Raw genomic sequence first — 117,674 nt, forward strand, 5'->3', positions numbered from 1 at the left:
GTATGGAATAGGATTTGAGAAACCATATACTATTGGCAAACCCACAGCTGCGTAACGGAGAAGATTAAAGTTACTGCAGAGGATCCTTGAGGAAGTTTTATTCTCTGTAATAATGACATTTTGGGGTAAAAATTGTCGTAAAAATCAGCTAAATATATGAAGTCATATTGAAATGTACTTTCAGTTAATCCCATATCAAGAATTATTCAGCGTTGTAAGTTCTGTGCCAAATTTGGTGTATTTCCTATAAAAGAATGTAGGATTTCTCCAATATATTGCACAGTACGGCTCTACGGGTGATGATAAAGCATCCATGTGTTATGATGCCTATGCAAGCAAGTTCACAAGTATAGTGTATTGTATGGGACTATTTTGGAAGCCGGAAGTCCTCAATCGCAGCTGGGTGAATTTCAAAATGCAACAAAATTAAACAAGAAAAAGCAATATCAAAACGCAGATACTGTGAAACAAACTAAATCAGGCGAAACAAACAACATATGCAAGGTAAAGCTTAAGCAATATCATTTAAAAATACAACAAGATTAAACAAGAAAAAAGGCAATATCAAAATGCAAGGGACCAAACTGCAGGAGCAAAGATAATTAAAATTCGGAAAGTAACGTCAGTTCATAGAGTTAAATAAAGACTTCAAGGCTCCTATGAATCAGTAAAATCAATTTCGAACAAATATGTTTTGGGCTGACTTTTGCAGTGTGCAAGAGATGAAGATGATTTTATCATGTGAAACCGAAGTTTGTTCCACAGAAGGGGTGCAACATTACAGAGGGCTTGCCATTAAATTTACTTTTACCTCTTGCTGGTTTTGTGACGATGAGCGAAGAGATCGGCCAGGATTGTATGTGATTAAAAGATCAGTAATATAATATGGAGCAAGACCATTTAAGGCTTTAAAGGTAATTAGCAATATCTTGAACTCAATATGGTACACATTAGGTAGCCAGTGAAGATCAAAAAGCACTGGCGTAATGTGGTCGCGATATCTGTCCCTTTACGCCAATCTAGCCGCTCAATTTTATATACAAGCTGTTTCATAATGATTGGTACCCATCAATTTTCATTGATAATGGATGAGCTTGACTCATCAAAATTCAACATAAGATCCAAATAATTTGCAGATAAATTGTAAAACAAGTGGTTCTACCTACAATCCACTGTTGTATTTGGAAGAGGCAGGCTCTTCAATAAACATCAAAATTAATGAATACCAATCATTACATCTTGATACACCTTAGCAATGTCGCACTGAGGAAGGCCAAATATGAAGACTCCAATTACGAAGACGTACAAAAGTATGAACTAACCGCTCTGTTGTGTTTTGGTCAAGATATTTGCAAATTTCAGCAATTCTAAAAATGGTGAAGGAGGCAGCCTTAGTAACATTTTTAAGGTGATCTTTCATGTCAAGGCTTCCATCAATGACCACACCACAAGATCATATGCTGCTTTTGATGTACTAATGGCCAAGTCTCCAGGTGGCAAATGGTGTATTCCTAAAACGAGAACAAAAATGAATAACTTCCGTCGTTTTAGATTCATTTAGCATTAATTTAACGCGTGATTCAGTTTTAAAATCTCAGAAACTCAAGGGGAAACCCTCGACCCCCCCCCCCAACTTCGGTGCTGATTGAGACAAAAGTAACAATTATACGTATATACACTTGCCAAGGTGCAGTGACTTTTTCTTTATAAAATAGCCCATGCGGAGGTGTCTCAAAAACATCAATATCAACAACAAATCTTCAGAGCAATAACATCCGCTGAAGACATCCGTTTGACCCGGTGAACGCGCTCCGGTGAGTGTATTTGAGTAGCGTAGATAATATTGCTTTCTACCATTAATCTATATCATTGCTGCACTGCTGCAGTATGCCGTTATTTTAAAAATTGGGGCCTCTATCATGACAATTCACTGGTACACTGAAAATCGAGAATGAGATTTCCGCTTACGAGGGGCGGTCAAAAAGTTCGTAGAACAAGGTATGTTACTTTGTCGCAGGGTAATGTATTTGATCTCATTTGAAAGCTTGTTTCTCCAAAACATTATTACAAAAATATTCGGTAATAGTATCGGATATAAGTGGCAGTGTGAATGAGCGTCGGATATAAAACAAATTACTATATCCGACGTAATGTGCTTTAAATCCGACAATTTAAAGCCGAAGATGACCAGGGTTAACGGATCGGGCAGTTTTGATACGTTTATTAATTTCTCTCAAAGTAAAAATCGCAGTTTAACAAATAACGGTTCAAATGAAAGCTAGTATTGGGGGCTAATTGTTGTATCACTATGAAATACCTGACATCAATATAAACATTTGTTTCGGTGACCCAAGTTCATGGTCATTTTTGCTCACGCACTTTTTTACAGATGGCCTGGAATTTCATATTTCGGTTTTAGCGATTGCCCAAAAAAGGTGGTATGTTTTTGAAAAGCGTTTCCGCTTGGAATGTAGATAGTTATTGTTGCTATTACTGTTCGCGATTTTAATTTATGCACTTTTTAGCCGACAATTTTCAATGCATTTTACATAATAGAAATGTCGCTGGCATAAATACCGATATTTTTAACAGTATCGTTTTTTTAAACCAAAATACCATCCAAATTAGTTCCCAATCCTTTTATGAAACCATAGATACCAAATCGGACTGCAGGTGATGAACAGATTTTAAACTAGAATTAAAAGAACCAGCGTAGGCCTTCTCAAAATGTACTTTTTTTTAAATATCGCGTTGTGATAAAAAGTTTAATTTTGGACTGCTTTTTCCTTGTTTTTTATATCAAGAAAATACTTTACATACCCCAAACTTCTCCCATAGTCTTGGCAAAGTGTCCGTTACTGGTTGGTATTATTAGAATTAAACGATTTTCATGATTAACTTACTTTTACCGCAATGTTTTTGCACGCAATGTTCAAATATATTCCCAAAATGGCGTTGCTTTCGGTCTCACATTAATGACAAGGTTATCCTAAGATGTGTGAGAGTTTCTGACACTATATTCACGGGTTTCTACTAGCTACTCAAACATATGACAAATTTGGCTGGTTTGCGATAAGCTATACCATTTTCACCCTAATGTGGTAGACTGGATCCTTCAGTCTTTCAACAACTACGCACGGTCATCGGGTTGTGCTGTTGGTGAATAAGGCAACGTGAAGGATTGTGGGTAAATAAAAGGCGCCGTCATTAGAGGCCAGAAGGATTCAGGCTACTGATGTGGCAGTGACATCAGCACTGTGTGAATTTCATTACACTCGCTAGCGTTCGATCAAAGCGCTGGTGTACACACGCACGCGCTTAAAGACGCCGCATAGATGCGCGAGCGAAACCGCTGCTTCAACGCGTTGACGTCACTGCCACATCGGGGTGAAAACTGGTATAGGTCAGGCTTCCTCAAATAGGTTTGTTGAAGCGCCACATGAAATAAAAGAAAACTGAAAAGCGCCACTCAATGGCCGGGGGAGTCAGAGGGGTGCCCCCCCCCCTGTGAAGTTATCGGTTTTTTGAAATTTGAGGTGCTATTTTGATTTTGTACTATTTTAGCCTGTCTTTACACGGAGAACATGGGAATTTATTAATTAATTTATTTATTTTGTTTTTATTTTTTTAAATATAAACGGCGCCTCGCGCCACTCGGGAAGCCACGCTATTTGCGGACCCCTGGTATAGGTAATAGATGACTATGAAAACTCAAACTCGTCCCCCGATAAAGGTTGGCAATTGAAGCAGGCGTCGGTGCCTGTTTAATGAGAGTACAAGCGCCGCCCGGACTGTGAAGGTATACCGAATATGGGTTTAGCTTATATTTAATGGCCTTTAGGCCCTATGATTTATTTTTAGAAAAGAAAGCCTAATCCTGGAGCCTAATCAATTGAGAAGGGAATGGATTTTGTCACAATAATATCAAAATTAATATCGTCCATAACAAGAAGGAATGCATCACGATTTTTTGATATCCAGCTATAGTATTTTAATTGATTTACACTGAACATGAAGCTATAATATCTCTACTATATAGCTTCATGCACTGAACATTTGCAGACCGGCCTTCTCCATGTAGCGAGTACCACATTAGATTGTGTTTACAAGAAATATATAATAAGCGCCACTTCCACGAAATTTACTATATGCCAGCAACTTTGATGATAAAATATTATCTACAACATCACACCTGTTTTTCAAGAATTCTCTTTTATCTATTCACCTCAAAGAAAGGATTAGAATTATTATAATAGAATCCCTGACCTGATGCAACGCATTATTAATGAGTTGCTGAGGGACTATAAATCTTTTATGGTCGAATGAACAACGTATGACCACTACACAGGTCAATGGCCTTATTGTGTTCTGGCGGGTTATTTAAAAGCACGGTCCCTGATTTTTTCCAGACAAGGAACAATAGGGACAAATTGCCTGGCAATGAGGTCACCTATAATCCCAGTCTATAGTGTGATCAGAACATTATAGGCAGGTGATCATTATAGTATAATCAGTACGAAAAGTCCAATGCGATTTTTAATGTATTTTCAAAAATTCAAAGAACCACTTTTTAGCGGGAATTTTTGTAAGTTACACAGCTGAAGTTGTGAAATGGTTGAAATACTACAATATTACGGCGTAAACAAGAATATGTTTGTTTTGTCTTTGTTCCTATAGCCACATCCCTTAAGAGCTGTTAAGACCGATCGATAATCCGATAATAGTAATTACGTGTAGACATGCAGCACTATTGGGCTGTCGGATATAACTGTGAGTATATCACTCGCGCAAAATTTTAAGCAGAGTCATAGGCGTAGATCCCGGGGGGATCCCCCCCCAATATTTTGCCAGGGGGGATGGTCCATACAATCATCCCCCAATGTTGACGCCTGATAATGGGTTTCTGACCAAATTAACCTTATATGTGCCCATTTTTTGCCCCCAAAGTGCAAATTTTCGCGCGCTTCATTCTACTTTTACACCATATTTCATCAGTTTAGCTTCAAAATAGCAAAATTTTTCGCGCGCGTCGAGCACAATTGAACCAAAAACTTATTCTGTCGCCAAAAGGTGCTGGATTGACTATACTCCACCCCCCCATGTCAAAAAGAAATCTACGCCACTCAGCAGAGTAATTTACTGCGTGATGTCATCATGGCTGCAGCTGCAAATATTAATATAAATAAACGCAATAGAGGGGTCAATTGGAATGACAAGGAAACATTGGCTATCCTCAAAATTTGGAGAGACACGGAAAGTATTTCTGGGATGAAAAAAAAGCTTTGGGAGGAGATAGCCACGCTATTACATGACAAGGGGGGATTCCCCATACGGTCGGGGGAGCAGATACATGCTAAGATAAAGGCACTGAAAACTCTCCATCGCACCCTCCATGATCGGGTGAAAAGTTCAGGCGCAGGTGCAATTGACCATCCTTATTGGGATGACCTACACGAGTTTCTGGGAGGGGGGGTAGCAAATGTAAACCCTCCAGAGGGATCGGGGGGGGGCAGTATGGCCCTGGATGTAGATGGAGATGACATTTATTAAGCCATAAGCATGATAACAGAAAGGCATGCAATTGTATTTTATAAGATGATTAGGGGGGTCCCAAATATACGGAAGAAAAATAGGGGTGTCATAAAATATTTTGATGACCAAAATGTAGGGAGTCACAACACAACATGACTACAGATAGTGTGTTTATTTTATTCCAAAAGACTGATGCCTGTTGGGGGGTGCAAACGGTGGGGGTCATAAAATCTTTGCTGACGAAATAGGGGAGGTCGCAATTTTATTGAAGCCGACCCCCCATGAAAAAAAAAAATAGCATGATGGGAGTCATTGTTATTTTTTTTTTTTTTCATTTTTTCAAAGATGTCCACCATGTAGGGCCTACAGGTATAAAATGCTATATAGAGCTAAGTCAACTGTAAAATGGGACTACTTTGTCAAACTAAAATAATAATAATAATAACAACAACAACAACAACAACAACAACAACAACAACAACAACAACAACAACAACAACAACAACAATATAATAATAATAGAACCTACATTAATACAAAATTGGTCTGAATTTTGGAACTTTTGAATTTGCATTTTTCTTACATGACATACCTGCCGCATTGTCTGTAATTTTTTCTAAAGAGGGGCGTTTATTGAAAGTGAATTTTCAGTGAAAAAATTTAAAATCGGGTTAAATTTTCTGATGACGCTCATGTAGAATGGAGGGATTTATGACCGGTAATAGGCTTATCGGACATAACACGTCGGACATACGCTGGCGAAGTTACGTAATTTATCGGATTAATTACCATAGCAATAGGTGAAAACAATTATGAACATATAGATTGAATACAATACTGGTCTTTTCAAAGATACTAATCTTACAGGTGCAAGTAATCAGCATGATTCACGGAGCTACCATATTCGTGGAGGCGCAATAGATTATGTAACGCATTGTAACTTTGTGCCGATTAGATTTTCCGCCAAGCTATTCATCGAGAGGTACCTTTTGTTCAGGACAAAAGAGTTCCGCCATTAAATCGGTAACTATCCTGACAGCGTTTTAACGCTTTACCAGGTAGGCTACTGTCAAGAAGTGATCAAAAGAATGTCATGTGAAAGCATCCACTTCAGTGAGAGGTACCTATTGTCCTTATTCAACCTAAGGGTGTGACTGAGTGTTCGCCAACACACAAAATCGCACTTTACCGTTGGAGTACAATTATTATTATTACAACCCACCTTCATTTAGGCGCCACATTTAAATCAATTCAATAGAGTTGCTGATCGATTACCTGTAACAACGTGCCATGGCTGCTATGTATATAGGTCTATAATTAACTCCTTCGCAGTAGGCCTATATGTTGTTATCATGGTTATATGGGGAATAGGCCTGTTCAATAAAGTCAAATGAGTTTCTTAATATCACGAATATCCATTTTAAAAGCCAGTAGGGGCAATTATTGAGGTAGTGAAGGAGAGGTCGAGGGGTGAAAAGAGGAGAAGCGGATGGGTGATCGAGATTGTAGGGAGGGGAGGAAGACAAAAAGAAAAAAAGGAAGAGGGGAGAAGGAGAGAGAGAGAGAGAGGGAGAAGGAGAACGATGGAGTGATAGGTCCCTAAAGTGCATAGGCGATTTTTATGAGCTTTTATGCATACATATCAAATCATGAGATGCACGAATTTCAAACCTAATATTTTGACATATTTGTAATTTTTACACAATGTCCAACTTACACCTCGGATTACACCTAATTGGAATCAGCCAAGTTCGTTGTCTAGATAGAGCAACAAACTTTGATGTCTTATTAAGACTAATCCCCCATAGAACACCACAGTTAAGCGGTCAAGATATTAAGTGTTTTCTTTCATTTTTATCTCGCTACTTCTGCTTCAAATGTAACGTGAAACCCTTCCTGACTTATCCTTTATTATAAGCCATTTTTATAAATGTCCAATTTCTGTCCAATGTTCTCGCGGAATCATTGCAAATCTCTTTAGGTGAGCAAAAGAGGGCGGCATACAGGGTTAATTAAAGCAATATTGTAACATTTCCATATAAAAACATTCCACAAAATAATAGTTTCTACTGTCATATATGCCCCCTTTTACCATTGAGCCGAACAAAGAGGATTCGCCCAAGCGTGTTACTCCGGTCGTATGTATTGCGACCATCCCGTACGCGCGCCATGCACGTATAACTTAGCTCCCAACAGGGGTAAATATTTAAAAGGGCTTAGAAACATAAAGGCCACAAGCCCGGCAGGGCTAAGACCGTTCGCTGACTTCCGCAGTAAAGACTTGTATCTATAGGGCTCTAATATAGAAGACAGTAAATACAACAGTACTTGTCTGCATCTGTGTGCTCATAGAAGGTACTACATGAATACTTATTTGTGACATATTCACAATATTGACCAATTATTGTGAAATTTTCACAAGTAAGAAAAGGTAAGACTGGGCTGTACATATTTTGCTTCAACGATATATTGATATTGCCGCCCAGCCAACAGGCCTGCTCTATGAAAAGATATTTCATGCGTAACACGAATTTAACAAAGAGACGAATAGATATTTGGTATTTTACAAAACTCATGATTACGAATTTAACAATGAGACGAATAGATATTTGAAATTTTGCGAAACTCATAATTAACAATATACAGCAAATAAGACATTTAATTACCAAATATGTAAATGTAAGCCGATATCACAGCAACATTTTCTTTAAAAATTAAGTTGTACAGTTTTCACATTTCACATATCTAAAGTTTTTTTTTAAATCCCCATACAGCTATACTTTTGTACAATATATTTTATAACATCCTCAAGAGTTCATAATGACGAACCAAGTGAAATCTTACTAATCATATTTTAGGGTGATCATGTCCTTTAATACAGGCAAAATATATTTTGTAAATATATTTACAAAATCTTACAAGGTCTCGGGTTTTCTTCAATTTTTTTACTAATATAAGTGACCGTTCACGGCGAATGGGCCGTAAATTCCTCCCCCGGTCAATTTTGTTTTATTTCGTGTTTAAAAAATAAACATCATAAACTTAAAAATGGTATATCATTTGACTTCAAACGATATCCAGAAGCGGGGTTATGGTTTGTTAAACTTTGCTCCTTCAACAAAATTATAGCTTTTTTCGTTTCTACGTGTGTCTCTTTTTCCACATTGCTGGCAATAAATATCAAACAGTCATAATTGGCGGTCATTTCAAATCATCCCCAAGTCAACGAGGTTTAAGAAAGTTCTCTCATTGTTAATTGTTGGTTATGCATACCTATACAAAATACAATGCCTGGTAACTCACCACTTGAACAGGATTTAGCAAAAGCAAACAAAGACCAGGGCTATTATAGCCATCTAAGGTAGAAGCTTATAATCCACTTCAACAATAGGATATTTGATTAGTGTTTCACTATCAAAATGAGATCGATGTCGGGCCAGCTTAAGTTACCGATGAATACGACCTTCGTACACATTTTACACCGTAATTCAGAATACAATTTAGGGAATTTACGGCTCATTTGTGCTGCCGGGTCACATAATACAAGACATCACAGCAAAGCTGTGATACCACCTTACCGTAAACCAATCCTAGTAATAAAGCAACATTTTACTAGAATAGTTAACTATACACCTTTCGCATTTCATAACATCAAAGTTTTCTTAGAATCCTCATACTAGTAGATATACATGGATCCAAGTAATTTAGCGCAATATATTTTGTAAAACATATTTTTATGTTTCCCATTTCATAATCACAATATGTACAGTTTTCTTCAAATCGTAATACAAATACACTATAACAAAATAATACAATATTATATATCTTGAAACGTAATCATTCACATTTCACCACATCTGAAGTTTTCTCTCAGTCCTCATATAGATTTAGATTTATTACAAATGTAACGACTGAAGACGACTGAATTAGGAAAGTTCGCTATATCGCCGATTATAATAGAGTGATCAGATCCTTCGAATTAGGAAAAAGTGATATATAGTCCACAAATTGAGTGTACCCCCTGGCTCCATGGGACCCCATTCCTGAAATGAAAACAGTTTAAGCATACTTATAAAGTCTTATATTAGTCCCTTCATACACGACAACTTGTGAAATTACCATTTTATACACTCAAAGGACAAGTTCATCACCAGTTGTATACCAGTAATAAATTGAATATCTCTGTGTTAAACATTGTGCAAGTCTGCCGAATTCGGCAATCTTAACCAAAAACTTTCAGAGGCTATGTACAGAGGGGTTAGAATATTTTGTGTCAACCAAAACTTTATTTTTCGGTGTTTATATAAGTAGTCACATATTTTGAGGGGGAATCTCAAAAATTGCGTGTTAATACACCCCCTAGTTTGGCACGTATCTATATTTGAGTCGACCCCTACATCATCGTCTGGGATATATGCAAAAATGAATCCTTCATCTACTACTACGCTGATTTTTGTTCTATCCCCGCTTGGTATTTCACAGCGAGTATCCAGGTTTCCACAGCTTTTCCTAATGTCAATCCAGCATTCCTTTTCTTCATATTTTCCATTGCCCGTAGTCCTCGATTATGGTGTTGCTTCTGCTTCATGTACCTCATCAGCTCTTCAAATAGCAAGCTATGTAATTAGTGTGCATAAAAGAAAAAAATCATAAAATAACAGCAGTCCATGCTTTTTTAAATTACAAACATATTTATACTGCATTTCACCAAATTTATCACATTGACCTGACAATACTATATTATGATCGACACACTTCTTCAGTGTAATTGATTTCCCATCATCATCTCTGCTGGTGGTGACATATTTCCATCTCGTGGTGGCATGTTCGAGAAGAAAGGGCCAACACGAATTGGAACTGTGTCACCACTAGCACAGAGGTTGATCGAGAATCAATTGATGTAGTATGTCAACCATGACATACGAAAATGTCAGTCCAAAATTTGGTTTTATAAAATGAACATTCCCAAATTCAAATTCAATGACCCCCCAAGAAGAACGCAGGGTGTATCAAAATAAAGTATACAGTTTGAAAAATGCTGCTAGATTAAAAAGTATGAGGTCTTTGGTCAAAATTGTCTAGTTGACAATTTAATCAACATCTTGTCCTCCGACAACTGACAAATCACTGGTGTGTGACCATTAATAAAGATCCTGTGCATGTGTGAGAACATAACACGTGACTTTTAGTAAATCTGGGCAACTATCTCCTTACATATGCTAGGTTTTACTTGACAAGGAGAATAGCAATATTAAAAAAGGCCTTCATTGTTGCACCCAAAGTCCAGCAGAAGTGCTTCTGAGATTCCGTCAGCAGTAACGCACGTCCCCCTTCACGCGGCGCAATTTTAAAAAATGTTGCGGAGTATCAGATAACAGGAACGAGTCGTAATCTGAACAGAGAACATTGTGGTCGCCCCGAACTGGAAGATAAGCTGCTAATATCCAAGTAGTCCGTAACACTAGCTGCAACCAGGAGATCAAATTAGCTGCCGTCGAAATGGACTTAAGGAGACATCAACTTCAGCAAGCAGATTACCAACGTCGCACTATGTTCTGTCAGTGGCTTCTTGCCCGTCCTATACATTTCATCATTGGCGATGAAGCAGGGTTTGCATTAAATGTTTTCACAAGTCCTCCTGCAGACCTTGATGAACTTCAGAGACGCATCATTGCACAAGTTGACATTCTCAGGCGGGACAGACCTCTCATTAGACGTGGTGTGAACGCCACGTTAAGGAGAGCCGAAATCTGCATACAGAGGATTGGTGGCCATGTGGAAGGCTAAGACTAAAACTCTCAATAACTGTTAACAGTAAAGAAACTGGTGAGACTTTTTTTGTGATTTGTATGTTGTTTTGATTTTAATTGACTTTTTGTACTCGGTTCATAAAAGTACCTACCAAATTCTTATTAATAGTCATATGCCGGTGATTTTTCAGCTTTAGGAGGACAAGATGTTGAATAAGTTATCAACTAGAGAATTCTGACCAAAGATTTCGTACTTTTTAACCTGGCGGCATTTTTCAAGCTGTATACTGGGAGAACACTTTGTGGCAATTGCTAATGTTTGAGTTTGTATAATTATGATCATATTCAGGCTAAAAACACGACAAATATGCCTACGGCAGAGTCAACCTACCTTTCAGGATCGAAACTTTCAACGTCGGGGTTTGATGTCTTCAAGTTGATCTCGATATACTCGAAAAGTTGAGATATTAACTCTTCAATATCTACGTACCGCAGAGATCGCGACAAATCGTGCCTCTCTTCTTGTGTAATGATGTCTTGAAACTGCTCTGGTATACCTTCAAACGGATCCTAAAAATAAAATATGTAAGGAGTGAACTTTTGGTTTCAATATAATTCCGATTTACTTTACACGTTATTGTTATTGAGATACAAAGTTATATCTTATGTCTTGTATGAAATATTGACATCACATTTATATTTACGCGAACGTTCTGTACTAAGTGCGACGTTGAAGGAGAGAGAGGGGAGAGGGAGACTGAAAGAGAGAGCGACATTAAGTGAGAAAGGGAGACAGAAACCTAGATTTACAAGACAAAAATGTAAAATATATCACTTGTTTTTCTGAAGCCAGTCTTCTTTTTGCTCTTTCCACGCCAAGTAGTTGCCATAAATCCAAAATGTGCTTTAAACTGCGATGTCTAGCCTGGTCATATCAACAAAACATACAAATAACCATGATAACAGTAGTTTATAACCTAAAATTCCATAAATACATACATAACAGTATACTGTTTGTTGAGAAGATAACTTTGTATGAATATGCATGTGTGCTTAAATTTTACTCCCATCACCATTTAAAGAATATAGATGAATTACTGATTTGTCAGATTAACCAAATGACAAACATTATATCACGAATGTTCAAGGCAATTTGTGAGTCCGTGTCAGAACATATTTTATAAGCAAAATCATGAAGTTCCCTTGGCCGAGTGGTTAAGGGGTAAAATCAAAACTCGACCGGCGGTTGACCGGGGGCCCGTCCGGTTCAGTCCATTTGCCATTGTTTAGAATAGCAACCGGACGGAACCGCCTGTCAACCGCCGGTCGAATTTTGATTTCATCCCTTCGGCACAGGTCTCGCAAACCTGAGGACCTGGGTTCGATTCCCAGGTGTAATCCTTTTTCTACTAATTGTCTCCTTAATGTTTGCGACGGCGAATCTGGTGATATTTTTATTTTCATGCAACTGTTCTTTCCAAGTATGCCTATCAGTAGTTTCATACTTGGCGTCATAGTACATACCTTTGCAGTGATTTGAGATCTTTGTTCCTTAGGTAAATTGATGCCAGATTCCGCCAGATATTCGATTATGTTGGTGTCCGGTTCACCTCCAGTTGAAACAAGAAATCCAATAGCAATGTCTACCACGGCTAGGCAATCACAGAGATCGGTGATTGATTTGAGGTCTAGCAAGATGTCTTGCTTGAAGGGACGTGATAGGCGTTCCTTTAAAATAAGATAAACATGTTTTGTGTTTGTTCATCACCATTATGAACATTGGAATCATGGTTATTCCATAATCATAAATATAGTTTTGCACAATATATATTTTAAAAGTCACATCCATAATCAATATTAAGTAAAAGGAATATAAAAACATGAATAGAAGATCAGAGACGAATGTCAAGGAAGTCGACTGCACCGTAACAAACAACATGAACAGTGTGAAACCAGGGACGATATCTTACCCTTCCCAGAATCCTTTGTGACATCACCTCATTACATCAAGTGACACTCCTTATACTTTGCAAAGGTACACTTTGTTTTCATGTTGAAACTAGACTGGCTAAATATGGTTCGATAGTCAAGAAATAAATATAATTATTTCGCAAGCTCTCGATGGGATCTGCTCATTCAGGTCATTTTTGTCACTAGCAACCAATTTTACACTTGTGCGCAAATCAGTACAGACAATTGAAATAGAAGAAGAAATGCATTGTGGGAAGTGTATGATATCTTCTCTGGTGCGAAACACGAACATTGTCGTATCTTCTTTACCTGCTTCACTTTAGCCCTGATCTCCTGAAACACCCTCAAACTGCGGGATCCTTCCCGAAACATCAATTTTGGTAAAGTGCCTTCAATGCGTGGACGTCCTCTGATAAATGTCTCTTCGATGGCTCTCTCCAGGCTATCTAGATTAAATGTGGCTGATGTAACCTCTTCGTCAAATATGTGATGGCAATGTGCTTGTATCAGTGGAAGAAGATCTTTATCAAGATCGTAAGCCACGAGATGTGTAAGGGTAACAGAACTTGGTAAGATATTCTCCCTGATGGAAAAGGGAAAATGATCAAAAAGAAAAGTTTAACACAATATTTTTTAACACAAAATATATTTAACGTGGTGTCACTTTTGAAGGTCCTTCCTATTGTATATTACACTTTATATTAACTCACACATTGAAATGGACAGACTTAATTTAAATACTTAACCACATACTACCCCATGAGAACTACTGCCGATTGGCCAAAAAGAAGTTTTATTTATCAATTGGACCAATCAGCAATATTGTTAGAATAATTTCACCACTCAAAAATATTGGGGTGAATTATTTGTAAAGCTCCATTGTGATTGGTGATTAAATTGAAGATATCATGTAATTGATCAATCACAGGCAATGTTAGATCGGCAGGTAGTGCTCAGAGTGTTAATAAAAGTGCTTTACTCCAAATTTAGAATACTCTTTTGCACAAAAACTCACTCATTTTCCTGGTTTCTAATTCTGCAGTATGTGTCAACAAACTCATTGTGTGTTCGAATCAGAAAGTCAACCAACTGGGTTGAAATACCCGAGGCCGTTGGAAGAAACGTTGCTAGGTTGCAATAGTCAATATTAAGAGGCTGCTGATACGCCTCTACCAATGTCACTGAAATAATAACAAAAATAACTTAAAATGAACTTATACACATAACAAAATCGTTATACTCGAATGACCATCAAAATGTTGCCGACCACTTTTGCCGACAAGAAGTGTCTTTTCAAAAGGTTGGAAGGTGAATCGCATGATATTTTTTCATTAACTTCTTCAACTGAAAACTTAAAGGGGCATTTCGTGATCCACAGCCTCATCCCCCACTTTTCTCAAAAAAGTTGAGATTTTTATATCACTGGAAACCTCTGGCTACATAATGTTTATGTACAAAATATTTCTTGCAGATTAATTCGTTTTGCAAAGATATCGTGAAATTTGAATTTCGTTCTGGTGCACCAGAACGAAATTACAACGCATTGTCTATGGAGCAGTGTAATACACATAATCATGCATAACTCGCAAACGCAAAATCGGAATCAACTGAAATTTTGGAAATAGGCTTTTTTTTCGTGGATATGTACTGAAAAATGTCATAAAAAGAGGATGCTAGGATCACGAAACACTCCTTTAAGTCAGTTTCATTTTATAGCTGGATCTTACCATGCCTTTTACTTTTAGGCCATACTTGATTCCACGCAGAAAGAAAGCATAACATCAGCTGATACACGTCTTTATCATCGTTCTGGTCTCCGTTTGCTACTTCACCTGCACTGTGGTCATGTACAGTGTCATCTCTAGCTATGTCACCTTTGAATAAACATTGGTATTATAAAGTTAGAGCGTGTTATTGGTTGTACAAATTATCCAATTTCCCTAATATTGTTTGATCCCAATTTTTGTTTGAAAAAAAAACGTGTTTACGCCATTTTGGTGTGGTTTTTTTCAGGTAATAAAATCAAATTCACTTGTACTATCGAATTTCTTTACATCTTAGAACCGGAATTGTGTATATATACCAATTACAATATAGTCTGTCCTCCTTACTTAGTTTTGACGATACCCTTTATATCTTTATATATCACATACAATTGCTTTCAATATTTTTCTACGGAAATTTCAATCTGCTCTTGAATTCACTTCAAATATGAGTGATCATTTCAAGTTGAAAATCTTACCAGGTCCAAGATTTTGGCTTCTTTGGCATCGATACATCGATGAAAACGCTCAATGAGACGCCTTTGTAGCAACAATATCTTGGGGAGATCTTTCATTACTCTCAGTACTGGTTCCTGGTATGTAAACAAATCAAATTGTAAAATAGTATAAAACTGGGTTTTTTTTACATATAATTAGGGGTGGAATTTTGTTACACAGTACAAGAATCAAATTTGATTCTTGCAGTAGCTGTTCAAAAGAATCATTTGTTTCTCACAAAATCTTTACTGTGTAAACACAAGTTTACGAAAATCAAGTTTGATTCACGAAGATTATCTTAAGAGAGTCTTTGCAAGAATCGATTCACGAAGTAATCTCGCCAAAATTCTAGCCCTTTATTTTATTGCAAATTTAGCTTGCAACATGATATGCTCTACTGCTCTTCTTCAAGATTCATCCCTGTTCAGAATCTTGGCTTCTTTCCAGTGACATGGCATGGTGTGGTACTCTTTGGCCTTGGATTCGAAGGCTCGGAAGAGGCAAAATAAAATCAATCGAGAACTAAGCTAAATATAATACTTGGCATGTTCTAATGGAAAAGCAGTTGAACAAACCATATATTGCATTGTATAACTAGCTTTCATGAAACTATCAATTAAACTTTTCCAAAAATGAGTCAATTATAAAATCAAATGGCCTCACCACTTTGAAGAATTCTTTCAGAAGTTCGTATCTGCTAGTTCCACTTCTCTGAATGAAAGTTGTTACACTATCAATAGATATACGCATTTTGTACCGCCACACTTCAGAAAGACATGTAAATCTTTCACTGAAACGCCGGTGATCGTCTAGGGACAACATCGGTTCTGGGGTCTGAAGATGCTCCATGACTATATTGGTTCTATCATTTTCGACAACTTCATTGACATGGTACATCTCCAGCTCTTGATTCTTGAATTATGATGGGTAAGGTTTCAAAAAAAAAATTTCACATTCTAAAATTAGGTCAATTGAAAAAAATGACATAAGTTAATGTGACCTGCTACCACAAAATAAGCGTAAATTCGCAATTTGGTAGTTTCGACGCCATGCCTGCTGCGTTGGTGTTCTTTGTTTCACACGCACCTGTTCAAGCCAATAGTATGCTTGTATGTCCTTTGTGATTGGGGGCACAATGGACCATTCCCGAAGGACATACTGCTGGTTTGTACAGATGCACGGCAAACAAAGAACATCAAGTCAGCAACCAAAATGTCTCAAAACTACCAACTTGCGACTTTATTCTCATTTCGTGGTAGCAGGTCACAAATAATGTAAGTGACATAAACGAACTCTGCTTTTTAATATTTCTTCGATTTCTCAGTTGCTTTCTATCGTCCTCTATCTTCCAGTTCTCCTGCTGTAGTTTCATATCTTCGTATCTTACTTCTTCTCCCATCCACCCTTCTTTTTCCAATAGCTTATTTCAATATACGAGTAATTCACCTGAACGATGGGATCTATGAATTCAGCGATGAATCTTGACTCCCAGTCTTCGTAGCTCAGAGTGCCAGTTTCTAGGGAAAATATAACAAACAAACAAAAATTGTACTCTAATGCTAAAAATAATACGGTTTACGTAACACATTCATTTTTCTCAAATGATTAAAACTTTAGGGTTACCATTCATTGTTACTGTAATGGAACTAAAATATGCACTTGTCTTGGACCTGTGCGCATGAAATATTATCTTTCATTTTCCGCAAGGCAATCAAGGGGAGGACAGGCTAGTGAGGTGTTCTTCTCACCACTGCGGCCCGGGTTAATTTCCCCGCGTTGCCACATGTGTTTGGTTGCCAATCTATGCTGGTCTTCGCAGATTTTTCGCGGGAGCTCCAGTTTTCCTCCTGCTTCTAAATACAGACCTCTTCCCATTTCCCTGTCCGGTCATATTCAGTTGGCATCCCTTAATTTAGTAGCCTCTGGGCACTATTAGGCTTTCTCTGACTTCGGCCGATTGTTATAAATAAATATTTAAATATCGTGTTTTTCATACTTTATGTATACCTACCTAACACTTCGTCTTGAGCATGTTGGTAGGCAGTAACTCTAGCAAGAACAACATGAATAAGGTAGATACCGTCTCTTGTCTTAGTGGTCATTTCTAGCTGCTTGATGTCTTTGTCAAGGATATTCCAAAGTTTCTCTCCCAAGTCGTGCGAAGCTTTTGTGACCTTCTTTGCCAACTTAAATATAATACATAAAAGTTGATTAAAAGTACGTATTCTTTCTCTTCTGCCTGTTCTTGCGGGTGTTCTCGGTGTTTTTGCTGTTAGTTGTGGTGGTGATGGTTTTGGTAATTTTTGTATTATTTTTCACTTTGGTTACCCATTTTCTTTCGAACAAATTGACGATAATAAAATCCCATATATAATAGAATCTAATTTCCCGCATTTCTACACCTCAATGACATACATTGCTGGGGCCTATCTCACCTGCGAAATGTTGCAGCCTTGGCTGGAATTTTTAAACTGCATTCCATCACCCGTAGCCAAAAGAATAATGAAAGTTTATGACGCAATACAATTATATAATATCGACTTTTATCCCCCAATTGGCCAGTCACAACACCAGTTTGGTGCTGATAGAACCCATTAATGGCCGAATGACCAATCTGACCATCATTTGGCTCGTTGGATACGTATAATAGTATTAATGTTGAAACATTATTCATGAATTGATACTATAAGAACTTACTTCCGGATTGAAAACTGCAACCCCAAGCAGAAACGCACGCACAATAATATTGAATATCAGCTGTTGTAGCTCTGTTGCTGAGCTGTCATCTCGTTGGAGATTAAAATTCTTCCTAATCTCAGTAACAAATGTCGTCTCCTGAAGTACAGATTAAGGGGTGTTTCAAGGTAATCAATTTTAATTCAATTTCAATTTATTATTTCCATATTAAAAAACAATACATCACACGACAAACAATTAAAACTTATGGAGGAGTAGGCTGGAAAGCCAATAAGGCCTGATAAGTAACCTACCCCTGAAAACATATTACAATAAATATAATAGAAGAACTAAAGTTACACTAACAATCACTAACAGAGAAGAAAATAAGACACAGCAAGGACTGGCTTAAAGATCGGGGATACTAGTGAGATTGTATGTAGGTATATAACAGGTCGTGCTTAAATTGAATGCGAAAATGATTTACAGAAATTGATTCTTTTATTGTTTAGGGTAAAGAATTCCAAAGAACGGGGCCATTTGTTCTGATACCTCGGTCTGAAAAGGTTTTCATATTTTTGATTAATTGTAAATCATTGGAGTTTCCTGTTTTGTAATTGTAATTTCTGATCGTTTCTTGAAGTAATCCTTAAAAGCAACTAACGAACAAACCTTTGCAGTCAACTTTTCATCCTTGATCGGGGATACTAGTGAGATTGTATGTAGGTATATAACAGGTCGTGCTTAAATTGAATGCGAAAATGATTTACAGAAATTGATTCTTTTATTGTTTAGGGTAAAGAATTCCAAAGAACGGGGCCATTTGTTCTGATACCTCGGTCTGAAAAGGTTTTCATATTTTTGATTAATTGTAAATCATTGGAGTTTCCTGTTTTGTAATTGTAATTTCTGATCGTTTCTTGAAGTAATCCTTAAAAGCAACTAACGAACAAACCTTTGCAGTCAACTTTTCATCCTTGATGAGAATTTTCAATGGACAACACAGGCTGTTATCTTCGGCGCAAATCACTGTTACCAAGGTGTGAATTGCAAGTGCTACAATCCTCAAACGGTCTTGACTGTCATGTGGTTTCACAACCAACTCGTTGCATCTGTCGCTATACAGATTATTTTCTAGTAGGCGAATGACCATCTCCTGAAAAGTTTATCACAGTGTATTTAAACAGTTGATTTCATATTTGTACTTGCTTACTAATGATAATTATAATAATGACAATACCATGACGATGATGACTACGATGATGAGAAGCTGCTGCTTTCGTTTAAATACCATGTTGTCTGTAATAAACGCCCAGAGGAATTTTATGAAATGGAACGTTTATTCGAAGCAAATTTTCTTTTTTTAAATCGGGGCGAGTTCGTTTCCGAGTCCAACCCAATATGGCGGCGCTCTCGTAACAGCACATTATCGCGATAAAATACTACAAAATGACATATATGCAAGTACATTTTAAGTAAGCATGTGATTTACTTAGTGAAATTCTACCATAATTTTGCAATGAATTACGTTAGAATAGGTTTTGTCCATGCAATGTAGCGAATCTGACAGCTATATACATTTAGTACCAATGCCAGGTTTAAGCTTGGACATTTGCTCATTGTGGTCAGTTTTTTTTTTTGCAAACATGGGGGCGTTTATTAGAGAGGAGCTTGTATTACAAACAATATGTATCTATACTGTCCTTTGGGAAACAATGAATCACCTTATTCATGACATCATCGATTTATTTCCATGTACTTACTTGGTGCCTAACATTCTCAGTGTGAGTGCGAATGAATTCCTGCATTGCTTCTTTGATCTAGAGGTAAAATGAAAACGTTTCCTGATTAAGGAGATTTAAGGATACGATAGGCCTACATGATTTACCGACAAGTGACTCATTTCGGAATGCGATCATGAATTTTGATGAAAAAAAAGTTTCCACAGGCTTCATTGGGACTCGAACCAGCGATTCTAAACTTCCTTCGATTACGCTTCCAGCGCTTTATCGCTCGGCCACCGTGGCAGTTGAGCGGATGAGTGTAATGATAAAAGATAAATCTCATAATGCCATCTTTAGCCTTTTGTTTACTAAAAAAAAGATGCGTTTTGTAAAGATAGATTAGGCGTTTTATGCATAAATAGCACGAACGTTTGGGAAAGGTTTCAAACAAATAATAAAGGCACTGATGTGATGATGAAATTGCGTAAGTCGGGAATTATCTGCGTCGCAATGTTTTGTTTTGGTTTTAGGAATTTGACCTTAAAATTTACGACTTCATGACATTATCATTCGAAATCAACAAAAGATATTTCAATTGTCCCCATTCTTTCTCTAGAATGTTTTGTACAGGTATGTGAAATAGCTTCAACAATGGTTCGCTGCATAATGGTTAAAATAGCCTTGACCTAAAAAAGGGCGAGAGGTACCATATTTACGGATTCAGGCTAAATTTAAAATTGATATAAAACGTTTGTTTTTTGATCGATTACAAAAATTAATTTTTGACGTATAAAGAAATTGTATCTGGCGTGAATTACACCACAGTTTTTATTCCTATGGCTCTTTGACTTCTTCAAATAATTTTTTTAATGATTTTGGTGGAATGCCGAATCGCCTGTTTAATCATGTTACGCGTAGAATTAGAAAACGGATCAGTTGGCATGCTCTATACCGATATCAACCTTGTATGCCGCCCTCTGTAGTTCATTTATCACCCTCAATCACCATTAAATAATTGATATGCTGCCCTCTGGTTTTGTATATCGTCTTATTCCTGTTTGCTATTTCAAGAGCCTGCGTATGATTTTAGCAAACACGCGAATCGCTATTAGTATAGGGATTCTACAAAGGCAATTGGACAAACTGACATAATTATTCGATCTGGATATACAAATACGTAAAATAGTCAAATGTCAGGTATTTACCAATATTCTGGGTATTAGAAGTACGATCTACATCCAAAAAATGATGGTGTACTATTCCTCAGACAAAACAGCTCGGTAACGCCATTTGCAACATAGATATTGTTTTTAATGCTATGAGTGTATTTGTAAATTACATTTGCTTTGTTAGAATTTCGTACACGAGATCTGAGTCGAGTTGTGAGCTCTTGCTGCACGCTTTATTTTACAGCGTCTTGGCAACTCAGCTGTTCTCTTTTACTTTTAATGTTGTGATAGTTTGGTGTTTTACCGAGTGATTATAAATTTATCAAAAAAACAAAAACAAAAAACAAAGATGTTTCCTTGTTTTTAATACTTGTTGCCCATGCATTACATGACCCAACCCATTCACATAAAGACCTACGTAATATTTCTGTCCTCAGCCGTTTTCCCCGAATATTTATCAATAATATTAAAAATGTTTATCGTATAATTATACTTGTAGTGAAGCTTGATCAGCACAGGATCCGTATTCCAATGTGACTTGACGAAATATTGCAAGGAGAACCACAGTGTCCCTCATGCTGGCTGAACATGTCACAGACTACGGAAAAATAGAGTAAAGCATTTTGTGAGAATTATTTACGTAATCAGCATTCCATCGACACACTCCCTCTCAACTATTTTAAAATCAGGTTTGATGATTATGCTTCTTGATCTGTTCTCTAGAACAATGAACATAATTTCATGGACACTTCTAATGCGTAAAACAAAATGTTTTGAATGGAGTATATATATAGGAATAAAATAATTATGACAATCCAGTTCTGATATTGCATATAGTGTGTGTACTGGTTTATTTGTTGTATTTCTTCTTTAACTTGGGACACTCAATCAGTTGAAACACAGTTAATCACCTGTTCTTCCTTGAGGCCCAGGAAAATTATCGTTTTATTTGCATTTCCATACTGTGTGTATGTTTGTGTCATGTCCTTATAGAAAATAGCATAAAACATTACCCCTTTAGAAACAACAAAGTTAATGACGTCTTTTTCAGGATAGTTTATTTTTAACTATATTTAAAAATACTTTCATTTTTTCATTACGTTGCTTACCACATTTCCATATTTTGTAAAATGTCTTCTTTGTAACCTGAAGTTATTCACATTCTGATGTACTTTGATTCATTGTAAGGAATATGTTTATCAAAGATACTGGCTCAACGCATGCCCGCGGATTAACTGATTAATGTACAATCTGAAATGATTTTTAGCGCAACAGTCGGGTCAAGGCATGAGATGACTAAAGTAAATAAATGTAAAGTTGTTTTCTTTGAACTTCCGTGGTCGTGCCTGTGCGTATCGCGTACACGAGCGTAAACACAAAAGCAATAAACAATCACGCTGATTGGCTGATCAATGCACTTGACAACAAGCCGGCTGACCCATTGGTCTTCGGCGCGGCGCGTAGTAGGCGACCTTGTCACTTCTACGCGATCGCAACTTTAACACGACGAAATACCTGGTAAATCTGTTCGAGGGGTTCGAGAGATTCGCTCTGTATGGATTGGTTTAGTCCCTTTCGCACTTCCGCGTACGCACCTCCAAGCACAACAAACACATCTTTGCTTTTGCAAACCTGAAGATAGAAAAATTGAAAATAAAAAAATGAGAAAACGTTACATCGTTGACGATGATGATGATGATGGTGGGATGGTAATGATCCCGATTATGTCAGGTTGTGGTGCATTGGTTGTGGTGGCGCTGGTTCTGTTCTATTTGTCAGTAGTGTTTTTGTGTTGGTAGCTGGTGATAAACATTTGGACAGACTCACCCATTCTCTCAGTGATTCATCCAAAATCCATTTCAATTGATCATGCTTGCTCACAAGCCCTAAAGCATCGGTACCGAACGACTTGCAAAGGTTTTTCAGAAGAAATAAGTGCGCTTCTTGCTTGCAAATTGTGTCCAAACAGACCGTCTGTGCTGCTTCGAAAAGATAGTTGAGCTACGAGAGGAAGACAATAATGAAGTGCATTAAACATTGTTTGAAACAAAAAAGCTAAGCAAATCAAATTGAAAAGAAGCACATTCATGTACATACGAAATTTAAATCATGTTCAGCCCTCGTACATCACGTATATTTCTTCACTTTTGAAGAAAGATTTAAACTACATCCACATCCGAGTCTGAAAACTAACCATCACATAAAGCTACACAACAAATGGTAGCTTGTTACGCATGTTTTCCGACCTACTTAATCAGAATTTGGTGGGATTTATTATCATATGATATCATATCTATAAATTCTACGAAACATAAAAGTAGATTCTTACACTTTTGTACTTTTTCAGAATCTCTTCATCGACTGACATTTCATGTACAAACTGTGCAGTAATTATCAGTCCAAATCGAGCTTCTGCAATTGACTCCAGGGTTTTGACATTTGGTACCTCCGACTGATTGAAGAGACCATCCTTTGCGCTTGTAAGGCGCTTTGTTGCTTCCTCGATGAGGGTCAATTTTGGATCCAACGCAAGAGCGGCTTCACGAAACCAAAAATCCTTAAGAAAGATAAACAATATCCTGTCAGTTTAGAATTAATTTAACAACAATTAGTTCCGCTAATGTTATCAAAGTATACAAGAAAACACGAAGACAGAGTTCTTATTCAATCAATACGATCAAAATTCAAAATAATATGTACCTCGTGGCAAAAGAAGAACATCAGGCAGACTTGGGAAGCTAGTTCCAAATCTTCTCCCGTCGCTGGTTTTATGTCTCTCAGATACCTATCTATATACTGAGTCGTTCTTTCCATGCTGCATATGGCAAAACAAACAATGCAAAATTAGATCTATCCATTGGCGTCAAAGGAACTATCCTACGAAGTAATAATAAAAATTCCTTTAAAAGGAATAGGGCGAGCAAATGAAATAATTGTCAAGAGAAATGAAAGAATGAGTAACCCTTCACAATTAAAAACAGAGAAAATATTACACAACATCGATTTCCAATGGGGGAATAACACAAAACGTATAAACAAAGTTAGGAGTTTCGTTTATGTTATTCCCTCATTGAATCATGTTGTGTCATATTTTCCCTGATTTTAATCTTATCCATTGCTAGTGTGAGTGTGACATTGTTGTATCCGTTTGGATCCATCCTTTGGTTCCCATCTGGTCAGTTGGAACAGATTTCCCTGAATTTATATTACCCATTCACATCATAACAGAAAACGTTTTATATTAACATTTTATATAAGATAGTGTTATAATTTTTGTAGATAATAGTTATTTAAAACATTTTCGTAATCATACATAGAGTTTTTTATCATCAGACAGGAAGACTTCTGGTCATCTTCTCTGGTGAGACAACAGGTCTGGGCTATCTTTCCCGGGTATCTTTCCATATCAAAGTTTGATCATGATTAACATAACTGTATTTCAAAGCGTCAAACTATATCATTATTTTGTCCCAACAAATATAATCCAGGGAATAAAATATTCAATTATTCATTCAAAGGTTTATTTATTTTATTCAACCTGGGCCATTTCTACTGGTGCTACATACATGCAGGACAGTTATGGCTGCAAATGCATTCTGATAATTTGTCTATAATATATTATGCAAGCATCAGCAAGCATAATTTCATTAATTTGTCACAAGATTTGAAAAGTAAATAGCCTATGTACACACTGAACACAATGCACATACAAACTATACATAGCGAAGCTGTCAGTATAAAATTATGACCTTTACGATGCTATTAATTTAGCCCAAAGATTAGGAAAACTAGCAAAATTGGAGAACTGGTACTGTTCAAATAAAGACGTCTGCAAATCTTGCTGCAATTTCAAAATAGTATTTCTATTCCTTAAATAAATATTTTTGTTATTTCTTTTAATACAAACACATTACTGCCTATGACTTTATCGTATTACTTAAATATCAAAATCAAGTAATAATTACAAAACTCGCCGTAAACTATCACCACTGTGGGTTTTTGGGTATATAACCACCACAAATACTTTCTGCAACACTGCATGTGAAAAAGTAGGTCAATAGTCAGATAAATATAGGGCGCGGGGTGCGGCGCCCAAAAACTACTTTTCCCACGTAACAACAAAATCACTATGCCTTACTAGTTTGAGAATCGCAATTAAAATATGGTTTAACAGACATACTAAAGCTTTTAAGTTAAAACTATCACAGATGCGTTCTAGGAACAATGGGAGATGAATAGTATCAGATAGTCATGGTTTACCGAATTGAGACGGTCTGTTGAAATATACAGAGGCGACACAGACACGGTAAGCTTAAAGTAACCCCTATGACTGCGAGTGGAGTGCCATACATGTTATACAATCCCCCATACTGAACGTTTTGTTGGCATTTAATTTCTCATTGAGCCCAAAGAAACTTCAAACAGCATCACAGGCCATTTGTGTAGGTTATTGCGTGTACGGTGATGAAATTGAAAAGGAAGGGTTGACAGTCACTTTTCGTCATGTTCTAAAGAAGAGAAGACTCTTTAAAGACCAAATGTTTTTCATTTGCTAAAGACAGTTGATATTTACCTTGATTGCAACAACAATCTCAGTATCACCACCCTAATTGCTGGAGTGTGATCGATACAATCAGTATTGAATGTAACACCTTCTTCTTGTGGCGCGTCTGACGACCGACCAACCACAAGCTTCAGCAATCCTTCCACAACTTTCTCGTCCGGAGGTGTGTTGTCAGCAAAGCAAAGTTGCGAAACAATTTCAAAGAAGAAAGCGTTTCTACGTTCTTTGAAGTCTTGAAATTTCTCAAAAGCTCTCCTGTGTGTTTAATAATTTGATTCCAAATTTATTACAAGCAAATAACAAAAATGTATAACAGCTTTAATGTATAATAATGGTCAGCCGAGATTTTTTAATTATTTTCGTTAGGGATCAACCTTAAGTTATCGGGTAGCGTAGTATTTTTGTTGGACATGAGAGCGAGCACATCATACACATCAAATCGCATTCTGAATACGAGAAATGTCCTGTGAATTTTATGGCAAATTATTTTTTTTAAATTGATATTTTTGACATTTAACATTCCTCGAAGTTAATTTTATAAATCTAATAACGTATAATTAAAGTGTATGTAGCTGGGAGGAAAGGCCGACCATCATTTAAGAAATGTGACCTTTCGTATTGACGGTATACAGTTTTTTCCAAAAAGACCTTTAGAATCTTTAGATCCCATTATGTACTATCGTTAGTAACATTCCTGTATACGAACTGATATAAATTATCATTTTCTTTTACGAACTTGTCTGCAACTTCCGGTTGGAATGATTGTGCTACTGGCTTTTTACAAGTCGGACACTTTCTTTGCCCTCCAGCGAGCATATCACTGATGCAACTGTTACAGAACACGTGTTGGCATTCCAAGAAGACAGGATTGGTAACTTCGCTGAGACAAATCGTACATTCCAAACCATACCTGGATAAAATGACAGTTAAATACGGAATCATCGTTTTTTGTTATAAGTACTAAGAATTCTGCTGGCATACATAATGTTTACAAACAAAATTCTTACCACTTTTACAGAAGACAGTGTACATGCTTCACTTACTCAAGGGCTGAGGTAAGGTTACACGAGACGAAAATTCCAAATACATACATGCACCTACATACATTACAGACGTGACACTAACATACACTCCCCCCACCCTCCAACACCCCCATATCACCACCACCACCATACCATACTTCCCCACATAGCTCCACACCACCCAATGGGTTAATAGTTCGTCAACATTTCTCCGCGCATGTTTTAAGTCATTTACTATTCCTTTATGGTATCTTACTGTACCCTACCAGCACATAACCGAATACCCCCCCCTCCCCCACAAAAAAGTAGTGAAAGGTCAGTTGACAGTTGATTTCTTACTTGAAGTCTATCTTGGCTGCATGTTTCGTAATGTTTTCAAGCAGATTTTTCACTCGCTTGATGGTCTTAATACTCTTCATTTCGGATCCTCCTGCAAATGCCTAGAAGTAAAAAAAATGGTTGTATCATCCATGTATTATATAATATCTTAAACAAATTATTGATTCTTCTGTCTATACACTATTAGATATTTTTAATTGTGCAATAATTTTATTAATTATTTGGCGATTGCTTTATTATTATACACTTTATATCTTTAAAATATTTGAGGGCGATATGAGATCAATATACTATATCTTTTATATTCAGTTTCAAAAGGAAATATAATTTTAGTAAAGGTATTCAAATGTTCTTGTTTTGATATTCTTTTTTTTTATTACTGTCGTTAGTATAAAGTATGTGAAAGTTTTATCCAAAAATATAACATGCAAACGAGGCAGGCGGTGATGGAAGCGATATCGCCAATTTTGAGGTCGCCATTGGATTAACACATAATCATGAAATCTTCACAAACAATTCTAAATTTGTTATGTGGTGTCAAAGCAAAATTATCTTACTCTAAAACCGTCGGGGTACGACAATGTACCACACTGTAAGTATGTTAATTTTCCATTTGTAATTGCTAACCGTGTATTTTGAATGGGGCTGTCAGCCCTGTATCTTCGCCAGCCTCGTACGTCACGTGTTGCGCTTCCTACGCCCCCTGCAAACGAGGCTTACAATTAATAGCGCCCTCAATGTTCTAATTTAGTTATGTTACCAATTTGACACCTACAGCGGTGCTTGTGAAACTAATTATTATGTATGTTAATACAATTGCACCAGTAGCCGAAATCGCCGCATTTCTAATAATACTTAACAATCATAGCACAAAAGTTGAACTGAAGCTGTGGAATTTTAGTTCCCATCTCATCCAGAGGTCAGCGCATGAGTGTACAAACATATTGGAGTTTAAGAACTGTGTCTTAGCATTAAAGGTTGTGTAGATCATGGTATTGTGTTGACACTAAATGTACATACACAGACCAACTACTCACATTCCACACTGGTAGTCCCATCTTAAAAATTGTCTGGTGTGTATCGTAACGTGGACTGGTGTACATATTCATGAAGAATATCTCTAGAATACGAATTCTGTGCCACTTTGGTCTGTAATATCAGAACATTGTGATGGAAAGATTATCAAATTCAATCAATTGAAATGTTTTAACTATAAAAATAGTCATGGTAAAAGTGTGTACGTGTGTTTAGTAAAGCTACAATTGCCATTTTAAAAAGGGTGAATGGACAGAAATTAGTTGAATAGGAAAACAATTTGAAAGCGTTTCGTGTAAATAATCAGTTTTTGGAAGTTTATTGAGCTGGGAAAAACACCTCAAACTTTTGACCCTACCAGCAGACACATTTTTTTAAATGGTTTTAATAACATTTCAATGTCTGGTTATGTGAAGGTCATGAAAAGGTTTTTTGAACGTTCTTATAAATAAAATATTTTGGTCAAACATTTTTGCAAAATATTCCGTCAACACTTAAATAACATTCTGTTTGTCAAAAACGTTTTTTGAATGTTATTAAAACGTTTTCTACCTTTTACTTTTACCCGACATTTAAACGTTTTCTATAACGTTATGTGTTTGCTGGGATTTACTTCCATGTTCCTCCATTTAAGGGAGGGGTGAGTTTGGTAAGAATATCTAATATACCTCACGACTTCGATTATCCTTCTTGATTTGGGCCCGTAAATGCCTGCCCTATCCTGAGCGACAGACAATATGACATTTTCAACCAGCAACTTCACTCTCTGCATCTTATCCTGCCATATTTTCTGTAACGCAGGTTGTGTACACTCTTCCTTTGTCGGTACAAGAAAATCACTCACAAGGATTTCAACAGCTCTGACGTCAAGAATCTACAACATATCATAAAGACCACTAATCATTGCTAATAAAGATAAGGTCCTTCTTGTACAAACCAATATAAATAATACTGGTATAGGTGTTACATTTTGATCAAATCAGACCAAAAGCGGGAATTGTGAATTTGAAATAACAGCAGTAAACATGGAAGATATAACAATAAAGTACATGCAAATGACAGGATATCGGCAAAAGTATGCTCAATTACGTTGATGTTGATACCAAGTCAATTTTCAAAATTACCACCTTTAGTCTGATTGGCTCAGGTCATGTCATTATCAAATATATAATAATTATTGAAAAGTAAAATCTTCAAAGCTTCGACAGTGACGATAAAACAAACAAGATAATAAAAATGTTAAACATATTGAAAAAGCTGTACTGTACAGGGCGTGCCTGAAAGAACTGTATTGTCGGAAACTAACATTTTTTGGCATTTATAGGCCCGAACCAAACAGAACATAATATTTGATGTAGTTGGGGAAAGAACTAAAAGCACTTTTAGATCATGGAGTTTTCGATATGTGGCTTTTCGTGTAGTTATGAAGCGTGTAGGGGTGAGTTTGTTTGATTTGCAAATGTGCCAGCAATTATATTTTGATATACCATTTCATCCTCCTGATTCACAAGTTGATCGAAGTGTTTTTCCAGTAAATCTGGGCATGCATTGAAGAGTTTCGAGAACTGCTTGAGACGATCAGCAATTTCCCTGTAGGTCTGGTGGAGAAGCACAAGTCCTTTTGTCGGGCTTCGTTCGTCATCGAATTCGAGTCTACTCCTAGTCTCAACCATGGCTGCCTTTATAGCACACGTTACACACTTTAAAAGAGATTATACACAAATAAATAAAAACAAATAAATAAACTATTTTTCCATACTGTTTACAAAATGATATAATAACAAAAGCTGAAGGAGCTTTCGTGCTAAAAACCATTACTGGTAAAAGTTTGAATAATACATCTTACCTCGAGCTCTTTATTCTGGAGATCTTTCTTGGGACCACATGTGTACGTCATGTGTATGAAGTCTTTTAAGTAGGCATCAATGTAATGCTGATATTCACATGACAGAACATTGGCATCCAAGACTACACCAAGGCGTTGGTTCACCACTACAACTACGTCTTCTAAAATATGCCTTTTCTGAATAGCTATAGATAACAAAAAAAACGATTCAAAGTTTTCTTGCTTTTATATTGATTGATTGATGAAAGATCGAGTACCATCTGAAAATACTAAGGTAGTAATTTATTGGAATCAAAAGTTTATACTCAAAGCATAAGTCTACTAAAACACTGAACTTTCATGAGCGATTTCTAATAACTGTATGATTATGATATTAAAGTGATATAGTTATACCAAGTCATTACCTCGTTTCTCTCCGGCCATTTCATATCTTTGGTCAATGTGTTTCTTAATGAGCCACGAGAAGGGAAAACTAGCAGTGAACGGTTTTCCACTGTTGCTGAAGACCTTAACAGGTATAGTCTCTCGTAACCGTTGCACATGATGGTGGTCCCGGTCAGAAGCTTCCAGAGGCGAAATTGAATCAGCAGATGTGGGACTTTCTGGAGGGGAAGTCGAATCCGATGGTGATATCATGTCTCTGTAGTGTAGTGGAGCCAGCTCCAAATCACCGAAAATCGCCAGCCACAAATTGCGAATCCAATTTTCTTTGGTATCCTCAAGCAGTTGAAGATTGTCGTTGTAGTCGCAGAATGCTATCACCTCAGCTAGGATTGGGTATACAATGTTGATAAGCTGCTGCCACAGTGCTCTCCTACGTATAAATGGGTGATTATATCTTTGAAAAGTATTGTTATGGATCAGCACTGATTCTCAAACACAAACCTGGTTGTTCTGTGCTTTAAGAGTTATTATTATCACAGGTGCGTGCTCGACATAATCATAATTTGTCAAACTAAAAATGATACACAGAGAACCCTTTAAAAAGGTTCAACTGTTACTGGATACATTGGAAACCCGTTAAAGTAGGTTAATATTAATGGCTGATTAATTTTCAAAGTATAGGTTAAATTAATTCATACAAAATAACGCATGTGTCAAATACCTAAACGTCCCACTTTCGTGGATACTTGAAATCTCCAAAGCCTTCTTCATCAGCCATTCCATTCCAACATCTTTTTGCCCAGTTTCCTCATCTCGTTGCTTTAGAAGATCAGCAATCCGTGTCTTTGTAACTGATACAAAATTGTATGTTCCTGAAAAAATAAATGTATCAAATGTATTAATTGCGGCAAATGCTCAGCTCTTTTAACGACAAATTGTATAACTTGAAGCAGAAAAACAAAATTAAGTCACGATAAATGAAACTTTACAAACCGTTCTTATTATCATCTAATAGATCTCGAATGGTGGAAATGCGTCTAGAAATTTGTTTCCTCATGTCACTTTCATCTATCGACTGAACGTCAATTTTTGAAACGGCTCGGTGTAGACTATCCATCAACAGTCGTTCGGCACTAACTTCTCCTGCGTGCTCGAAAACCGAACGGATATCGCCCCTCAGTTTCATCAAACTGGCAATTTCAGGACGGTTGGCTTGGGGTGGCTTTACATCATCTATGTGTACCATTTCCCATGGCCCACCTGCACAAAACACAATAAATATCCAAAACATTGTAGCTTTTTAATATGTTTACGAATGGATTAATGGTAACCCGGATTTTCTGATTCTTGTATCCACAAACACAGTGTATTATATTCACAGATGAAGCTTACATGTGCAAAGTATGTATGTGATCCATTGTGCGCTATAAAGAAAATTCACCGTGACAATTGTTACACAAAAATACCGCCAACAAATTCATAGTTTAAATAAATGATCAGCATTGATTTGAATAAATGCACTCAAATATTAAGCATGTCAAATATGAAGCTTTCTTCATTATTTTTATCACACTTTACGGATTTTACAGAAATTAAGGTAAAGTTGTAATGTAATGCATGCATGATAATTTTTAAGAGTTAACATACCATGATAGCTTACAAATCCCTTTGTCATTCGGGCTAGATTGATGACAAGAATGACATGTACCGGCTTCGGATGTATTTTGCTTGATTGGTCTTTGTCTCGCATTATTTCGTCAACAATGCAGTAAGATGCACATGCTATCAGTTGACTGTTTCTATGACCGTCTTCACACTGTACGACTAGAATGCGCTCACAATCTTGCTTGGTTGTCAGAAAATGCCTTTAGAAAACACATAAAAAATTACAAATAATTATCACATTTATACAGGTAGTTTGCGGAAGCATTTTTCACGGAGCGTGTTTGAATGAGTTATTATCACCCTTTTCATCGAAAACGTCGGTACAATATGGCAAATCATATAAGATATCTGTAACGTAGGTTCAAATGAGTAACGGTTGCTATCGCCAAGTCACGATTTGATCGATCTTAAGCGAGTTAATCTGAACCAGACCATCAATGACATGCACTATGCTCATTAAAATTAACAATGATTAATTATTACCAATTACGATAAACAATTATGTGATTACCTTACTTGCTGACGACACTGCTGTTGTGTTTGAAAGCTGTGCAGGTAAAGAGATTTCAAACATTTCTGCTCTAAATTCAGGTCACGTTCCAGTTGTTCAAGATCATGGCTTACCAGCAAACGGGAATGTGTTGTAACCTGATAGTACAATAGGATAAATGTAATGTTGGTTTGAACCGCATTCAGAATTGCGTCCTTTTAGCGAATTTAGAGAATAAATGTATTGTTTTCAGCTTCTAGAGTGAATATATAGTGTCATATAACACGGGCGACATCATTATTTTACGTAAAACAACGAGGCGACGCCGAGTTATTTTACGCCAAAAATGATGTCGTGTGTTATATAAAACAATAGATGCACGACAGCGGCTAAAAACAATACCTTTATTCTTATTCTTAAGCACTTCAATTCAAATAAATATACCAATCATAACTATACCAAATTTTAATTAAATTAAATCCTACATTTTACAAGGAATTATACCTTGGGCTTTAGAATCGATTGGTCACGTTGTTGCTATGCACCTCCAATTAATTCAAATAGCGCGTACGAGTATCGCGTCGACACGTACGCGCTAAAGTGTATGATATCGTGTCATATCACACGGGTAAGAACCAATAAGATTGCGAGTAAATTCTCAAGTGTTTTTAAACACTTAAAAGAATTCTTAAAAGAATGTAAAATATAAATATAACAAAGATAACGTTACCTGCAACATTAGCTCCTGTGATCGTCTGATTTCCTTCTCTAGATGATGCTGCAGATACTCCTTTAAACTGCTGTGCTTCTGATTTGAAAAGTAGGTCGCAAAAAAGTCATCAAAATCATCTTTCAGTGGTGAATACGACAGTCTCATGATCGCTTCTGGTGTAGCACATTGAAGAAGTGATTTCTGGACATTCCTACGTATCATTGCCTGTAACAATAAAACACACGTTGTGTTCAGTGAATTGTCGTTTGAGTCTGGATTCAGACTCGAGTCCACTGCTTGTCGGACCTGGGACATACATGTAAAATGACTAGGACTATAGATGCCTAGCCCAGGCCAATTAATTCCATGTAAAATGTGTACAATTTATATACAAATGTCCCAAATTTGTTGACTTATCTAATATATTGTGATATGGCAATTTCCAATAGTCTCCTATTTGGAATCTTTGACTGAATCCATAACAATTTTGAACTAGACTTTGACAGAGTTCAGAATTGAGCCGGACTTGGATCATAGATTTGTTGGACTCTGACTCCAGTCTGGAATCGGACGCAAAAAGGACTCAAGACTATGTTTGGACTCTGATACAAATAAATTCGGTTCTAATAAAGTGGATTCGGGTACAAGTCTGGTTGTATTCAATCGAACCGAGTCCAAACTTCCAAGGAATATTTAGTTAACTCGAAGCAAATGTGTACCGCAGTTACTACTATCAGTCCCTTTAAGTTATTGCTTTGCCATCATCACCACGGTACCACCACCACCACCACCTCCACCAGCACCACAAACAACAATAACAACAGTCAAAACAACGTCAGTAACAATAACATACTACATAATTATTCGAAAGTAAGTACATACGTGCTGGTGACAAACAATTTCCAAAGTTTAAGCTGACTTTAAGCACAATAAACTCAAGTAACCTTGAATTTTCGGCAAGTTGACTTTATTGTACTGAAAGTCAGTTTAAACTTGTGGAAATGCTTCATTTACTACCCTGACTACAATAGTTACCTCGTTCTCCGTCGGTTGATCATCTTTGGTTTTCTGATCACGAAATCGGAACACTAGTTTAGCAATCAGATCTTTGTGAAAACCAACAAAAGCGTCTTCCACGTCAAATTTGCACCTTGTTTGGAAATATAATTGTTTAATAGTAGTTTGCTTAATACATGTATAGTTATGTACCAAAAAAACAGAAAACATATAACATACAGGAAAACGTTCAATTTTATACTGAATAGATGATGTACTCCAAGGTTACCGCTCCTCCCCCCCCCCCTTTTAATTTTTTTAAATAGCAATATAAAATTAGCCTTGTAGAGGATGAAGCATGGGCGGAATTACAGGGGTAAATATAAGTATATTAAATAAAATAATACATGGAACATTCCGTTGCTATATAGCTCTATATTATTTTGTTGTGTATAGTTTGACAGTTCGTTACTAAATAATCAATAATACTGACCCACTTGTAAATATTAAGTGTTTTAAGTGTTTATAGTGGCATAGTGATATTTTGCCACTAGAACGGTCGGTTAAACACTCATAAGGAGGTCTGCATATATTATATTTATAATTAAAATATTCTATGGTGCAAAAACAAATCGAAAAAAACCACATAACAGCATCAACTGCTTAACAAAGGTGCTATCACTCTATACTAAATTGCTAAATATTAACACTTTAAGACAAGTTGTGTATGTCAGTGCTAAAGGTTGGCCTTAACCCTGGAATTATGAACACTTTTGGGCCTCATAACTGCTAAATTGTTTGTCTAAAGTATATAAAAGTATACATATTTAGAACCCCCAAAACGGCTTCTTTTTTTTTGGCCCACTTCTTTTTCGTTCAGCGATTTTTTTTTTAATTTTTAAAAACTAGACAAAAATATTTAGGAACCTTTTTTTATTTTTTTTGAACTTTGACCAACTTTGAGAAATTTGCACCAAAAATGGTCAAAAAATGCCAAATTTTCAAAAAAATCATAAAATGCCTGATTTTCGCCCAAATTTCAAATTTTTTGGTGAAGTTCAAAATTTAAAAAAAAAATAAAAAAAGGTTCCTAGATATTTTTATCTAGTTTTTAAAAATTAATAAAACATTTGGCCCAATAATTTTTTTTGTTACGTTGAACGAAAAAGAAGTGGACCAAAAACCCGTTTTGTGGGGATTTGGAGGCCCAAATTTGACCTCACAGATGAATTTATCAAGCCTTTGCCATTCTAAATATGCATACTTTTATATACATTAGACCAAAAATTTAGCACTTATGAGGCCCAAAAGTTTATTTAAGCGATTTAATAGATTGGATTACTTTATAAAGCTTCTTTAAACATGTGCTGGAACTTAGTCAAGAATAATATAGCTACGAAATTGATATCCTACGGGTAACAGGTTAAAGCACAAGACTCGGAAAAAGAACTATCTGAATAAACTCCAACTTACTGCTCTACATCTTTTGGTAGAGTTATAGACGAGAACTCCTGAACCCAATGGTTGAGCTCGGCTACCAGATTGAGTTGTGTTGGAGTCAACATGGTGGATGATGACAAGAAATGTTTTTCCAATCGGTTTATCAATGGCGTTGGGAAGTGCTCATAAACGTCTGTTTTGTCCGCTATAACAATTAACCTAATAAAATGCAAATAAATTGGGAAGAATGTTGAAAATGTGTATATTCCTTAAAAGGAATTCATTACATGATCAGTAGAAAAATTATCCGAAATTTGAGTCGATTTATTGGTTCATAGTTGTTGTTTTGTTTTTTATTTCTTTGTTTGTATGGTGGGTTTTTTTTGTATTTCATTGTTTCTTATCATTAATTATAATGAGCTTCAGTGTGTAAAATGACTCATGCATATGTAGTTCTAGCCACCCATATTTGAATAATCAACCAATATTTTACATAAACGTTTATTTTCATCATAATAATAATAACAATAATAATAATAATACACAAAGGAAATTAAGCAGTATGCTTATACATTTTGAACTTTCTAGAAGCTGTTACGACCATTTCCCGATTGCAAGATATTACCTCGATCGCGCATGCCCCTTCACTTACATTACCATTAAAACTAGTAATACCTGAACTGTTGATCCACTTTGCATTTCACCCGGTGTGTGCCAAGTCCGAGGGCAACATAGCGCTTATCCTTGTAATGGGCGTAGTATTGGTTCAAGGCGTCGTACAAACTCTCGTAAAGTTTGTTAAAGTTCAGCAAAATAACTGTTCTCCCTGCTTCCATGCAGATCTTGATACTGTTGATATCTCTACATACCTATATTGGTAATTTAACACAAGAAACTCAGAGGTCCGAATTTTACATAAAAGAAAAACCAATACGAGGCCACAATAACAGGCTTGTCGTCAGTTGCCGATGTGATTGTTTTTCAAACACGTAAACATATCTGACTCAAAAACATACACATCCCCTCACATACCCTAATCTACAAAACACAACCCCATCTCCCACGCACACAACCCACACAAAATGTTGTACATATGAAGCCTATAAGGAAAAACAAAGACGTCACACCTGTACAAACCCACACATCAGTGTAATATTATGCAATGAAATCGTTTGAGGTTACCTGCGTATACTCTTGGTCACTTGGAAAGCTGCTACCGAAGATAACTTCTGGTTTTTTCTCTGCAAACTGCTTTTCCACAATCGGAAGAGCTGCAAAGTTTTCAGTCAAAACCAACAAGTAGCGACTAACGTTGAGACCATCACGCGTATCGCTGTAAAAATATAAAAGTGATGAATATCCACAGTCTAAAGCTATATCAAGTTTTCATCAATTCTTTTAAAATTGGAAACAACACATGAACTAGTTAGGATTTCTTCATACAAGTATATCCAAAGTATTAAAATACAAATAAAGAAAACAAGCCTTACTCAGACACCTTTGGAATTCCGTCCATACTGGCTTTCAACAAGCCACCTTGGCTACAATCGGGCTGGTCTTCCACGTCTTCTGCCTGTTACATAATACCAGAAAATACGTTAATTAGTAGCTAGGATGAGACTGGACTAGGTTAAAAGGTTTTAGTACTGATCAGCGTGTGAAATCCCAATGAAAAGCACTTGCTATACTTAAAAAAGGAAGGTTTTATTTCAAACTCTAATGGTGACCTGCAGGTCAAATTGCTAAAATTGTACATTAAACACACCTAAACAGACACAATGCAATTTGCATGCAGCAGCTTAATCAGCGCCAATATTGCAACATTGAAACAAACAACTATACAAACATCCAATCCAACCCAACCCCACCCCCCAGTAGGCAATGAGGATAAAGTGCCTTGCCCAAGGACACAACACGTTGGCACGAGCGGGGGTCGAACTCGCAACCTATGGATTATGAGTCGGGCGCCTTATCCACTCGGCCACACGTGCTCCCAACTTGATTCACCATCCTGCAGACCTCTTGCAATTGCTGTTGTTTTGTTTATTTTTTGTCTTCCAATTACCATCGCTCAAATTAAACTTATGCTTATGCGGCTTGATGTTGATATCCTGGTTTTAAGTCTTGTAAAATATCACAAACATTGGAATGTCACGAATCATTATAAAACCCCAGAAATCATATATGACCTGACTGAATATCAACTGTACATGCTGTAGCATCACTCCTTACAAACCTTGCAGGTATGAACTCATTATGATTTTGTGAGCGTACACTACGAATGAGCCGTAAAGTCGGCAAATTGTATTCTGAGATACAGTGTAAAATGTGCGTGAAGGTCGTATTCATAGGTATCTCAATTAGGCGCAACATGTTTCTCATTTGATAGCGTTTAAACCAATCAATAATCCTATTGCTGAAGAGAATAAAAAAATTCTACCTTTATCTTTAGAATCATTAAATAGCTCTAGTCTTTGTTTGCTTTGTTAAATCCTGTTCTGTTCAACTGGTGGGCTACAATTGCATTGTATTTTGTCTAGGTATGTATAACCAACAATTAAGAATGAGAGGACATTCCTGAACCTCGTTGACTTGGGGATGATTTGAAATGACCGCCAATTATGACTTTATTGCCAGCAATGAGACACATGTAGAACAGAACAATGGTACCATTTTGTTGAAGGAGCAGAGTTCAACAAACCATAACCCCGCTTCTGGATATCATTTGCGGTCAATGATATACCATTTTAAAGCTTATGATATATATTTTCTAAACACGAAATAAAACAAAATTGACCTTACGGCTGATTCGTAGTGTCCGGTCACATATGTCATTGTATTGTTTCAAATACAATTTCCCCGTTAGTCTGTCACCAAAGACGAACAGGTTTACAAGTTTTGTCATGTGTATTAAGTAAATAACATGTTGACAATTTTTAATATTGCTAAAATACTTACAGGTTTCAGTTCTACATTGTGGTCCTTTAAGCATTGTTGGAATATCTCATATGGATTGATCTCTTCGTTGAAACCATCAAAGTTGCGCTTGATGCAGTGTTCCATTTCTTGGGAAGTTGGGATGGTCTTGGATAGTTTTGCAAAACCGTAGATCATTTTTATCAAACTTTTGAAGAAAAGATGCAAAAACAGTTACAATATATAACAAAAAGACAAAGTTACGCTTGATGCAGTGTTCCATTTCTTGAGAAGTTGGGATGGTCTTGGACAGTTTTGCAAAACTCATTTTTTTGAAGAAAAGAAGAAGCAATAGCAGTTACAATAAATAGTTACAATAAAATAGACAGTATTTCGTTCCAATTAAGATAAGATTTCAACTTTTTACAACTTTACTGAAAAGTACCTGTAGTAATCACGGAGTCCAAAGAATTCTCTAGACTGCTTCTCGCAGACCGTCTGGTAGCCTTGGGCCAAAGGTGGAATGAGATCTTGTATTTTCATCAAAACATCTTGATCAGTGCTGCAAATTCCCCTAAAAAAATGTATAAAATATTAAAGATTATTTAAAGATTCTAATCCTGTCACTGCAATATATATATATATAATGGCTTAATTTATATTTGACAATAATCAGATAATATAAGCGTGTAACCAAATTTTCTTAAGAATTCAATTACTCTTTAGATACGTTTGGCTTAAGTTACGCCATAAATTCATACTTTTCCATCTACATGTAAATAACAACGCTCACCTTGCTGTTTCTACGAGTTCTTTCTCAGTTGGATCCTCTCTTGATACCATAATACCGCGATTCATCTTTGCAGGATCGAGCGCCCAGTTGGATAATCCAATGAAACCTACTCTCTTGAATCTATTTTCTTCACCGGCAACTGTACTACCTGGCTCAAGTAGTGGATGTAGAGTCTAATGCAGAAGTTTAAAGAAATAAATCGCATCCTTTCACAATGTTTCACATCGTGCGTCATCTTTCTCCTCCTTATATGCATTCCCGCATGCGGGTGTGTAGGGGTGGGGGTATGTGTGTCGGGGAGTGCGTTGGGGGTGCTTGGTCGTGGGTGAGTGAGGGTGTTATGTGTTTGTATTTAATGCGTGTGTGGTGGGGTGGGTGTGATTTTGTGTGTGTGTCAGAACATGATGATGTACTGAGTGTAGGGTTGTATCTTGAGACTGAAACGGTTGTTTAATTACTTAATCTCGAACTATTATTGTTTGACATAATGGAAATAGGGTTACCTTTAGTGGCATCTTGGGAGAATCTTCAGCTAATCCCACTTCATCAAGAACAACGACGGACACGAAGTTCTGGGTGATTTTCTCCTTTTGAAATTCAGCGCAGCGCTCAAATGCGTGCAGAATATCAGCAGAAGTCGTCAATGGGCTGCACTGGCATGCTAACATATGAACCTATTGGAATGTGTTTATATGAAAGTCATTCAGTTCAACCCTAGCAGTACTTAAACACATATATATGACCGTCCACCACAAAGCAGCCGTAAAGTCGGCAAATTTGATCAAATTTGCATTAAGGTCGTATTCATAGGTACCTCAAGTTGTCGCTACATGTATCTCATTTTGCTACTAGTGCCAGTCAAACACCTTTACAACCAATCAATAATCCTATTGTTGAAGAGGATAATAAGCTTCTACCTATGTCTACAGAATTCTTTGTTTGCTTTGGCTAAATCCTGTTCAAGTGGTGGGTTACAAAGCATTGTATCTTGTCTAGGTATGTATAACCAACAATTAACAATGACAGGACATTCCTGAACCTCGTTGACTTGGAGATGATTTGAAATGACCGCCAATTATGACAGTTTGATATTTATTACCAGCAATGTGGAAAAAGAGACACAAGTAGAACCAAAATAAGGTACCATTTTGTTGAAGGAGCAAAGTTCAACAACCCATAACCCCGCTTCTGAATATCGTTTGAAGTCAAATGATATACCATTTTAAAGCTTATGATATATATTTTCTAAACACGAAATAAAACAAAATTGACCGGGCCGACTTTACGTCTGGTTTGTGGTGGAGGTCACAAAACGTTTGTTTCAACGTGATTTTACAAACTTTACAAGACAGGCAGTCAAAAATGTTAGTGCTTATTAACATTATATATACTTGTAAGCTTGTTATAAATAAATAAATAAATAAAATTTCGGAATTTATATAGCGCTTTTTCCACAGGATTCAAAGCGCTGTAATTTCGCTGCGTGGTGAATCATCACAATCAGATCGCATCAACTAGGCTAGTTGCAGCCGAACCCGGCGCAAACCTATCCGCACTTAGATTGTAACATCCACCCATTTTCTTCAGCTCCCCAAATTCCATTGGGCGAAGGAAGTTTTTGATAACGAAACAACTAATCACCGATTTTGAAAGCAGGAGGAAACCGGAGATCCCGGAGAAAACCTGCGAGAGCGAGCATGGATCGGATAAACCAAGTGCACATGAGTCCTTGGGCCGCGCCGGGGCTTGAACCCGGGACCTCAGTGGTGCAAAGCGAGGGAATTACCACTGCGCTAACTCGCCCTCCCTACGCTTGCTGCTGAACAATGCTTTACAAAATACCTGTTTCAGTGACCTGTACAACGGCGACTTTGAATGTGCTCCCTGCATTGCCTTTGATACAATCGACTTTGCTAGCGACTTTGAACTTCCTGGTTTTCCCACGAGGAACAATGGTATGCGTAATTCAATACATATCACCATCAAGAAAACGTTCTCCTTCAGAGCAGCATTTGGTGCAATATTTGGTCCCAAGTCTACGTCTTTGATAAATTCATCTTGGCAGCTGAAATAAGTTGAGAAACACTTTACTAGTGTAAGGTATTTGTAACTCTCACCCTCTCTACATGTGTCCCTTTTGATATCATTGGAGTTTAGGCTGCTCCATAATTATATGCGAGTGTTTTGCGAAAATATGTGTTTAGCACGTTTATATACACTTTAGACCAACAATTTAACAATCCAACAATTTAACAATTATGAGGCCCAAAAGTTTTCGTAATTCCAGGACCAGTTAAGACCAAGCGTGGCGACAAGATGTTTGTAAGACTTACTTTGAAATCACTTCAAGAAATTGATCGGCACCATTTGGAAGAACGCAAGGTGGTTGAAACATGGCTGCAATATGTTCACGAAATTTCCCTCTTCCTTTTTGCAGTCGTGCATGATAACACACTCCCAGAGCCAGTACTAATGCTCGGGTTAACCTTGACATGACCGGTGATTCCTGAAACAATTCAAACACAAAATGTTTTTGACCGGACTATCCTGTCCTGACATGTATGTACTCGTATAAAGTAGAAACGCAGTTAAATACCGACGTGCAAATAATATCATCCACACTCGCCGTCGCATAGCCAGGGCTTTTCAGAGGTGCAGCAAAGGGGGTGAGGGCGAAAAGGCAACTTTTCAAGTTTCATCGGGCAATATTTGAAGAAAATGGTCAAAAAAGTACAAAAAGGTATAAACATCTTAAATATCAGGGCGACCAGCATCCCACGGCGGATACGACTTCTCCAAGCAATCAGATTTTGTTGTCATAGTTTTACATAAGGCATTAATCATCATTATTTTGCTTGAAAATGCCTGTAACTTACGGATATATTGTCGCTAGTTGCACTGACAGATATATTGTCTGAGCTCTCAACCAGAGTATCACTGCTAGACATCAGCGTACAAGATGAGTCAAAACTTTGAGGTGACTCTGTGGGGAAGTGCTAAAATAATGAAAAGTGGTCATTGTTAGCGCATTATTAGTCCTTAAAAACTATCACAAAATAGGTTGAATTAAAATAATTACATTAAAATCAATAAAAGTCAGATAATAATTATTTTGAGGTTAATGAGTTTAAACCAGGAATCGTATCAACATACATCGAACTCAAATTGCAATGGGTCGGTATCTGTCTCACGTTCACTACTTAAATCTGGTTTGGTATTATGTGAACTGGTAGAAGCCCCTGCTACATCAATATCCTGCAATTGTCCAATAAGAAAAACCTTCGCCCATTATCTTGTTTTGATATGAAGAGCTTATTTCCAAATCGTGTTAAGTCCACAAACACATGTTTCTGATTTACCTGTGCGATATTTCAATGGGTTATGATATTATAGGTATTATAACTCCGGTTGGATGCACCATTACAAAGCAAAAACAGTGGATGGATGCACTGTAACAATACTGTGTGAGGCCTGATTCTCAAATGAGAACAATAGTCTGCATATTGTTAACCAGCATTGTTGTGGTAAATAATGGCTTGTTGATGGTACAACTTATTGTTGCTAATGTCAAACTTGTCAAAGTAATTGTGATTGTATCACACAAGTAAATGAGAAACATGTGGTTGTGGACTTCACATGGTTTGGAAATAAGCTCTTCATATAAATCATCATCATCATCACCATCGTCATTATCATCGACAACAAATACAACATCATTACCATCATCATTTATTATCTATATCATCATTATTCAGCGGCCTTGCCTTTCTACTTATTACATAGATAGGTATTGGTGGAATTTTTAATTTGGGTACTAGATAAACCATGTAACAGACCAAAAACCAATTATCGAATTTACAAGTTCTGAAGTGCAGTTGTCATCCGAAAAGGCAATCTCGACATCATGCAATCCTCGTGCTTCAGGTACTGATTGACCACTTTGACGACGCTCCTGCGGCTGAAATATATCGACACGTGAATTTATTAGCTAGATGATTAGTACACAGGCGGATTTGACACAGTAGATAAGGTTCTTAGTGTCTGATCCAGAATGTTCACTTACTTTTGTACGTTTCAACAACACCTGTTGTCTTTATCAACACTTGATGGGTTGTGGGTGCTACCTTTGGAGGAAAACCAACTGGCAACTCCAAGATCAACGCTGGAACTACTTCTAGCGTCGTTTGCCGATAGCAGTCACTAACCATCAAGTTTTGATAAAGATAACATGTGTTGTTGAAACGTACACAAGTAAGTGAACATTCTGGATGAGATACTAAGAACCTTATCCACTGAGTTTACTCTACCGATCCTGATGAATTGGTTCAATCAGGGATTTGAAACCATTTATATGCATATTCGTATGTTATTAGCTAATACTCACTTCGCTCATTGTCGAGATAAGGTCAGAATGGTTATGGAACCACTCCAAGACGTCCATGCATCGTGTCACATCTCGCAAACTAACAAAACTGCACTCGTTCTGAAATTACATTAAGGAACACAGAGTAAAAACTCAATTTAGTTTGACCTTCAAGCAGTTGCTAATGTCATTATCAAATGGGCATATTTATGTGATAAAGTAAGAGAAAAAGATAACAAAACCTTTTCATTTTTCATGAATTCCTGTGCACTTGCCAATATGGACGCCATGACACGTCGTTCTGAAAGAGTGGTTCGTATTCTGTTGGAAGTATTCTAAGATGTAGAGAAAAAAAAAAAAAACATGAACCTATATTATATATAACGAATTTATATTAAAGTAAGATGATTAACTGAAACAACAACTAATTACAAAAACAAAGTTCATTGAGTACTTTTCACTTACATAATCTTCCACAATTTGCTTGATATAAACCTGTTCGACGTCAGCAGTGAGGGTGCCAAAATCCCAAACAAGTGGTCGAATACTCGGTGGTATCGGCTGTACACGGTACACTAATTCACGAAGTGGAATGGAGCCTGAAATACATATATGAAAAGGAAGAGGCTTCCGTTTGACTACCAGTAGCATCAGGCCAAAACAAATGGTAAGTTATGTAAAATGAGGGAGGTCAGATGTTCGGATTTTTTACAATGGCAAATCGGCAATCCTATCGAGCCGTTGCAGCTCACCTAGCAATCAATCTTAACGAAGCAACTGCGCAGTAATATGTCGAGCCGATATCTGGAATTGTTTTACGAGTGAGTGCAACAATTGATGATATGGTGTGTTAGTATAATTAACCAGGATATGTGTAAATAAAGACAGATTTATATTTGTTGGTGTATGAAGTTTCGGCCAAAAGGTTATTTAAAAGCACAATATTTAAAAGATGAAAATGGTGTTATCAATTCCGAAATAGAACAGAATTGGTAAACAGATGCAAGTATCTACATTATTCCTACCAAAGCGTTCTTTCGTTTTCTCGGCAGCAACACGATATCCTAGGCCACTCTGTTTCATTTTGGCGATCATTTCTGCCGTATGTCTGTGGAAATAACAAGAACACGATTAACAACATTAAAACATCAATAACAAATCCCTTTAAAACCGAATGTTAGGCCCTTGAAAGTAGGCATTATGGTTTTGGTATGGAATCCATACTTTTTGGCTAGTTGCTTCAAATACATAATACAATGTTTGTGTCACAAAATTAAAGTCAAGATAATGCAAAATAGGTCAGTATTAAAATTTAACCTTAATATACCTTCTGTAGGGATTGCATGCCGCTATAATATTCAGACAACCATCGGCAGTTTCGATTGGTCTACCTTGGATTCTGCCATCACACATGATCTCTTTGATCAAGCCGACAGCTTCAGTCGTATTGGCTTCGTCTAAAAATAGAACTGTATCGATTTTCTTTTCTTGGTTTGACAAAGCAATTTCCTCTGCTTTTTCGACTTTCTTGATGATATCCTCTATTGTTGTACCTCCGTGTACCTTTATATTTCAGGTAAATAAACAGACATTTCGAAAAAGTTTGAAGTGTATAATGATGACTTCATATCTCGCTTATTTGGGTCATTTAGCGGTTAATGTATCATAAGGCCTCATCAGTTGAAGCCAAAACTCTAAAGAGCGCGGAAGTAGAAAAGGTTAGTTATCAACAAATGTATAAGCGGGTGTATAAGTAGGTTTGTGTTGGTCAATAGGTTGCAACTGGCCTTATTTTTCACAAATATTTTTCACAGATATTACACAAACCTTCATCATAACGAGATTTTCAACCTTTGTAGTTTTGACGGCTACTGGTAGGATTACTGGATTCATCACTGATGTTGTTGATGCACCATCTGATAAAATTTCTGGACTCGAAGCCGAGGTTGCTGCTGGTGAGCGTACTGATGAGATGGCATGACTTGTTGCTGAGGTTATCGATATGCTCGGCGCCGAGGTTGCAGCTGTTGATCTTTCCAAGATATCTTGACTCGGTGCTGAGCCTTTCTTTGCTAGCAGCTGGCACAAGAATTGTATCAACCTTGTTTTGCCACAACCTGTCTCTCCCATGATGACAACCGGAATTTTGCATCTAGAGTATAATAATGATGGTGATAATAATAATAATAATAATAATGATAATGATAATGATAATGATAATGATAATAATAATAATAATAATAATAATAATAATAATAATAATAATAATGTGGAAATTTGTAATAAGATTATTAAAGTTCATACATCTGCACAAAATAATCGCGGCTTCCCAAAGTTTATTTTATCAATTTTTATTTGAGGAGTTCTTTGTAATATAAATGAGCGTTGCCTGGCAAGAAATAATGTTAGATGTAAAATTTTTGACCCATATACGTACGATCGATATGTCTTTATACGAGTAAACAACTGTCCTCGTTTTCATATATCAAGTTCATTATCGTTGTGCCAGAGGGCAGCAATCAATTTTTTAATAGCGAAATGTATTTTATTCAGCTTGGCAAGTGAGCTACAGAAGGCAGCATACAGATGCCGTGTGATCCCTGTTCTCCAATTCAAGATAATTCATGCGCAACATGATTTAAAAAGACGATTGGTTATTTGGCACTATGCAAAAATTGCAACGATAAGATACAATTCTTACCTGAATCTCATGTAAATAGCTAGCATCTTCATAACATTGTCTGCTGTTAGCTTGTACGTTTTATCAGGATCTGCTTCGGCGCTTGCTAAACCTTTCAGTGGTATAGTGATTCCCAGTACCCGGTACAGTGCTAGTAACTTGTCCTTTCTGTAACAAAAATTAGTGTTAACGTTTCATTTAAAGTGAAATTATATCATAATGGAATGAATGACTGATTTAGTTGAGTTGGTGCCAATAATTGGGGTGGTGTTAACATATCAACAAATGCATAGATGTGATGAGGCTGGGGTCAGAGATTCGACATATCGAAACTTATTTCATATTCGACATAGCGAACTTCATATCAATCTGTATCCTGATTTGACTACTCAAGAAAAAAGCAACCAGCAACCAATGGAGACAGCCTGACTAGTGATGTAGTACGTAGTATAAATGATCAGTTCCTTTGTAAAATCGTCAGAATCATAATATTGGTGTTAATGCATTTATGACCACGACGCACAATCAATAAATAATCAATCCGATGTTTTGAAATTAGGGATATATCCCCTGTATTGTTTTTGTAAAAGTGGATGGACTCGAGAAGGTGCTTGCGGCCTTGGTGTTATAGCGATCTACAAATTCAGTCAAAAGTCTAAACCAGACCTTTGTCAGGCAGATTCAATGAGTCAGGCACACAGATGCTACAGTGAGATCTCCACAGTTCTTACCTCTGCAAATCATCAAAATCTATCGTGAAATTCACTTGGTTTTCCTCCAGAGCTTCGAGTAGTTGCTGTAGTGACCACCCGTAACATGTGGTGAACACTTGACCTCCAATCAGCGGGTCTTGCCGTATGTGTCCTGTTGGTATTAATGTACCGTATTGATCCAGAATGAATCCCATGAAGGTAAATGACTCGTGGTCTTCGTTGAAAAACAAGTATGGATGCAGGCTGAAAGTAATTCATTGCCACATACGGAACGATTATTATTAGTAAATCTTTAGTTATTCAGGGGTACTCAGTTTAGTAATACAATACTGGTCTCCCATGAGACCCTGTTCAAAAATATAGAAACAATATTATAAATAACATTTAAAATATTAAAACGAAATAACAACATGTATAGAAACATGAAACAAAATTAAAAGATTATTACTTGATTACAATTACATTGTATTTTAATGTACACTCATAGTTGACAGGTTGCATTTGATTCACTGAAGTTTGTTGCTCTTACTGTGGACGGCTTAGGTTGCATCTGAGTCACTGAAGTTTGTTGTTCTCGTTGTGAACGACATACAGACTTGACATTTAGTATGGAATATTTTTCCGAAAAATATCAAGACTGGTCTGGAAGGGGTCTGCATAACCCGCTTGGGCTAAATATTAATTGGGGTGTGTCAGGATATGGTGTAAAATAATTGTTTGAAAGAAAATGTGCTTTCCATGAGTTTACATTATGGTTCTCATAATGTAGGAATCTACCTAAAATGCACTGAATTTGAGCTTTATGGGGCACACAATTTTGGACTTTATGCAACATTGTTCTGTTATTATCAAATTTATAGGGGTTTGAGGTGATATTTCCTAAACTTCATCAGCAATTTGCATTCATCACAGCTGAAATACACTTGCAATGTACCAATTTTTTTAACATGGGAGGAGCTTAAAATATGGCTTTTAAAAGTGGTACGTACTCTTGAAACTTTGATGGCCTCCCTGAGGTCAAATATTATAAACTTAAGGTACAAAACAACTGCGCGGATTCTTGGTTGTCCAATGAACTCACGCTGTTTCTTTGTGTACAGTAAGTTTATAACATTTGGCCCCAGGGGGGCATTAAACATTTCTGAGTGCGTACCACTTTTCAGAGCCATATTTTTAAAGCTCCTCCCACTTTCAAACCTGGTAGATTACAAGTGCATTTCAGGTCTGACGAACACTTATTAGTATTTAGGTTCAGTAAATATCACCTCAAACCTCAATAAATTAGATAATATCATAATAATGTTGCTCAAATTCAGAAATTTTAACCCCACAAAAATCAAATTCAGTCTCCCTAAATCCGCCATTTTAGGCTAATTCACTAAATTATGAGAACCATAATTTAAACTAATGGAAAGCACATTTTCTGTCAAAATATTACTTTACACCATCTCCCGACACACCCCAATTAATATTTATCCCGTGCGGTTTATGCAGACCCCCTTCCAGACCAGTCTTGTAATTTTGCGAAAAAATATTCCATACTAAATGTCAAGTCTGTAGTATTATGTATTTCAGCACATTTCATGAAAATTGTCAGCTTGTAACCCGAAGGTTAAATAGCATGATAATTACATAGACATCAAAACGTTTATATATATAATTATAACCATTAAAGAGAAATCGAGTGTAAATTAAGATTTAAGAAAATGGCCAAAACATTGGCAACTAAATGTACCTTTTCTCCCACCGACGTTTCGGCTGAAAGCATTCAAGTTCTTTTTCGAGAGAGTCTTCGGAACTGGAATCTATGTCGGATACTTGTTCCATTACCAATGATATATCAGCTTTCTCATTCAAAGGGCTGTGTTCCAAACTCGGCATGTAAGACCTCTCAGATGGTAAACTCGATGGAGAGAAGGCCAAAGAAGTTTTTGAGTCTGCACTACTTGAACTCATCTTCTTACTCACTTGAGGCTTTGATAATGGGTTGATATCAGACATATCCAAAGATGGAGTAGAAAAATCCTGTACAAATCGATAATGGTTATAAATTATGAGTCCTAGTCTTATTGTTTACAGAATAGCACCAGTGGAAATTTCTATCTTCTTCGAAACTGTTCGCGCATTGTAGAAACATTACTGAAATAGGGCCTGGGGGAAATAGGGTTATGCACTAGCAAATGTTGCTGTGTTCAGAAACCAAAAAATCTAATTATAATGATCCCTTTTAAGTAGCATAAATGTCTTTAAGCGTATTACATGAACTTTAAGGTGAATGTCCAAACACTGTAAACGAAGCTGCCAAGCGTCTTCATAAAATGTGTTCTTACCCTAGCCATCATCATCATTAGCTCAACAACAAAACTCTTGAAAAGTGTGAATCTTCTATCAACGTCCAATATATATTGTTGACAAAATGCACTGCGTTCACAATCTGACAGTTGTGCGCTCAAGAAATATGCAAAGTTCTGCAACACTGCCCAAGACGGGTTGGATACACCACAATGTCTAAATATTAAATTTAAAGGAGAAAATGTAGTATTATCTATTCATATACCGTATATATATATCTATTCACTCGTATTTCGCACTATTAACATAGTTAAACAATGTTGGTATGTATACAGCTTTTTCACGTGCATCAAAGCGCTTTTACATTTATTCCACTAGTTAGGTAGTAACATAAGGATTGACTGATATAAAATGGTTGAACCAAGAAATATCCTGGGCATATGTAACTATGTGGGCCCGGGTGCGCACCGGTACGGGCTGGAGAGCTGTTATGAATATTGTCCATTGAGCGCCACCCAGAGGTATGAGAATGTCATGGGCATTGTATGGCAGCTGACATATTCTAACAACATAGTATTGTGAATCGCCAGAATTGTTTTATGGTGGGTCTTTTACAAATTCATTAAGAATGATGACTATTGATATAATTTACAAAAGTGTCGTAAAGTTGTTTAAATGTTTTATAAGTCTAAGTAGGAGGCACAAAATCGTTGACAGTCAATGGCATTACAAATTACACCAACCAAAACGAAAGCTAAGTTAAACACTAAATCAACACGATCAAACTTCATTGTATATATCATAAAAGGACTACCGTAATGTATAGACCTTCGTGGTCTTATTATGTTTTGCTTAATCGCGACATAAAGACATTAGATTCAAATGAATATAGAGATATATTGGTGAGAAGTGGTTCTTTGAAAGGCAACGAGTTATAGCTTGGCCTAGCCTAGCCATTGTGAGCTCTCAGTCTCATACCCCTCCCCCGTTTATACATACAGTAGCAGCATTTCCAGAACTTTCAGATAAGAGCATTCTGGCTGGTCTTCTTTGTAGCTGAATTTGCAAAGATCTTGTTGCTTGGAGTATCGTTCCAGATATTGGTAGGCACACTGCACCGGAGGCTCGAACAATTTTGAATCTACGTTCAGTGTTTCGCCATAGAGATCAAGCCCTGCAACTAAAACAAAATAAATAAAGGAATTATATTAATTCTTCTATGCTGAAAAAAATACTCATTTCAAGTCAATTGTTTTTTTCCATCAACTTCATATGTCATATTCTTGTTTGTTAGATGTCCGCATTTGATTTCTAGCAAGAGAACAGCGGTCATATGTTTTTATTCAATAGCATGCTGAAGGTTATTAGTGTGTGCACCGGTTTTATGCCAAGAACTTGAATAGCCACTTAAACCCCAGTGTTGCATGTTTCTGGTCACATCGCATTCGTAATAATAACGCACCTGAAGACGAGTCGTCTGATTGACTTCGATGCCTCTGCAAAATCTTCAAAACATCTTGTGGACCGTAACATGTTATATTAGGCAGCAGCGTGTGAAGCCATGGCCTCTTTTCATCCTTCAAAGATAATAAGAGTATATGTTAATGTGCGTACTTACATGCTATGTAGTTTAGTCTATTATATATATCTTTAATGTAGTACCTTTTTATCTTCTAGTGTAAATTTCCTAGTTTAGTTGATAGTCAAGGCTAAGTTATATTTGTTTGCTACAAGACACAATGGTACATGAAGTGGCAAGGTTACCAATTATTTGTGGTATCATTTTAAATACCAGCTGCATGTCAAAACACATGCTTTCAGCCTTCGTATCCATCATAATCATTTCTGGGTGGTACTAATTTCAAATAGCTGATAACTTTTTAAGAAATCATGTTGTATAAAACAGTCTTGCATCTTGGTATCATTTTCATGTTTATGTATGCTTGTATTTAGTTTTAATATTTTTAGTGTTTTAATTTCTCTTCTAAAATATTAATTGTTCTTGAACGCACCGTTGGTTAAACGAGTGCCACTGATGTGAAAGTGTACGTTCAAATAAATAAATAAAATAAATAAATAAATATATTATACCAATACAATTGAAATTCGAAAGGATTGCATTGTGTCTTGGTAATCAGACTATTTGGTGATTTGTTCATTACCAACTATCAGCATAATCTTACCCCTGATGGCAGCTCAGTTATTTCGATGATGAAGAGATCGGTTGGTTGACATTTCCAGGCATACCCATGCTTGTTGACAAGCCCTCCAAGAACCAAGAGATTGAATAACAGATCATCCAGACCATCTTGGACCTTTATTATTTAAGAGCAACAAAAATGCATATAATTATATCCGAATATGTATAATATTGGAGTTATTTGTTAGTTGTTATGTGTAACTCTCTTATGTACATTATATATAACTTATTCTGTTTGAAATTTTGTTTACTTTTTGATGTTTTTCACTTTCGTTGTTGCACTAGCACTAGTTAATAAATTATTTTGTAAAAATTGAAAAATTACGATAACTTTGATAACAAACAGTGAACTCTAATCATACCATGGGAGCTACGTCGAAGTGAAACACACGAGGAAAATAAGAATCATCCACGTTCAAATGTGGTAACAGCATGTCAACGACTGCATCATTGTCGACCTGCTTATCATGCAGAGGTATAGTGATACACATTTCAACATCAGGGTCTACACGATGTTTTGACCTCAGATGTCTTACATAGCCTTCCACGACGGTTGACTTGCCTACACCTGCGCGCCGAGATATTATGGCTTGAACTGTGCTCCTAAAAAGATTCAAACGTCATTTCCGGTTTAGGTTAAAGAGTAACACTCATGATGCAGTCATGTCTACAGTAGAATTCAATTCGACCTTTGCAGGACTTAAACCCCATTAAAATCTATTAAACCAAGATAACACTCATTGAAAGCAGCTCAACTGATTAAATCATATCTTCTCTGGTTAAATACACACATCATATGTTTCTGCTTTTACACGTACAATGGAGCAATGGCTGGGATTATAGTTTCAGTTGGGTGAACGATTATAAAGCGAGCGCTAGAGAACAATTCTCGGTATTCGCAATAAGGGCGCCGCCAGCGGTTTGCGATGTATTCGTGATGTATCATGGGAAAAGGTCGACATCCAAGTCCGCGCAATACGAATATTACCATGCTATTACATAGGAACACGTGATAATATTTTTTAGTTTGCCAATATAACGGTATTACACGCAAATCGATAGAGAAAAAAATAATTGTGCACATTTCAAATCACATTATTAAGTATTATTGAGTATCGATTCGCGTGTGACACCGTTATATTGACAAACTAAAAAAATGTTGTCACGTGTTCCTATGTAATAGCATGGTAATATTCGTATTACGCGGACTTGGATGTCGACCTTTTCCCATGATACATCACGATTAAATCGCAAACCGCTGGCGGCGCCCTTATTGCGAATACCGAGAATTCTGTGTGGGCTTTTGTTTACGAAATGAGACAAAACTCTGCTTATTGTTAACCAGCGTTCTTGAAAATGAGAAACATGGTGGTTTGCAGACTTAACACGGTTTGGAAATAATGTCTTCATATTTTTTGGTGTTATCTGTCGTTTACATATCATTCCTAAAACACCAAAGTACGAATATTTCCAAACATCTAAATTAGCTAAAAATTTAGGACATGTTACAAAACTATATTGTCTAGAATTTTAGAAGAGTACTTTTAATATTGGCCGGTTATTTTTCACACAGCGACGTTAACTAGGCAATGTACTATTACCTATAACATTAACTAAAACACCAAAGTACGAATATTTCCAAACATCTAAATTAGCTAAAAATTTAGGACATGTTGCAAAACTATATTTTCTAGAACTTTAGAAGAGTACTTTTAATATTGGCCGGTTATTTTCACACAGCGACGTTAACTAGGCATATCCCCATTCTTTTAACGTAGGGCTATTTGTAGAGGTCACGCGTCAATGGGAAAGAGCACTGTGTATTATGAATAGGAAAACGGACAGTAACTGCAGTATGTTGAGTAAATGTGACCTGCTACCACGAAATAAGCGTGAAGTCGCAAGCTGGTAGTTTCGAGACATCCTGGCTGACTGCGTTAATGTTCTTTGCTTGTTAAAGCACATGTGCAAGCCAGTAGTATGTCCTTTGTGAATGGCCCATTGTGTTCCCATACAGACATACTACTGGCTTGCACAGGTGCATGTGAAACAAAGAACACTAACTTAAGTAGCCAAGACGTCTCGAAACTACCAACTTGCGACTTAATGCTCATTTCGTGGTAGCAGGTCACAAATGATCTATTAATCTATGTTCTACAATTACAATTTGTTCTTATATCATAGGTTTCTTTCCCTATTGCAAATCTATAACACAACCAAATCAAGAAGATTAAAATAATTATTCATTCCCATATATTCACACCTTTGATTTGGCTGCACCAATTGTGACTCTGTAGTTGAAACACCGTCGTAACCTGGAGAAGTGGCTTTCGATGTATTTTCTCTCGATGTCTCTTGTTGGTGTTTAGAAGGTAATGTTAGAATAGATGACTCGGCAAAGCTAAGAAAAGATGACACAGTTGATGACCTTGATCTACGTCTGTTACTCATCTCAGATGAGGAGACTTCTATACCGTCTCCGCGAACTTCTTGTTGAATCTGCATTGGTCTTGAAGCTATTTGCGACACAGGTGTTCCACTTGAAAATTGAAAAGAGAAAAATGTTTTAAAATGTATTACACTTTGAACCTGCAAAGAATTAGATATTTTCTTATCAAATTAAGTATAAACCATGCATGTGTTGAAATTCACCCGTGTATCATCTCTGTGTCGGCAATACAATTTACAGAATTACATAATAATTGTAGGAGGTAGACGCTGTCACAAGCATTCGTTACCATTCCTTTAACATGTTTAGTACACAAACTCACGTGGAATCTACTCCTTGACCATGTTGTAAGTCACCATCCAGTATCTCTGCAATAGCAGCTCTTTGTTGGAACTGTTCCTGCAGGTATTGCTGTATTCCTTTTGTACTCCATATTTGTGATGGTAGTTCAACACGAAACTGGTCGAGTTTGGTAACCATGTGAGAATGATGTTCTTCCTCTAAGCTACATACTACCACCAAACGGCAACCTTTAAATTATAGTAGTTTTATCGGTTTTATCCTATATATCAGCACTTGCATGAGGCATATTGGAAAGTGCATAAAACACCATACACGACAAACTAAGTACAAGTTTCGAGAAGAAAGTTAAACATTAATCAAATTGTGGAATATATATATACTTCAATCATATGTTTCACATACGCGGTTGGTAGCTATAGCGAACATCAATCTGCCATCATTGCTTCCTTTTGGACCACACCCATACCCCATATCGCAGAAGATATTATTTGTTTTTCGACAGTGAATATCTTCAAGTATTGTCACCAAGCTGCATGGATATAAGTGTAGAAGATAGCAGAATACTACCAAAATATGCGTATCTTAACACTCACCTGTCGGCTTCTGTGTTAGTTCATGCAAAAGATTTGCACACTCAACACTAACGTTATATTCTAAACGTTCAGCATGCACGAGACAAAATATTCGTTGGTTACTGCTATCAGCAATAGAACGTCGCCACAAAAGTGACACCTGTAAGTTAGAAAAAAAATCAAATTCCTGATTTCATACATAGAGCAAGCCAATGAAGCTATTTATTAAAAAGACACACACACAAAATAACCAGCACAGGATCGAGTGCGATGTATGTTATGACTCAGCCTACCTCTTCGACCGTTGTATCTGTTGAACATACTAGAATTTCTTCTTGAGTTGGTAGAACACTTCCACGATAGAATGACAAGACTGTTGTGAAAACATCTCCTAAGATGGCAAATGTATAAATACTAGCGTAAGTTTGAAATATTGAATGCAAAAACTTTGATTTACGTTTTACAGATTAATATTATGGTGGCTAGAATTTTCAATTCAGTCAGTAGTGCCCAACCGTGAAAGATCTTTTTGAACTTGGATTTTTCAGTCAGTAGTGCCCAACCGTGAAAGATCTTTCTGTACTTGGAGCCGAATATATATTGATAAAAGATAATGTACTCAATTCATTAATTGTATCATTTCATGAAATACCCCCTTTAACACTGGGGGCTTAAACGAAATTGATATAATATTTGCATATTAATCTTCTTTCGAGATAAACTTACGTTCTTTGCAAATGACTAGGTTTGGTCGATTTTCCTTGAAATATGTGTGGAATTCGCTAGCCAACCGGTGACGGTTTTTCAGATACACGAAAACATTGCTATCGGCCAAATTCTCATCTAAAAAATTATCAAACAGAAAAGAAATCTCTTCTTGAAGGCCACTATATATTCCGAGGTCCTGCCGTTGCGACAGACGCAGCAGCTAATATAGTGGCCTTTAGAGAGACGAAAAGATTGTTATGAGAAATGGTAAATTCATAAAGGCTATGACTCCAAGCCTCTTTTATTTCCAATTTCTCACGCTAAGCGTTTGTTGCAATGTTTCAAAATGACAAAGCAAAACTACCGCAATAATTACGCAGGTATACTTCAAAACGCTCCTTTATTGATGTTTTGTATTTCAATTTCCCTGCTCTCTCTCTATTCGAGAAACAAAACCTCCCTTACCCATTCCAATCGTAGCTTCAATAGAGTATTCTCGATCCTGAACACCAGAATTGATGTTGTGTGTTTGACTTCTATCCAGACCGTTATGAAGATCCCCGCTAAGCCAACGAACTAAATAACCACCTCCTATGTTGCTTGTTAATACCGACGCTCCAGAAGACCAGCCAATCACGTCTCCGGGCTGCACTGATATACGCTCATCTTCTGGTACTTGGTATGTGACCGGTACACCTATATCAGCTGCTGGTATGTCGTTAATCCCTACCACTTTGAATTTTGTGTCAGAGCCCGTGACCTGTCTCCAAACTATGGCACGGAAACGATGTGAAGCCTTACACTGGAATCGCCATGCTGTGACCTGGCCTGAACAAAGGAACTTCTGCTCTGGTGAAACCATTGTCAAGCCATCGGTGTCGGTATCAGTACGCACTTGTATTGCCCACCCAATTCTGGAAGTAGCAGCTTTAAAAACAAGATTATGCTCTGTGTGTGATCAAGGCGGCCGACACACCAGGTTGATGGTATTAAAAAAATATATAACTGGAAGCTATTACATGTATTGCTTTAGTGATTTTTTAACAATGCAAACAAGCTCATTAATGTTCATAAATATGCAGATAACATGACACAAAACTCAAAAGTCTTTCACCAAGTTTGAAGTTCACCAGCTGTTGGGTTTATCCGGGTCGGGGTATGTGTGCATGTGTTGTAGGTGTGGCAAGGGGTAAAAAAGAGTGAGGGTACATGCAGCAGACTGGGAAGTACTTTACACCAAGGCAGGGTGGCTGGATGTCAGTTATGGCATGGCACTGGCGCAGTGTTGGCGGCAGCATTAACCCCCTCTCCGGTATGATTGAACTAGTGCTCAATAGCCCAGAAACATTGTATATACATTCCATTGTGTTTTACTCCAGAACAAAGTAAATTAGTAAAGGCTTACACTTGCTATGTACATTTCCCTCGTGAACTCCAATATTATCATTTTATTTCAATCAAATTGACAATTAAGTTGCTATATCCAGACAGAAAGCTCGTCAATGGAGATTTTTTTTAATAATAATCAAAAGCGCAGATTTAACATTAATGTTTATTCTTTCAATGTTTGTTCCATGTTCTGCTTGAATGGGTTGTGCCATCAGGAAAACAAACTAGACCCTACTGCACAAACATAAGGGATTACTTCCGGTGTTAAACAAAACACCTTCAAAAATACCTGCCGGCAGTGCTGATATAACCACAGTAAAATACAGTAAATTTACCTTTACTCGCATTGACAGCTAAATACTTCAAGATGAGACCGACGTAGTCCAGACTTAGGTACTCTTCTGAATCTACGCACTTGACACTCTGCAGGTAGTTATCCCATAGTTCAGGAAGCAAGACATCCAGGGAGCTGGGTGGTAAATTTTGGAAGAGGAAAGATTTGTTAACATTTATAACAAATTCGTTAGATGAACCGCGCTGATGTGTGCTGTGATCTTGATTAAATGGCGCTATGCGAAAGCGCAGTTTGTTTATGTATGTTTTAATTAGGTACTCTTCTGAATTTACGCACCTTTCATTCGTTGTTAATTTTGAGAGCAACTCCGAGACAATTTCTTTCCAACTTTTCGTCACACTGTGTATTGGCTTTTCTCCTTTGTTTCCAGCAGGGTTGTTATAGCACCACGTGATGTATTCTTCATCTTCTTTGTCAGTACCAAGGGCATGGATGGCAGCCAGAACTAACGTGTCGTCTTCCATCAAGTTTTCAAACGCTAGCCTAGTAGCCAACTCCTGTTCCTGCTGTCTCCTTGCTGCCTGTTTATCTTTCTTAGTTTCATCAGTGTCATCTGTGACCTGCGACTCCTGCAGAATTTCCTTCGTAGCTGCCGACATTGCGGCCTTCAGGGATGCCTGAATGACCTTCCAGCTGGATTCATGTGTTACCGAAGACAGCAGTGTGAATACTTGTGTGTAGTCGTGAACTTTATCTGGATACCGACTTTGACAAGCTAGATCATGACATAATCGAAGCAGCTGCTCTGTTGTGAAATAGTTCAAGTAGTAGTACTTGTTTCTTTTCTCGTCGACATGATTCTTCCATCTTTTCAAACATTTGTCCATGAAATCCAGTAAGTCAGGGAGCTCTTCTGTTAAAGATCTTGTGCCATAAAGTTTGTCATCTACCCCGAAGTCCATACAAACCGTGTGATCCAAGTCTTGTATATCTCTTTTGAAGTCACATCGAAACGTTGCCTTCCACTCCAAAAACAGCGTATTTCCGGCAGAGCACAGGTTGGTATATGTTGTTGCAAGCTGCTGCATTGCGTTGAATACCTGCATAAATGAAATGTTTTACCCATTAAGTTATTCAAGTGAAAAACATTGCGTCAGTTCTGACTATGCCCTGGAACTCTGACGGGTAACCTCAGGCAAGAAAATGATATTCACCTCTCCAAAGTATTCCATCTGCTTTTTACCATCGCCATCTTTACTTTCTTGTTGAGCTTTGCCTACTACCAGGGACAGCTTGCTTTGTAGATCTTGCAAATCTTCTTTGGTATAAATCTTTTTCCTACCGTCAATATCAACTTCCAGGATCAACGATGGCAAGGTTTCTGTCCTTACTTGGTGAATCTGTGAATATCAGATAAAAGCAATAATAGTACGCGTATACGACATTGTCGTAAAACGTCTTCGCAGAAACTGCAGGCTATTTTAAAAAGTCTTAACTTTTTCCTAGTCTATTTCACAAACAAAAGTTGCTACTGTCAACTAAAAGGGAGGTTGGACAATTTTGCAAAATGAAGGTCCAATTGAAGCCATTTGGTGCATCATTTTTACACTCTCTTCAGAGTCTATAGAATTGATTTTTGTTCACCCAGACATGTGACACACAGCGGGTTTGATTAAAGTGGGAGGTTCAGACCCCCGGACGCAAAAGTGGCTGGAACCCATAAGAGATGTGTGAGGGATGATTGGTCATGTTAGGGGTATGTGAAATACTGTTCATAATAGATCATAATATGAGATTATCTCGGATCTGAACAGCATGTACGAGTTTTCTATGCGTATTTTATGTAAACATTTACCTTGCCAACGGCGGTGAAACCGGGGAGTGGGGGTGCGGTGGTATTAGGGGCACCCTCCTTTACTTCCCTCCACCATCGTCATCCCTGTAATTTCAGCCCTCACCAAATCAATCATCCCTCCATTTTTCCCTCCGCCATTGTCATCCCTCTGGTCTCATCCCTCACCAGATTAATCATCCCTCTAACGTATCCCTTGGATTCCTCCATATTTCCCTCTACCATGGTCATCCCACTAATCCCATCCATCACCAGACCAATTACCCCGCTACTATCACACTACTTCTACAATGATCATCCTATGGTATACACTAATTAGCTCCCACAAGCCCTCTGCCAAGATTCCTCCATTCCTCATATGTGCTTGATCTCCATACACCCCCGACCTTGCTTGTTGTGAATAATGCAGCCAATCAGACTGAGTAGTTTAGTTAGATCGAATCGTAGTTAGAGAGTGTTTCTAGTTCTTGTCAGAGAGTGGATACCATAATCGTGATAATACATTTTATGAACCAAACATATTGTCTTCTTGTCATTCTTAAACTGATGAGACCTACAATCTTAACAATACACTACATACACTGCAAGTAATTAGACCGAACACGGCGTAGTAAAAGTAAAAGAGGATCCTCCAAGCTTAGTTTTCCCGTTGACAATAAAATAGTTATTATCCATATTACTTACGATATCTTTGTGTGATTGTTCATAATCCACTTCCGCTTCAGGTACACGCAGTATCTCCAAAACACTTTCGTACACCGGGTTTTCGTTAAACGATTGGTGGCTCTCTGATTCTATGAAATAATCAAATAGGTGTGGGTGTTTTGGGGTGTGTTCTTTCACCGTTAAGTTTCTTTCTTTTTTAATATACTTGGCATATATATAAATAATTCAATGTGCTAACGTGCTGTCTCACACCATTCTCACATCATCGTCCGGCGCGTCTACTGGTTAACTTCGCTCGAGCAGCTATAGACCTTTTTCTCAGACGTCACCAATCAATCGATATTGGGGTCCAGCATTTGAGCCATCATCACCCAAACGCAAATACCGCGCCGGCGCGCGCGATCAACTTTGCGCCACGCTAGGCGTCCTGCGCGGAATTGCCAGCTCGCAGTACGCGTTTAGTTCGCCACGGTGTAAAAAGTAAACAAAAAACAAAGATTGAATTTTAAATAGCATCGCGGTTTTTCCGTATCTTTTGTATTTTATGGCATCAAAACAAACTGGAACAAAGGTAACTAGTATACAAAGTCCGTTTAAACAATTCTTTTATGGAAGCTAAAGTGAAATATGACCAAACAAAGGAGAAAATACGCAGTATTTGGTGTTTTTACACCGTGGACACGTGAGAAACGCACGTGTTGTTTGTTTACATCTCAGACCCCAATATCGATTAGGTGACGTCATCAGAAAAAGGTCTATAGCTGCTCTCGCGAAGTAAACCACGCAGGCGACGCAGACGACGCGCACGCATCGTTGTTAATCGGTGATGAACACCGATGAAACATGCTTGAATCCATAATTTAGAAGAAAATGTAAGTGTCTCATGGGTCTTGGTTTGTTATGTTAAGACATAATTGATTATCTGGATGGGTTTGGACTGATTCTTTCAAATGACCGGCTGCATGACCGGATGTTTTCAAGGAAACGTTGCAAAAGCCGGCTTACCCATGGGACTTACATAGATGTAATGGTCAAATACGGTAGTGTAGTAACTTAACATCTGAAAATAAAACAGAGGTTCTCACCATCTTTTTGGCTTTCGTATTCTTTAGCCTTTAAGCACAAATCCCTCCACTTTTTCTGAACTATCACCCACTCTCTTGCCGGTCCAGCTGCTGAACTCAGAACGTCTGCTGCCTTCTTCCACTCTCGTCGTTTTATTATGCTATTAAAAATAATAACCGAAATTAATATTAAGATTAATTGATTTTTTACTTACACTAATTATTTTGCTTTTATGCTAATATTAAAGTTACTTCCTAATAACAAATATTGCGTACATTTTTTGGGCAAGAATAAACACAATTTTAATTGAAAACAAAATAATATACAAACCTTTCTCGCATCTTTTCTCTAGTTGACTGCGTTCTTCTTGATCCAAAGAGTTGACTGACATGGTCTGACACAAACTGAACTAGTTTTGTTATCTCGTTACCGGAAAATTGTAAAGTACTTTGCTGTAATGCAAATGGTAAATATCCACAAATTTTATTTTAACACTAGGTTTCCATGGTAAATAAATATATTAAATAAATAAATATATAAACGAATAAAAAATTATTTATTTATCTATTTACTTATTTTACTTATTTATTCACGTTAGGTTTATTAATATAGGCTTGACATTAAGTATGGAGTATTTTTTCACGGAGTGCCAAGACCAGTCTGAAAGGGGTCTGCATAAATTGCAGGGCTAAATATTTATTGGGGTGTGTCGGGAGATGTTATCAAATAATTTTGATAGAAATGTGCTTTCCATGAGTTTACATTATGGTGCTCATTAGTATGGTGAATTAGCTTAAAATGGCGTGTTTATGGAGACTGAATTTGAGTTTTGCGGTGGGTAAAATATCTGAATTTGGGCAACATTATTCTGATATCAAATTTATTGAGGATTGGGGTGATATTTACTGAACCTAAATACCAATAAGTGTTGGTCAAAACTAAAATGCACTTGTTAGGTAGCAGTTTTGAAAGTGGGAGGAGATTTAAAAAAAATATTGCTCTTAAAAGTGGTACATACACAGAAAGTTTGTTTATAACATTTGACCCCAGGTGGGCCACTCAAACTTTCTGAGTACGTACCACGTTTAAGATGCATATATTTTTTAAGCGGCTCCCATTTTCAAAAAATATTGTACATTACAAGTGTATTTCAGTTCTGACGAATGCAAATTGCTGACGAAATTGAGGAAATATCACCTCAAACCCTAATAAATATGATAATATCACAACAATGTTGCATAAAGTCCGAAATTGTGTCCCCCACAAAGCTCGAATTCAGCCTCCATAAATCCGCCATTTAAGGCAAGTTCACTACAATATGAGCATCATAATGTAAATTCATGGAAAGCACATTTTCTATCAAACAATTATTTTACACCATCCCGACACACCCCAATTAATATTTAGTCCGTGCGGTTTAGGCAGACCCCTTTCAGACTACCTAGTCTTGGCACTTCTTGAAGAAATATTCCATACTTAGTGATAAGTCTGTATGTTGCCAGTTTGCCAAGATCCAGTTTCATAACAAACCAATTACAAAATGCTACGTATAAACAAGTCGGGTGTACAAAGTTAACTGTAATAGTGCGATTTACCTCATCTGCTTCATACTTCCCAATAGTGTAAACACCTCTTTCGTTGATGAGTTCAGCTTGCTGTAATGGTGAGCTATCCATATTCTTTCTTATTTGTATTAGACGGGCTAAGTTCTCTTTTGTATCTTTCTGTATGTATAGCAAAAAAAAATGAGAAAGGAAAGGATGTATAATTATCAACATTTGAAAGCGTTATAAAAATTACATGATTATTGCTGCTAACACCAAACCACCTCCACCACCATCACCAAAATTACAGCCATTATCTACCACTACCAACCCTGGAATATAAATAGGCTACGGTACAGTTTTGGTATTACCGGCCCAACTGGTTAAAAATTTTAAAGCCTTGGCCTTAATATTTTTTAAAGCCTTAGCCTTACCCAATTGGAATGAAGGAACGGATCCTTTGTGTAAGCCGATGACAAACTTTCCAACACATCGAGGAATAAGCTTAAGTCGCAGCTTTCTTTTAAGTCGAAGATGAATGCTGCATGACCCGTGGCAGCATGGTGAAACTTCAGTACTGTAGCGAATTCAGCATCAGTGTCCCCGGCGGCTAGATCAACGAAGACTTCGAGCTCTTTCAAATCTATTACAAAATTTTAAAAAAAACCACATGATAAATATATAAAAGAAGATTGTGTGAGGATCTTCCTCGGTACTAGATTGTTTTTATACTAATTTAATGTTATTTTTACTTATATTAACTCATACCGTCAATCTCTTTTCGAATCCACGTTAAGAGGTTTTTGGATTGCTCATCGGAGAGGTTCTCAAGATACCGTAGTTGGTTATTGTTCGCCACCGATTCCAGTCGTTCACACAAGTCTTGCGTTTCCTCACTAATGCCTGTTAATGTTCTTTCTTGGTCTTCTCGTTTGTTCTAAAGACAAATGTATAAGCCACAATATCTCATTGGGTATTTTAAAGTCCTTGGGTTTTTGTTTCTTATTGTTCGGACATGTGCAATGAAGGGATTCGTGGTGACAGTACTATTAAAAAAGGCTGCATAAAAACTTCTGTGGTGAATAAACACGTATACATCCAGCAAAGGTAACTGCATTATAGCTGTATGTGAAAATAAAACCTAGCTACCTAACGATTAAAAAACAAATGATCGCAAACGTTATCGGTAAGGGACAAAGATATTGACTGCTGACAAGATCATAATTACAATTGGAAACCTGAAACAAAATTGATACTATCAAAAAGGGATTATATGACATTAAATGTAGAAATATTTCTGTCATAATAGTGAAATTGGCAACATAATGGTAAAATGGGGATATCCTGCGCGAGATATATTATAACGAAGCGTGGCCATGATTGAAAAGTAAAATTTGATCATATTGAAATTCAAGCCAGTGAATTAAGTACCAAATCAAGTAGAAGTTGGATTGCCCAAAAATCTCCCTTCAATCCATGGTCCGTTTTGAGCTTCATTATCTTGGTTGCTGTCTCATTGTAGTTTTTCAGTTGAAAGTAATTGATAATCTGATCACACCTCGTTTGAACTACATCACGAATTCCTTTCTGCCCATATATGTTGAAAACCTGCGAGAAAGCAAATAAAATACAACAATCCAATTGTTATAATTACAGGACAAATTTTGCATGCGGTGTGTACATTGTCGGCAATGTGGTGTGGGGTGTGACGTGTTTATGCAAAAGCATAATGTATTATACGTATGCTGATTGTTGTGAAGTCTAAATAAATCAAAGGTAGGCGATTATTCAAAGATGTATTTTTAGTTTCTATTCGCATACGGTATTTCAATTGTTTCATTTTATGTCAAATTTAACGACTAGGTCCCTGTGTGTCACCAAAGTTACATCGGTATCATACTCACTTTTTCTATCTCCTCTTTCAACTTATCTGGTTCGTCACGAAGATGTCGCAGCATGTCGCTTATCGTCACAAGCCGAATAGTGCCATCTCTAAGCTCATCTACGAACGCTTTCATTCCGTCGTACACTGGTTGCCACACTTTTGTCGCCATTTCTGTGATTGACATCAGCGTCGGTATGGCCCCTTCTCCGTTCCTTATTTCATGTTGGACATCATTTGCCTTCTTCTGCATTGCTCGGTGAAACAAAGAACTCTTGAAAGTCAGCATAAGTGGCTGTAACATGTCTTGTACCTCCTTGGAATGCTTGAAGAAACAGCTTTCTTCAGTATTGATGGGGTGTGGTGGTTTCGATCCTAGTATAGTTGGCGTACAAACTTCGTCTAGTTTAATGTGACTCGATATACGAGTCAATTTCTCTTCAACGTCAGCTGTATCCACTGCAATGTAAATGGAATTTAGGAGGCTTAAGGGCTTAAATGGGGACGTTTGTTTTATTACTTAAAACAATTCATAAGCGACTGCTACAATCCAATCCATCAGCCTCCATCGATTAAGTATGACGTATTTTATTGTTCCTGCTGTATTTTTATATGTAGTATCTTCTGTATTTTAATGTTGGCCTTGTGTCACTTGGGCACCTTGGGAGAACAATGCCAGTGCATTGAAAGGTCAACCCAGGTTAAATAAGAAATAAATAAATAAATAAATAAATAAATGTTCTGTAAGATGGTGGAATATATAAAATGTACCAAATATACTTAATACGAGTTGAGATAATAAAGAAGAAGAAAAATTCAACGAACTTCTTATAATAGTTTGTACCTGAACCTAAGTCGTCACAAACTCGTCGCAGATTTTCATTCAACATTTTTTCCATTTCTAAACGTTCCACTTCTTGTTTACGGCTCTCCATCAAATGCTCCATATCTTCTATGTCACTTTGCAATGACTGCTGAATAGTTGCCGTTAGACCTTCTTCGACGAGAGGTGGATTCTTTGCGGCGTCCAACTGAAACATGTAAAGTTGCAAGAACTGTCTGGTGAAGGCATCACTGCGTACAATTGTATTGAGATCTTCTATTGTCACAGAACCTGTTATAACTTCTTCCGAACGGGATTTGAATAATGACCATATGTGGTTGAGATACAGAATGCAGTCTTCTGAGAGAATTTCAGTAGATCTACCACAAGCTGTAAGAATTAGAATCAGAGGCAGTGCAATGTTAGATAATAAGACTGGATGTTTCGTCAAAGTTTAAGCGGTGACAATTTTTATTTAGTGGTTTTACATGTCAGATGCAAACTCTATAATTGCCACAATCCAGCATCTCCTTCTCATTTCTTTTTTACTCATACCAATAAAGGCACAGTTCCATAATAACCATACCCAGCAAACACAAAAACGTTTTAAAAACGTTTTAAATAAGTTATATTTTGGCTTTTGGTTTAGGTAAAAACGTTTTAATAACGTTTTGCATGAAAATACACTACAACAATATTTTTAAAATGTTTTCACAATGTTATTGTAAACTATCTTGGCAAACATTTTTGGCCAAATATTTTGTCAACACTTCAATAACATTATGTTAAAATATTTGCACCCAGCAAACACAGAAATGTTCTTTAAATGTTTTTACAATACGTTTTAAAAACATTTAAATGTCGGGTCATGAAAATGTTTTGAAACGTTATTGCAAATATTTTGGGCAAACATTTTTCGCAAAATATTTTTTCAACCCCAAAATAACATTCTGCATAGAATGTTTTATATCAAGATTTCTAAAATATTTTTGAAATGTTATTAAAACGTTTTATACCCTTTATATAACCCGACATTTAAACGCTTTCTGTAAAACATTTTGTGTGTGCTGGGCAGAAGATTATCAGAAAATGTTTTGTGTTTGCTGGGTAGATAATAATAATAATAATAATAATAAATAATAAATAATAAATAATAAATAATAAATAATAAATAATAAATAATAAATAATAAATAATAATAATAAATATAAGAACTGTTTCAAGTTTACCTTGCACTTTGAAAAACACAAGAAACGGTGGCCAAGACAAAACTTCCTTCAAAGTCACTTGATATTTCTTCATGAAAACATCAGACAACTTACACTTGAAATCTTCTGAGATTGGGTCTGTTAACTATATACAGATGATGGAAAAATAACATTCGTCATGAGTTGCATCAAACAGAATGTGATTTTCTATATGTATAGTGTATCATATGGGGTGTGCCTGTGTGGTGCGGCGAAAAGGAGGTATGCATTTGTGCAGAACAATAATTTTATGATTCGTTGTTTGGACCACATTTAAATAAGCTATTCCAGTTTAAATCCATACCACCCCTATGGAAGACATGACCATTAGCTCTCAAACTCTCCCGGGCAAACTCTTGGTGTATATTTTAAATGGCGTCACCCATTCAGGTTACCTCATTTGATAATTCACACTCCCTGTGTGGAAGATTATGGTCACGCCTTCCATAGGAGGGAGGTGTATGGATTTTAACTGGAATAGCACATTACCAGAAACGCAATAAAAACAAATGCATTTTGACAACCGAACATAATCCGTCAAATTCCCAGTTGGTTGAAAAAATGCATTTAATGGTTTAAAATGGTACACTTTCTGCGCACCAAATAAATCCCCATCCAGGAAAAAATGGCTTTATTCCATCACTTGACCAATGACATTGTATGTTGTGGTGTATGCTAGTAGTGATGTGTCGATGTCATTTATTTTATTTCTAGACAAAGGCCTTACTTTGACAAGTTCCTCCACAGCGCGAACAGCTACCAGGTTGAGTGCATCGTACTTTTGTGCATTTCCATCGTGACAGAAAAGCAATAGAATGTTCGTGTATGACATCTGTAATGCATGAAAGTATTGAAACGATATTATATCATTTTCTATTTACATGTCATGTTTTATAATGTACATATTTTATTCCCTCACTTTTTACACTGATCGATGAAATACTTTATTATTTACTGTATCATCCGAGCAAACACAAAAATGTTTTAAACGTTTTAAATAGGTTATATTTTGGCTTTTGGTTTAGGTAAAAACGTTTTAATAACAATAAAATGTCGGGTTATATAAAGGTCATATATGATAACATTTTAAAACACACTTCAACAATATTTTTAAATGTTTTCAAAAAATGTTATTGTAAACTATTTTTGCAAACATTATAACATTATGATAAAATATTTGAACCCAGGAAACACAGAAATGTTCTTAAAATGTTATTTTCAAAAGCTTTTAATAACATTTAAATGTCGGGTTATATAAAGGTCATGAAAACGTTTTTAAAACGTTATTGAAAATATTTTGGGCAAACATTTTTCGCAAAATATTTTTTCAACTCCAAAAATAACATTCTGTTTAGAATGTTTTGTATCAAGTTTTCAATGTTATTAAAACGTTTTTATACCCTTTATATAACCCGACATTTAAACGTTTTCTGTAAAACATTTTTGTTTGCTGAGCAGTAGATTTTCAAAAAATGTTTTTAAGGTTATGAAAACGTTTTATACTCTTAATATACCCTTTTCTGACAACCTTTTATAACCTTTTGCGAATGATGTCGAAAACGTTTTGTGTTTGCTGGGATGTCATTTGAGGCAAAGCAGTAAAGATAGTGCGCCGTGTCATTAACCCTCCGAATTTCAGACACGGCAGAAAAGCACGATCAGAAAAACTGAGAACCGCCACAAAAACCGATCGCCGCTGGAGCAGGTGGCAAGAATTGTCGCACCACGTACGAACAGATAAATTCTTTTGACATTGAGAAGGCTGTAAAATGTGGGTCGCCTTGCATAGGGGTTTGACCCACCGAGTTTGAGTTTATGATACACTTTTGACCCATCAATCTTTGAGTTTATATACTAACCTTGTTCCAGAATCGTGCCGTTAGATGTTTCTTCATTTGTTCGTTCCACATTTCTTTGTATTCTTCATCAACTTCAATGATGTTAGCGAACGCAAACAGAGAATCCCAAAGCTTGAGTAAACAAAATATGATAATTGGAATCTGACATATGAACTAGACATCGCATGAATTACTCAAAGGCCCTCGCTCTCCAACCGAGGTGGGGTCGAGAAACGAAGCCGTAATTGGAGTGTCGAAGGCGCGACACTTTCACACAGAGTGGAAAGCCCCGCCACTTGAGGCTTTATAGCCTGTACACCAGTAGTTTCTTTCCCTATTAGTGTGTGAGCCTGATGCCCTCAGATGGGGTGTTTGGTACCAGTTGGGGGGGGGGGGGGCAAAAGTGCACTGCTACTAGAGCTGGTCTCCACTATTATTGAGAGCAGGTCTCTTATTTTATCCCTTGAGAAAGAAAAGTTTTGTCTTTTCGAAACGTCGGGTTTTTAACTTTGTTTATATGTCTTGTGTTATTCCCCCATTGGATGTTGTGTCATATTTTCCCTGTTTTTAATTGTATCTATTGCTAGTGTGACACTGTTGTATCCTTTTGGATCCATCCTTTGGTTCCCTGCTGGTCATTTGGAACAGATTTTCCCTGTTTTTATACTAGAGATAGTTGACATCATAGGCTTCGCAAAATGCCTCATAGCAATTGAACCGGAGTAGCTTTTGGCGGGAAAAGGTTATCGAACTTTACACTGGGTCACATTTTACAGTTGCTCAAATTGTGTTAAAAACATTTCATGTATTCCGCTAGTCACAAGGATTCGGAAAATGTATAGTTTGACCTAACTTGGACGTACCGTTCTTGAGTTATAACCGAAAAGGTCAAAGATCACGTTTTTGGCTCTATGAGAATCAAAAAAGTGCTCCGATTTTGCCAAAAGAGGTATCAAATTGTTCGTTTTAATAAAACGGTTCAAATAAGGATAGGATTGCACCATCCAAGATCTTTCGTTACCTTGGTAACACAGCAAAATAGGTCAAGTACCATTGAGGGATATTAAGGAAGCAAACTTGTGTTAAGCTTACCATTGGTTCATAAGTGGTCGAAAACGTCAACTTATTATCTGAACATATGTTTTCCGGTAATGTCTTCTGCAGCCAGACACCGATTTGTGTAGTTATATCTTCAAGAGACTCTTTGGTGTATGAACACGATGTACCTTTGGCAATTTCAATTACCCTCTCCTTCGACAACGCTGCAAGGAAAACGTCTAGTGCCTTATACACAACCTGGAATTTAGTTGAAGGTAAATCAATCATCTTCTCTAAAATGTCCTCCGTCAACGTTTTGAACCCATGCAAGTTGACACTCTTTGCACTAAGAAAGAAAAAGATAATAGTCGGATATTATGAAAAATCTCATACAGTTTTTGTGATTAAGGCAAGATGGCGGCAGTGGCGTAGTCGGGATTTTTTCAGGTGGAGGATCAATACCAGGGTCAAGGAAACTGTCAAGGGGGAAAATGTGACAAAAATGATCAATAGGTTAAGGGGTGGGGTATGAACGTTTGGACAGTATTTATTGTGGGACATTAGAGTACATCAGACATGTCGAATTGCATTCTGAATACGAAGAATGTCCTTCTGATATCAAATAATTTTGATTTTTTGAAATTCGCAATGTAATACACATTTTATGGCAAATGATTAAAATTGATATTTTTGATATTTAAGGGATCTGGAATGAGCGTTTTGAGCGTTTGGACAGTATTTTTTGTGTGACATGAGAGCACATCAGACATATCGAATTGCATTCTGAATACGAAGAATGTCTTTCTGATATCAAATAATTTTCATTTTTTGAAATTCACGATATAATAGAAATTTTATGACAAATTATTAAAATTTGATATTTTTCACATTTTTGATATATAACAGTCCTCGAAGTAAATTTTATAAATATGACATATTCTTAAAGTGTATGTAGCTGGAAGGAAAAGCCGACGATCAATTGAAAATTTTGACCTTTCATATTGAAGATATGGATTTTTTTCTCAAAAAGACCTAATTTTTTTGGTGTTTGGGGAAAAAATCCATATCTTCAATACAAAAGGTCTAAATTTTCAATTGATCGTCGGCTTTTCATCCCACTTACATACACTTTAAGTATAAATCATCAGATTTATAAAGTTTACTTCGAGTACTCTTAAATATCAAAAATATCAATTTTTAATCATTTGCCATAAAATGTGTATTACATTGCGAAATTCAAAAAATCTAAAATATTTGATATCAGAAGGACATTCTTCGTATTCAGAATGCAATTCGATGTGTCTGATGTGCTCTAATGTCACACAATAAATACTGTCCAAACGTTCATACCCCACCCCTTAACAGTACTCGAAGTAAACTTTATAAATCTGATGATTTATACTTAAAATGTATGTTGTTGGGATGAAAAGCCGACGATCAATTGAAAATTTTGACCTTTCGTATTGAAGATATGGATTTTTTTAAATTAGGTCTTTTTGGAAAAAAATCCATATCTTCAATATGAAAGGTCAAAATTTTCAATTGATCGTCGGCTTTTCCTCCCAGCTACATACACTTTAAGAATATATCATTAGATTTATAAAATTTACTTCGAGGACTGTTATATGTGACCGTACACCACGAATGAGCCGTAAATGTCCTCAATTGTATTCTGAGTGTACCTCATTTAATGAGGTACACGTAGCACCAAATTGAAATACCTATGAATATGACCTTCATGCCCATTTTACACTGTAACTCAGAATACAATTGAGGACATTTACGGCTCATTCGTGGTGTACGGTCACATATATCAAAAATGTGAAAAATATCAAATTTTAATAATTTGTCATGAAATTTGTATGATATCGTGAATTTCAAAAAATGAAAATTATTTGATATCAGAAAGACATTCTTCGTATTCAGAATGCAATTCGATATGTCTGATGTGCTCTCATGTCCCATAAAAAATATTGTCGAAACGCTCAAAACGCTCATTCCAGATCCCTTAAAAGTACAAAAAATCTAAAAATATATCAAGGCGGTCAACGTCCCACAAGAAGGGTGAAGATTTCCCGCAGGAGGTAGCTCCCCCTCCCCTCCCTTGCCCACGACTACGCGGTGACTATTCATTGGCGCCAGCGGGATATACTCAAACCCAAATTTTTTGATTTCCAGCAGAGTCAGACCTTTTCGAGATCCGTTTATTGCATAATGACATGAGCTGACTTCTAAGTATTTGGAAAGTCTTGTTGTCTGTTCAGACATGAAATATGGCCCTCAAACGTTCATACAAGGTCAAAGGGGTTGTGAAGTAGGTGCGTATTTTATTTCACTACCAAACTCGAGATGAAACAAGAATGTGATAGCGAAACGAGGCGTCAATTCTTACCTATCAACTCTCTGCAGCAAAAGATGTAGTACTGCTAAAATATCCTGCAAGAATTATACAGAAAAGTATTGGATATCAACAAGTTAACAAGCGTGTTTAATATAAAATAATAATAATAATAATAACATACAATAATGATAAAAAATAATGATGACGATCATGACGATGGTAATGATGCACGGTTGTTTGATGGCACATAAAACTGTCCCATTTTAAAGAAAAGTTCAACAATGATGGCGCTATTTACCTTAAATCTTGTTTGCATCTTTACAAGGGGTAGACACTTGTATAATGGTATTAGAACCTCAGAAAAAAGACTAACAAATGAGAAGGAAATTTTCAAAAAACTTTTTATCATGAAATGCAAGGAAAAACTCATATTAATCGGCTAATTTAAATCTGAAATTTATGTAAATAGCGCCCTCAATTTTCACACAAATGTACAGTTTATATAACAAAAATTACAAAAAAAGTAGAAAAGGATGAATAATTTGATATAGATACGAAAATCTATGTTAAAAATAGCTTTAAAATATATGTGAATATTAGTGTGATAGTTGTTGGTATTGTCCAGGTCTATAATTGAAAATTATTTTTTGTCAGAAAAATAATAAATGATCACATCAACCAACCGTGGATGACAAATACTACTACTACGACGACGACGACGACGACGACGACGACGACGACGACGACGACGACGACGACGACGACGACGACGACGACGACGACGATGATGATGATGTTGATGATGATGATCGACGACGACGACGACGACGACGACGACGACGACGACGACGACGATGACGATGATGATGATGATGATCTCCCATGGATAATCTGCGGTATTTTCAAGTTACAGCCATTATGGTATTTGTCAAAATATAATATCTACCTGGGCATGCTGGGTGTGAAGTGGTAACTGTTGATAACCGATTGCACGGATCATTGCACTGCATAGTAATGGCGTCTCGATGTGTGCATCTATAAGCTCGTTGTCAAGCATCATCAATATACCTCCAGGTGTTAACTGCAGCCAGAGGCAGCTCCGAATAAGTAACGGGTCCATCTTGAACAGAGGCTGTAATGTCTTCAGTACTGATAGAAATGATTCCTCGTCCTTTGCGTCTCTACAAAACCAAGTATGTTGTAATACAAACTGTCAAACAAAAATATGGGGTTCCCTAAGGATCGATTCTAGGGCCGTGAATTTTGGAAGTAGGTGATTGGTTTAAAATAAGTAATCGGTTTTTAAAAGCGAATATAAATGTCATTTAACATGGGTTTTTAAAATTTTGTTAACAAAACTTTTCTGGGGAAAATGTTTTAATTTAATTTAATTTAATTCTAATTTAGGAATTTTCTTACTTGACTTCTGTTTCTTTGCATGCATTTTTGCGATTCAACTCATGCGTTCCCCAGAATCTGAGGTTACGATAGTCTTCATCACGAATGTTAATATCACCGAACGGTTCACTGTCTTTCCGAAGCAGATGCACTAACGGTAGCAATTGAAGCCATTCATAGCAATTATCCGGCATGGACTGGATAAAAGCTTGCAGGATATTTCCAGCACTGAAATGAGAGTAACATCATAAATAAGATTAACAACTCTCAACCTCCGCCGATACATAGCCACCATAATATTTTCCCGGGAATATTTGGGATCTTTAAGCATTTTTTGCCCATTTTTGACATTATTTTCATCGAATTTTGCCCCCTTGATTCTTTTGCTCTCCTTGATCTGGAAAATTCCTAAATTACGCCACTGACTTGTACTCACAATTACGCTGTGACAGGCTATTATAAGGTACGCCCACTTGATCCCACTGTGATTAATGTGCATTTCTACTTTTCACTTACTTGGGACATGATGTTTCGATGAATTTGAGCAGTTCAACAAGTTCCTGTTTGTCCATATCTGGTAACACGAGCTGTAAACACATCTTTCGTTGTTCTTCCCATGGAACGTCTAGTTTGTTGTCATTTATCAATTTGCACACTCGAATGACTAACAGTATTTCATGCTCGATGTCAATACCGTGCAAGAAATGACTTGGCGGTAGATTAATTTCTGACAATAGATGATGAAGAAGAACCTGAAAAATAATTTTTTTGTTCAGTTGCATTTCAGACGATTATCTGCAGGATAATAATTCAACAAAAATACACGAAATTCCCTCCATTTGCCTTTTTGTGCCCCTTGTTTGGATGTTTGATTGGTGAATTTTCATAACATTGTAGATAACGGATAGTCTAGTCCAAACGGCTCTTTTCAGCGCCACCAAACGTCTAGTGTGAAGAGTTTCCACTATGTTCAATTCATTACTTACTTTCTTGTGATCAAAGTTTTCTGGTATTCGCTTGTTGGTTTTCCCTGATTCACAGAGACAGTTCACGACATCTTTGATCTCGGTTGTTACGTGTTCAAGGTATATTCGCTTGTAATTGGGTGTTCTTCCCAGCAGATGAGGTAAAAATGCCAAAAACGTTAACTGCGCGTCACGAACGGCGATGGATACTTTCTCGTCGTCTATAAGTGAGTCCACGTCTGGATTGCTGCTCTCGAGTTCATCGCATTTGTATACTGGATAATCGTAGTGCTGAAATATACCTAGACAAAGTATTCAAAACTCATTATGATATTATGATAATGTTTTCTTGTTTTCGATCAGCCGAAAGGTTACTTCACCATGCAGTAACTGATTATTATTAATTACTTTGCCAACAATATGCATCCTACACATGAACAAAGATGTACTGGTTTTCAAATATCTAGGGTTTAACCTTAACAAAATCTTTAGAAAAGAAATGATACGAAATCATTAAATAAAGCACTTTTGGCTGCATGGCCTCTCTACTGATATCGTAAAATTAGGGAGCAAGCCGCAAGCGTCTTTGGTGCAGTGAACTATGAACGCTCCTGATGAATCTGTTTCAAGAAACAAATGAAGATTTAAGAAACTGATTACCTTGCTGGTCCCTTGGAATATAGAAACGTCTTTTCTTGACATCCCTGGGGTGGCCCTCTTTCTTTCCATTTACATAGTAGCGATACCTAATATTCACTGGTTCATCCCCTATTTCCCAGTGCTGAGAAAGATTTACGGATGCGCGAAATCGAGTATAACCAGGCACCATTAGGAGCTTATCGCCATATTTCCTAATAGAGTGGAAAACACGAACAACAACAAAAATACGTCACAAAATGCACTCGCTTATTTTAAGAGTTAAGATTGCGCTGTATACAGGAGACAGATTAGAATTATTTAAGAAAATTTGGACTAATAAAATGGACGAACAACAGTGGCGTAGATTTCTTTTTGACCCCCCCCTCCCCCGGATCTACGTCTATGACGAACAAGGTTTTTTTTCACACATTGAACGGACGCGGAATCTCACCGTGATCATCGGGGGCTCTTAATAAATAGTAGCTGTAAGGTGATTTTAAAGTCCTAAAGAGGCGAATAATGAATTCCATGGGAACTTACACTGGTGATAGCACCACGTGTATCTTCTCAGCGTGTGGCTTTTCGCCACGCTTCAAGTATGTCTCAATTTTCAACTTGGAGGTATCCCCTTCTGGTTGACAGCATTTAGAAGATACAAGAACGTCTATCTGTACACATGGGTTCATTGGTGATCTGGGCAAGAAAAAAATCAGTTAACATGGTTAAGTCGTAGACAATATCTGACCTGGCCCCCACACTATGTATTCGCGGGTACTTTTGTTCGTCAGAAATTTTGCGAAATATGGGGTAATATTTGCTGAAGAGACGCGATTCACGAAACATACAAAACACATTCGCGAAATTGTAATAAAGGTATATGTTCTTCATCTATGAATCAAATCAAATAATTGTATATGTGACCTGCTCCTACGAAATGAGCGTTTAAGTCGCAAGTTGGTAGTTTCAAGACGCCCTGGCTACTGCGTTGGTGTTGTTTCACATGTGCACGCACCTGTTCAAGCCAGTAGTACATCATGCAGTTATGTACTACATGTATGCACACAACACATGGGCACTCACAATAGGCAGTTGAACCCTACTGCTAGCGCTGTGTTGTAGCTATACGATGATGAACTAGTTCAGTTCGGGGGCACTCGTAATAACCGGACGTCTCTGATTTCAAAGACGGGTCAGTGATTTCACATACGGGGGTCTGTGATATCACATACGTCGAGCTTTGTTGACAGTTCGGCGCTCGATGCAGCACATCGGAACGAAGCTGAGTGTATTACAATAAGCTTTCCTATGTTTAGCAAATATCTACCTGTGCAAAAATTATATCTATCTGTGCAAATTCTGACAAATGGTCCCAGAATACACTTAGATTGCAATGGCTAAAATCAAATGTTTTGAAGTAAAAAAAATCCCAATTTTACTATCCAATTCATGAATTGGATAGTAAAATTAGCAGGCACTCAACATGCTCAACTTGGGCTAGCTACAACCCTGATAAAGCCTATACACAAAATTATTCCCACTGCGCTGGCACGTTCATCAAAATTACTTATATCGTTTGTGACTGGGTTTTGAAACTAGGGAGTATGTGATTTATGAGACGTCTCTGAAATATGATACTGTTATGTGACATGACGCTTCAACAGTATTTGATATCAGAGACGTCTTTGAATTAGCAGTGCCCCCGAACTGAGTTAGCGTCATATATGAAAAAGTATAAAAGCTATGATTTTAGTACTTTCTCTATGTTTCAATTACTTATTCTGTTCAAAATATCTAAATTTTCAACCCGGTACAAGCTTTAATAACGGGGGAGCATACATTTTTATGAGAAAGAAATATACCATCTATATCCAAACTCCCGTGTTATTCCAATGCACATTTTTGCTTCACCGGGCCGCCCTGGCTTGGTCACATTTGCAAGAGGCGTGTCACGAAACCGTAATAGGTTCAAATTTAGTACTTTCTCTCAATCACGTATAGTTTATTCTCTACATGTCAATCTTTAAATCATTAGCATAGTCCTTATAATAACGGTGGAGCGCCTTGATGAGTAAATGACAGCAAACCAGTGAAAAAAACCCAAAACTCAGTCAGGAGCTCCGACCGTACATGTCAATAGCGTCATTATCAATTGGATTAGTCGACCGTGGTGGACAACGCTTATTGGATTAATATTATCACGTGGTAATAAATTTGCGTTGGACAATCGATTACTATAATGGTTTAGTACTGCATATCTCGGTTTAATCTTAACTAAGCGGGTTTATGGCTGGAAAGGTCACGGTGAATTTGTGGTGGACATAAGTGCACTATGATGTATATGTATGTCCTTTGTGAAGACACAATGGGTCATTCACGAAGGACACTGGCTTGTATTGTACAGGTGCGCGGGAAACAAAGAAAATCAACTCAGTCAGCCAGGATGTCTCGAAACCACCAACATGCGACTTTTTGCTCATTTTGTGGTAGCAGGTCGCATATCATACATCATGCTCATAATATTGCCTGCATTTATTATTTTGGGATAGGGTATCTTTGAAATATCGTTTTTGTTTTAACAAAGAAAAGGGGCATTCATACAGGGCCACAAATTCGCGAAATTCTTCTGAAAAGTTCGCGAATTAAGAATGCAAAAGATGGTGTTTTCAAAGTAATTCGCCAACGACCATGAGTACCCGCGGATACTATGGATACACGAAATGCGGGAAAGGGTGTGTGATTAGTTGAACATCTCAACAAACTCCAACTGCATCAACTATTTGTCCAGCATTCATAATTTTAAAGATCAAACTATAAGAGGGCTTAAATTAACATTTTGTTTTAATTATTTTATCTTACACCGGGAGCACTAAACTGTAAATAGGCTACACAATATGTAAATTGTGTTTGAATTATAACATGATAAACAATGTCACCCCCCCCCCCTCCCATGCTTCTGAATTTTATTTGCAATAATATAATGGTGACCGAATACCAATCGGAGCAGATGGTTATTATTCTTTAGATGGTACAAAATAAGACTTTGTCCAAACCCGTGCCAAAATTTTCCTCTGGCACTGCACAGATTTAGAAAATGTGTACCATTTAGGCCAATTTTATGATGATAGGCCTACGTTATACAATATTAAACTTTACCTAGTCCTCATAACAAAAGAATCAGACATGCTCGTCGATGGACCATGCCAAGTCAAACTCGAGGTAGGCCTATAATTGTAAAACATCGGACCCATCATCTGTTTATGGGAGAAAACGGAAATAAAAATTAAAAGATTAAATTTATATTACATAATTATTGATGTTAAGACACATTTTTCAAACCTATATTCTGAATAAAATAATTCTGCTCCAACACCCCCCCCCCCACACACACACACACACAACAACAACATGATTTCCTAACAATAGTAACCGAAATAGTAACCTGATCTTTATTCCTTTTTATTTGAAACCAATCCTTTTACATCCCATGCAGTACGATTTTACACCTCTCTCACTGCAATAAATATGCTTTACATTTCCTAACCTTTCTTTGCTTACTATGCTAGTGTTACATTATTGTTTTAAAGAAGAAAATTGTATCCAAACGGTTACGTTTCAGCACATCACATCAAAGCTCCCATTGGGCGCCCATTCCTTTTTTAAAGGAATTGTTATTTTAAAGTTGCTCATAAGAGTGTATCATGGCCTTTTGTCTTGCCAAAACGTGTATTCCCTCTTTCGACCTGCTAAAAATCCCCCCTCCTTTTTTTTTTTTTTTTCCTGCCAAAAAAAAGCTTGCATGGGGGAGGGGTAAGATTATTTACTGAACACTTGAATAATTAATTGCCGGCAATCCCAACAAAATATTATGATATCTTCAAAAGAGTTTCAGATTAATTGAACTCATAGATTAGGCCTACGTACCTGCAATAATTATTAACAAGCTATGCTTACCTTTGTTTTGTAGGTTATCGTAACGTTTTGATTAGGTGGTTGACATATTATAGTCCTACACTATATAGTTAAGTCACATCCGGATCATATCACAATTTGAAAAGCTTCCGTGTTCCATAAACCCAGGGTCCATAAATAAGACGCCATGTTTTTTTTATGCCAGGTTCATAGCTGTTCATCTGTTCATGTCGATGTCATGAATCCTTTTTCAAATACGTTGGTCTAGTCTTTTGTCGAAAAGCACAAACCGTGGTCTATGTCTACTACACGATGTATTATATTGGAAAACAAACACTTCAATACAATTGATGAAATAATGAGAGTTTTAGTCTCATTCTGCATGCCGTATACCTGTACCGTTTTGATCGACAGAATGATTGTTTAAGTTGCAAAATATGTCGCCCAATAAGAATAGATCCGCATGTAGCAACATGGAATTCTGCATAACTTTAATATGGTATTGCCAGATAACAGAGCCATTTGGGTGCCTGCTTCAATCAGAGCAATTGCGTTGGTCTGGGATTTCCCCGCATTTGCGCAATACCAGCCGCTTTCCGGGATTTTTTTCTTGCTAACCTTTAAAGGTGTGTAGTCAGATTGTATAGTTGTTTGTATTTTACATTAATTGCCTGCTTGTTTGTTTTATGTAGTAGATAAAGGGTGAGAAACAGACCTTCGGGGTCTCGCTTTCCGAGTGACTAACATGCTCACCATACCTCAACAAGACACCGATTATCTATGATAGGCTAATTGTCTGTTTTGAACCGTTTATCTTACATATACGGTGAGCCAAAATAAACGAATTTGTTGTTATGGTTTATTCATTTTCCAAAAGACAAACTGGAAATGCTGATATGATTATCTTGTGTAACTTTAGGGTTTTCCAAAAATAAAAACACACCGAGACAGTGTAACATTCTTCCCGTGTGTCCTGCGTTCGAGTCTATTTGTCTTATCTAGTGTCAATTGCAAGTGATTTAATCAAATCAATACAGCATTGATTTTAACGGGAGATTCTATTCAATTCACTTGTGGTCCTGTCCCACTCGATAGCCTTATTAATTCTTTAAACATATTCGTAATATTAATAATGAATATGTAAATAGTTCAAAGGTCAAATTACCAAAGTGGGTGTGTTTTACCTAGACATGACGGTAACTCATTTAACACCATAGAATTTATATTTATCTTTAATATACTTATAGAACAAATGTCCTGTACCAAATCAACGCATATTCCTGGGCATGGAATAATTGGTAGGAAAAGGCACTATCTCATTAGCATGAGCTGCACTGTTATTTAAATAGCGTATTGTTATTTAAATTTGGCCTCAGCTCGTATAGATGGCGCTAGTCATGGCATGCAGACGGAGCCTGTTCGAACCAGTGGAAATGTACAGGCATGTTTAATTGATGCATAAATCACCGTTCTGTATATAGGTATAAGCTGGTATATTTTGTACACGATTTATTTATACAACAATGGGGGTGATATTAAATGTATTAAGTTTATAAAATGTGACATTTACGTGCTCTTTTATTGTCTGTAGTGCAGAGCTCCGCCGACTGAAACAGCTTGAAGCTATAGATGGTGCCAGCGTGGCCGTCCCTGGCTGCATGTAAAATTCAATTCCAATAATATTGAATTATATCAGATTCATTTCAAGCAAACACCATTGGTCTGCTTTTGAAAAGAAATGTTAATTCCCAAAGATATATAATCGAGTATCACAATGTCATTATATTATGTCAAAACAGCCGTAGATCTTAAAATATTCAAGGACAATGGTTACGTAATTTCCACAACAGCGTTTGGTGATAGACCTATGAATAAGGGATGAAGTGGTCTTCATTTCTGATCGGTCAGATGTGGTGTAAAAGATTTTGACTTGAAATACTACTTGTATTTCATACCTTCTCGAATTTCCATCGCATTATTGACAGCAAGTCCTAATTTCGACATTGCTATTGTAAAAAGTCATTCCCTTCTCAAATTAGCAGACTTTCAATAAAAAACATATCTCTGGTGCCTAATGGAAATACCAGTCCGCCATTACGGGTGCAGAGGTCAGTGGTCTCAGCTCTCATAGCGGGCGCTCTTTCAAGCTTGGTACTCGCATTGAACAGACAAAGTTCGCATACTGAATGGCGGCTTTATTTGTCAACCGTTATTAACATGATCAAGGGTCGAACATGAATATTCATAACCGATCAATAACTGGACTCATTTTCTACCAAGCAAACCAGCGGGATTTGTCATTGCTTTGCGTGTTTAATAGAACAACCGTGAGTTTAGTGTCACCCCCTTGTCCTGGGTACCCTCCTCGACCTTTTTTGGTTGGGGTTAGGCCGCAGATTGTTGTAGTTTTTCTACATCTAGTCTTGTGGCCTGTAATGTACTGCATTTTAGGTGCAAAATATCCTTGGTTGAACTTAATTTGTAAGACCTCATGGCTCTTGTTTTGTTACCTACTTTGTCGGAATCTGCGTTAGTTGGGAGAGGGGGGACAAAGGTAGATTGACATCCTCGTCCTAATTATACAGGCTTTAAGAGACATAATACAAACTAATTTGCATTATTCAATGAAGGTGTTCTTGGTGTCATTCAATACACACAAGTATTGTTTACCATCTTCATTTAAATCTAATATGCATAAACTTGCATAATAATTTATGCTGATCGTGTAAAATATATGCATTTTAAGTTTGTTGAAATGTCCAAAAAGTCAAATAATGTGGCCAGTGTTTCTAAATATGAAGATGTACTTCTCTTGTTCAAAATTTATTGACCTGACCAAGATTATCTTGACCTGACCAAGATTATCTTGACCTGACCAAGATTATCTTGACCTGACCAGATTATCTTGACCTGTCCAGATTATCTTGACCTGTCCAGATTATCTTGACCTGTCCACATTACTTGATATAATCGACAGTTGACCAGACTTTGAACAAAAGAAATACAATAGATAATGGAACAAAAGAAGAGGGCTAGACGTATATGTTAATGGATACATGGTTGGATCAGTGGAAAATCCATGGCATGATCCAGACCTCGTGCATGCAGTAAATGCAAAATCCATAAACCAGAGCTTAAGGGGTGGGTTATGAACGTTTGGACGGTATTTATTGTGGGACATTAGGGACCGATCGTTATTTACGACAGGGGGTGAATGGGCGTTTTGGAAAAAATATCGACAAAAAATTTCGCGTTCCCCGCTCGCGTCCGCTCAAAATTTTCGCGTTCCCCTTGTTTTCCCAATTTTCTCCATTTAAAATTTAACAAACCCCCTCCTGGTTCAACTAAAATTTCAGGTTCCCCCTAAAGACCAAAAAAAAAATTCGTGTTCCCCCCTAAATTTTCCCATTCTGTCATAAATAACGATCACTCCCTTAGAGTACATCAGACATATCGAATTGCATTCTGAATACGAAGAATGTCCTTCTGATATCAAATAATTTTGATTTTTTGAAATTCGCAATGTAATACACATTTTATGGCAAATGATAAAAAATTGATATTTTTGATATTTAACAGTACTAGAAGTAAACTTTATAAATCTGATGATTTATACTTAAAGTGTATGTAGGTGGGATGAAAAGCCGACGATCAATTGAAAATTTTGACCTTTCGTATTGAAGATATGGATTTTTTCCCAAAACACCAAAAAAATCAGGTCTTTTGGGGAAAAAATCCATAACTTCAATATGAAAGGTCAAAATTTTCAATTGTTCACCGGCTTTTCCTCCCAGCTACAAACACTTTAAGAATATGTCATTAGATTTATAAAATTTACTTCGAGGACTGTTATATATCAAAAATGTGAAAAATATCAAATTTTAATAATTTGTCATAAAATTTGTATTATATCGTGAATTTCAAAAATGAAAATTATTTGATATCAGAAAGACATTCTTCGTATTCAGAATGCAATTCGATATGTCTGATGTGCTCTCATGTCCCAAAAAATACTGTCGAAACGCTCAAAACGCTCATTCCAGATCCCTGAAGGAATCGAATAGCAGCATTTTTTTTTAATTCCTATAAATACAAAAATTATTAAAACCTGATACTATAAGTATTTTCTATGTATTCTTTGATTTTTAACAGTCATAGAAGTAAACTTTATGTACTCAAAGTGTAGGCATATGTCTATATGTAGCTGGGAGGAAAAGCCGTCCATCATTTGAAAAGTTTGACATGTCGTATAATTGAAGATATACATTTATTTATCTTTTAGGGAAATGTATTTCGAGGCCTGCAAAAATATAAATTTGTAATAATTTGCCATTAAATTTGAATTATATCGCTAATAGTAATATCAACAAATTTTAATTATTTGATATCAGAAGGACATTCCTCGTATTCTGCATGCAATTTGATGTGGTGTTCTCATGTCCCACAAAAATAATGCGAAAATGTTGCTATCCGATCCCTTAACATGGGCGTCAATCCTGGGGAAGATAAAGAGATGTTGTGGCAAGTATTATTTTCATGCATAGTTGATCGTAATGTGCGTTTACCGTCCTCTGGATTCACATGTAGGCCTATAATGGCATTTTAGCATACAACATGTGGAGTCCCTTTTGAATATAATTTCTCGGAGTATCAGACCGCCGAGTATTATGTGTGATGTGTTGAATAGATAAATAATTAATAAGCAATAAATAAAAAAGAAAGAAAGAAAGAAAGAAAGAAAGAAAGAAAGAAAGAAAGAAAGAAAGAAAGAAAGAAAGAAAGAAAGAAAAGAAAGAAAGAAAGAAAGAAAAGAAAGAAAGAAAGAAAGAAAGAAAGAAAGAAAGAAAGAAAGAAAGAAAGAAAGAAAGAAAGAAAGAAAGAAAGAAAGAAAGAAAGAAAGAAAGAAAGAAAGAAAGAAAGAAAGAAAGAAAGAAAGAAAGAAAGAAAGAAAGAAAGAAAGAAAGAAAGAAAGAAAGAAAGAAAGAAAGAAAGAAAGAAAGAAAGAAAGAAAGAAAGAAAGAAAGAAAGAAAGAAAGAAAGAAAGAAAGAAAGAAAGAAAGAAAGAAAGAAAGAAAGAAAGAAAGAAAGAAAGAAAGAAAGAAAGAAAGAAAGAAAGACATAAATATACATCGCTGTAGTCGATTCCCTACGACCCACTTTTGAAGTGTGGTAAAAGAGACTGCACATAACCGGAAGTCAGTTTTTCGGAAAATTGATGAGATCATTGAGATGGACGAATATTATAAGTAAAAACTTATGGGTATTGTCAAGCAAAAATTGTTATTTGATTATCAATTCATGTTGTTTAAGGGGTGGGGTATGAACCTATGGACAGTATTTATAGTGGGACATTAGAGCACATCAGACATATCGAATTGCATTCTGAATACGAAGAATGTCCTGATGATATCAAATAATTTTGATTTTTGAAATTCGCAATGTAATACACATTTTATGGCAAATGATTAAAAATTGATATTTTTGATATTTAACAGTACTCGAAGTAAACTTTATAAATCTGATAATATGTACTTAAAGTGTATGTAGGTGGGATGAAAAGCCGACGATCAATTGAACATTTTGACCTTTCGTAATGAAGATATGGATTTTTTTTCCCAAAACACCAAAAAAAATTAGGTCTTTTTGGGAAAAAAGCCATATCTTCAATATGAAAGGTCAAATTTTTCAATTGATCGTCGGCTTTTCCTCCCAGCTACATACACTTTAAGAATATATTATTAGATTTATAAAATTTACTTCGAGGGCTGTTACCGTATATATCAAAATGTGAAAAATATCAAATTTTAATAATTTGTCATAAAATTTGTATTATATCGTGAATATCAAACCATGAAAGTTATTTGATAGCAGAAAGACATTCTTCGTATTCAGAATGCAATTCGATATGTCTGATGTGCTCTCATTTGCATGTCCCACAAAACATACTGTAGAAAAGCTCAAAACGTTCATTCCAGATCCCTTAACCACATAATCATACTAACTGTTCACCTGATCATTAGGAGTTTATATAGGCCTATGTATAGAAATGATAATTATACAAAAAAAATATACACACATGTTTCGATGTCAAATGTTTTAGCTATTGGAAGATTTTATTTTTAATGGATTTAACTATAGAACATGTTTAAATTCTAAACATTCGGTTTGCATTACAAAACGTTTAAATATACCGTGTGTCTAAAGTCCGTTCCGCCTATATTCTGACTTCCCCTGGAGCATATAGCATCAATTTGGAAGTACCCCCTATGTTTATTTGCCTTTGGGCTACTAGCTGCAATGAACCGCAAGGCTCATTGCAGCGAAAAAAAAATTGTCGGCCGTTGTTCTAGAATTTTAGAGCTAATTTTGTATGTTTGACATATTTAAAGGTCTGCAAACCTTGATTTTCAATGGAAAAACCGAGGTTTGCAGACTTTCGGAAGTTATCGACCATAAAAAGACAACAAATTGCTAAGTGACATTTATATTAATGCAAAACAATAACCAGTAACAAATTAATATCAAATTAATTGTGCGAGTTTAATTTAAAGCATGTTAAAATGGTTTTCTTATGGGGGAGGAACAGACTTCTGACACACGGTATATAATTACATGTATGATTTACAGCGTACGTGTTTTTCTTAAAATCATGAAGTCCGTTAGCAATAGTACAGTTCACCATGACAAGAAAAAAAGCTGATTTCCACGTTTTCAAAGTTCTCAAATATTAAGTTAAAAGGGCATTTCGTGATCCACAGCATCATCCCCCACTTTTCTAAAAAAAAAAAGTTGAGATTTTTATATCACTGGAAACCTCTGACTACATATGTTTATGTACAAAAATTTATTGCAGATTAATTCGTTTTGCAAAGATATCGTGAAATTTGAATTTCGTTCTGGTATACCAGAACGAAATTACAACACATTGTCTATGGAGCAGTATGATACACATAATCATATATGCATAACTCGCATACGAAAACTCAGAATCAACTGAAATTTTGGGAATAAGCTTTTTTTGTGGATATCTACTGAGAAATGTCATAAAAAGAGCATCATGCTAGGATCACGAAATACTCCTTTAAGAATACCGTATTAGTCTTTAGCTACCAATTTTCAGATTATATAAATACCGTAAAACCTCGTCTACAAGCATATAGAGTGTTTTGTTTTTGATGAAAGCAAAATTAATACGACACAGCCGAAAATATGCCAATACAATAGATTGGTCTTACAATAATAATTATGTCGATGGATGGCGCCTGGATTAATTTAGCTTTCACAAAAAAACACTATTATGCTTGTAGACGAGGTTTTACGGTATACTGAGAATCAAAAATAAGATATTAATGTCCGCGATGACAACCTTGATTATACACACCCTATAGCATGAAACCCGAAAATGTGGAATAACCATTTCCGTTCAAACCACAATCATCCTCGGTTTCACCATTGGTATCAAGAAACACCCAAACCTGGTCTCCTCTCTCCAAATACAAGATCACCGTGTGGCTAATGTTCTGTCCGTTTCCAGCAGAATCACTATACAAGCTGGCGACGTCCTTGTTATTATGCCTCAATCTAACAAACATCTTGTTGCCCTTCAGGTACTTTAGCGCACTGACGTTGAACACGTAGGTCCCTTGTTCGGGTGCAGCAAACACACCTGTACCTGTGTTGTAACTGTGGCCGGGAATATCGACGTGGACTGTGTCAAATCTGGCCACCTGACCGCCATAATTTGGTAGCTGGTGGTAGGCGAGGGATACGGAAAAGGCAGGTTTTTCCGATCCTGTAATAATAATAAAAAATTCAAGCAAAGAATAGTTGGAATGGAAGGTATTTACCTGATGACTGCTTGTCATTCTATCGTTTTCTCCATTCCCGATATGGACATGACGTTGATGTGAACATAACTTGCGTAGCATAACGTAACGGTACGTTAACGTAATATACTCTTATTCAAATCTATCTATCTAGACCTATCTATCTTAAAATTGCAACAAAAAATGCACATAAGAAAAATAAAGAAACACGTGAATAATTGTCGCAGTATAGAACTGTAAGTCATCCAAAAGACTTTCAGTGAGACGTTGAAACCATTTATAATATGCTATTGTCAGGTTTTGATCACACCATCTTTCAATTCCGACTCCATATTTTTTCAAAATTAACTCGCAAATGTACCCATGGAAGGATGATTTTGCAAGCCACATTAGGAAATTAATTTGGAGAAAACCTTCTGTTAATAAAATACTATGCTGAGCCACCAGCCTGGGTGGCTCACCCTCCAGTAATTTCAGATGATTGAGCTCAGTAATACACCAAAGAATGTCTTACAATTCATGAAAACAAATAGATAATCAGCTTATCGGATTAAAAGCTTAGAGGGAAGGTCTTGCTGCTCAGCGAGTGTTTGTAATTATCAGAAGGTTTTCTCCTAATTCATTCTCTAATGAGATATCGATTATTTCTGCTGGTTATATTAGAAATGGAGTACTGAGTTGGACATTTTTGGCAGTCGCAAGTGAAAAGAAAAGGTGAAATCAAAACGGATATTCTGACCAAACTTATTTTATTATAGAGGTGGGAAAAATTAGTCTTTCTTTAGCGAACTATATTATTTTGAAACGCTAAAAAGTTAATTTAAAAAAAAGCTCACGGGTGAAGTTGAGGCCTATAAAAATAAAACACCTTGCACTAAAAGACACAATTTCATGTCTAATTTTAACACCAGGGTTTTTTTTTAAAGGGTATATCTAAGTGCAATGTTTTTATTTATTTTTTAAATTATTGTTTTTTATTTGACTGAGAAAATTGATTTCAAAGCAAAAATGTGTATTTTGAATTAAATGCTGATTTCAACATGCAACATGTATCAATCGAATTTTAGCACGATATGCATAACGATAAAGGGTGGTCACTGGCGTACTGAGTGCGTTGTAATGTGCGTTTACCGTCCTCTGGATTCACATGTAGGCCTATAATCATCGGGCATTGGGGTATGTGGAGTCGCTATTGACTATAAACTCTATAATGCGTGTTATGCGTTGAATTGGTATGTGAGTGTGTGGGAGAAAGAACAAATAAAAAGAAAGAAAGAAAGAAAGAAAGAAAGAAAGAAAGAAAGAAAGAAAGAAAGAAAGAAAGAAAGAAAGAAAGAAAGAAAGAAAGAAAGAAAGAAAGAAAGAAAGAAAGAAAGAGAGAGAGAGAGAGAGAAAGAGAGAGAGAGAGAGAGAGAGAGAGAGAGAGAGAGAGAAAGAGAGAGAGAGAGAGAGAGAGAGAAAGAAAGAGAGAGAGAGAGAGAAAGAAAGAAAGAAAGAAAGAAAGAAAGAAAGAAAGAAAGAAAGAAAGAAAGAAAGAAAGAAAGAAAGAAAGAAAGAAAGAAAAGAAAAGAAAAGAAAAGAAAAGAAAGAAAGAAAGAAAGAAAGAAAGAAAGAAAATAAAAGAAAAAAAAGAAAAAAATAAAAAGAAGTGGACTTTAAACACTTTTCTAAATATAAAATTTGCACCACCACGTTTCTAAACATTTTTAATTGCTATCAAAACATGTTTTGAAATTTGATGGCTTACGTTAAAAATTAAACACATGAAGTCTTGGAATTTGACATTAGTGTTTAGGAGTTAAACATGTTTACAGCCTGTCTCAAAAAAAATTGTGCAAGTGAAAAGCGCCCTCTTTGGCAATTAGAAAATACCGTTATGACATAACGCTTACATCAACGTCAAGGGCATAGTCTTAGCTCTCAAATGCCGTTTAGTCTGTTTAATTTGCTTGTTTCAATCTCGAGATATGCTTACTTAACAACGAAAGGGTAAAATCACAATTGTGCCACTTTTACTAGGGAAGAGGGCTGTACATGTAAACCAATGATAGTATCAAGTTTATCAAGAGTTCCTTCGTGAAATCAAAAGAATGCATCAATTACACAACAATACAAAATTGTTTTTAGTGTTTTATCATGATAAAGGTATAATGATTCTCTTTTTCCCACTTACGACAAATGAAACGATAAATAAATATTTCACATTCTGCTGTAAAATTAAATACATGTCCAGGTCAATGATTTTACCATGGTAAGTACTGTTTATTCAAGACATGTTAAAAGACAAACAAATATTGCACACTTATAGGTTAATGAACTTGACAAGTTCATGAAATTTGACAAATTAATGAAATTAGATAAAATAATGCACGCGTGCTGGTGTTGATGCGTCTAATGCACGAGCCCCGAAGGAGGGACTGCATTAGACGCATCAACATCAGCTATCATTGATTTACATGTACAGCTTTATTCCCTAGTAAAAGTGGCACAATTGTGATTTTACCCTTTCGTTGTTAACTAAACATATCTCGAGATTAAAAAGAAAAATTGAACAGAACAAACGGTATTTGAGAGCTAAGACTATGTCCTTGACGTTGATGTAAGCATCATGTCACAATGGTATTTTCTAATTGCCACAGAGGGCGCTTTTCACTTGCACAATTTTTTTTGAGACAGGCTGTAGAAACGTGGTGAAATTTAGTGTTTAGTTAATAACTACTACTAGTATTTGTTGTCTTGTCCTGTCTTGTCTTGTTCTTTATTGTGGACTTTAACAATGACCAAGGCAATCTGGAATGATATAATGATATAATGATATATAACTAACTGTAACATACTATCCAATAACATACAATCCTCTATGCCCCCCAAGTCCTTGAGTGTGTTATTTTAGGTACCTGGATAAAGAGCACATATATATCAAGGACTGAGAAACAACTTAGCTAAGTATTTACAGTCTTGAGGCGCATGGAACGCCGGACAGAAGGGGCTGCGGAAGGCAGGCTTGGTGGTGTGTATGTTTTCTTTAGACCCGGAGAGTTGTGGGGTAGCAACCGTGACAATGCGCGCTGTGGAAGCTGAGTGTCACAGGTGGAAGAGGGTGGCGGATCCAGAGACAATGCTGGTCCAGGGGTGTTTGGTGCTGGTTGGGTTGTGGGTGTGTCTGGAGTAGGTGGGGCAGTGTTGTCCTGTGGTGGCATACATGTAGTCACCTTGCTCGGGTCGCTGGGTGCAGATGCTAGGGAGGGTCTGCGAGGTACGACTGGTGGTGTAGGAGGGCAGATGAAATGATGGGGCTGGCAAGACACTGCAGGTGTATACCGCCGCAAGAACTTCCTGTTACGTAAGGTTACTCGGCCAGAGCCATCTACGCGAACCACATATTGGTCAAACTGACGCACCTCAATGACAATGCCTGTTTTGTCCCATTTGGTTGGGTGAGGGCCGGTTTGATTCTGGACTCGTACATGGTCACCAATAACAAGGGGAGGAAGGTGTCTTGTGTGCTCGGAAAGCCGTTCTGCAATTTTCATGTGTCTGTTACGCAGGGCCTCTTCTCGGGCTGCCAGTGTCTCTCTCCATGTTGGGTGTGGTTCATAGCGACCGGGGTGTATGGGGAATGAAATCACGTATGGGTCGACCAAACAGACACTGTGCTGGGGAGAGTTTAGTCCCCTTGTCTGGTGTATTTCTGTATTGTAACATTGCCCGTTGAAAGGAGTCAGTGTCTAGGTCTCCATTGGGGTTTGTGTTGTCAGTAAGAAGGCGTTTAACCGTTTTAACTGCAACTTCAGCTCTGCAGTTGCTGTGAGGGTAGGCCACAGATGATACACGGTGCCGGACTCCCCAATTTTTGAGAAAGGTCTTGGTGGCGGTGGATGAGAACTCCGGACCACCATCAGAGGACAGCTCATCACTTATTCCATATGTGACAAATGTACGCCTGAGGCTGGAGATTAGGCCGTTTGATCCATCAGCTGCCCGTTCCACAATTGGCCAATTACTGTAGCGATCCACAATGACCAAGTAATTGTTGCCAGCAAGGTGGAAATAGTCAGCACATATCGACTGAAATGGGTACACTGGTGCAACAGGTGGGGTAGGTGGTGGATTGGGCTGTGATGGGGCCATACGATTACACTGTGAGCATCGTGTGCGCATGTGGTGGATATCGGATGTAATGCCTGGCCAAAAAACTGAAGCTTCGGCACGTGAGGTCATGGATGAGATGCCCTGATGAGCTGAGTGGAGGGACTTCAGAACCTCAGGGCGGAGTGATGGGGGGATAATAATGCGGTGGTTGTGCATGGCAACGCCATCCAAAGAGTAGAGACCATCTCTCAGGCTGAAGTAATCTTGGAGATCGGGAGGCATCTCATGGCGCGAGTTGCTGTCAGATCAGACTTGAGAAATTTGTAAGACTCCAGTTTTGTCAGTTTACTACTATTTATCTGACTGCAAAGCTATTCCAAGCAGAGAATAATGGTCCTGCACATGCTCTTGGATCCCGGACTTGGATACAAAATTCCAATTTAAATTTTTGAAAAAAAGAAAAGCTATGTGTAAGCTTTACATTATTGCCTTGGTCATTAATAACTACTACTAGTATTTGTTGTCTTGTCCTGTCTTGTCTTGTTCTTTATTGTGGACTTTAACAATGACCAAGGCAATCTGGAATGATATAATGATATATAACTAACTGTAACATACTATACAATAACATACAATCCTCTATTTAGAAGAGTATTTTAAAGTTTTTTACCGTGTACTACCTACCTGGCTGTGAGACTGACAGATGTACAGCCGCCAGTAAAATAATGCAAGTCACTGATACATTCATTCTGTAACAAGAATACCAAAAAAAATAGATAAATAAAATGTGACATTATTGCCCAGTGATATTAATGAGGTACGATAGTTGATGGAAGAAACTGATAGTATATCTTTTGGCTAGTTTCTTTATGTTTGTTTGCTGTTTATTTATTTGTTTCTTTTGTTTTGTTCTTTATTTTTAGTTTATTCACGATTGAGATTTATTGTCTCTTATTTTGCTATGAGACAAATAAAGCAGACAGTGACACACAAGAGGAATGTTACCGGTATGGAGATGATCCCAAGGCTTCATATGGATGTCACTTCCGCCCCATAGCCTTTATTATTCCGATAAGATCGTTGTATTAAAATTACGAAGTACATTGCATGTATCCAGTTAAATGGCTCCAAACACCGCCAAATTTGACTGGAAAATATGGCTCATACGATCCCACTTAAAGGGCAGACTTAGGTATTGTTTTGCCAAAAATTTTCATTATCTTAATCAATATATTATTGACAAATAACACTTGCTTAATTTATTGTTGTTAATGAGTTATGTGCGTTTAACAAAAGTGTTGTTGTTTCAGTCCTATTTACATCATAACTCAAGAACCACATCAGGACCTACAAAAGTATGGGATATTTGAATTCTTCTATACACACTCGCTATGAAATGATCAATGCAATTTTTGCCAAAGCGCACTACCATTCGCAAGATGCTGTGAACTACCTACCAACAGTTTAAATAGTTGCTAACCTTAAGGTGGTACTACACCCCTGATAAATGTTGTGACTAATTTTGCATTTTTCTCGAAAAATAACTACACACTGGTAACAAAAGTTATGTATAATAGGGGCAAGGAATCCAATTACTAGTACTTCACTGAAATATCAGTGATTCAAGACAAGTGGTTCATTATATATGTTAAGAAAGGAGGTACATTCTAGCGGTACCTCTTTTCTTATCATAAATATACCGAATTGTCTTGAGTGACTGAAATTCCAATTTAGTAACTGGATTCCTTGCCCCTATAATATACATAACTTTTGTTACCAGTGTGTTATTATTTTTTGAGAAAAAATGCAAAAACAGTCACACATTTATCAAGGGGTGTAGTACCACCTTAAGCGTTGGAATAATACAGCATAATAATAGCATAGCCCATGCCACTTACACAATCATACGATTCAGATCATCTGCAAATTATGACCCACGCTTTCGTAAAAAAAAAATCGAGATACATATTGGAAACGCAAAATACAGAAATGACATTGTATAGAACAGAGGAAGTTAATTCTGTTTGCGTCCATGACTACGACTTAACTTCATACAATGAATCCTAACAAAGTAACAAACAAAATAATAAACAAAGTGTAATTATGATAATTGCATTATGGTGCGTATTTCTTTAAAAATTATTAACAATGTTCCATGTTCATTACCATTTAGCGTCAAATTGATTTAATTAAACTTCAAAGGCGTATTAATTGAAATTGTTGTAAACATGTGGGTTTAAAGCAATTAGTAAAAGAATAAGAACGATACAAACAAACAAAGAGTGTTAATGCTCGGCGGGCTAGCCATGCGCTTCAACGGAAAAAGTTTTTAAGTTTTAAAATATTTTTTTTAAATATCAAGAGCTATATCTTAAGAACTACTGAACCAATACCAGGCTTGTTTGTACTCATTTTAATGCATTTTTCCTGTTGATTCCAAATATGTTCATGAAAATTTACATTTCTGAAATTTTTGGATTTTAAAAATATTTTTGGAACATGTCGTCTGCAATCGACACCCGCGTGAATAGAGTTAACTCACCTGTCAATGCCTGATAAAAACTTATGCTTTAGCGTCAAATTGAATTAATTAAACGTCATGTTAATTGAAATTGTTGTAAACATGCGTGTGGGTTTACAGCAATTAATAAAAAAAAATAAGAAAAGTACAAAGAAACAGCGTAAACCTACCCGATATAGTTATACGGTCTAAGCGGTAAACAAATCGTGCAGCTTCAAGTTTGGGCTTTTCTTTTGTTCAAAAGAAAGTTCCGGTGTAATTCGCTACTTATAATATTGATCAGAATTTTACCTTTCACTCTTTTATATAATTATTTAATTCTTATCAAATTTCAATATCAAAATTTTGATAAAAAAAAAGACTGACCTCGATGAGTTTGTAAACTTGTCAGATGTTTGACCTTTTAAAGATAACAAAAAATGTTTAACGTCAAATACAAGTTTGTGAAATATCCAGGTGGTGGTGTTTTATAGATATGCTTGCAAAAATTTATGCAACAGGAATATATATCTTGTAACTAATTAAGACCAATATCTTTGCTGCTTTTTGAATTATACTATTATTTGTCATTTACAAACATTTCAATTCGTCATGCTCAAATTTAAAAAAAACCAAAGCGTACTGTTTATGATATACCGTAGTGCCTTAGCCATCAGGCATTTTCCGACCCGGCATGCCCGGAGCAATAAAATGAGAAAAGGGGAACAAAATATAGAAGGGAAACAGGGGGAAAAGGGGAAATGGTCGGAAATGCAGAAAAGAGAAGAGGAAAAGAGAAAAGGCAGGACAAACAGGGGAAAGACAAAAAGGGGGAGGGAAAAAGGATATAAGCAAATCAACAAAAGCGAAAGTATTTAATTTAGACATAGGCCCCCTATGCGATATTTTTGTTGTAAATAATATTGCAAAGTTGATTATAATTTATACTGAAGTTTCATCACTTTCATCAAGATGGTATACATGATATTATTCTGTTCAATAAGGGCGTCTTTGAAATAACAGGACCAGGCTTATAGGTAAATTGCTGAAGTCATACCCGGGGTCATACCTTAAACTTTATGGATAGAAAGAAATCGCTTGCCATTGTTCATGTTGTTATTATGTTCTATTTTTTGTTTAAGGGGGTACTACACCTCTGTCCAATTTTGTGCCTATTTTTGCATTTTTCTCAAAAATCATAGCGCATTGGTGACAAGTAAGATATGTATATTATAGGGCAAGGACTACAACTACTGCACTGGAAATTTTATTTCAGCACAGACAACAGTTGTGGGGTTACAGTCAAAAATGAGGGAAAACCAGTATTTGATCAATAAATCAATAACAATATACTTGCTTTGAGTTGGTGAATTTTCAGTGCAGTAGTTGTAGTCCTTGCCCTATAATATACATATCTTACTTGTCACCAATGTGCTATATTTTTGAGAAAAATGCAAAAATAGGCACAAAATTGGCCAGGGTGTAGTACCCCTTAAAAATATATTCTGACATTTTCAATGTATTACTTAAAAGTCAATATAGCTCCTTTATATTAGAAGTTGCACAATGATAGTAACATCAATTAAGTTACCAATATTAATATGGCATACATGTATCATAAGGCAGCTATTTTAACTTGTCTTCGATGTGCCTTATCTGTGAATACCTATCTGTGAATATTGACAACTTTGGACCTTCGCAAATAATATAACATGACATAATAAATAATATAATACAATACCGGTACATAACCTTTATCGGCGAACCGTTTATCAAAGCCGGGATCAAAACAAATAAGCAAATAATATAATTGAATACGTGAGTGGAAGAAGGGCCCAACTCCAATTTTTTTTTACAAAAATGAGATAGACCCAGCATTTTATTGTCAGCAGACTGTTCTTCTTTATTGTGTGTGAAAGATGAGCCAAAATTCACTCTCTAAATAGTCTCCCACGTACACTTAATCATGGTTTGCATGGAAGAAAGACCCGACTCCATGGAGCTGGGCCCTTCTTCCACAAATATTGGGTTAAAGAGGAATTTTGTTCATCCATGAAATCTGCTTTTCATTACAATAAACTTTATGGCTAACATATTACATGCTTCTATACTTGTGCAATTAATGGATGATTACCAAATTTCTGTAGCTCTTTATAACACATCTGCTTACGGAACTGGCACTTGCAGTATATTAGTGGAAGAAGGGCCCAACTCCAGCTCGTATAAAGGTCCTCTGAAGATGAAAACATTCTGCCTATAAAACTTTTCTAAATATTAAGTTTTTTCTTAATATCTCAAAAACAGTTTTGAGTTGGGCCCTTCTTCCACTCAGGTATTCAATTACAGTTGCGACCTGGATCAGAGATAAAGGAATTCAATTCCATGATCTACTTTGACGATGAAGGGCTGTCCAATAATTATGTGTACCCCAGGGTGGTGAATTCTTAATGATCTGTCAAAATTTACTTGCCGCCACCCCCACCCCCCATGGTCGTGCCAAAAATATCTTTGCTCCCCACTTTCGACACGCCAAAAAATCTTTGCCCCCCCTTTCGAGGTGCCAAAAATTTCTGCCCCCCCCCCCATCCCCCTTTACATACACGTGCAAGATATTGGGGAACCAATAATTTAAAACCTTAAATTGTCTTATTTTAATGTGAGCGCAGCGAAAGGGAAATTTTGATCGTGTTCTCAACAGTTTTTGGAAACCCCCTCAAAAATCACATCCCCCCTGACGTACATATTGAACGGTCACTACCATTTGTCACTAATAGACACCAATGTTTACCATAACTCACCTGAAAGATGGGAAATTGTATTTAAAAACATTGTAAAGAGATTTTTTTCGGTGAGGATTTTGTTACAAAATTGAACATAAGGGAAAAGCATAAATTAAATAAAGATGTTTTGGGGGTAGCGGAAAAATATGGGTCTTTTGCGCATGGCACACAAACCTCAATCATGTCAATATTAAAGCCTTAATGTACGATCTTTTTAAATTTTTAGATTTTTCTTTTTTCTTCCAAAATGATAATATGCAATCATTATGAAAGTTCCCAATACATTTGGACGCGAAAAACATTGGGAATTTGCAAAGAAACGACATTATAAGCTTCACCTCTATCATTCGAAACATCTCGCACTATTTGAATTAGGACAGCGAGTGCGGCCTCAGAGTTAGTCTCCTACGCGGCCAGTTTGGTTACGCTCCCTCCACATGTGGAGGGAGCGTAACGAAGCTAGTTTTGTACGAGACTACGGTTTGCGATCGTGGCCGACATAAAGTCATAATCTAAAATTATAACTTTATGTCGGACCAACAGAAAATCGTCCCGTTTTACTACAAATAGGACGAATTTGACAGTTTGCTCATAGATTTAAGTAAAAACATGTGTAGGCCTAAGTATTACAAATATGCCAAAAAATCGGTTTTGAAAAAAATAAAGGTAAATTCTGAAAAAAGATCGTACATTATGACTTTAAGTGCCCCTCCTTGCGGAAATGTGGTTGGCTGTTTCATAAAATAGACTGCAAGCCCCCTATAGAGGAGTTCGAATTTCCGGACTTTTTGTCCAGTCGTGATTGTTGGAAAATATCAAGCAGAAAACATATAGTTCAAAATCGGTAATCCTCAATTTGAGAGCTCATTTGGGACAATTCCGTGATTTTTTATACAATTTATTGCATTTCCAAGCTTTTTCCACAGTAACGTTTTCAGAAAGCAAACATGGAAACCCAGACATTTCTTTTATTGAAATTTTACTCCTCTTTATAGAGAGTGTGCACTTATTTTCAGGAAGATCTTTGAAATAATAACATCATAGTCTATGAGGTTCAAGAACGTATAAGTGGATGTGCAATGATTATGAGCCCTGGGAGAGGGGGCAAGGATTTTTTTGCAATTCTGGCAGGTCAAAAAGGGGGAAAGAGATTTTGGCACACATTTACGAGGCACAGACCTTTTAAATAACATGCTCTTAAAAGGCTTAGGAAAACAGTATACAGAAACGTTCAAATATGCAAAATTTCCTGCTTGCTATATACGCTAGCATGTATCGAGACCGGGGGGGGCAAAGATTTTTGGCAAACCGGGGAGGGGAGCAATGCGTGAGATTGTGAGTGAAATTTCTTGCACGGTATACCGGGTGTGGACTAGCCCTATGCATGTGGATAAATATTCCTGTAAACTTATGCAGTGTCCTCAAGCCGTGAGTAAAATTGCTGAATTTGCCAAACAAAATATGCAATATTAATTATCATTGTGCAATGTGTGTTTTATATGAGTGTTTTTTGCAATTGGTAAATGTGTGTTATTTTATATTGTCAAAAAATTATGTTGTTGGTCAGTGAAGCCGGTGAGCGATGTCATTTTATAATAAAATTGAATGTGTATTTCATTATGACTGCTTTTGCAATTTATTTATTTTGTATATTTTTTGATTATAGCATCTTCTTTTTAAGACATTTCTAGTAGATATCCTCGAAAAAAGCTCAGTCCCAAAATTTCAGTTGATTCCGATTTTGCGTTTGCGAGTTATGCATGATTTATGTGTATAAGAATGCTCCCTATGCCACTGTGTTGTAATTTCGTTCTGTTATTCAGAACGTAATACAAATTTGATGATATTTTTGTCAAAGAGAATAAATCTGCAAGAAATATTGCACATAAACATTAGGCCTATGTAGCCAGACCTTTCCGGTGGTATAAACATCTCAACGAAGTGGGGGATGAGGCTGTGGATCACAAAATGCCCCTTTGAAGTAGTGATTTCAAATGTTATTTCATATACATGCATATGCAAGTGGCCTTTGGGACACGATATCATTTTGTAATAAAATTGAAATTGAAGTTGAAATCAATGGTATTGAATGATAAAATTTTAGTAGGCCTATGCATAAAACATGATTATTATTAAAATTAATGAGCAATGCGTTCCTAGGCCCTATAGGTCTACTTAAATGTATTAATCTTGGATTCCATATCTCCTTAGGGTTCACTAATGACGAATTCGAAAAACTCACAAACCGTCTGCATGGGGCCGAGACTAGATCAGACACGTTTGATCAAATCCATGGATTTTGCCAACATTCCCAACAAGCAGCAAGCAGGGGTTTTTCGATGACGTCAGGTTTTCACAACTTTTAAGTGATTTAAAAATCACAGATTTCGAAAAAAAAGTGTAAACAACAATAACAAAAGACAGTCCCCAAACACAACTAACTGCACTTTTTACATTGAATACTAACATACTAAGGCTATATTCATATTTGCTTTATGTATCTTTTTGATGTTTTTATGTTAAGGGGTACTACACCGTCGATAAATTGTGTCTATTTTTGCATTTTTCTCAAAACTAATAACACAGTGGTAACAAAAGTTATGTATATTATAGGGCAAAAGAAACCCAATTACTACACTGGAATTTCAGTGACCTAAGACAAGCGGTTTGTTATTTATGATCAGAAATAAGGTACCGCTAGGATGTACCTCGTTTCCTATCATATATACTGAACCGCTTGTTTTGAGTCACTGAAATTTCAGTGTAGTAATTGGATTCCTTGCCCCAATAATATACATAACTTTTGTTACCAGTGTGTAATTAGTTTTTGAGAAAAAGCAAAAATAGTCACAAATTTACCACATGGGTGTAGTACCCCCTTAAGGTATTAGAAATGATAATGATGATGTGTTGTTGAATATAATTCCTGAATAAAATTAAATAAAATCAACGTAGTCGAAAAGAAGTTATTGAAATATGCATGGCCTCATGATCATGATGATGACCGAAGTAAGGAAGTATTATGTTCTAACTATATTCATAAGTCCATATATGCCAAATTCAAATGCATTATTTTAGACTGTATGATGATAAATGGGTTTTTAGGTGCAATACATCGAATAAGTTAAACAAAACGACTAATCTATTACTTCAATTTCTTTTCACGTCAAATTCTTATTCTTTTCTTTAAATTCCGCCAAGCGCATCCAACCGTGCAGACTGGGCGCACCGATGCCGTGTGGATATATATCACCAATACAAACACTGCTATTCATGCGTCAGGACGAAAGTATGTTCCCAAGAAATTGGAACTACACTGTGATCCACTATATAAACTGGCAAATAATTATTAGTACACGGAGGCCTAAATACTTGCAATAATGGTTGCTACGAAGATACTGCCGAATTTTATAGAGACTCGAATACTATTGATCTTGGTGTTTACTAAGCAAAGTCCTAATCAAGGTGAGAATCTATATATTCGTAAGGTATATAAATACGGACTTAACGTAATAAGCAATTAATGCTCATACCGTGGGTGTTACCTCGTACACTGACAGCAGGTGCTTTATTACATGTGTACAAGTGATACGAATTGGTTGTGTGTGTGGTTACAACTATTCAATTCTTTCTATTGACGAGATGACACGATCCATTCATCATTATTCGGGACATTTTACTAAACAAGCATAATAAGGTTCAAATTTCGATTTATCAATGTTCTTTTCACTGACTTTGACAGACAGGTAAGTCGCATGCTGTATCTACGATCTGTAATGTATGTGTTAAGCTTAACGGTGCCGCTATATAGCGTTATAGGACGTCACGGTAGTGTATACATGTTGTTTCAGTGTCGTATCCAGCATGTGTAGAATATTATAGCATCCATGCGACAAGTGCATATTACAGGCACGGATGGAGAAGATAATTAGCAAGGAAAATCACGGCATTCTAAAAAATAAGCATAATGATCCGATGCTAATGGGATGAGTCGCATTAACAGCTATTAACCATCGGCAAACTATCATTATTCTGTTAGTACGTTTTCCACTCTTGTCGAAACGCGAGAAACAGAGCAGAGATGTAATTTGATACTAACACGCATGGTGCTTCAATTCTTCAATATTTTTAGGCTATAAAAATTGTCATATGTTTGCTTTAATGCTTTTAGCACAGACCGATACATCATACATATAACATAGTATATAGCGGTAAAATTTAATGTCAGTATGATGTTCAATATATTTTTATACCACGAAAATTAAATCAAACATTAAATATAGTGTTTATGTTCCGTAGTACCGTGGTTGGGGAGAGGGTAATTGTGTTTGATTGGTTGCTATGGTAAACTGTAGTCCGTTGCAATTGGACCTTATAGCGCCCCATACACACTTTAGTATTGCTACCAAAATAACTTTTGGATGGAATTTATAAACCTCAACGTTAGTAAAAGGAATGTTTAGTACTGGCTACTGTTGTGTTGAATTAGTTCTTGAATTAGGCATTTCCATGGAATTTAGTACTTACTGACATGGACTACTGAATGGTTTTACAGTGTACACGAGCCATTTACGGGAGTCATTCATGTATTTTAAGAGAAGTGTCTTCGCTGTGAATTACGTGCTCCTCCCCGCTCTTGACCTCTCTTAGTCATCCTGTATAAATGTGTTACAACCATAATTTTATATTTGCAGACGACGCGACTTGCATTTAAATAATTTATTTCACCATCATCTGTTGCGGTAAACTCAGTCATGATTCTGCCTCGGGATGGACGATTTTTCATCATCATCATCAACATCATCTGTTTAGTGGTAACGCTCTTCACTGATGGAGCAGGGTCACTTCAAAGTAAGTATTCAACCTATTATATTTATCTTCTTCTTCTTTTCTGCTTTTTTTTTTTTTTTTCTTCTTTTTTTTTTTTTTTTTTTTTTTTTTTTTTTTTCTTTTTTTTCTTTTATATTTTATTCAACAATTAAGGCCGGGTAAATAAGTATTTTTTTATATATTTTTTTCTTATTTATTCAACAATTAAGGCCGGGTTATTTAGTATTGACTTTATATATATACTGAGATTTATCGCAATGATTGTGTGACTTGTCATTGCATCGCAATGTCTGTTTGAGTTTAAAGTCCAAACGTAAAAGTGAATCAATATTTGTTTTACACAAATACTATAATAATAAAGTGTGCACCTGATGACAGGGTTATCTGTAGGGTACTCTATCTATTATTCTTGCACTTTTAATAGAATAAATATTTTTGTCAATTTGGCAACGTGATAAAATATCCAGGTGGTGGATGACATGATCGAGCCGGCAACTTGTGAAACCGCCCGGCCGTATGGCATTTTCAATACACTTGGTTAGTTTTGTGGGGTTCATTATCGAACCCCAACGGTTTTAGCTTGTATTTATATTACTTATTAACATAGGTCCATTTGTTTGTGATATTTCAAGCGTTTTAAAATTTCAAAATAATCCCATTCAATTACACGGTTGACGATGAAAATTTACTGAATTTAGTGAATGCAATGCGGCCACCACCTGAAAATATCGTTGTCGTAGAGCCCGGGGTCGTAGAGCAACGCGAATGTACTTTTTTGCATATTTTGTAAAACACAGCATTACATTTAAAGGTTATACGATGCATTGTTGGTCGAAGCAGCAGAAAAAAGTAGTTCACAGCATCTTGCGAATGGTAATGAGCTTTAGCAAACATTGCATTGCATGCTTAATTCATAGCGAGCGTGTAGAAGAATTCAAATCTCACAGATATACTTTTGTAGGTCCGGTGGTTCTTGAGTTATGTTGTAAAGAGGGCTGAAACAACAACACTTTTGTAAAACGTACATAACTCATTAACAACAATAAATTAAGCAAGTTTTCAAAGTATATGATTTATAGAATGAACTCTTGCAAAACACCGGTTATTTTTCAATAATATATTGATTCAGATAATGAAAATCGATTTTATTTTTGGCTGCTTCGACCAACAATACTTCGTATACCCTTAAGTAGCACAAAGTTCGTTCATTTATTAACAATTATATCGCAATTTATACAAGTGAATAAATTAATCCATTTTAACAACCCTCTGGTATTTCGCTATATCCTGTTATCTTCACAATCATACAAATTTTGCACTCCCAATGCTAAAATGCTGAGACTCTTTTTATAGCCACACATTTACTTTATATATTTAATTTAATTTAATTACATTCAATATAAATCGATGTTGTATTGTTATCATGGTTATATACCATACTGAAGGACAAAACTATGGAAATTGAAGTGTTAATATTCAGACTTTTTATTGTACGTACAATATTGTATGCAACATATCTACGTTATTTAATCTATTGCCATTATATTTCCAGTAATGTTTAAGTTCTAACGAATGTTTGATGACGTAAAATCGATAATATATTTCTACTAGATATTACATGTAACATATTATCGATTTTTCGTCATCAAACATTCGTTAGAACTTAAACATTACTGGAAATAGAATGGCAATAGATTAAATAACGTAGATATGTTGCATACAATATTGTACGTACAATACTCGAGTCTGTGGAGCGCTTTAAATTTGCAAATTACGATTCCGAACTTAAATTAATAATTGCAAATTCCACTTTATATTTCCGCCGGACATTTCCAGGCACACTGTTTTGTAAAGAAAAAAAAAAAAAAAGCATAATGTATTCTAAGAAATTTTACCTTTAAAGGCTACTGTATTTTCAGTCATGTATTAATGTCTACATATTAAATTACGAATTCATATGACGCACACTAATATAATAATCATGGTAATTACTGTTGTTTTCATGTATTTTAGGTTTTCATATTGCCCAAAATAGACTAATTAGATAATTATTGTTTTATAATATTTGGTTGCAAAAACAAATTGCACCGTTATTATTTTACCTATTCCTATATTATATATCATCATTATTATTAATAATGTAATTATAATACACATATGCCCTGATTCAATAGCCATTTTTTATTCAGTATTTATATAAGAAACTGTTTCAAAAGCTATAGCTTACAGGCAGTGATAAGCAGTAGCGTAACCAGCGGGGGGCAGGGGGGCAGAGTGCCCCCTGACAAAAAAATGAAAGAGAAAAGGTGCCCATCTGACAAAAAATGAAAGAGAAAATCAGGAGGGCAAAGGAAAAGAAAAAGGGCAAGGAGCCCCTTTTCTAGCAAAATTCAGGGCCAAAATAGTATAAAATACAAAATTTTTCCGCGCTACGCGCGCATGTTGTAACAATAAAGCCCATTTTTAGCCGGATAATGGGCGAAAATAGTGTAAAATACCATTTTTTTCGCGCTACGCGCACATCATCCCAATAAGGCCCTTTTCGGGAAGCTCGAAGACATACAGTCTCTATGTATTGTATGATGCAACTGCAATTTTTTTCGTCTGTGCCCCCAAAATTTTATTTTGCCCCCCCCTGACCAAGAAAGCTGGCTACGCCCCTAGTGATAAGTCGTGATAGCTACTCTTATTTATTAATCTAAACCTCCCGACAATATACTAACCATATGATTCCAGGATTACTACAAATTTTGAATTTCCTTGCGTTAAACGACGATGCAGCGATTCCCGAATCCTGGTCAATTCGTTTCTAATCGTGGTCTTTAAAACGTGCGGATACCACCAATCATACTGACAATCCCCTATTATAAACATGCATGCATCTTTCATCACATATCAAAATAATCTCTTAAGGGCGTACTACACCCATATATTGGTTTGATTGGTCTAAAAAAACATTTTTTCATTTATAGCGAGGCGATATCTGAATAGAATACATTAAATCCTTTGTTATGTACTCTCTATAGAAAATCTAGTGGTGCTTGCAAAATATATAACACTGAATAAATTAAATAAACACTTACACAATAGATGCATAGTCATTAGTCAATTTGATATTGATGTTGTTATTGATGTGTTGTTAGGAGAAGAAAAGGCTATTAGGTCACCGTATGTCAGGTTATAGGTCAATTGGTTCAGGTCAAATTTAAGCATCAATTTTGAATACACATGTGAGAGTCTGTGATACAAAATGTATCATAATGAGGAATAATTTTGATATTCTGTCTTTAACTGGATATATATCGAGAAGTGCAAGGTGGATATACTAATATACCTTGGGATGTAAATGGTGAGTACAATTTAGAATGCCTAGTTGAGATGGATTTCACAAATAAATATAAAATAGTTACCAAAATCACAAAAGTTAAGCTTACGGAAAACTACCCAATATGGTGGTATAGGTGACAAGAAATACAATTTTTTCAACATTGCTGTAGTATGGTTGTGGTAACCTGTTACCTATGGCTTAATTAAGTTTCAGTGAAATAATGTCGCAAGTTAAAAATACAAAATATAGCTCAACATTGAAAATAGAAGCATTTTAACCAGTTCCTTTTTGATAGTTGTGGAGCACCAAGTTCATGAAGTCATAAAAGAAATCAGGAACCACTTATTCCCATTTTACATATCAACTTTATTTCCCTAACGTGTTAGCAACACATATCCAAAATTTTAACGAAATCCGTTGATATTAAGCTTTCCAAAATGAAGTGAATTTAAATCATCAGTGATGTACCACCTTTTGGCTTCTACTTTTACAAGCATGTAAGCTACGTTGATACCGATGCCACCAATAAAACGAGAAGATTTGCCCCTTCATTTTGCATATCACTTTGTCCAATTGTTTTTTGTAATTTCTTCACAAAATGCAAAAAAAGGCAAAAAAAAAATCAATGGGTGTAGTACCCCCTTAAGGCAGCTAGCGGCTATAATATCTATAGTACTTTTTAAGTGTGTTTTTTTCTTAGACTTAATTTTATAATGCGAAAAAAAGAAATTTATTCAACATTTATAGTAAAATATTATGAAATGGCAGTTACAGACGTCGACTGAAATGAAACAAAAATTCAGAAACTTTTCTCGGCCATCATGATCATGTTGGCAGGGGGCACCCATTGGCTCATCCTTAAAATGATCTACCCATTTTTGAATAGAAACATGTCAAATTTGACAACGGGAGCTATACACTCTTAAAACAGGGTAGTCAAAATGACCCCGTAAGTAGTGGTAACTGGTAAGTAGTTAACTATATGCACTTTACCCCTAAATCGTGTTCAAATTTTGACATTTTTGTGGTTAAAATTTGTCCACAATTTAAATTAATATTATCTGTAACATAACACAAAATATTTGATACATTAAAAGAAACCAAATGAAAAAGTTTAACAAACTACCGTAAAAAATCGTTCTTGTCCGAGCAACTATGCTTATTATCGAATCTTTACGGTATGAGAAAGTCTTGGCCTATGCTACTTTATGACTGGGCAACTGTTGTGTTTTACTTTATATATTTGCCTATATTTTTCACGTGTTATTTCAATATTGATTCTGAATCATTGGGACTATATTTTCTTCATTAAAATTAAGATAGGGAAATGCGGAAATATCGAAGCGTTTGTTCTTCCAATTTGTTGCGACGCATTATGAAAATGATGTGAATCATATAGAAAATGTGAACGTAAAATACTAACTAGGGTCCTATAAAGCATAACTTTATAGACGAAAAACCACAATTTGATTCTAAAATTTAACACATGTAGATCCGCTCTATACAATGCAAGTATTGTGAGTTTCAATATTCCACTTGTATCCAAAATGGTAAGTAATGGTAAACTTGGTAGTAGGGGCCTTGGTCTGAAGTATTCATGAGTTACAGTAGTGTAAAGACTCTAGGTAAGAGTAAGAGTTCGCCATATCTGGCTCATTAAACCTTCTTTTATTTTTTATGTTTCTGATTTGCCAAGCATAAAATTAAAAATACGGGTTACAAAATATAATGAAAACAATACGTGCCAAGCATAAAATTAAAAATACGGGATACGAAATATAATGAAAAACAATCCGTTTGTCAGTTAACTCAATTTAAAATTTGCACACTCGGCTGTACGTGAGCCTATACAATTATTATATGTACATGATAAATATAAATCAGTGGAATAAAAAAATGTTTTAATCCAAGACTCTAGAAAGAAAGAAAGAAAGAAAGAAAGAAAGAAAGAAAGAAAGAAAGAAGGAAAGAAAGAAAGAACAAAAAGAAAAAAGAAAAAAAGAAAAAAAAAAAAAAGAAAGAAAGAAAAAAAAAAAAAAAAAAAGAAAAAAAGAAAGAAAGAAAGAAAGAAAGAAAGAAAGAAAGAAAGAAAGAAAGAAAGAAAGAAAGAAGGAAAAAGAGGGAAAAGGGAAAAAATGAGAAAAAGGGAAAGGGAGAAAAGGAAAAAAGAAAGAAAGAAAGAAAGAAAGAGGAGAGAGAGGAGATGAAAGAAAGACTCACAAAGAAACAAACAAAAAGACGCAAAGAAAGGAAGTAACAGAAGGAAAGGGACAAAGAAACAAAGAAAAATTAAATGGTATAAAAACATAATAGCATTTGGTTACTTTTGTCATTTTTAAACTTATTTCCATATCATGTTTTTGTTTGTTGTGCTTTTCACTAGGAGGGACCAATATACATAATTATATCTGGTTCAGAGATTTAATTATCAAAATAATCTTCAGCAGACAGTTTAGTATTTAGCATATGTCATACGTAAATGTTATACCTCCATGCTGGCATACCGGTGACTAAATGTTTCGATTTTTTACAGTTAATTTAGCAATACAAATAGTCCTTTTTCGTATGCCGTCTGAGTTTCATTCTACATCTAAATATATCAAAATAACTTGTTTATTTAATAGGCAGAGAATGTTCATACCTTCCGGTAGAATATTTTTCTTCATTTGTTTCCGTTAAGTTTTAAACTGAACTTGAAGAAAATATTTTCCCTCGTTAATTTCCGTTGTTTGAAAACTATAATTTCAATCATTTTACTTTTATACCAAGTATACAACTATATAAGAAAGACTTGTCTCAGCCATTTCAACTCACTAACTTTAGTATTAAAATGGCAACTTTTAAGTTGTCAGAAATATTAGTATATTGCTTTAAAAACCAATTTATACAAATATTTCTGACAAACTGCTTTTATTTTTTATTCGTGGAAAACTTTGAGGGCATCCTCTTTTATAAATCTTACAATACTGCTTTAAAACGTTTTCACTTGGCTGAGAGGGGAAAAGAGCAAATGTGAATAGATTTGGCAATTTTTTTTTGATTTCACAACACACCACCGAAGTATAATGAACTTGAACTTTTCTATTCTAATCTTGGTATAAACCCCAATATTTACATTTTCTTTCATTTAGTTTAGTCAAGAATTCACTTAGTTTAGTCAATAATGATAACCTTACATTATCGCAAAAGAAAACATCCTGGGGGAGCATAACCAGCTTTTCCATAAAAAAATCACTTTTGTCGCGTATTGCAAACTTCAAATTATAAATCTTTTGGGCAGTGATATCAAAAGTGTTAACTAGTAGTATGATATCACTTTTTTTTATTAAGTAATGAAATGTTCTAATGTTAATGCATTTTACTAAAATAAAAGAAATACTTGCAACATGAAACTTTAGAAAGAAATTCCATTGAAAATGATAGACTACTTTTGTTGTTCTTGTTCTATAAAATACGTATTTTCAGGACAGGAAATTGACATATTTTTGTGGTTACATTGGTTCAATTCATACGGTGGTATATAATGTGTTCTCTATAAAATCCTTGCATGAGGACATTTTATGTTTAAAGGTCATATACAGGTGACATTGAAAGTTCAAAAGGTTTTGTTTCATTTGGAATAGAATGTGTCCTTTCATTGAAAAAATATTAGAGATAAAAGAAATTCTGCAAAGCAATAGGGAATAACCGTATTCGGAAAAACGGATACGATGTTGTATTGTTGCAACATAATAATTAAAATCATTGTTTCAGTATATTTAAATTGCTAAGTATCAAAACAAGAACTGTTTTTAAAACGGCACGGCAACTGATTTGAAAAGTGGACTTTTTTTCAAACTTTGGACCTTTTTGGACTGGGGAAGGCGGATTTGGACCTTTTTTGACCAAAAAGGCATAAAAACCCTCTATTTTTTTCGCTCGCTACTCTCGCAATTTGGGACTTTTTGAGCCTTTTACGGCTCTGCTGGTAAGCAATAGACACAGCTTTACGTTGTACGCGGCGTCAAATGCTCAATAACTATATATAACAAATTTACGCGTAACTCGGGGTTTTTTTTCGAGATTTTTTTTCTTTCCCTTTTCCCCCCTTTTCGCCAGCCCATAGGGCTGGTATCTAATTCTGAGATGGGATTTGTGTACACTAAAGATTAGCTAAGATTATAGCCTTCTTCTATTGGTATGAATTACTTTTTTTACTTCTTGTGGTGGAAATGTTTTTGATGTCTGCTAATTCGATTTGCAAGGAAAAGAAAGTATGTTTTGCCGTTTCAACGAACGAAAACGATTGAGTATTGCCAAAGTTATGTTTGAATTAAAGGCCCTTTCAGTGATTTCACAGGAACATTAAAAAAATGGAAATTTGTCAGAGTTGCTTAGAAATAAAGAATAAGTCTACAGAATTTCATTAAACCACTTTTCCCCTGAATACATCGACAAATTAGTCAAAAAACAGAAGTTTTAGAAAGGTTTTCTACTTCAACTCAGATCGACTCGAGAAAATCGAGATTTTCGTACAGTGCGCCACCAATCGACTGGAAAAACTTCCTAGTCCAGTGTTTCTAACACGGGGAAGTAGAGTCTAAATTGATTTAAAACAGAGTAACAGACGCTTAATTTTTGTAGTAGAAAACAAAATAAGCAATTAAACGTCACCGAGGCAAACTAACGGTCAATTCAAATATGAAAAACAGTTAAAATTGTGTATTTTGTTTAAAATAGTAGCTACTGATGTAATAAGTAGTAGAAACAATACGCAACGCGTGTTGGTATGGTGGAGAGTGAGCTTCTTTCGATCTCGAGTCGGACTTTTGTACTGTCAGTATCAAAAGTCCAGATTCATGTAAATGCTTTATTTTGTTTAAAATACACGGCTTTCGACCGAACCACTAGCAGGCTATGTTAGCACATCTATTCCAATTACAAAGGTACCAAAATCTGAATTTTGATGATTTTTACGATCGTCCGGATGAGCAAATCACTGAATGGGCCTTTAATTATGACTTAAAAAGTTATCATATTAGGCCTACACATATAAACATAAACTTGTTCAGCAATCAGCATATCAAAAAAATGACATGGTCAACAATTAGTAATTAGCGGGGAGCGAGGTCATATCAGTGGACTACTGAGCATAGCATGATGTTTGGTTGCCTGTGAGTGCATAATTGATATGTTGATAACAGATCTAATAATGTTGTAGAATCAAAATCTTCATTATATGGACCACATTGAAGTCAAAGTAATTATCTATCCTATCCTGTATCGTTTTATGGATAAAATTGACTCAAAATGTTATTGATGATATTATTGCTATCTTTAACATCAGTTTTGTCTTTTCAACGGGAAAAATCCGATGGAAAATAAAGTTTTTAGGGGCTAGCTATAATATTGAACAATATATCCCATATTTTGACATGCACTTATAGAAAATAAATAAATTATTGTCTTACTTTATAAGTTATAAATACTGTAAAATGACACATAACTAAAGTGAGGCCACTTTCTACCTTTTTTTATTTGATTCATAAAATTACATTCAACAAAATGATTGAGGACTGAGAAAGACACAATGCAGACTATTACAGAATTGCAGGAGTTTCGGACTAACAATCAACACATTCAAAAAATACAGTTTAAAAGTGAAGATTGTAGTGAACGATCAGTCCTTTATCATGTGCTTGCCACTATCTACTTTATAGTAAACTATACATTGCGAAATAATATAAAATCATTTTAAAATCAAATGTGCATGTAAGTTGAGTTTACATAGCGAATTAACTAACAACTGCAGTGTATTTCTTGATTTTAATAATTAGCATGGGTAAAAAGCAGTAAAGACAAAAATACAGAACAATTTGGAGTAATGAATTCAAGAGTTGACATGAGTTATAGGAGTTAATGCTTTTTGCTGTTTCAGTGTGCATGTTCTCGCCATTGATGGTTTGGTGAACTGTCATGTAACATGGATGTAAGCGTGATCCTAAAAAATGCCTTTGACGGTGACCCAAACTATTTACAAGACCTCTTCTGGATTGAGGCTGGCCTTCCCTTTTAAAGGGAATTTTTATTCATTTATTTTTGTGAAGGAGGACCATCGATATCAGATGACTGCACACCTTTGGCCTATCCACTGTTTAGCAGGTTTTCCCGTGATAAGGGGCAAATCACATAATTATCTATGTTGTCACGTCTCACATTATGACACTATGTGCATTTAAGTTATAATTCCTTTCTGATGACATAACTGCCTATAGTTAAAATGTGTAAAAACACAGATATTTTTAGACCTACCACCGATTTCACATAATTATTTTCTTATGTAGGCCTACTGCCCCTGGATATGGCTGTATGTCTGTCACAATTCCTCAGTCTCCGTTGACATGTCTCCACAAAAATGCTCATTAACCCATGTCGCACGTGCTCGAAATTGTTATTAATCGGTTTCAAGTTCATGGTGATTTCTTCAATATTATTGACTGCTTATACGTACATTTGCATGTTCTGATGGTTATACATGTATAATAGATTGACGATGGAACATAAAATAATAAAGAATAAGAATTTAGGGACCGTTCACAAACACTTGTTAGGGGGGCGTGATTCAAAAAAATTTCATCGCGAAATTTTTTCGGCCACCCCCTCCCCTTTGGGATCTCAAATATTTTTGCCCCCCTGGGGTTTTTTTGACATGAAAATTATGGGTCAACCCCATAGAAAAGCATATAAACTCAATTTTCGCAGGAAAAATTGTGGTCATTTTTTTCAGGCCCCCCAGGAGGGCCAAAATGTTTAAGGCCCTCTTTTTGCATCAGGCCCCCCTAACAATGGTTTGTGAACGGTCCCTGATCAGATACATACCATGCATATAAAACGGAAACGGAACAAGGTTGAATGGAAATTTAAAAATTCGTAATTCTTTTAATTTTAGAAATAATTGTCGGAAATAGGAAACATCAAACCACCAGCTTCCCAAATGCAATTTGCATTAGGCCTATATACGGATATTACTCTAAATAAATATTACTCAATATTTAGTAAAAAGGGAACATAGCATTAAAATGAGTTTATAGAATTAACACCTTGGTCTGGGGCGGACATTTTAAAAATGAATTTAGAAGAGCAGCAACGACATCACTTGCATTACATTCCAGATGTTAAATCTACATCATATGCAACATTTGAGGAAATTTGCACGAGTCCGTTTTATTTTAGGGCCATTTGTCTATAACTGGTCTTTACATGTAGCCCTATGGAGAGAGTGCCCGTTAAGGGCGGTATAACCCACATTTTATTTAGGAACAAAAATGTGATTTAAAAAAAACGGACTCGTGCGAATTTTCTAAAATTTTCAGAGTATGTAGTATGAACATGTAGAAATATAATCAAGTAGTTGCCCTACCTGATCTTCTCCGAAAAAATAAAAAGTCCTATACCTCAATGATAATGAAACCTAGGTGAGAACTCAAAGTTAATGATTTAATTTTGACCAAATCGGGTACAAATTTAATCTATATTGAGTTCCATTTGAAATTTTGTTGCTGTTCTCTTTTTACTCAACATTGAGTAATTTTTACTGTTTTTATTAAGAGTGTATAAGCTAATAGAAATGTATATTGAATCGACAAAGCTGAAATAAGTAGGGTTTTAGCAAAATCGGAGAAAGAACAAAAATGTTAGATGACATTACCATTTTATTATAGGCTATACAACAACACAGAACATTTTTAAACAGATATGTACCGAATTTACATATTGTATTACCGAAAAGGATTTCTTGATCAATGAGTTCCATTTGACATTTTGTTGCTGTTCTCTTTTTACTCAACATTGGGTAATTTTTGCTATTTTTATAAGCTATTATAGAAATAGGCCTATATCTTGAATTGACAAAGCAGAAATAAGTAGGATTTTAGCAATATTAAGGTTTAGCTTCAAGCAAAATCGGTATAAAGAAAAATTAGATGGCGGTAACGTTTTATTAGGCTATAGCAAGAACACAAAACATTTTAATTAGTTATTATTTATAATATTGTGTCTTTTTATGCATTACCACGATTACCGAGGACAATTACCATAAAAACAACGAATATCTACAAAAATTAAAAAATGAACTCTACTAAGGGAACACATCAAAAGTTCGATGACCTCCTGTAAACGAAAGTCCTATCGTTCGAAAGTTATTTCGGTAGGGAGAGTGGACCATAATAAGTCCGATACTTATTCGCCGTGCAATAACAAGTTTAAATTGTAAACAGAATTATTTTATAAATAATTCTGTTTTCAAGTTTCATTTTTATTTTCATTTTTATAAGCTTTTGCCGTGCAATAACAAGTTTAAATTGTAAAATGAAACTACTTCCCTGATGAAACTATAAATATTAAATAAAATTTACAAGTAATTGATATAAATATATAGCATGATAATAATATTATTATTACACAATGCACATTTACATTACAATATTTCGTTCATCATTTTGCTTGTCTAATTTTGTTCTTTATTTGTTTGTTTATGTTTTTGTTTGTTTGTTTTTGTTTTTGTTTTGTTTTTCATTTATAACACACACAGTTGTCTTTTGTTTTGAATCACTATACTTATACAATATACTTTTCTTTCAATGCAGATGATCCCGAATGTGGTACACAAACCGCGCCCCAAGGTGTCGAATCTCGAATAATCGGCGGAACACGAGCTGAGGAAGGGGAGTGGCCGTGGCAGGGAGTGGTCACATAAAAAACGACAGTGGTGTGTGGAGCAGGGCTGCTAAGAAATAACTGGGTTGTCACGTTGGCTCAATGCATGTATGTATTATGGGGGACTTTCCTCCTATCCCCAAGTTTCGCTATAGTCCAAAAAAAAGTTTCACTAGTCCGTAATGTAAAAAGGGTCTGCTGGTCTGAAAGTTAGGGTTTAGGTTCGGTTCTAGAATAGGGAAAACTTTAATTTCGTAATAATTTTTAAATACATGGATTGTAACAAAAATAAATAAATAAGTAGGCCTAAATCATAATAAATACTTGGCGATGCATTTGCATAATGTAATTCATAATGCCATTAAATACACGCGGACGTCATTATATTTTACTATAATTGCCCGAAATGGAAAACACGCTGTAGGCCTATATTGGTTAAATTGGTTAAATTATTTCTAAGAATAAAACGCATGTATGGTAATCGTATATCATTCGAAAACCTATTAGAGGAGATGGTATTACAAATTGACGTATGATATGATATTTCTACACTCTTAAAACTATCTACTCATTTTTAATAGAAACTTGTCAGATTTGACAAGGGAAACTATCAGATGGGGGCATAACAGATTTCTCTTCAAAATGACAACAAGCTTATCAAATTTGATAAGATTGCCTTGTCATTTTAAAAAATGAATAGGTTCTTGTCAAAATGACCCAACTTATCAAATTGAGTAGTTTGTCTTGTCGAAAATAACCAACAATAATCAAATTTAAATAGTTTACCTTGTCAGAAGGGAACTTAACAGAATCTTGTCAAAATGAAATGGATAATCTTGTCAAACAAAAAATGAATTGGAGATCTTGTCCATTTGAACAGTTATTTCAAAGTGAAGAAGTGATAATAGGCCAATACGTAATCAAAATGAACAGTATATCTCATCAAAGCGAATAGTTACGGGATCAAAAATAAATTAGGATTCTATTTTTAAATAAATGAATAGTACGAAGTTAGAGTGTATACATCGCCAAATAGGAGTTTCAGCAATGGCGTAAGAAGGATTTGTCTGAGGAGATGGGGTGGGCAAAGGGAGCAAGAGGGGCAAAAAAGGCCTAAAAATCTAAAATATCAAGGCGGTAAACATCCCACAGGGGGCAAACAGAGTAACGAATCGAGTCATTTCATGGTTGAGTCAAGTCGAGTCATTTCTAGCAATACCTCGAGTCGAGTCACTGTACAATCTCTATGGGGAAATTTAAGAAATCTGTGTCGAGTCATTTCATTTGGGAAAGTGGAGTCTAGCTTCTCGAGTCATGACTCGTTACATGTCTGGAATGTGGGCGGGGGGGGGGGGCAAGATGTCCCCTTGCTTGCATCTTGGCTACGCCATTGTATTTCAGTGACGTCTTATTTTATACAATAAAAATTCCCTTTAAAAGGGAAGGCCAGCGTCAATGCAGAAGAGGTCTTGTAAATAGTTTGGGTCACCGTGAAAGGCATTTTTAGGATCACGCTTACATCCATGTTACATGACAGTTCACCAAACCATCAATGGTGAGAACATGCACACTGAAACAGCAAAACACATTAACTCCTATAACTCCTGTCAACTCTTTAATTCATTACTCCAAATTGTTCTGTATTTTTGTCTTTACTGCTTTTTACCCATGCTTATTATAAAAATCAAGAAATACACTGCAGTTGTTAGTTAATTCGCTATGTTAACTCAACTTACATGCACATTTTATTTTAAAATAATTTTATATTATTTCGCAATGTATAGTTTACTATAAAGTAGATAGTGGCAAGCACATGATAAAGGACTGATCATTCACTACAATCTTCACTTTTAAACTGTATTTTTTTAATGTGTTGATTGTTAGTCCGAAACTCCTGCAAAGCTATGGACATGGCATCTTACCTACTCCATTCTGTAGTCTGCATTGTGTGTTTTCTCAGTCTTCAATCATTTTGTTGAATGTAATTTTATGAATCAAATAAAAAGATAGAAATTGGCCTCACTTTAGTTATGTGTCATTTTACAGTATTTATCATTTATAAAGTAAGACAATAATTTATTTATTTTCTATAAGTGCATGTCAAAATATGGGATATATTGTTCAATATTATAGCTAGCCCTAAAAACTTTATTTTCAATCGGATTTTTCCTGTTGAAAATACAAAACTGATGTTAAAGATAGCAATAATATCATCAATAACATTTTGAGTCAATTTTATCCATAAAACGATACAGGATAGGATAGATAATTACTTTGACTTCAATGTGGTCCATATAATGAAGATTTTGATTCCACAACATTATTAGATCTGTTATCAACATATCAATTATGCACTCACAGGCAACCAAACATCAGTAGTCCACTGATATGACCTCGTGATCATTCCCCCGCTTTGACCATGTCATTTTTTTGATATGCTAATTGCTGAACAAGTTTATGTTTATATGTGTAGGCCTAAACCTATGATAACTTTTTAAGTCATAATTAATTCAAACATAACTTTGGCAATACTCAATCGTTTTCGTTCGTTGAAACGGCAAAACATACTTTCTTTTCCTTGCAAATCGAATTAGCAGACATCAAAAACATTTCCACCACGAGAAGTAAAAAAAATAATTCATACCAATAGAAGAAGGCTATAATCTTAGCTAATCTTTAGTGTACACAAACCCCATCTCAGAATTAGGTACCAGCGCCCTATGCGCTGGCGAAAAGCAAAGTTGTAAAACGGTAATTTAGTCAAATTTAGTCAAATTACCAATCTTTACATCAAATTAAAACAGACGGATTCATTGCGGTATCGAAGGACAAATCTTCCAGCGGTGTGACAATTGCAAATGGTCTCAAATCATGAATACATCAGCTTAACATGCGGTTAACCGTTCCACCCATCCCATCGATCATGTCGATGTAATAATCAAATTGTCTTGTCCATAATTGACTCATTTAAATAATTTTCCAAGAACAAAATATTTGAAATATATTTGCCCTTTACCTTAAGGCCTATACCGTACAAATATATACAATATATGAATGTATACGATGTTGGTTTGGGTTTATCCAAAATTCTAATAATCACTGACGAGACGTATATCATATATTTCCCGGAACAAAGTGTTATAATGAATACTAATAACCAAAATATAATACTTGTAGCAAGCAATGACAGAATGATTGATTTTTAAACAATGAACGGAAGTGATTTTTTGATCAATTTTTGAACAGAAGCGCGTATAATTATAATGGTATTATTCCAAATCCAATCACCCATCTAAAATATCTTCAGAACTATTTAAAAATGACCGGGGTCATTGGGTGACAGCAAAATAAAAAAAGGAGTCAGTGGCGTAGCTAGGGGTTGTGGCGCCCAGGGCTAAGGATACATAATGGCGCCCCTCCCCAATTCTTGAAATAATTGCGCGAGGCGTGGAGCGAGTGTAAATTTGCCTACCACTAATTGATTTTGGTGATAAATGAAATGCACGCTTTAATTTTGAATTTCATCGCCGAATTGATGCAGAATTGGTCAATTCGGCGCCCCCGTTACATGATTCCCGTTACCCAATTTCAGTGCGTGCCCCCCCCAAGGGTATTAGCATATAATGGCATTTTGGGAGATTTTTTTTTTATCAGATATATGCACGACTGCTACCATTATACGGTATTATTTATTTACACTCTCAGACAAAGACATAAAATTACAGATGACGTATATTCTTCACTATACAATTCCCCAAAATGTTGCAATAATTTTAAGCGAAATATTTCTGTACATAAATTTTATGTTTATTTATCTAACGTATGCCTATAGATTCCTATATCTCAAAACGTTGTTTTTTTTATTTGGCCCGACATGACAAAACAAGTATATGCCGTTAGGTCTTTATTATGATCAGATATGCACGATCGGTACCATTGTATTACTTATTTACACTCTCAGATAAAGACATAAAATTGTAGATGACGTATATTTGACCTAATTTCTTCACCATATAATTCCCCAAAATGTTGCAATAATTTTAAGCAAAATATTATTTTACATAATAATTTTGTATTTATTTATCGTAATGTAGGCTTAGGGACGCACCATTAGACTTCAAGGGGGGGTAGGAAGTTTTGAAAAACCTCCTCCCCCACTATGAGCAAAAAACTTTCCCACCTGCCGGTGTGTATAAATTCATGAAAATTTCGGGGGAAATATCTCTTTCGATACACATCACGCGTAAGTAGGTCGGCAAAATCAGTTTCTCAGTTTCACAGGCCAGTCCCATGCAGTATATTTTAGGCCCCATTAGGCAGATGAAAGTCAATTCCGAGTTTATCGTCGCTTTTTTTTTCCAGGTTGGTGAGGTGACTTTTTCATTTTTTCATTTTTCATTATTTCTTCAGATTTCATTATTTCACCTAAAATGTGTGATTTAAAGCAAAATAGAAATAAATGCGACAAAGAAATTTTCACGAAAGGTTTTGCTTCCAAGTTATGAATTTATATGTTTTACAAACAAAAATATATGTTTCCAATTGCCAAAACTGGTGAAAACACTGATACTTTGAATATAATTATTTTGGCATTTTTTGACAATTTGACGCGGGTATTTTTGGTTTCCAAAAAGTGACGCGAGCGGGGGACGATAAACTCGGAATCGACTTTCACGCGCCCACAGAAAGCACCCAAATCAGGCAAAATTGGGCGCTTGAGGGGAAAATGTATAACTAAATTGCCTGCAATTCATATATTTTGGGCATTAATTGTCTCTGTAAAGTGACAGGGGGAGGGAAAATTTGGCGAACATGATGAAAAATTGTCAAAAAAAGAAACAAAATCTAAATATCACGACGGTCATAGGGGGTCAAGAGGTGTCAAGATGTCCGACAAAACTTGGCAGGGGGCGCGAATGATAAATTGAACCTTATCATCAAAAATGTTGTGAAATTCCAGTTCCGCAGCAGCGTAAATTCTATACCCTTCCAAAAATCGTTGGTTTGAGAGAGAAAAAAAAAATCTGGTATAATTTGTGACGTCATGAGTGTGTGGGTATTAACCTTCGCAATTAACCTTATTAAACTTGTCAATTTGAAACTCCCACCCAGGAAGTGTTTTAGGAAGTGATATATATTTGGTAATATTAGTAAGTAAAACTAAACTA

At 36.1% G+C, this 117,674-nt stretch overlaps 4 protein-coding genes across 5 annotated transcripts in view; 1 reads left to right on the forward strand and 3 right to left on the reverse strand.

Moving 5' to 3' along the window:
* Positions 1-8,164: 8,164 nt before the first annotated feature.
* On the reverse strand, positions 8,165-15,532 carry LOC140150060 (E3 ubiquitin-protein ligase rnf213-alpha-like). Its single transcript, XM_072172064.1, has 8 exons — positions 15,496-15,532; positions 14,981-15,127; positions 14,269-14,434; positions 13,563-13,836; positions 12,807-13,010; positions 12,118-12,207; positions 11,674-11,852; positions 8,165-10,148 (listed from the first exon to the last, which is right to left on the reverse strand). Exons 1-8 carry the CDS (start codon positions 15,530-15,532, stop codon positions 9,974-9,976), a joined length of 1,272 nt encoding a protein of 423 aa, XP_072028165.1. The 3' UTR covers positions 8,165-9,973.
* A 3,365-nt stretch (positions 15,533-18,897) lies between these two features.
* LOC140150699 (E3 ubiquitin-protein ligase rnf213-alpha-like) lies at positions 18,898-78,856 on the reverse strand. Of its 2 annotated transcripts, XM_072172781.1 has the most exons (79): positions 78,499-78,856; positions 77,701-77,798; positions 75,088-75,240; positions 74,569-74,759; positions 73,930-74,210; positions 73,460-73,695; positions 72,965-73,171; positions 72,492-72,726; positions 71,597-71,640; positions 69,259-69,550; positions 68,188-68,298; positions 67,056-67,160; positions 66,311-66,434; positions 65,103-65,471; positions 64,281-64,717; positions 63,808-63,984; positions 63,145-63,313; positions 62,811-63,019; positions 62,428-62,556; positions 61,163-61,284; positions 60,853-60,992; positions 59,786-59,895; positions 58,464-58,649; positions 57,586-58,349; positions 57,290-57,423; positions 56,031-56,492; positions 55,584-55,700; positions 55,151-55,248; positions 54,879-55,017; positions 54,305-54,512; positions 53,797-54,072; positions 51,896-52,136; positions 51,517-51,648; positions 50,796-50,910; positions 50,333-50,513; positions 49,372-49,549; positions 48,777-49,066; positions 47,060-47,284; positions 46,350-46,496; positions 45,476-45,800; positions 44,976-45,211; positions 44,674-44,756; positions 44,114-44,247; positions 43,891-43,983; positions 43,670-43,768; positions 43,145-43,243; positions 42,439-42,540; positions 42,162-42,281; positions 41,619-41,791; positions 41,128-41,350; positions 39,789-39,959; positions 39,286-39,458; positions 38,938-39,066; positions 38,535-38,700; positions 37,067-37,149; positions 36,759-36,909; positions 36,252-36,445; positions 35,610-35,795; positions 34,176-34,290; positions 33,159-33,365; positions 32,450-32,586; positions 31,921-32,138; positions 31,267-31,533; positions 30,995-31,145; positions 30,294-30,703; positions 29,890-30,074; positions 29,531-29,743; positions 28,712-28,917; positions 28,046-28,157; positions 27,009-27,109; positions 26,384-26,557; positions 25,657-25,902; positions 23,784-23,898; positions 23,413-23,640; positions 22,911-23,084; positions 22,599-22,715; positions 21,577-21,681; positions 19,954-20,010; positions 18,898-19,346 (listed from the first exon to the last, which is right to left on the reverse strand). In XM_072172781.1, exons 2-79 carry the CDS (start codon positions 77,796-77,798, stop codon positions 19,056-19,058), a joined length of 14,601 nt encoding a protein of 4,866 aa, XP_072028882.1. In that variant the 5' UTR covers positions 78,499-78,856; the 3' UTR covers positions 18,898-19,055. The 2 variants fall into 2 exon arrangements, with proteins under 2 accessions (XP_072028882.1, XP_072028883.1); XM_072172782.1 differs by lacking the exon at positions 42,439-42,540.
* A 6,444-nt stretch (positions 78,857-85,300) lies between these two features.
* On the reverse strand, positions 85,301-91,162 carry LOC140150700 (complement C1q tumor necrosis factor-related protein 3-like). Its single transcript, XM_072172783.1, has 2 exons — positions 91,059-91,162; positions 85,301-86,248 (listed from the first exon to the last, which is right to left on the reverse strand). Exons 1-2 carry the CDS (start codon positions 91,120-91,122, stop codon positions 85,839-85,841), a joined length of 474 nt encoding a protein of 157 aa, XP_072028884.1. The 5' UTR covers positions 91,123-91,162; the 3' UTR covers positions 85,301-85,838.
* A 7,987-nt stretch (positions 91,163-99,149) lies between these two features.
* LOC140150061 (uncharacterized) overlaps positions 99,150-117,674 on the forward strand; it is a 36,107-nt gene continuing 17,582 nt past the window's right edge. The window contains exons 1-3 of the mRNA XM_072172065.1: positions 99,150-99,400; positions 100,349-100,505; positions 112,437-112,614. The gene's annotated coding sequence lies outside the window, so the exon portion shown is untranslated. The remainder of the gene's footprint in view (positions 99,401-100,348; positions 100,506-112,436; positions 112,615-117,674) is intronic.

Source organism: Amphiura filiformis, chromosome 4 (assembly GCF_039555335.1).
Source record: "Amphiura filiformis chromosome 4, Afil_fr2py, whole genome shotgun sequence".
Taxonomy (NCBI): Eukaryota; Metazoa; Echinodermata; class Ophiuroidea; order Amphilepidida; family Amphiuridae; genus Amphiura; species Amphiura filiformis.

What these genes read in the sequence shown, in the direction of transcription:
- LOC140150060 (XM_072172064.1), bottom strand. Translation starts at nt 15,532, where the DNA reads ATGTATCGATGCCAAAGAAGCCAAAATCTTGGACCTG. An exon ending in AAGCCAAAATCTTGGACCTG is followed by an intron (nt 15,128 to 15,495) that starts GTAAGATTTTCA and finishes GTTTATTCAAAG; the next exon opens with GTGACATAGCTAGAGATGAC. An exon ending in GATCTCAAATCACTGCAAAG is followed by an intron (nt 12,208 to 12,806) that starts GTATGTACTATG and finishes TGATATGACCAG; the next exon opens with GCTAGACATCGCAGTTTAAA.
- LOC140150699 (XM_072172781.1), bottom strand. Translation starts at nt 77,798, where the DNA reads ATGATGGGTCCGATGTTTTACAATTATAGGCCTACCTCGAGTTTGACT. An exon ending in GCATGCAATCCCTACAGAAG is followed by an intron (nt 44,757 to 44,975) that starts GTATATTAAGGT and finishes TTATTTCCACAG; the next exon opens with ACATACGGCAGAAATGATCG. An exon ending in AATTCATGAAAAATGAAAAG is followed by an intron (nt 43,769 to 43,890) that starts GTTTTGTTATCT and finishes ATGTAATTTCAG; the next exon opens with AACGAGTGCAGTTTTGTTAG.
- LOC140150700 (XM_072172783.1), bottom strand. Translation starts at nt 91,122, where the DNA reads ATGAATGTATCAGTGACTTGCATTATTTTACTGGCGGCTGTACATCTG. An exon ending in TCTGTCAGTCTCACAGCCAG is followed by an intron (nt 86,249 to 91,058) that starts GTAGGTAGTACA and finishes TTATTATTACAG; the next exon opens with GATCGGAAAAACCTGCCTTT.